General features: G+C 49.1%; 3 protein-coding genes and 3 long non-coding RNA genes across 24 annotated transcripts in view; 4 read left to right on the top strand and 2 right to left on the bottom strand.

Moving 5' to 3' along the window:
• The window catches only part of Gm47922, a 17,027-nt gene extending 6,598 nt beyond the window's left edge, over positions 1-10,429 (top strand). The window contains exons 2-4 of the long non-coding RNA XR_003948914.1: positions 2,298-2,498; positions 7,478-7,564; positions 10,089-10,429. This is a non-coding gene — a long non-coding RNA (predicted gene, 47922). The remainder of the gene's footprint in view (positions 1-2,297; positions 2,499-7,477; positions 7,565-10,088) is intronic.
• A 28,440-nt stretch (positions 10,430-38,869) lies between these two features.
• On the top strand, positions 38,870-40,412 carry Gm30039. The gene is made up of 2 exons (XR_380595.3): positions 38,870-39,008; positions 39,223-40,412. It is a non-coding gene; the product is annotated as a predicted gene, 30039 (long non-coding RNA).
• An 11,812-nt stretch (positions 40,413-52,224) lies between these two features.
• On the bottom strand, positions 52,225-62,382 carry Icosl (icos ligand). Its single transcript, NM_015790.3, has 7 exons — positions 62,215-62,382; positions 60,471-60,589; positions 59,659-60,012; positions 57,750-58,043; positions 56,396-56,545; positions 54,577-54,606; positions 52,225-53,857 (listed from the first exon to the last, which is right to left on the bottom strand). Exons 1-7 carry the CDS (start codon positions 62,223-62,225, stop codon positions 53,847-53,849), a joined length of 969 nt encoding a protein of 322 aa, NP_056605.1. The 5' UTR covers positions 62,226-62,382; the 3' UTR covers positions 52,225-53,846.
• Gm51775 lies at positions 61,275-65,790 on the top strand. Its single transcript, XR_003948913.1, has 3 exons — positions 61,275-61,290; positions 63,809-63,875; positions 64,077-65,790. It is a non-coding gene; the product is annotated as a predicted gene, 51775 (long non-coding RNA).
• A 2,337-nt stretch (positions 65,791-68,127) lies between these two features.
• Dnmt3l (DNA (cytosine-5-)-methyltransferase 3-like) lies at positions 68,128-89,463 on the bottom strand. 6 transcript variants are annotated; one of them, NM_001081695.2, is made up of 14 exons: positions 89,362-89,463; positions 85,762-85,875; positions 81,547-81,734; positions 81,066-81,152; positions 80,790-80,834; positions 79,840-79,919; positions 79,646-79,758; positions 78,867-79,038; positions 77,734-77,821; positions 76,684-76,778; positions 74,830-74,905; positions 74,343-74,482; positions 72,018-72,103; positions 68,128-68,563 (listed from the first exon to the last, which is right to left on the bottom strand). In NM_001081695.2, the coding sequence occupies exons 3-14, from the start codon at positions 81,665-81,667 to the stop codon at positions 68,401-68,403; spliced, it is 1,266 nt and encodes a 421-aa protein (NP_001075164.1). In that variant the 5' UTR covers positions 81,668-81,734; positions 85,762-85,875; positions 89,362-89,463; the 3' UTR covers positions 68,128-68,400. The 6 variants fall into 6 exon arrangements, with proteins under 6 accessions (NP_001075164.1, NP_062321.1, NP_001271126.1 ...); NM_019448.4 differs by lacking the exons at positions 85,762-85,875; positions 89,362-89,463 and adding an exon at positions 81,839-81,908; NM_001284197.1 differs by lacking the exons at positions 85,762-85,875; positions 89,362-89,463 and having other exon boundaries at positions 81,547-81,791.
• Positions 88,140-101,728, top strand: Aire (autoimmune regulator (autoimmune polyendocrinopathy candidiasis ectodermal dystrophy)). 14 transcript variants are annotated; one of them, NR_073358.1, is made up of 15 exons: positions 88,140-88,361; positions 88,674-88,848; positions 89,078-89,233; positions 89,615-89,689; positions 90,137-90,250; positions 91,671-91,819; positions 92,008-92,088; positions 92,189-92,246; positions 93,765-93,877; positions 94,966-95,065; positions 95,917-96,093; positions 97,043-97,164; positions 97,261-97,369; positions 99,861-99,929; positions 101,426-101,728. NR_073358.1 is itself a non-coding variant. In NM_001271551.1 (14 exons), the coding sequence occupies exons 1-14, from the start codon at positions 88,227-88,229 to the stop codon at positions 101,504-101,506; spliced, it is 1,644 nt and encodes a 547-aa protein (NP_001258480.1). In that variant the 5' UTR covers positions 88,140-88,226; the 3' UTR covers positions 101,507-101,728. The 14 variants fall into 14 exon arrangements, 13 of the variants coding, with proteins under 13 accessions (NP_001258480.1, NP_001258479.1, NP_001258478.1 ...); NM_001271551.1 differs by lacking the exon at positions 92,189-92,246 and having other exon boundaries at positions 91,671-91,807; NM_001271550.1 differs by lacking the exon at positions 92,189-92,246 and having other exon boundaries at positions 91,671-91,807; positions 93,762-93,877.
• The last annotated feature ends 2,186 nt before the right edge of the window (positions 101,729-103,914 follow it).

The following is a 103,914-nucleotide window of genomic DNA, read 5'->3' as shown; positions in this document are numbered from 1 at the left end:
AAAAGACACACAATCCAGATATTTTATTTCCAAGCTATAAGCCTAGATGGGGCAGGTTTGGGAGCTATTCTAACTCATATCCCTGCTGTATGTCCCTTGTCACTTGCTGTTTCTACTGGCCATGTGCTCATCGTGGTCCATCTCCTTGAATGGTGGCTCCTTCTCTCTCCCTGTCCTTTCTTCTTTCTGGTCTCTATCTGCAATCCTCAGCCAGGTAACTGAAAACCCACCTATCTCCACCTACTGCCATTCACAGGTTTTAGCCTTTTATTGACCAATGAAGTTAATAGCATCATTTGGTGTACCTGAGGATCTCCTCATAGGGACAACCAGATTTGGGGAGCCAGTATTTAGCATTTCAATCCATAGCAGCACCAGAACAACCCCAACAACACCCTCTCCTTGTCCCTACCCCTGGCATCTGTCACCTGCCCTGCTTCATTAATATCTTGTTCCCTACCTCTAAGCCTACAATGACGTCAGATCACATGTGGCATCCTTGCTAGGCATCATGTGTCATGATCGATCCTGGGAGCTGGAACTTCTTTTTAAACCTGGAAAAGTTGATGAGTTAGGCACCTTCTCGGTGTGCTCAAGTGCTTAGCACTTTCAGTGAGACAGTTATGGGTGTTTAGACCAGTGGTGGAGGGAGGTATGCGCTGGGCCAGCATGTGTCTTCAGGACAAGACCTCAGGGCAGCATACATGGCTGCTCTCTTCTATCATCTGACAGAGATGGAGGAGGTTCCCAGAGTCCTCACTGATGGCTGGCATACACTCTCAGGGGTACCTCATGACATAGCGATGCTTTACCACAATACAGAACTTGGGTGAGAGGCTGGGAGCTTGGGCTTGCTATGTGCAGAGCCACACCCATGAGAAAGCAAGCTGTCAGATGAGGGAGGGGTGGGGGACTTAGATTGTGGCATTTCCAGTGACTCTGTTGGGCTGAAAGAAGGAAGGTTCCAGACAAGAGCTCAGAAGCAAATGAAACCTTTCACATTCTGGTATGTATCCTAACTATAGTGTCCCACAGCTAACTCCTGCCTTCTGGGCCCAGGAGACACCATCTTTCATCCTCACCTCCCTGTGGGGTCTGCCAAGGCAGGCAGGAGGCTACACCACAGCCCCAAGTCAGAAGGATACAATTATGGCTCCCTGGCCACAGATGCCACGTGACAGAACTAGAATCCAGTTCTCCTTGGGAGGTTGACAGCACTGGTCTTCCATCCAGGGTCAGGGGTCAGGAACAAATTGTAGCCTTGGCTGCTCCCTGTCCCCCACCCTGGAGAACTCTCAGCATGGATAGCAGCTATGAACCCCGCAACTCCCATCCAGTGCTCCGGTAAGAGACCTTCTGTTTCGATGTTCTCGAACAGGAGCAGAGAAGATACCACCTTGCCAGGTGCCAGACTCAGGACCAGTGGGCACAGGGCAAGGCCACCCCTCCCTAACATCTCTGTGGCAGCCAGGCCTATGGTGCAAGTGTGTTCCTGCCAAAGGTTCCCAGGCCAGGGCTGGAGTTTCCCTGGGTGGGGAGAAAGTCAGTCCAGAATCACAAAGAGGAAACCACAGTGGGAGGAGAGGCTGTGGAGCTGGCAGGGACCCTGGGGACCCATATCACTTTCTCTAAAGAGGCAGAGTCCTCCCTGTGCCCAACGCTCTTCCTGCCAGCACTTCCTTCAGAATATTTCCACTACCCATCTCATCCCCACTGGTCGTGATCTCTGAGTCCAGCCTCAGGGCAATGGAGAGAGCCATCTCTGAGCCTAGCCCCAGGGCAATGGAGAGAGCCGTCTACTGCGTTGATGGGGCCTGATGGCTCTCTTTCCTTCTCAATTTTTGCAGTCCCTAGATGCTGGTATTCCCAGAATTCCCCCAGTTTTCCGAGCGTTGTACATGGCCAGCCACTTTTTTTGTACTGTGTCCCTTGCCCCATTTTGTAGGGACTAAGCGTGAGTGCGCATGCAGGTCCCAGCTTCTCCGGAAGGGGTATGTGTTAACTCTTCGCAAATCCCTTTGAACGCCCTATTTCCCAGCTCCCGAGGGCTGTCTGGAAGCCCCTCTCAGCTGGGAAACAGGAGTCTCCTGGCGCTGTTCCCTCCTGCTGGCTTCCCTGTGGCCAGGCCCTGCCTTCTTCCACACGTGTGAGGACAAGCCAAGAGTGTCGGCCAGCTGGAGCAGAGCCTAGAGCCTGGGACACCTAAGGAAATGGGTCTTCATTCCCTGCCTCCCTGGGTCCCTGTAAACTTTCATGCTACTAACAGCCCTTACTCCTTCCCTCCTATTCCGGTGTAGAATGCATAGAGGTACCACGGTGTTTTGGGATGCAGTCCTCCAGAGCAAAGCAGCGGCCATTCTCCACAGGTGTCTGCGCCTGCGTGCAAGCAACCATCTCTGTAGGGTCTGTTGACTAAGGATGCTTCCTCATAGAAGAAGCGGGTTGAGAAGCTCTTTCGATGCTCACCTGAAGTTCCAGCTACTTGGCCCCAGCCATTTGTAAGCAAATTTGCCCTAATTGGACGCGGCCTAGGGGGGTTCTAGAGGATATAGGAGGTTATTGGAAGGGAGCTGTCTACGAAGCCGCGGGAAAGCCAAAATCCATGATGGGAGTAGAATTTCCAGTGTTCCTGTTTTGGGGTCACCCATGTTCTGTCAGTAAGCCCATTGATTCCCCGGGGTGACTTTGGTGGAATTGTACTTTGCTTTGTTGTTGGGGGCCTTATAAGGAGGTTTATAAACCTGTGGTTTGTTTTGTTTGAGACAGGGTGACGCTACCTAGCCCTGGCTGTCCTGAACAAGCAGTGTAGACCAGGGTTGCTTGGAATTCTTTGCCAATTTCTTAATCAGATCACAGTGGAAACCACTCAAGGGTTGGTGGTCTGGAAACCCCAGAGCCAGAACCAGGAGGAAAACCCCAGTTCAGGTGGCCAGGAGAGGGAGAAGAGGAGGGAGGGGCACAGCCAGGCACATAGAGGAAGGGTTTCTTAGCTGGCCAAGTAGGAGGGTGACTGGGGAGAGATCAGGAGAACTCCTGGCAGTCCTACTGATTCGTAGCTGGTTATTTTGTCATGGAAACACTTTTTTTTTAAAAAAATTTCTTCTTTCCTCCTTTTCTCCCTCTCTTTCCCTTCCTTCCTCCATCTCTCCCTCCCCCTCTCCCTTCCTTCCTTCCTCCTTCTTTCCCTTCTTCTTCCCCTCCCTCCCTCCCTCCCTCCCTCTCTCCTTCCCTTTCATCACCTTGGCACATCTCAATGTACTACTTTAATTTTGTGTGTATTTAAGCACATGAAGATGCACGTGCATACATGTGGAGGCAGGACAGCCTCATATGTCATTCTTCTGGTAAAAAGAAAGAAAGAAAGAAAGAAAGGAAGGAAGAAAGAAAGAAAGAAAGAAAGAAAGAAAGAAAGAAAGAAAGAAAGAAAGAAGAATGTCTGGTCCTGGGTGTAGTGGGGGAGAAGATTTACTGTAGAGATGAGAGTATAGTCAGAGGCAGGGACATCTGGGAGAGTCCAGAGAGGACATGGCCCTAAGCTGGGTCACCTGGGAGATGAGGGGGGAAGGGAGAGGCAAGGGGGAATCTGGGGCGGCAGCCAGGAGGCCAAAAGGTAGAAAGAAGTTGGTTAACTGGAATGGTTGGATTATATAATGAAGAACAGACCAGCCCCCTGGGCTGGAGAACCTTAGGGTAGAGGGCAGGGTGTGCCAGCCAGGAGGGCTGTGTAACAGATAGGGACTGATGGGGTGCAGGGAGAACCTGGGGCCAGGTCTGCTTTGATATGGTAAATAGGCACCTCAGACATTTGTCCAGGATTTGAAACCTAACAACATCCACTTTTTTTTATGTTTATTTTTATTTTTTGAGACAGAGTCTCTCATTGGTCTGAAACTTGTCACGTAGGCTAAGCTGGCCAGCTGGCTTTTGAGACCCAGGGAGCTGCAAGAGCTTGCCTGTCTCCACTTGTCTAGCACTGGGATTACAAGCCTGTGCCACCAGGCCTGGGTTCAGGTCCTCATGCCTGCCAGCTGCTCACTTCTCACCCTGGTGTACTAACTGTAAGTGGGCAGCAGAACCCTAACCCAGCGTGGCCTCGACATGAGAGCTCACAGAACGTCTGTGAGAGCTGGGAAGACAGGAGCCCCTGGCCCTGCTGACCATCCTTCTGCCAAGTTAGTCTGATAAGTTCCATCCAGACTGTGTGCTCTCCGGCCCCAAGCAGACCCACCCACCCACCCTTCCTGTCCCTGGTCCTTGTTTCTGAGTCACCTCCAGCCTGAAGTAATCCATTCCGACTTATCCTCTCAGGAAGGAGGTTCACAGAGCGGAGTCTGATGGGTCACAAAGCTGAGTGGGTTTTTTTGTTTTTTTGTTTTTTTTGTTTTTTTCTGTTGCCTGGACAACCGTAACACATTGCCCAGTGCCCAGGACCAGAAGTTTGGCTTTTATGAGACCTCTGGACCATCCTCCTGGGAGCTGCCAGCAGGAGTCTCCATTACTGTGCCAGTTACTTGTCTTGATGCTGGAGCAATTACCTAACAAAAGCTACACACGGAAGGAAAGGCTTGGCTCATTCTGAGGGTGTAGTCTATCCTGGGGAAGGCTCAGTAGCAGGAGAGGGAGGTGGCTTGTCCTGTTTCCTTGAGTCAGGAAGCAGAGAAGTGCCAGTGTCCAGAGAATATCTTGTGTATTGTATGGATGTATCACCTGTCAATTAAAACACCTATAGCTTATAGGAATGGAGAGAGTAGAAGGTGGGGCATCCCAAAGGCAGAAATGATTCTGAAATAGAGCCAGACTTGAGAGCCAAGAGAGATGTGAGGAACACAGATGCGTGGCATCTGAGCAGAGGTAGCCAGCCATGTGGCAGAATGTAGATAAATGTAAATGGGTTGTTTTAAATTATTAGCTAGTCAGGGAAGGAGCCTAACTGTATGACTTGGGTATTTATAAATATATTTCGAGTCTGAGGCATTATTCTGGGAGCTTGGAGCTGGGAGGGAAGCAGCCAGTCATACAACAGGCTGGTGTTCAACTCCTTTTCTCCTTGTTATTCAATCCAGAATCAGGCCCATAGGATGGTATCACCCATACTCAGCGTAGGTCTTCCTGCCTCTTTAAATCTTTCTGGAAAAGCCCTCACAGAGACACCCAGAGATGTGGTTCTATGATTATCTTAAATCTCATTGACAGTGAGATTCGTCAACCCAGCTCCCCCCCCCCCTTTGTCAATCTGACACCCAAACACGTCATTTTCATTTTTATGTGTGTGGGCGTTTAGCCTGCATGTATGTCTGTGCACATTGTATGTGCTGTGCCTGTGGAGGCCAAGGGTTTGCGCTCCTTAGAATTGGAGTTAACAATGGTTGTGAGCTCCCATGTGGGTGCTGGGGATTGAACACTGGTCCTCTGTAAGAACAGCCAGTGCCCTTAAACCCTGAGGCATTGAAAGAAAGATGAAATTTCAAGACCTGTAAGTCATAAAAAGTACTCAGAAATTGCTGGTTATTTATGAGCCTAGAGGCTGCCTGGGGCTGAGAAAAAAGAAAAACAAACCTGGGTATGCCCCGTAGTTAAAACATTCCTGGGAACAGCTTAACCTTAAAGATAAAGAGGAATGTGAGGACATAACAGGGCTACCTTAACTGAGTCAACAACTCACAGAACTCTGACACCCTGCATGTACATGTAATTTTTCTGCTGATGTTTGAATAAGCCAATAGTGTGTCACTATGCTGAATTCCACACCCCTAAGCCCCTCACCCCATAAAAACCCCTAGCTTTCAAGCCTCATGGCTGACATCCATTATCTCCTGTGTGGGATGCATGTCGGTCCGGAGCTCCATAATTAAACGACCTCATGTAATTACATCAAGATGGTCCTTTGTGATTTTTTGGGTGCACACCGAATCGGGAATTGAGTGGGGGGTTTCCCCGCTAGGTTCTATCATTTGGAGGTTCCACCGAGATCTGTGTGACACCCAGGAACCCTGAAGGACCCCTTGGAGGTACGTTTGTTTGTGTGAGTCTTGTATGTTGTCTGTTGTCTAAGTGTGACACCACTGAATTTGTGTCTTGGTTTTCCAGTTCTGAGATTGTGGGTTTGAGTCCCACCTTGTGTCTTGGTTTTTCAGTTCTGGTATTCTGTATTCTGGCAGCTGCCACTGTGGACCGTAAGGACCTAGTGGCTGCGGGAGGAAGACTTCTAAGGCCCCATAGGCTATGACCTTGGAAGACGTTCCAAGGGTGACCCTGGAGGAAGTGCCCAGGGTGAGGGACAGTCAGAAAGGTCTGACTGTCATCTGGCAGAGTGAGAAAAATAAGGTGCTTTTTCTTCCAGAAAGGGAGTCGATGTGGAATCCGACCCCTGTCAGGAAGGGTGTTGATGTGGAATCCGACCCCCGTCAGGAAGCTGGTTGTACAAGTCCAGGCGTAGACGAGTGTGCTCAGATATACTGGTGTCTTTTTTTCCTCTGTTGCTGTCTTGTTTTTGTTTGTGGTTTTCGTCATGGGACACAGATATCGTACATCAGAGGTAAAGTGGAATCCCTCCCTGCCTTCCTGTCTGTATGTCTGTGTGTCTGTCTGTCTTGTTCACTTGTGTGTCCTCCATTAGACCACCTTCTGATTCTGTGTTGCTTTTGGTTTGTCTGGTTTCAAGTCTGGTTTTGGTCCCAAGGAGTTGACTGATTATCTTGGTTTGGTTTTAGGCTGGTCTCAGGTTCTGGGGGCCTTGCTATGGAGAGAGGTCCATTTGGGTTGGTCGCAGTGACAGTGAGACAGGCCACAACGTTGGAGGATGCTCTGGTGTCAAGCTGGGAAGTTGGATCTGAAACAGTCCTTTTCAACCCAGCAGCAGCTATGGTTCAGTATATGCCTGGAACAGATAGTGTCAGGCTTCTCTGGAAATCGCGTGTAAGACGTCCTGTATTGGTCTTGCTTGTGTTTGTCATTTCTGTGGTACTGTGATTCTATGGTGGTTGCCTGAAAATGGTTTCTGTGTGTGTCTTGTGTGTCTCTTTGTGTTCAGACTTGGACTAACGACTGACGACTGTTATTAAGTTATGCCCTCTGGAATAAGAATCCTGTCAGATCCCTATGCTGACCACTTCCTTTCAGACCCTCAGCTGCTCTGCCTCCCACTCCAACTCCAGGGAGCAGCCAGTGGGTCACAGTGGTTCCGCCCATGGACCTGGAGCCTAGGGAGAAATGAGCTTGGAAAACCCGGAGCAAAAGAGGGGTGGTCCCTGAGAAGTCAGTGGCCCTGGATGTTGTGGCTGCTGAAGAGAAAAAGAAGAGGCTGTGGGAGTAGCTGGCCAAGAGCGCAGCAGGTTCCCTGGCAGCTTCTCATTCCCCTGTCCCTTGCATCCCGTCTCTTGTCAACAGAAAAACTGCTTTTACTTTGAGATATGAGTGGTCCGGTACAGCCAGCTGTGAAAGCTGCACTCCCTTCCCTGCCTAGTGTTTTCTCTTCTAGGGTGACCCCGCCCTGAACTGCTGGCAGTGAGTCTGTTCCAAGCTCCAGTGAGGGGGGGCATCTGCCCACTTGGGGCTTCTGTCCAAGGTAAGGAGCACCTGCGAATCTAACTGCCAGGCTCTGATGGGGGTCTTGTCTCTGTGGAACTAGAAAGTGTCCCAACAATCTGACCGAGGTAACAGGAAGTTACAGAAGTTAAAAGAAGGACAGGGTAAGTCGATAAGAAAGTGCAGAGGAGGAGAAAGAAAGGAAGGGTAGAGGTCTGCAAAGAAGTGAGCTAAGAGCAAAGCTTCAGCAGACTCAGGAGAGATAGATGACAGTGGCAAATAGAGAGGTTAACAGTGAGGAGAAGTAAAAATAGAGATGAAGGAGGTTAGAGAGGTCTGAGATGAGAGAGATACTCTGAATGAGAAATATTTAGAGGAAGAACCAGTAAATAAGAGTCAGACAAGAAAAAAAGTTGAGGAAACATGAGGCTGACAAAGACAGAGACCAGAGTCAGAATCAGAGATGTGCAGTGAGAAAGAAATATAAACCAGGGTAGAGGCGAACTATGAGAGAAGATAAGTGACAGAATATAGATGTGATAATTAGATAACATCCAAAGGAAGCAAAGACAAGGAGGGGGAACAAAAGATAATATATAGAGAAAACATTATATGAGATCTCCATTACAGTTAGGAAACAGCAGCAAAGAGAGGTAAATAACAAAGACTAGAACCTAGCAAAGTGGCACATGCTAATAATGCTAGCACTTAGAAATGATCTGTAAGAAACAGAAAGTCAGGAAATTAAAAAGAGATAAGAGAAATGAAATGCTGGCCACAAGAGTCAGGAAAATTAGAAAACTTAGATAGTACCTGGCAACAAAAGAAAGCTTTTGGCTAAAGATCAATGTGTTTACTGTAAAGAAAAAGGGCACTGGGTGAGAGACTGCCCCAACAAAAAGAAGAGGAGCCCCCCTCATGACCAATCCTTTCACCTGTTCGTGGCTAAAAGTGAAGAGATAGCAGAAGGGGTGCTAACACAGAAGCTGAGTCCTTATAAGAGGCCGGTGGCCTACCTGTCGAAGCAGCTAGAAAAGAGACTGTGTTTTATATTCCCCCACTGACCAGTGCAAAACAAGTTAGAAAAGTTCCTGGCCACTGCAGGCTTTTGCAGATTGTGGATTCCAGGTTTTGCTAAATTAAAGAGATAAACAGCCCTTCGTATAGAGAAATAAAGAACAACCTTGGATGGCCTTGGATGCCATTAAGACTGCCCTAATGTCATCCCCAGCTTTGGGCCTTCTAGATGTGACTGAGAACAAAGGTATTGCCAAAGAGGTTCTTACTCAGAGATTGGGACCCTGGAAAAGACCTGTGGCATACTTGTAAGAAATTAGACCTGGTGGCTGTAAGATGGCCTGCTTGTCTGCACATAGTGGCTTCTGGGCAAGGATACAGATAAATTGACTCTGAGACAAAACTTGGCACATGCCCTAGAAAGTGTGGTTCAGCCCCCCCCCCCCCCCACTGACTAACGCTCTTGAAAACATTATCCAACTGTTCTCCTGACCGATGGACACATTATCAGAACTTTTTTGTTGACTGAACGAGTGACCTTCACTAACCTACTGTTTGAGACTTCACCTACTCATCACTGTGTTGACATTCTGGCAGAAGAAACTGATACTCGAAATGATCTGAAGGATCAGATCAGCCTTGGCCTGAGAGTTTGAGCTGGTACACAGATGGCAATAGCCTCGCGGTTGAAGGTAAGCGGAAGGCGGGGACAGCAGTGCAGTGGTGGACAGAAAGCTGAACTTGTGGCTTTGATACAAGCTCTATAAATGGCAAAAGAGAAGTCTACACTGACAGCAGGTATGCTTTTGCCACTGTACGGAGCAATATACAGACAAAGAGGGCTGTTGACATCTGCAGAGAAAGACCTAAGATGCTGTGGCTAAAAGAAATCAGATGGCAGATCTAACCACCAAACAGGCATCCCAAAGAGCAATGATCATGACAGTCTGAAGACTATCAAGTTATAGACAAATTAAGACTGGTAAAAGAAACCCTGTATAGAATAGTAGAAACTGAAGAAAGAAAACTAGTCCTCCCATGGGAAGACAGACCTGAAATCTACTGGAAAATAGACTTTACTGAGAAAAATATGTGTATGAATACCTTCTGTTTTTTGTGAACGTTCTCAAGATGGATAGAAGCTTTTCCCTGTAAAAATTAGACTGTTTAGATAGTCATCAAGAAGATTATTAAAGAAAATTTTTTCCAAGGTTCGGAGTGTCAAAAGCAATAGGTCAGATAATGGCCCTGCCTTTGTTGCCCAGGTAAGTCAGGGTGTGGCCAAGTATTTAGAGGTCAAATGAAAATTATATTGTGTGTACAGACCTCAGAGCTCAGGACAGATAGAAAGAATAAATAGAACTCTAAAAGAGACCTTGACAAAATTAACCATGGTAACTGGCACAGACTTGGTGCTCCTTCCCCATGCCCTACTCTTTTTAAGATCCTTTATGGGGCTCCTATGCCCAGTACTGTCTAAAAATGATGTGTTTAAACTTACATGTTGTTATAATAATGATCTGTATGCTAAGTTAAAAGGCTTGCAGGTGGTGCAGAAAGAAGTCTGGTCACAATTGGCTACAGCGAACAAGCCGGGTACCCCAAAGACATCTCACCAGTTCCAGCCAGAGATCTGATCTACGTGCTACATCTGCGTCATGCTGAGACCCTCAAGCCTCACTAGAAGGGTCCCTGCCTAGTCCTGTTCACTATCCCTTCTTATTCTGTTTTTGTTCCCATGCTAAAAATAGAGTAAATGCAGTACAGCTTATGATCTTCCAGCGTCAATACCAACCTATAGTTAAGATAGAAAAAGAGTATGATTTCTATCCTCCACATAGAGATATAGACTTCTGAAATTCTAAGATTAGAATTACTTAGTAGAAGAGGGGAATGAAAGAAAGGTGAAATTTCAAGACCTGTAAGTCATATAAAGTACTCAGAAATTGCTGGTTGTTTATGAGCCTAGAGGCTGCCTGGGGCTGAGAAAAAAGAAAAACAAACCCGGGTATGCCCCATAGTTAAAACATTCCTGGGAACAGCTTAACCTTAAAGATAAAGAGGAATGTGAGGACATAACAGGGCTACCTTAACTGAGTCAACAACTCACAGAACTCTGACATCCTGCATGTACATGTAATTTTTCTGCTGATGTTTGAATAAGCCAATAGTGTGTCACTATGCTGAATTCCACACCCCTAAGCCCCTCACCCCATAAAAACCCCTAGCTTTTGAGCCTCGTAGCTGACATCCGTTATCTCCTGTGTGGGATGCATGTCGGTCCAGAGCTCTGTAATTAAACGACCTCATGTAATTACATCAAGATGATCCTTTGTGATTTTTTGGGTGCATTCCGAATCGGGAATTGAGTGTGTGTGTGTGTGTGTCGGGGCTTCTCTGCTAGGTTCTATCAGCATCTCTCCAGCCCACACATCACTTTAAGCAATAGCATTCTACCTGGCCCCTAAATTCTCCATCTCATAGTGTAAAAAAAAAGTACATTTCGCCCAACTTTAGAAGTGACTGGAGTCTTTAATGGACTCAGCAATGATCGAAAGTCCAAAGTCTCTTCTGCAAGAGCCTATAAAATACATGTTTTAAGAGTTGCACACTTCCATGTGCAATGGCACAGAATAAATATTCCCATTGCAAAAGACAAGACTGGGGGCCATGGTAGGAAATGTTAGAATCAAATTGAGACCTATATCTACCTGGCAAAGGGGACCCTTAGCTCCACAGTCAGCTCTGCTCGTGACAGGATCGGGTATGTTCCAAAGAATAAGCACTCTGGCAGAAATGAAGATGCTCTGAAGCTCCTCTTCCCTGCGCCCATCTCCTCAGCCACCGGACATTGAGACAAAGACCCACAAGAAATGGAATTTCTCCCAGGAATCTCTCAGGATGATGGAGAGAGAAGGCTGAATCCCTGTGCCAACCAGAAGAGAACTGATCTGCCAGGAAGAGATTTCACACCCTGTTAACAGATACTCAGACCACCTTTTGGGGAAAGGTTGGAGCCCAGACAATGGGAATGATGACTGGAGGGATCACACCTTGTCCAAGGCTGCTTAGCTGCCTCACCTTCTATGTAAACCTAAACCTCATGTCAGGATCTCAAAGATAGACTGTGGAGGGAAGGTCATTGGACCACTTTGTCCCCCTTCCCAGTGTGGCCACACTGATCAAATCTCTTTTTTTTCTGCTTTTCGCTGTGGATTTGTCTTTTCAGTTGGCCTGTTGAGGATGAGTAGCCAAGGCTAGTTTATTAGGGGCTATGACCCTCATAGGTCTCATAACAAGTTAACAAGTCATAGTGAGATGTCAAAGCTTTAAAATTCAGACTCCATTTTAGAGAACCTGACCTAAGTTTGAACTCAGGTAGACTAACAGGCTGGTATCTAGCATTAGTTTCCAAGTTGCCCTCCCCCAACAAAACCTGAGCCTAGCTCTAGTCTCTAGGCTAATCTGCAACAAGAGCAGAGTTTCCAGGTTACACCCCCAATAAGACCAGTGTCTCCAGGTTATTCCCTCAACAAACCTGCGCCCCCAGGTTACACGCCCACCCCTTGCCTAGTGACTACCAATGCAGAGGGGGACAGAAATTAAGTTTATGATATGACTCCCAGCATCAGCCAATTCTGTTAAAGGCCTCAGTAGCTTCCCAATTAGATGCTTGCACAAGTATTCCCTGCTTGCTGCTTACTATAAAGCCCCATAGACATTCAGGGCTCTCCCACCACCAAAACCATCCTTATGGTGGAGCGTTGGGGGCGGGGGGAAGCTAGCTGGAATAAAATAAAGACCCTGCTGTGAGTTGCATCAGATTGGCTCCTGTGTGTGGTTTTGTGGATCACTAACATTTCCCTGGCACAACATTAGCTTGGAGAAAAGACTTATTTGGTCAGCAAGTTGACCTCGGTGGAGAGGAGAGATTGAAGAGTCCCACACCCTTGCTGGTACCCTATTAGCCCAAGGGCTCTTCCCGTCTCCCTGCTCCCTGCTTCAGGAAGGAGATGAGAGTTTGGATTATGTTCTGGACTCTTGATAAGTTTTCTCCAGGCAACACACCTCCCCTCGGTTTGGGGCTTCTTCTCACGATTACTTCAGGGTGGGCGTTGGATTGGCTTTTCTAGGATAGAGGCAGAGCACAGCTGGTAGGGGTTGCCTGAGTCCGGTAAGCCCCTGAGTTGTTTGTGTTCTTTTCAAGCCATTGTTAGCAATTCCATTTGGTTCCTAGCTTTATCTTTCAGGATCAGGCTCAGCCGTTTCTGGTTCTGTTGAACCAATTGAGCTACGATTACACCATGGATGACAGGCAGATCTTGTCAATTTGGAAGGCTTTGCAGACCTCTGAGCCCTTGGGGTACTGCTGATCATTAGGAGGGTGGAAATGTCTGATGGGAATTATATAACCGTGAAGAATACTGTGTCTACTCATTCGGTGCCTTTGATGACCCGGGAGAAAATTCTGGCTGAACAGCCCTTTGTAAACTCAGATCAGCATCTGAAACAGCACAGGGTGATACTGATCTGCTCCTGGACCTCCCAAAAACAAACCTGTGGCCATTTTGATTTTGCATTTATTTATTTATTTTTAACACATTGCTCTTTGCTTTTTGACATTGCCTCAATAAAAATATGCATGTGCAACACGAGTGTTTGGAGGGTGATTTTTTTTTTCTTTTGACCACATTAATATCTCGTAGCCCTCGCCTCTGTCTTCATTTGTCCTCGTTTGGAAACGTAATTAGATAAAATATAGGAAATGAAAGAATTTCGTTATGAGAGTGAAAAGGAAACCAGTGTAATAAGACTTCACTAAGGACCTAACTGTAAAAACCGACAGCATGTGGCTCCATGGGATGGTTAAGCAGAAGGGTTCTTTTCGAGATATGACTTGACTGAGCACAGTCACGGTCTGGGCAAGGTCAGGGGTGTCTGAGAGAGGATGGAGATGCGTAGTGAGAACAGCAGGAGCTGGGAATAGCTGAGAACTGCCAGGTTGTAAGGAGTCCTCTGACTTCTGCATGCATGCTGTGGAATGCATATGCATACGCAAAACGAACAAGTAAATAAATAAAATTATCTTTTTGCTGGTGAGTGGGGTTGTTTTGTTTGTTTGTTTGTTTGACTGTTATTTTTTTGAGACAGGGTTTCTCTGTGTAGCCCTGGCTGTCCTGTAACTGGCTCTGTCAACTAGGCTGGCCTTGAACTCAGAAATCTACCTGCCTCTGCCTCCTGAGTACTGGGGTTCTCTGTCATGTAGTTCAAGTTGACATCTGTATTATGTGTCAGGGTCAGGGCAAGACAGTACAAAGGTCCCTCCATCCTGTATTATTATTATTTGGTGGGGGGGGTTGAGACAGAGTTTCTCTATATAGCCCTGGCTGTCCTGGAACTCACTTTGCAGACCAGGCTGGCCTCAAACTCAGAAATCCACCTGCCTCTGCCTCCCAAGTTCTGGGATTAAAGGCATGTGACACCACGCCCGGCCATCCTGTATTCTTGCTGAAAGCATTTCATGTCCAACTATAGCAGGCTACTGAATTACAGTTATACCATCTTAGGAAAGTATTCCTAAGAGTAATTTTAACTGCTAAAACTATCTTAGGTAAACTGATCTCTGGTCCTGTAGACCAGCCATAGTATCACTGGTCATATAGATGACCCATAAATTCCTATATAAAGGATAACTGCCTGACCATTTAACTGCTATTTCTCAGCTTTCTGCTACTCTGCCTGAGACAGCCCCACCAGCAGTAAATAAAGGCCCCATGTAGATAGTTTTGTTGTTGTTGTTTTTTCCCTTCAGGTACCCCATAACATAACTAGAATCTGATCTCCTTGGTGAAGAAACCCATGGAAGATTACCGAACTGTATTCTAGTACCCGAGGCCAGGATGCCCCATAACTTACTTATCTTCTGTTCAACTTCTTGCTTTGTACAGACCTACCCTGCACCTGCTGCAGACCAATATTCCAGGATGTGGGTTTTGGCTTTAAAGCCCAGTGGTCTAAATGCTCTAGACTATACTGGATCTACAATATCCTATCCTATTTTAGTTCCAACAGGCCAGAATAAATACTTTCTCTTTCTCTTTCCTTTCTCTCCTCTCTCTCTCTCTCTCCCTCCCTCTCCCTACTTTTCTACTTTCTCTCCCTCCTCTCTCTCTCCCCCACTCCTCTCTCCTTTCTCTCTCCTTTCCTCTCTTTTCTCTCTCTCTCTCTCTCTCTCTCTCTCTCTCTCTCTCTCCCTCTTTCCCTCCCTCTTTCCCTCCCTCCCTCCCTCCCTCCCTCCCTCCCTCCCTCCCTCCCTCCCTCCCTCCCTCCCTTCTTTTCAATTCAGGGTTTCTCTGTGTAACCCTGGCTGTCCTGGAACTCACTCTATAGCCCAGGCTGGCCCCTAAACTCACAAAGATCAGCCTGCCTCTGCTTCCCTGGTGCTGGGATTTGCGCCTCTACACCTGACAGAATAAAGACTTTCAATTAGCTATACAATGTATCCCAGCAGTCATCCCAGTAACAGTTTGTAACAAAATGTTCTACCATCTACCCCTAAGGCTCAGATTTAGCACAAGGAAAACAATGTTAGAAGTAGCACTTCTTTTTTTCCCCCCACAGGGAAGTCCCAATTCAAAAAACCATGAAAGGAGAAATTGGCAGTTGTTACTGCCCTCCAGTCCTCCACTGCACCCCCCCCCCCCCAGGTAACGGGATGTCCCAGTTCAAAGAACAACCGCAAGATTTACATTCCCAATTGAATCAACTGCACCCACACTTGGAGCAGATCAATCAGCCAGAAAATCAATACCGAATTCTGTTTTTCTCTCTCTTTTTTAGAAACAAACACCCCTTGTGGTTTGGTCCACCCCCCCCCCCCCATACACTTTTCCCAATCCCAAGGCACAAACACCCCTGCTTTCATTTTTTTCTTTTTAAACCCTCCATATCCTGAACCTTGGCCTACCCTCCAGGGAGGATCATGGTCTGAGGTCGAGCTCACAAATAAACCCTAATGTGTTTATATCAGATCCTGAGTCCTTAGTGGTCTTGAGGATCTCTCAAATCAGACATAACAATATTCCTCATGGGTTATAAAGAAAACCTGGGCCGGGCGGTGGTGGCATACGCCTTTAATCCCAGCACTTGGGGGGCAGAGGCAGGCAGATTTCTGAGTTCCAGGTCAGCCTGGTCTACAAAGTGAGTTCCAGGACAGCCAGGGCTATACAGAGAAACCCTGTCTCAAAAAAACAAAAAAAACAAAAACAAAAACAAAAAACAAAAAAAAAAGATTTATTTATTTTATGTATATGAGTACACTGTAGCTGTACTGATGGTTGTGAGCCACCATGTGGTAGCTGGGAGTTTGAATTTAGGACCTCTGACCGGCCCCACTCATTCTGGCTTAAAGATTTATTATTATGCCTAAATTATACCTAAGTTACACTGTTGCTTACTTCAGACGCACCAGAAGAGGGCATCAGATCTCATTATGGATGGTTGTGAGCCATCATGTGGTTGCTGGGATTTGAACTCATAACCTTCAGAAGAGCAGTCAGTGCTCTTAACCGCTGAGCCATCTCTCCAGCCTGACTAATTTTTAATTGGCATGTGTTTTTTCATGCCCAATAAATGTCTTTCTTCATTGGCTGATTCAGCCCATGGGGTTTGAGGGTTTTCTGCTACCATTGGTTACCTCCAGAACTTCCCTGCCTTTAATTCTTGAACTGGCAGAGATCTTGTTACTTTTGGTTTGGCTTTAACAGAATCCAGGATCATTTGAAGGTCTGTGTAGGCTGCAGTCTGCCCACACATAGGGTGCATTCTGAGAGCATGTGTTGTGTAACTGTTTTTCTTTCTGAGATGAAATCATTCCACCATCCCACGGGAAATGCCTTACTCAAACTAGCTTCAGGAAGTTCCTGAAACCGACCAGATTCACTAGGCCCCTCCCTCCCTGTCAGAGTAAGCAATAAAAAAGCAGGGTCTCTGACAGGAGGAAGCTGCACCACACACACACACACACACACACACACACAAAGACTCTCAGACTAGCAAAACCTCAAAGAAGACTCTTGAAACCAGACCACACGCCTAGAAGAGGCTCATATCATCAAAGGTGCCTGGAAGAGGTTTAGACCAGAGTGTCTGGAAAAGAACACTCTCCAACCTGTTGAGGTGCTTGCAGCCTGAGCAGTGTGCTTCAGATTTCCCAGCTTGGTGACCTGTTACCCACATGGGGGTAGACTGTGGTGATACAGCTGTCTTTGAGTCATTTCTACTCCTGTAAGGAAGCCCTCACCTACCCTACCTAAGGTAACCCCCAAAACCTCACGGGTTCGCTTAGTTGGACTTAGGTGGTGTCCATACTTTGGTCTACCATAGGTTCCCTATCTGGGGTGAGTAGATGCATGTGTTGCCTCCCCCCTGGAAAAGTTTTGTTGTACAACAGCATAGGCCTGCCACTTTAAAAGACAGATCGCTAAGAGATCAGATGCAGCCACACCCTTCTGCACTTTGACCCCTGAGACAAAGGACTGACAGTCCCTGCTGAGAATGCACAGCTCTCTACTGGCTGAGGGGAGGTAGGGAATCAAACCCAGTCCCCCAAGGATAAAAAAGTCTGAATAGCCTCTTGTCGGGGGATTACTAGAAGCCCCCCAAAATACCTGCTGTGATTGTTACCAGGGTGACACGGCTCCTGGATCAAGTTGGGGGTTTTCCAGTAGCTGAGTTCATTCAGAGATCACGTTAATCATAAAATGGAGTCTGAAAGCAAAATGGAGTTTGTAATGTTCAGCTGGGCCCTTCACAAGGTTCAGAGAGAGTGGTTGTTTGGGTGCCTGACTCTGGAAGCTTATAGTGGATGGGCATGGGTGGCTGTTTGAAGGGTGTTTTGCGTGCTTGGGACAGTATCTGTCCATGGAGAGCTGGGGAGATGGCAGCTAGGATCTGCTACTCACTGCTTCAGAACTCACTGTGTAAATTAACTTTTATTTGCCTAGGTAATTGTCATCTCTGAGGCTCGCTCGCTCACTGAGTGAGTCTGCTAACCTAGGCCTGCAAGTTTCTAGCCTCCATACAGTCTTCTCTGGGCCTAGAGTGTTTTCAGCCTCTGAGACTCACTGCTGAAGAAGCTCACCCCTTCCTAATTCTTTCTGAGCTCTGGCTGGCTGGTTCAACTCAGCTGTTCCTGCTCAAACTCCTCTCCAAGCTGACTGACACAGTCTGGCTTCTCTGACTCTGCTTCTTGCCCAGCGTAGCCTCAAACTAACTCGAGAAATCTGTTCTAATCTTCTGGCTTCTTTCTCATCATCTCTGGCTCATTCTGTCTTTACCTGTGTCTAGCTTTTTCTCTCTCTGTAGCCTGTCTCTGTAGAACTCTCCTGGCAAAACTGCCTCTCTCCTCCCCTCTCTCCCTTCTCCCCTCTCTCCCCTCTCCTCCCCTCTCCTCCCCTCTCCTCCCCTCTCCCCTCTCCTCCCCTCTCCCCTCTCCTCCCCTCTCCCCTCTCCTCCCCTCCCCTCCTCTCTCTCTCTCTCTCTCTCTCTCTCTCTCTCTCTCTCTCTGCCTCTCCCCCCACTCCACTGCCCCTCAAGTAGTTTCCCTTTCCTCTCTCTTCTCATGATAGCTGGGCAGATCCTATTCTGTCTAATCTTTCTCTGATTCATCACTTAGTTTGCCTCTCAATTAGAAGTCACTTTCAAACAAGGGTGCCTCCTACTACAAACTAACTTTACCTTCATTCTTTGAGATTAAAGGTGTTTGTTTACTAAGGGTGTGTCTGTATTCTAGCCAGAGGAACTAAAGGTGTGTGCTAAGGGCTGAGCCACACCACAACTAGAAGCAACTTTTTTTCAGTAAATAACACAACCTCGGGGTTCACAGTGTGATCAAATACTCTACAACATCACTACTAGTAGCAGATCCGTTTCTGGGTCTCACCAGAGCCAAACCTCTGTATTATCCTTTTGCTTTCTGTAGTTTGACCCAGGCTGGAATCCCGAACATGGAGGGAAGAGGACAGACACCCACACCCACACCCACAACCACACACACACCAATTTTTGCACTCTGGTGGTGTCTTTGTGTTCTTTGGCTGTGGAGAGACATCATGACTATGACAACTCTTAGAAAGCATTTAATTAGGGGCTTGCATACAGTTTCAGAAGGTTGGTCCATTATCATCATGGTGTGGAGGAAGATGGCAAATAGGCAGACATATTGCTGGAGAAGTAGTTCACAGTTCTACATATGGATCCACAGGCAGCAGGAAGAGACTCTGGGCTCAGCATGAACTTTCAAATCCTCAAAGCCCACCCCCAACCCCCCAGTGACACACTTCCTTCCACAAGGCCACACCTCCTAATCCTTCTAATCCTTTCAGATAGTGATATTCCCTGGTGACTAAGCATTCAAATATATGAGTCTATGGGGGCCATTCTTATTTAGATCCCCACCTGTCTGAAGATGGGATTGGATGGTTTGGTTTTGCAGCTATCTGGAGGAATTGGGGGGAAAGTCCATGAAATGCCACCAGGAACTGGTGTTTTCTCTGTGAACTGAGGCCTTGGGCTGACCAGGCTCTGCTGCTGCTTGCATCCTCATCTTCCATCCTGGCCGTAGGCCCTCCTGGATTTTAACTTTGCTTCTTTGCTTCTGCACCCACAAATTGACCCTTGTGTCTTTCAAAGGTTGTCACTAACCAGCAGTGGTAGCCCCTACAGATTGTGTGGACAGCTGCCCTTTGTGCCACAGTCCCCACCTTGTATGCTGCTGAGGTTGCTGAGGCTCCATCCCAGCCAGTGACTCTCCACTTTGGTCACTCCTCATTTCCCTGAGGAAACCCATGGCACCAGGGGGCAGGTGGGATCAGCTTGTGTTTGGAGGACTTTGAAAAGAAACAGGTCCAGAAGATGTTAGAACATGGATCCCAGTGGACCAGCTGCCCCAAGTGTTTCCACACTAGCACCAGTCTGTAGCAGTCCCTACCCTGGGGCCCAGGTGAGGGAGGATAAGAGGAGAGGAGTCCAACCCCAGAGATGAGTGGAGAGGTCTGCAGACACACCAGATGGGGACCTGCTTACTGCCCAGTGTTCTTTATCTGAGCCGGGGACATGGAGCACCCTGCTGACATTTCCCTGTCTATGCTTCATGTTTGAAGGGTAGCTATCACTTGTAGTACACACGCACTAGACAAGAGCACACCCTTTTCCCGCCTTTCTGCACTTCCAATAACTTGGTGGCCAGAATGTTCTGCCACCCAGGACTTTCCCCCCAGGAGCTGTTACAGAGCCCTTGTGGCATGCCACAAAGGCAGAAGCCCTGAAGCAGCTGAGACACTCTACTCTGAGGCCTCCTTGGCTCTGTGATCCTGGTCACTCTCATCCCTTGAGCTGACCATCCATATGTGTAAGGATTTCTGTGTCCTGAATAACATTGCCTGGTCCTCTCTGTCTCAGGCCTTGATTTCTTCTTTGTGTTGGTATTTTGCTCCTGAATCAACTCTGCATTCTCAGGAGACTTTGTGCCTGGGGGTGATTTGTAGCATTCACACTGGGAGAATCTTTCTAGTACTTTATTTAGAATATTCACAGCTGAAATGTGCACAGAAGTGCACCTAAGAAGCCTCAACTGGATAGGAGCTGTGAGAGCTGATAGGAGCCATGTGGCTAGAGAGCTGGAGTGCTGTAGACCAAGGAGCCTGAGGCAGGAGGATCACAACTTTGAGGTCAGCTGAGACCACACAATGAGTTCCTGTCTCAAGACTAATTTAAATATTTTATTTATATATGTATGTGTGTATGTATGTTCATATGTATGTATATGTTTATATGTATGTTTGTATGTATGTGTGTTTGTATGTGTGTATGTATGTTTATATGTATGTCTATATGTATGTGTATGTATATATGTATGTATATGTATGTTTGTATGTGTGTACATGTATATATGTATGTTTGTATATATGTATATGTATGTTTGTGTGTGTGTATATATATATATGTATGTATGTTTATATGTATGTATGTATATTTGTATGTATGTAAGTATTTTTTAAGTCAAGTTATCTTGGACTATTTCCAGACCTTATAATAACTACTAACCTTCAACCCTGTCTGTCACCTACCATCCTTGAGGCAGCCAGCTATGACAGATCAGACTATGGAATGTGTGCTAAGCCCAACAGGTTCTGGCCCATACCCTCTGGCCCATAGCCCTCTAGACAAGCATGCGATAACATCCAGATCTTATAAAACACTTCCTCCCTGTGAAAGACAACACCCAGTCTTTAGGAGAGGTGTCTGCCTCTTGGCAGAGAATCCCCACCTACCTGATGACCTTTATCAGTAACCAGAGAACTTTGGCTGTTTTTTCAAATCACTGAGGCCATTGATTACAAAGAGGAGAGGTTTCTTCTGGCTTATGGTTTTGGAGGGTTCAGTCCATGGACAGTTTACCTATATCAGAGCAGCACATTCGCGTATGAGGGAGTGGCCGAGCAAGATGGCTCACCTCATAACCATGGAAGGAGAGAAAAGGACCCCTCTGTGACCTCTGACCTCCACTAGGCTCCACCTCTTAGAAGTTTCATCTCCAGCCAGGCAGTGGTGGCTCACACAGGCCTTTGATCCCAGAGCTTGGGAGGCAGAGGCTGGTGGATCTCTGAGTTCAAGGCCAGCCTGGTCTATAGAGTTCTAGGACAGCCAGGGCTACACAGAAAAACATCGCCTTGAAAACCAAACTAAACAAAACAAAACAGTTCCATCACCTTCCAGTAGTGCCAAGCCTTCAACTTCGTAGCCTATAATATAAATTGTACTATTATAGGTCAATAGCCGTGTTTTCTCTCTTTTTAATGCCTAGAAAATTTCAAGCAAGATGGAAATATCTACTTAACAGGCAAAAGCCAGGGACTGGAGAGATGGCTCAGCAGTTAAGTGCACTGTCTGCTCTTCCAGAAGTCCCGAGTTCAATTCCCAGCAACCACATGGTGGCTCACAACCAACTGTAATGGGATCCAATGTACTCTTCTCTGTGTGTCAGCAACAGGATGCTCATATACAGGAAGGAAGGAAGGAAGGAAGGAAGGAAGGAAGGAAGGAAGGAAGGAAGGAAAGGAAGGAAGGAAGGTAGGAAGAAGGAAAGAAAGAAAGAAAGAAAGAAAGAAAGAAAGAAAGAAAGAAAGAAAGAAAGAAAGAAAGGCAGGCAAAAACCAGGCTGGGACTATCGATAGCGTGCTCACCAAGCATGCACCAGATCTGGATTTAGTCCCCAGGATCACATGAAACTGGACATGGTGGCTCATATTTGCAATCCCAGCTCTAGGGAGGTGTGGGCAGAAGTACTAAAGTCATTCTTAGCTATGCAGAAAGCAAATCTGATCTAATGAGACCTAGCACACATCCATCCATCCATGGATACAGGCTAAAAGTCCAGGTGCATGTTCATTAAAGATGGGCCTCTGCTCGCCTCTGTGGATGCTAGACCACTTTCATGTTGCAATTTCACATCAGATTGGTCTGGTCATTTCTATCTCCTTCATGTTTCTTTTTTCTTTATCTTTTTTTGTTTGTTTGTTTTTGGTTTTTGTTTTTTCCAGACAGGGTTTCTCTGTATAGCCCTGGCTGTCCTGGAACTCACTCTGTAGACCAGGCTGGCCTGGAACTCAGAAATCCACCTGCCTCTGCCACTCAAGTGCTGGGATTAAAGGCATGTGCCACCACTGCCCAGCCTCCTTCATGTTTCTATAGGGTGGTCTCACTTGTTATTACCAAGATCCCAAGAGTCTGATGCTGCAAGCCTGCATTAGACCAGAAGCTGGGTCCTCAGCCTCCTGTTAGACCAGTTTTGTCAGGAGCTATTCTTTCGGGAAGATGGCCTCACAGGCTAGGATGAGGTCGCGGTGGTGTCTTATCAGCTGCTTGGCTTTCACTCAGCATGTCCCTATTGTCATAGCTCACATCACCCAAAAATGTGCTTTGTCGGGGCGGCTTGGGAACGTTGCCATAAAGTCGCCTCAAATTAGTTTGCTGTTGCACTCCTCTGACACTCTGACAAAAACAACTTAAGGGAGAAGGGGTTTCATCTTGGCTCACAGTTCAAGGGCACACAAGTTCAAGTCTGATGCGGTGGGGAAGTCAAAGTGGCAGAAGCTTGAGGCAGCTGCTTGCATGGCATCTACAGCCAGGATGCAGATTGTAACAAATGAAAGCTTTTGCTGGATCTATAACTCAATGGCCTACTGGCAGGTGGCAGGAGTTTCCAGAGGCGGGGCCTGGCAGTAGGCCATCCGGGTGTGCTCCTGAGCATGTTTGTTCCGGGGCCTTCTTCCTTCTTCTACCCTTTCCCTCCCTCCCTTACTGGAGTTCATCCCCAGCACCCATGTGTAAAGCTGGTTATAGCAGCAAGCACTTGTAACCCCAGCAAAGGCCAAGACAAGAGGGTCTCTGGAGCTTGCTGGCCAAATTGACGTGCAATGAGGGATCAGGTCTCAGAAAACAAGGCAGAGAACAATCCAGAGAGTCAGTGGACATCAACCTCTGGCCTCTATATGCCTGGCAGGAATATGCACATGCACCCCCATCCAACACACACACACACACACACACACACACACACACACACACAGAGGGAGAGAGAGAGAGAGATCTAAAGAAAATGATCTACCTTGTCAGAGCCACTGGGACAACCTTTGAAGACATAAACACTTGGAAGGCTGAGGCAGGAAGATGACTGTGAGTTCCAGGCCTGCCCAGGCTACAGAGCGATACCCTGTCTCCCAGGTGGAACTCATCTGCAGCTATGAAGAGCAATGAAAGAGCAATGTCTCTGGTTTCACAGGAACAAAGGCTCAGAGCTCAGTGAACTAGGAAGCAGAGGCCAATGGCCTGATTCCCATTAGGGAAAAATGCAGGGTTTAGAGACAATAACTCGTTACAATTAACAACAGATGAGCAACATTTAAAACTCCAAATATAACACTGGGAACATGAGAGCTGCAGTCCGTGAGGTAACAAATGGAAAGATCAGATTTGACACTGAAAATGTACCAATGTGTTTACAGGGAACAATGAGAGAGCAGGTTCCTGTGAGACCCAGCCTTCCACAAGGCTAAAGCTGTGATTTCTCATTGAAGGATTCTCTGCTTTGGGCTTGAACTAGACCCTTCTCCACCATGGCTCACATTGGCAATTCCCTCCTGCTGTTCTAATAGAATTTTAAGCCTGCAATTTTATTTCTGTCACTACCCCAGGCCACTAACTCAGAGGAGGAGACTCTGGCGTTTAGCTCCTTTTCATATCTGCAGGGCTCCCTCAGGAACATTTATACATAGCCTTTGTGTCAGGTCACAACTACACCTCCTCAGGTGGCTGCCAAGTGTCTCTGAGACACACCTAGCTTCAGCCCTCACTGTCCTCCCCCCCCCCACCCCCACCCCGTGGTGTTATCTGCAGAGAACTTCCTGGGGTTCGCTCTTGTCACAATCATAATCAAGATGCAGATGTGTTTGTCCTCCCAGATGTTAGGTGGTATACTCTGCTGCAAACCTTCTAGGCTGTAACTTCTTAAACACCCTTAGTCACAATAATGGGTTTTCTTTTCTTTTCTTTTCTTTTCTTTTCTTTTCTTTTCTTTCCTTTCCTTTCCTTTCCTTTCCTTTCCTTTCCTTTCCTTTCCTTTCCTTTTCTTCCTTCCTTCCTTCCTTCCTTCCTTCCTTCCTTCATTTTAATTTTGACACAGCATTGTGTAGCCTGGACTTGCCTGAAACTTGCTACGTGGTCAAGAATGATCTTGAGTGTCTGATCCTCGTGCCTCCCAAGAGCTGAGGTCACAGGCATGTGCTAGCTACTGCATCCGGTTTATAAGGCCTGGGAACGGAAGCCAGGGTCCTGTGTGCTAGGCAAACACTTTACCAACCAAGCCATGTCCCCAGCCCTCACTGCTGATAGTTTCTGTCACACATATTTTAATGGTCCAAGGAAGTTATGTGTCCTCACCACTACTACCAAGCATATATTCTGGAATGTTCTCCAGCTTATTGTTTGAGGCAAGCTCAGCCGGTCGGTCAAGTTCAAGGCAGTTATCTCGGTGACTCTGAGCTCTGCCTTTTTGCCTATTTCTTGTCAGTAGGCTTTCCTGTAATGTTTTAAATTCTCTTATATATTAATTTCTCAAGAATTTTAAATAACCAACAGGAAGAAAACACCAAACAAACCAGCCCCCTCCAATACTCTAACTGATCCTGCACACTGCTTTGACCTGGAAACCACTTCCAGTTCACTTTGACATCATAGTGTGGCCATACAAATTATTTAGCCTCAGTTCAAAGCCACAACAGCATACACATGATCATGGTAAAATTGTCTGTTCCTTTCAGTGTGGGTAGTTTATGCCAACTTTGGATGCCTGTGAGAACTTTTTTGTTGTTGTTAAGATTTTATTTTTTATTTCTGTGTCTCTCTCTCTCTCTCTCTCTCTCTCTCTGTGTGTGTGTGTGTGTGTGTGTGTGTGTGTGTTCCACTTGCAGCTAGAAGAGGACCCCTGAAACTGGAGTTACAGACAGATGTGAGTTGCCATGTGGGTATCAAGAATTGAACCTGCTGGGCGTGGTGGCGCACGCCTTTAATCCCAGCACTTGGGAGGCAAAGGCAGGTGATTTCTGAGTTTGAGGCCAGCCTGGTCTACAGTGTGAGTTCCAGGACAGCCAGGACTACACAGGAAAACCCTATCTTGAAAAACAAAACAAAACAAGGATTGAACCTGCATTCTCTAGAAGAATAGCCGGTTCTTCTGCAGAGCCATTTCTCCAGCCCTGCCTGTGAGAATTGAATGTTTTATAATGAAAATAATACAGTTATGCTTAGGCTCTTTGTAGTTGTATTCAAATGTGTTTATATACTATCTTAGAGTGCACAGTTCAGAGGCATCAAATCCACTATACCACCTACGTCCAGAACTACCTTTTCCCTGATCCTGACAACTGCTCCCCTCGCCTCTGAATGTCCTACTACAGGGGCTTCATGTATGTGAAATCACAGAGCATGTATCCTTTCTTGTCTGGCCTATGGCTGGATCATCTACATCTGCGGTTCTCAACCTGTGGGTCGGAACCCCCCCAAGGACCCTCAGAAAACATATATTTACATTACAATTCCTAACAGTAGCAAAATTACACTTATGAAGTAGCGACGAAAATAATTTTGTGGTTGGGAGTCCCCACAACATGAAGAACCATATTAAAGGGTTGCAGCCTTAGGAAGGTGGAGAACCACCGATCTGTGCCATGGCGCAACAGCATTCCCTTCCTTTACAGGTTGGTTAGCATTTGGCCACTGTTCCGCATTGCGCCTGCTCACTCACCCGGCACTGGCACCTGGACTGCTTGCTTGTTTGCCAGCCTTCAGCTACTGTGAACAGCCTTGCTGTGAGTGAGGGCTACACACATCCATTTGAGCTCCTGCTTTCAATTCTTGCTGGGTCCCTACACAGAAACGAAAGTGAGTCACATGGGTCTATTTTTATTCTTTGAGGAACTCTCGGCTTCTCACAGTGGCTGTGCCACTAACGCTTCCACGGGGAATGGAGAGTCCCCGTGGCCCTGTCAGCGGTGGTTCTTGTTTTCAGTTTACCAATCGCCATCCTGATCTTGTGCAGCCATGCTTGCTGCAACTTGGATTTGCATTTCTCCGTGTGGGATTTTCACCCTGGTGTTGGCTGTTTGTCTATCATCTCTGGAGCTATTTGCATTCAAATCCTCCATCATTTTTTAAAAGTATATTCTACACGTTAACTCCTTATCACATATACAATTCGCAAATGTTTCTCTTCCATTCCACACGATGCAGTTTCACACCATCAGTATGTTCTCTGATGAACAGGAGTCTAACTTTACTGGATTCCTGTTTATCTCTGGCACAGCCTGTGCTTTCTGTATCTTATCCAGGAATCACTGCCAAGTTTTGGGTGTTTTTCCCCCCTACGATTTTCCCAGCCTCCTTTTTCCACCATTTAAAAGGGTTTTGTTGTTGTTGTGTTTTGTGTAGGGGTGAGGGAGTTGTACAGCTTCAGCCCATGCACAGAGGATGTAGGTCCATATTTGTAATGTGACGTAGATTCTATCTATCCCTTTGCCTCTGGATACACCAAAGGGCTTGCCAAGCTGCAGGGAGCCTTGTCCCCTGACCCCAGCCTTCTCCCTGAGACTCTTCTGTGTTGTTGTTTTGTTCTGTTCCTGGTTGTGAGTTTCTGGCCAAGTATGGAGATAGGATCCAATGAGTCTTTCAAGCCCATTTGTCTGAGTGCAGCTTGGATCTGCAAGTCAACTCACTAGGCGGCCGGCAGAGTCCTTGATGGGTGCGTGCCAGAAGCAATAAGAATCTAAGCCAGATGGTTATCATCTGGCCTGCCGATGTCCCTTTGGCTCCTATCATTCTCAATAAAGATTAGAAAAATGGGGAAATGTTACCAGTTTGGATTTTATTGCCTTCTGTAAATTCCATCCATTCCTAAGTGTCTTAAGCCGGCCGGCTGGCCCCTTCTGCCTGGACTCCTGCTCTGTCATCCCTGTCTGGACAGCTGGCAGCACTGTTGTGTGTCCTGCTCTGCTGTTGTGATTGTGTTGTCATGGCTACACAAGTGTCTTCATGGCTCTGGGAGAGGATCCAGGTATTTATGACCCTCCACACTCCCTAACGCCCCCTACATTAGGTACAACAATGTACAGACCACTGGCGCAGAGAGGGGATAGAACCCTAGGATTAGAAACCGATGTACACCCTGCCTGGGTAAAATCTATAAAGATCTTGAGGGTAGACCCTAAAGCCCCAAAGGCTTTTGTGGGCAGATGAGGTGGGCTGAAGTGGCTAGCTGAGAGATAAGCCTATCTTGGCCAAACCACTAATGATTTCCCTGGGGATGTCCTGTGGTTGTCACTGTGATGGTGGGTGGTATCCTGGGCTGGCCACTGTGATGGTGGCTGTCAGTCTTGGGGGCCCAAAGAGGACATTGGATCCCCTAGAGTTACAGGCGGTTGTGAGCCAACACGATTATAGGAACCAAACTCTAGTTCTACAGAGGAGCAGCAAGCACTCTGGACTGGACCCAGCTCCTTTCCTTGGGTTTATAATGGAAATGAGAAGAGTTTAGTAGAAGCAAAAGAACTGAACAACTGGAAGCCAACCATATGAACAACAACATGAACAACAATATGAGCAAAATGAACAAAAACATGAACAACAATATGAACAACCATGTGAATAACATGAACAACAACGTGAACAATGTGAACAAGAACGTCAACAACATGAACAACAATATGAGGCCCCTGAAGTGTTCCCTAGCTATGTTCCAAAGCCACATGAGGCTGTGCTAAAGTCTTCCCCTCACACTGCCACTGGAACCTTCTGGCTTGCGGAGGATCCTCTCAACAAGCACATACAATGGTGATGGCTGGCTGCATATCTGGGAGGCCAGCTAGAAGGCTTGATTGAGCTGTCTGTCTGTCTGTCTGTCTGCCAGGAGTTCCCTGTGCTGAGAGAGGGACAGACACACCTGCTCCCAAATGGAATTCCAGTCTGTGCTGTCTGATCCAGCACACTTCTCTACTCCATGTTTCATACAAGGTCGTCATTTCGCTATGTGCCTCAAATGTGTGTGTGTGTGTTCATAGAATATATATACATGTTACACAATATTACACACAGGGAGCTGCAGGTTTTGTGTCTTAGAGGAAGAGAGCTTCATCACATTGCCTCCCATATCACCGAGGTCAAATCAAATGTTGTAGCAGAGAAACTGCAGATCTGCTTATCCATTTGTGTCTACATGTGAACCTGAGCTTCCAGAAACATCACACATTGACAAGGTCATAAACAGCCCAGCAGCAGGCAGGGTGAGCATGACCTTCGCCTGCTACACTGTATGTATGCACATACATACACACACACACACACACACACACACACACACACACACACACACACAACCATGCACGTATGCATACATGAAAATATGTACTACTTGGCTGTAAACTATAATGGGACAATGGCATAAGTGTCTTGCTTCATTGCCTTGGCTTTTAGTAACACAGCAGCACAGAACTCTGACACCTTCTTCTGAACTCCTACAGTACCCATACACATGTGCACATACACACATATATATACATACTGCCTTAGTTAAGGTCATACTGCTGTGAACAGACACCATGACCAAGGCAACTCTTATAAAGGACAACATTTAATTGGGCTGGCTTACAGGTTCAGAGGTTCAGTCCATTATCTCTAAGGTGGGAGCATGGCAGCATCCAGGCAGGCATGGTGTAGGGGGAGCTGAGAGTTCTACATCTTCATCTGAAGGCTGCTAGTAGAATCCTGGCTTCAAGGCTGCTTGGATGAGGGTCTTAAAACCTATGCCCACAGTGACACACCTACTCCAACAAGGCCACACCTCCTATTAGTGCCACTCCCTGGGCCAAGCATATACAAACCATCACAGATACATACATACATACATACATACATACATACATACATACACATAATTCAAAATAATCTTTTAAAAATGTATCTGTGTGTGTGTGTGTGTGTGTGTGTGTGTGTGTATGTGTCTATATGTGTGCATGTACACACACCCACATGAGTTTGCCTGCAGAACCCAGAGAAGAGTGAGAAGTCCCTGGAGCTGGAGATATATCCAGTTGTGAGCTGCCAAACATGGGTTCTAGGAGCCAAATTTGAATCCTCTGCAAGGACAACAAGCACTATTAATTAGTTGCTGACCCATCTCTCTAACCTCTACACTTTTCTTTTTATTTATTTAAACACACAAAGGGATGTGAAGCTCTTACAGACCTGTACTCTATATCCCAGCTCCTCCTGCCTTAGCCCTGACCTAACACTTAGTGTTTGCAGGGGGCACCTCTGCTGGTCCTTATTTCTTGCTCATTCTCATCATCATATGTGACTAGGAAACACAGTTTGAAGTGGATGATGGGATTCATTTGTAGCAGGTGAATCCACAGTCCACACCTTTACCCCAGAATCTGGGACCCTGCAAAAGAAAAAACTGCTATAGATAGGATTTCCTGGAGATTTGGGGATGGACGTTAGCTGGGTAGTCCAAGTGGACAATGTCCTCACAGGAGGAAGGCAGAGAGGTTAGGCACCAGAAAGAATTCATGAGGAAAGAAGAGCAGGGGATGCTGGGATACCGTCCTTGGAGGAGGAGGAAACGCCAGAGCCGTCGGACACAGGGGGACCCCCGCATGCTGGAGAAGCCACAGCAGTGACTGACCTGGAAATCTACAAGGGCCCAGCTCTGTCCAGAGCATGAACTCCCTACAGAGACTGACGTTGAGCATCTGCCCTGGGAGTCGTTGAATGGTGGCCATTCTCTACGGTTGCAACTAGAAACTAACTAAACTGTTAAATTTTCCACTAAATGCTCTTTAGCAGCCTGAGAAGGAGGGTGTCTATGATGTAGTTAGAAGCTGCGTATCTGCCTTTCAGCTGACAGCTTTCGCTTATGAATCCTCTCGGCAAAACAGTAGCCTCTAGCCCAAGCTTGCAGTCATGTTTATTCGGCCACTTGAAAGGTTAAGAGGTTATCGCTGTCGGCTTGCTGCAGAGGACCTTCGTATATTGTGTTCCTGATGGCTACCGCTGAACTGTCTCTAGAGGGCAAGCACTGGGCAGGGGCTTCTTCCTTTAACGTGTCTCCTCAGCTTGGTCACTGCTTACAGGACCAGAAAACAGTATCTCCCAGGGTCCAGGCAGATGCCACCCTGGGGGGTTCCCCAGGGGAAGGGGAGAGCATACAGGATACCTCTGGGACTAGATGAGTGCGTGGGAGCTGGGTTGTAATAGTTTGCCTTGATATGCTTGTGTTCTAACGCTAACGATTCCCCCAAAACTGTTTGCACTAGAGGGTCTGCAAGTAGCTTCTGGGAACCTGCCCCCAGTTAATTCTGATTGGTAAAACCATCAGCCAATAGCTGGGGAGAAGAGAGAGAGAGAGGCGGGGTTTAGGTTTCCAGGGCTTGGGACCAGGATTGAGAAGAGGAAAAGAGCTGCCATACCTTAGGAGTGTTTGCAGAAGAGGAGAGAAGAGAGCACCCATGGCAGAAGACCGTGCAGGAGGGAGAACCAGAGCCACCATGTAAAAGGACTAAGAGAACGCGGCCCTGAGGGCTGCTCAGTTGTGTGTGTGTGTGTGTGTGTGTGTGTGTGTGTGTGTTTCATCTGGAAAGATAAATGGCAGGAAGGAACCCCCGTGCCAGGGTTTATTAAAATATTCCAACTGCACTGAACCATATCCAAGAATCACCTGACCCGTTCTGTGACCCTAAAGGGAGAGTTCTGCAGCATACAAGTCTCCAGCTCACGGACCCACTTAGCTCCGCCTACCAAAGTCCTACACTCTCCTTTTTGTGCACAAAATTCCTTGAAATGGTGAGATCCGGTTCATTTGTTACTATTCCTGAGACGTTTTACCAGAAAACAATGGTGGCCTATAAATCAAAAATAAAAATCTTCCACATGCACATGATATAGAACTTTTCCAGCTCTGACTGGGACAGTCACCACCTGTGATACCCTTCAGCACTCATGTGTTCATTTCCAGGACATGTCTAGAGATCCTGGGAACCCCCAACCTGTATATCCACACCATCCAGAGAGCCATCCAGATGTTGTGGTTGCAAGGCAATGTTCCTGTATATGTCTCTTCTCCCTAGAAACACACCAGTCCTAGAGGGTCAGGATTACTTCACCTCAGAGTCTGTAAAGACCCTGCTTTAGTGAGCATGGTGCAGCCTCAGCACTCCTTTTTCTCCTACTTAAGTCCAGAGTCCCACACCCACTCATCTTTGGACTCCCTTTCTCCTGGAGATGTACCTTCTGGCTTACCTATCAGTCTTAGGGTTTTACTGTTGTGAACAGACACCATGACCAAGACAACTCTTATAAAGAACAACATTTAATTGGGGCTGGCTTACAGGTTCATAGGTTCAGTCCATTATCATCAAGGTAGGAACATGGCAGCATCCAGGCAGGCATGGTGCTGGAGAAGGAGCTGAGAGTTCTATCTCTTGTTCTAAAGGCAAACATGAGAATACTGGCTTCCAGGAAGCTCAGAGGAAGGTCTTGCAGCCCACACCTACAAGGTCACCTACTCCAACAGGGCCACACCCACTTCAACAGGCCACACCTCCAAATAGTGCCATTCCTTGGGCCAAGCATATTCAAACCACCACACTATCCTTCCTGTGGACTTCAGGGCTCTTGGCAACTGTGGTCCCCTTGCTGTGCTAAACCATGTCCTTAAGTGTTATTTAGTAGAATGTTGGAAGGACATTTTTCTAGTTTGCCACTGGTTGTCCCAGGCCTAAACCTACTCTCATGTCTCACACTGGGCAGATGGTTTGGTGAAAAGGAACCCTTCTTAGGGGGTTCTGAGCTGGTGCAGCAGCCCCACCTCCAGGGAGAATAGTCCTTCCTCTCTCCCCAACCCAAACCCATTTTGGATTGTTTCTTAGAATCTTTCAGCATCTTTGTTCTCCCTTGCTGCTCTGATGTTCACAGATGTGTCTGGTGGGCTTCCATGAGTGTGCTTCACCATGGACTGTCTATTCACCCCTCACCTGGAAACCTGATGCTCTCCATGCTTAGAACCCCTCTCTTTGCACAGCTTTGCAGAGCCCCCACACGTGTACACTAGGCAGTGTGTGTGTGTGCATGTGTGAGATCTGTCTCTGTCTCTCTCTGAAACAGGGTTTCATGTATCCCAACCTGGCCTCCAGCTTGATACATGACTGATTTGAACCTGGGTCTTTTGATCCTCCTGAGTGCTAGAATTACCAGCATATGCCACTGCACTCAGTTCATGAAATGCTAAGGATCCAACCAGGGCCTTCATGCAAGCTAAGCAAACACCAGGCCAATGGAGCTATATCCCCAGCCCTCTCTCTCCCTCCCTTATAAAACCCCTGGGATCCGATCCTGGGCCCTACCCTGATGTTGCCTCTCCATGTTGTATGCATGGCCTTTGCTCCAAGGGGAACATCAGCCTCCTGGATGTATCTTCTCTTCCTTGTTCACGGTCAGCTTGCCTTCATTGTCAGCACACTAGTCTCCATGGCGATTGCACTTTAAGCTTTCCAAGTTCTCATCCAGCTTTCTTTTCTCTGGCTAGTCACATGCTTTCTCTCTTTACCCTGACCTCTGCCTTATTTACAATTCAAGGCGGCCACCGCTGCTGGCCCTCTCTTGACTCTGTGGTAAGGACTGTTGGGTTCTAGAACTTTCTGATGGAGGTAGAAAGAAGGGGGCAGGCTACATCCCAGGACAAGGAGGAACAGTGCCTAGTGTTACAGCCCAAATGTCTGTGTTCCCAAAGTTCATGATGAGATTCTTGCCTCTATAAGGGTAGTGTTAGGAGGTGGGGGGCCTTGTGAGTGATAGGGTCATAAGGGAGAAGTCCTTCAGGTCTTTAGTGACAATGACCTGAGATTTGGAGTACTTGTTTACCTCATCTTTGCTAGGACAGGACACAGTGACACCCTGTGTACCTTTGCCAGAACTCCTGGTATTTGCACCCAACCTGTGTTGACTAAGACCCTTTGTGGTGGGGCCAGGATTATGCCTCTTTCACAATTTTTGAAGGCTGGGCATCTAGAAATGGAGATCCTGATGAGGGATGAGGTAACCAGGGTGCTAAGCCAATGCGTGATGCTGGGGTTTCCAAAATATCAGGTCCAACCACCTGATGTCCACAAAGGAAGCAAACAAGAGTAACCAAGAAAATGCAGAAGATTTTTTTTTTACCATCATGATAGTGCAGAAGTACAGACCACATACTTGGCATTAGTTTTAACTTCAGACACCACTAAGCCTCCTTTTTAACAGAGAACTGGGTGGGGCAGTGGTCAGAGATGCCTTTGTCCTATGTGGTTGGCTTGATCTCTTAGGATTTCATGTGAAGAGACACAATGACCAAAGCAACTCTTATAAAGGACAACATTTAACTGGGGCTGGCTTACAGGTTTGGAGGTTTAGTCCATCATCATGATGGCAGGAGGCACGGATGCTGGAGAAGGAGCTCAGAGTTCTACATCTTAATCCAAAGGCAGTCAAGAGAAGTCTCCCCTGAAGGCAGCTAGGAGGGGGGGTCTTTTCCTCCCTGGGTGGAGCTTGAGCAATAGTAGCTCTCAGAGCCTGCCTACACCAAAGGCCGCTCCTGTTCCAACAAGTCCACATCTAATAGTGGCACTTCCTATGGGCCAAGTATGTTCAAACCACCACAATCACCATCCCAGTCCTGTCTCTACAAGGAGATTCTGAGAGCACCTCACTGCCTGAGGCCTCACATGTTCTCTGTCTCCGTGAGTCACCTACTCAGCAAGGGGACACCTAAGGAGACTCTCAGGTGCCTTTGGGACATCTGAAATGGAACACTAACCATGACAGTCAGGGCCTTAGATCCTTCAGCCTTGAATGAGATGAAATGGTATCAGGGGTGTCCAGACCACAAATCCTTGTGTGATTAGTAGGTTTGTCAATACCTCGCAGCACCTGTTACAGAGGCTGTACCAAGATCCACCTATAGAGTTTGGTTCCCTTCAATCTCTTGTTAACACTGGATCACAGTTGGAGGCTCTAGGATGCTCAGGAAGAGGGGGCTAATGCATGAGACCTCTCCACAACGATGCTTTCTTTACCCAAAGTGGACTGCATAGGGACACTGCTGTCACTGTGAGGGCAGAGAAACCCACTCTCTTCTCCTAGAGCCAGCTCCCTAATGCCTTTACAGAATTACTGTGGGAAGCCACATGTGCCGTTGCAGGGTGGCGCTGGCTACCGCTGGCCACCACGCATTCATAGGCAGTAAAGTTTTTTGCCAAGATGAGGTTTTGAGAATTAACCAATCAGATGAGAGACATATTAACCAATCAGATGAGAGAGAAGTTAACCAATCAGATGTGAGACATGCAAATGAGGTGGTAAGCATAATCCATGCATAACCAATCCAGGTGTGAGACACGCCTCTCCTAGGCCTATATAAGCAACACCAGTTCTGGGCTTGGGGACTCTTTGCCTCTGCAATCAAGCTCTCCCAATAAACGTGTGCAGAAGGATCCTGTTGCAGAGTCGTTCTTGCTGGCGAGTTGGGCACGCACAAGAAATTACTTCTTCCTACAGTCCTCACTCAGCCCCAGCCTGATCTCTTCTGCTACAGTAGTTTGGGTAGCTGGCCTCAGTTGCTTCAATGTAGCCTTTTCCACTATCAAGCTGTTTGTCTCCTGCAGAGAACAGAGACTTAGAGCCCTGCTCTCAGGCCCTCTGGCCCTTGCATAACAAGACATGCAAATGAGACCTCAATGATGCAAGCTGTCCCTCTAGGCATCTGGGACTGCTTGTGGTGACTTAGGAGGTACTGGGACTTTTCCTGCTTTTGCTGGCACTAGACTTTCTTTTGGAACTCTGGGCTAAATTGTGACTTCCTGAGCCAGAGATTATAAATACCTGTCTCTTAGTCTTCCCGCCTAGCATGTAGTAGATGTTCAACAAATGCCTGTAGATGGATGGCCGAAGCAGTTAGGACCTCTGCCAAGAGAGTTTTGGGCTTGGTAGAGACCAAGCTGTGCAGGGTGGGGGGAGGGTTTTCTGTTTTCTTTATTGGGAGCCATGGACACATGGTCTTAACAGTCATGAAAATCAAGGCTGCAAACTTGGAATGTCTTTCTCTGGGGAACAAATCCTTGGCGCTAGCACAAGGGCTTCTGGGTTTAGGGAAGGTCACTTGCTCTCACAAGCTCACAGTCCTAGGGCGTCCTCTGAGCTACTGGCTCACTACACACTGCAGTTCCTGATGGCTCAGCAAAGCCACCCAGCACCTTGGGTCACACCCATGCTGACCAGACTCTGCTGAGCCCTTGACCACAACCAAGAAGTAGGGCTTAAGATAGAAGCCTCAGAAAAGGGATCCAGCTACTATCTGCTGTCCACTGAGCCCAGGAGAGGTTGGTTCAAGGCCTTTCTTATTCCTCACTTAGGCCAGCTACAGTCAGGAGTTACAGCCCCAGGAACTGTCACTCATCTGCATTGACCACAGAGTAGCCATGGAGAGTGGTCTGTGGTTTCCCAGCCCCACAGGACAGACGGTGTCTGTATTAGTTGCTTTTCTGGTTGCTATAACAAAATACCTGACAAATACTTGATATAAAGCAAGAAGGTTTTATCCTGGCTTACAGAAAAGGCACAGTGGTAGGAGCTCAAGGCCATGGCCCACATTACAGCTGCAGTCAAGAACCAGAGAGAGAAAGAGACAGACAGAGAGAGAGAGAGAGAGAGAGAGAGAAAGAAAGAGAGAGAGAGAGAGAGATGCATGCTGGCTCTTGGCTTGCTTGGGTTTGTTTGGTTTTTTTTGAGTCAGGGTTTCTCTGTGTAGCCCTGGCTGTCCTGGAACTTACTCTGTAGACCAGGCTGGCCTCGAACTCAGAAATCTGCCTGCCTCTGCCTCCCAAGTGCTGGGATTAAAGGCGTGCACTGCCACCACCACCTGGAGGCTTGCTTGTTTTTATGAAGTCCAGGACCCCCAAGTATAGAATGGTGCTGCCCACAGTTAGGGTGAGTATGGGTCTTCTGACATAAATAACCCTAATCTAGAAAATCCTCCACAGACATTCCCAGAGGCTCTTCTCCTCTTCTGTCAAATGACAGTCAACATAAAGCATCACAGAGATCCAAAGCCAGTAGACCAGTCCAGCCCAGCTGGCCACATCTGCCTGATAGCTGCTTCAGTACTAACCATCCCCCATCCCTCACCCCCACCCCCACTCCCATGCTGACTCTTCTCCCAGGCTTCCCTGCACCACACTTTACTTCCTGTCCAGCCTCTTCCACTTTGAGCCATATAAGCTTGGGGCTAATTCATTTCCCCTTCATCTTCATTCATTAGCCTTCCATCAGATATGAGAAGTTAGCTGGCTCTGGGATCCAGGCATCCTCACCCACAGGTCCACAAAAAAGGGGCTGTCCTAGCCAGAGTGAGGCCAGTGGGTTTGCCTTCAGCATGGTGGACTTCCGGGAGAGTGGCCCATCTATCAGTGCATTTTGGACAACAGGGAAATAGTGGGCAAGGGGAAATGGGACAGAGTCCCAGCAAGCATGGGGCATTGTGGTTAGGAGTGTCCCCAGAGAATCAGAAGCCTTCCCAGCAAGGAAGTGGGACAGCATCTCCACCTAGCTCTAAGCCAGTGGCCCTCCCTCACCCTCCCTCATGCTGCAACCCTTTATACAGTTCCTCATGTTGTGGTAACCCCCAACCAAAAAATATTTCACTGCTACTTCATAACTGTGATTTTTGCTACTGTTATGAATCGTAATGCAAATATCTGACATGCAGAATATCTGATATTCGACCCCTATGGAGAGTCACAACCCACGGGTCAAGAATCAATGCTCTAAGCAATGACCATATTCCTTAACTCCATGTAAACTTTTTCATACCTCTGACCAGTTTTCTCCCTTAAAATGAACCAAATGACATTTTTACCACAGAAGCATCCTTAGTTTGTCTGATAGTCGTGATCTACTCTTTTCAAAGGTTATCTTTTAGTGTGAGTAGCATAGGGATGGTTAAGTGAGAACTCCTGAGTCTACATGTAATGGTTAGCATTGATTAGCAACTTGGCAGGATCAAGAAGCAGCTGGAGTGTGTGTGTTAGGGAGTTTCTAGATTGGATTGGAGCTAGACTTTGCTACTTTGTAAATTCTTCTTTCTGCCCTTCTCCATCCCTTTTCTTCCACCCTTTCAGCCCTTTAACACTAGATAAGAGAGAAAAGAGGATAGAGAAGAAAGGAAAGAGATCTTTGAATAAATCAGGGATTGTAAGGGAGTAACATTGTACTGACTGGTTTTATGTGTCAACTTGACACAAGCTGGAGTTATCACAGAAAAAGGAGCCTCCCTTGAGAAAATGCCTCCATGAGATCCAGCTGTAAGGCATTTTCTCAATTAGTGATCAAGGGGGAAAGGCCTCTTGTGGGTGGGACCATCTCCGGGCTGGTAGTCTTGGGTTCTATAAAGTAGGCTGAGCAAGCCAGGGGAAGCAAGCCAGTAAGTAACATCCCTCTATGTCTTCTTTATTAGCTCCTGCTTCCTGACCTGCTTGAGTTCCTTTCCTGAATTCCTTTGTAGTGAACAGCAATGTGGAAGTGTAAGCTGAATAAAACCTTTCCTCCCCAACTTGCTTCTTGGTCATGATGTTTGTGCAGGAATACAAAGCCTGACTGAGACATTATTTTAGTCTACTTCCTGCTAATTAAGGGTGTTGAGTTCTTTGGGGCAAGTTTGATCTTTGCCATCAGGATATCTAATTTCTTCTTTTCTTTTCTTCTTCTTCTCTTTCCTCCTCCTCCTCCTCCTCCTCCTCCTCCTCCTCCTCCTCCTCCTCCTTCTTCTTCTTCTTCTCCTCCTCCTCCCTCCTCCTCCTCCCCCTCCTCCTCCTCCTTCTTCTTCTTCTCTTCTCTGTTTCTTCATTGCACACAACTACTTAACAAACCATGACCACCAACAACAACCAAAACCCTGTCACATCTCAGGGCTTTAGCATTATATATGTATACACACACACCTACATATACTCTCTGAAAAGTTCTCAGAATTCCGAATGTTACACAATCAAAGAAACTCTGTAGCTGGCAAAATCATGCCCCTGCTAGAGCATGAAACAGATCATAGTCAGCTGCTGTGGACAGTCTGAAGCAACTCCATATCCCACATCTGGGATTAAAATGGGAAAATAGTCTTATAAAATAGTCTTATATATTTTGTGTGTTTTTTTTTTTTTTTTAAGAAACCAAATCCTCCACAGTTGTTACTACATTGGATGAGCTGAGACACAGAGATATAAACTAAATGTGGGAAGCACAATTCTATGGGCTGGGGCCCTGGATCTTGAATTCCAGTTCTGAGGAGGCAGACAGAGACAGATCTCCAAGTTCAAGGCCAGCCTGGTCTACAGTGTGAGTTCCAAGACAGCCAGGACTACACAGAGAAACTCTGTCTTGAAAATGAGAGAGAGAGAGACTGTCATCCCTTCTCTGCCATGAACTTGAACTGTAATCTAAAATGCCCCTTTCTTTAAAAAAATAAAAATCTTCCTTACGTTTTTGTCCGTTATTTTGTTTTGTCCATAAAAAAGTAACTAAGACATCGCCCAGGCCCTGCCCTGCCCTACCCACTCATGATATAAGAGAGTGAAACCAATGTGCTCACGGAGGTGTGGCTCCCATGGGACACATCAAATCGAAAGAGATACGGTCCTGTGAGCAAGTTGGTTCCGGTCTGGGGAAACCCCCGGATGTGCGGCCTCGGAGGAGACATGCACGAGGAATCTTAGGAAACATCGGAGACAGGCATGACCAGGTGTCTGCTTGGACGAACGGGATCACTGTTAATGTAGGTCTGTGTCCCTACAGCTAACCTATCGGGTTGACCCTACACTCGCTACCAGGGCCTCCCGATTGACTGTTGGCCCTGGGCAGTGACCTGCAGAGGCTCTGACCACTGTGGCCTCTCCTTAAGCCTCTGCAGTGTGCTCATAGCTGACTGACAGTGGGCCATCCTCGGATGGTCAGAATTTGGCCCATCTTTTCAGGGAACTCCCTCTGTTGCAGGGCCTCTTACTACATCTCCTTTCCTCCACGGACACCGAGAGCCTCAGGCCGAAATGGACTGGCTACCCAATTGCCCTGCTGTTTGAGCTGTGAGCCAGCATCCCTTGGCAGGTTGTTGCCGCTGCTGCTGCTGCTGTCGCTGCTACTGTCACCGCCGCCGCCGCCACCGCCGCATTTGCCTGGCCACCCACGCACAGATGCGCCACCATTGTTTTCTATTTCCTCTTGAGTGCTTGGTGGCACCTGTGCCACATGGACTCCATTACCTCAAGATGGGAGAAGGTTTTGGGGGTGAAGAGCTTGAGGCAGATTCAGCGATTGTCCTCAAGGAACCTGCTGTCCGGGGTGACCCATCTTCCTGACCTCGTAAAGCTCAGGTTTGCTCCAGGAGCAAAAGACCAAACTTGAGATAAAAATACCAGGGCCAGCTGCCCCGGCGCTACATTGACTATGGTTTTGCCTCTGCGGTCATGAAGAATTCCAGGCTTGGATGACTCACTGGATCTGAGCCTCCAGCCAAGTGGGATCTGTCACCTCATTCTATCAAGTAAAGTTGGAGCCACAGGGAAGTTCTCCCAGGGCAAGGAACTGGGTAGGTCTCTATCATAAAGGGGTCTTAGATCATCAGGTGAAGGGAAGAGACACCTAGGTTAGGAAGAGTCCTCCTCCCCACCCCACCCCCACCCCCACCCTGCAATGGCAGTAGAAGGAGCAGTAGGTGCTGATCACCTGCACAACCCTGACAGGTGAGCCTACACAGGAGTGGGCACTGTTCAAAGGCAAGACATGAGGACCTCATCCAGGGAGGTGGTGATGGCACACAGAAAGTGCAGATCCTCAAGGCAGGGATGTCTGGGACAAGGATGGTCACATGAAGAAAGCCCATTTGTAGACATGCTCTTCTGCAGAATACCTACTTCCACACCTTCAGAGATGCCCACCTCACAGGTTTCTACCTGCAGGGTACCTACTTACAGGCATCTATATGCACAGATGCCTACCTATAAGGTAACCACTTATACAGTTGTCCACCTTCATAATGCCCACTTACATAGTTGCTCATCTGCAGGATGCCCACCTGCACAGGAACCCACCTGCACAGACACCCACCTGCAAAATGCCCACCTGCACAGGCACCCACCTGCAGGGTGCCCACCTGCACAGGCACCCACCTGCAGGGTGCCCACCTGCACAGGCACTCACCTTCAGGGTGCCCACCTGCACAGGCACCCACCTGCAGAATGCCCACCTGCACAGGCACCCACCTGCAGGATGCCCACCTGCACAGACATCCACCTGCTCAGACACACAGTCTCAGACCTGAGGCAATAGCAGGTAGTTTCCAAGCCCACCTGCACAGACGCCCACCTGCAGGATGCCCATATGCTCAGACACACAGTCTCAGACTTAAGGCCATAGCAGGTAATCTCCAAGTCTTGTCTGATCAAGAATCAACAGATTTGAGAAAATTCCCAGACCTCTGCTGAGCCAGATGCTCTGGGTGCCACCTGTTTTCCAGGAAAACAGTGGTTGGCTGGGAACCTACCTCCACCCACCATAGTGAAGTTCAGTACAGCTCTCCGGTGGGTAGACCTTAGACCACAAGTAATCTGAGACTTTGGACTTTCCATCAGCTGGGTATGGTGACTTCAGAAAGGAACCCAGGGCCTGCTCCCCACCCCCACCTCCACCCCCTGCCCCAGCACTTCCAGTCCCTTGCCAATGTCCTTCCAGAACATAGCATCTGTTCCAGAACGCTTAGGAATCTGGAGCCTGTGCCGGTGGCAGAGACACAAGGAACCATCATCAGTCACTAAACAGAGCAGGTGGGTGCAGCACACTCACCACTGTCAAGAATTCACACTGAGGAACAAAATAAAACCTAATCCAGGAACATGAACAGGAAAAGAGCAAGAAGTCCTTAGTGAACAGACTACCAAGATAAGGGTAGTAGGCATTTTACAGTCACCGCGTGCCAAGCCTGGGGTGTGGCTGATGAAGTAGATGCATCTGCACCGCTGAGATTCAGCCTAGGTGGCCCTGCCCAACCCCAGCACCTCCCCCCAGCCCCATGCAAGAACTCTTGCTCCAGCCTCTGCGTCAGGCCTGTGCAGCCCTCCTGAAGTCTGTCTGTTGCTGGGGCTCCTCCCAGATCTCTAGCCAGGCATCCCTCCAAGGCAGAGGGTATGAATGTCAGATTCCTGGCAGATCTCATTCCCAGGACCCACAGGAACTGACGAATGAAGTTTCAACCAACGTCATCTCTCAGATAGCCTCTCAGAAAACAGAAGTGCTCCACTTCGGTCTGTCATCTATCCTGTTATCCAGAGCTGGTGTAACTCTCACGTCCTCTGGCTAGCTGATACTTTGGGGTTTTTTGTTTTGTTTTGTTGTTGTTGGTGGTGGTGGTGGTGGTAGTGGTGGTGGTTTTTTTATTTTTTGTTTTTGGGTTTTTGTTGTTGTTGTTGGTTGGTTGGTTGGTTGGTTAGTTGGTTGGTTGGTTGGTTTTTTGGTTTTTTTTTTGGAGACAGGGTTTCTCTGTGTAGCCCTGGCTGTCCTGGAACTCACTCTGTAGACAAGGCTGGCCTTGAACTCAGAAATCTGCCTGCCTCTATCTCCCGAGTGCTGGGATTAAAGGCGTGCACCACCACTGCCTGGCTAGCTGGTACTTTCTGACTGACCTAAGATTTGTATTTGTCCTACATCTCCAATACCCAGAACATGAATGAATGAATGAATGAATGAATGAATGAGACAGAAGAGTAAAAATGGGCAAACGGATTGTTATGATGAGTGATGAATGAATGAATATGGTATGAATATGATATGAATGACTGCAGGATGAACTAAAGAGCACAGGATGAATGAGTCCTAGAGGAATTAAAATGAATGAATATAGCAAGAGAAATATCCTGGATCTTGGGCTCACAGGAACAAACTCAGGGCCCTCGGTGGAGTGTCAATAGGAACTGTCATAAACAAAAAGGATTGGGTCTTTTCTTTTTCTTTTGTTTTACTTTATGTGTGTGTGTGGATTGTCTGCATGTATGTGTGTGTACCACATGTGTGCAGTGGCCATGGGGGCGATAAAAGGGTGTCAGGTGCCCTGAAACTGGAGTTACAGACAGTTATGAGCTGCAATCTGGGAACCAAACCCAGATTCTCTGGGAGAACAGCAAGGGCTTTTAACCAATGTGCCATCTCTCCAGTCCCACAAAGACACTGGGTGAGTTTTTTGGTGTTTGTTTGTTTGTTTGTTTGTTTTTCTGGTTTTGTTTGTTTGTTTGTTTGTTTTTTGAGGAGGTTTTAAAAAATTATTTATAATTATTAATTTCTTTCTATTTCATGTACATTGGCGTTTTGCCTGCACGTATATCTGTGTGAAGGTGTCAGATCCACTGGAACTGGAGTTACAGACAGTTGTGAGCTGATGTGTGAGTGCTGGGAATTGAACCTGGGTCCTTGGGAAGAGCAACCAGAGCTCATAACTGCTGAGCCATCTCTCCAGCCTGTTTTGTTGCTGTTGTTGTTGTTGTTGTTGTTGTTGTTGTTGTTGTTGTTGTTTTAACAGAACTGATAAAAAATTCTCTTTATCAAGTGAGCTTCAAAAGAACACAGGCATGCTGTTCAGGGCCAATGGGGCTTTTGGACTGGACCATTTTTTTAAAAGCTCATTCATGGACTTAACCTACAGCCCCAAGGACAGGGCTGTAACGTAAGAAGACTCCCTGGCCAGTTGGTCAGGGGATCTGACAGGTGAAGCTGTATGGTCAATGGGACATGCCAAGACCTAGATGCATAGTTGGGGAGGTTGCCTAGCCCTGATGGATGGCAGAGAGCAGAGAGCAGGGCGACCTGGGAAATCTGCTCTCCAAACCAAACTAAAGAGAACACAGCCAGGTTTACTGTGCCTGCCAACTGTTGCAGTAGAACTCAGCACACTCCTGGAGGCACCTGGGTGCTGCCAGTCAGGTTCTACCTCCTGTAGTCAGTATTGCCACAGTGTGCAGGGGAGGGGAGGGGCCGAGGAGTCAGGGCAGGCAGGTGAAGGACCATCCCGAACATCACATGATCTGGATGACTCTCCTCACTCCTCTAAGGGCCACTGTGCTGGGGAGCAGTGTGCAGTGCCTAGGTCCTTGGTAGTGTTTGCCAGTTGCATTGGATCAAAGTCAGGATTCTCCCAAAATCCAGCCCTGCTGACCTCTGCCTGGGCAACCGTTTGTGATTATGTGGTCAGAGCAACTCATGCCCCTCTCTGGAATATCAAGCTGGGAACCACTCATGAAAAGACAGCCTGTGCTGCCACACTGTCCTTAGGGTCCTGGAGAGCCCAGCAGAAGAGTGAGATCCTGGGAGGACACCTGGCCTGGCCTGCACTTACCTGCTAGGAACTTCATTTTAATGCCTGGTCCCTCCCAAGACCTCCTGTAACTGCCAGGGGATGGAGCGGCTATAATCTCCTAGCCTTCTAATGCTAGGCTACTGGTAAGCCCACTCATGCTGGCTCACCTAAGGCATGGCGTGTTCCCCAGTTCCAGAGCTGGATGCTCTTGGCAGGTGGTCTTTGGCCTCAAGCACCTGTGTTCTGCAAGGCTCTTCCTGAGAGTTTTTCCCTATGTCTCTCATTTTCAAGCCAAGCATCTTGTCATTTTTCTGTCACCTGAGGGGCTGAGTTCAGTGGATACAGGAATGGCAGATGCCAAGAACCAGTTCGCCCATCTCTGTGTGCCAAACGCTTTCAAGACGCATCTCAAGCCCTGTCGGATGGACTTGGTCCCAGCTGGCAATGGGTACCACTGTTCCCAGCACCCTCTGGGGGATTTCTACTCTGTAGATCTTCCCCAGAGCCCCAGAGCCCAAGGTAGGGGCAGTCTCATCCCAGCCCAGGTAAAAGAAGAGGACCGCTCAAGTCCCTCATCCAGAAGTAGTCCTGTGTCTCTAAACCTTTTCTCATGGCTTCCCCCAGAGAATGAACATTCAGGCCCAGCCAGGCCAGTGCTTTGACACATCTGATCATTACCTGATGGCCCTTACAGGGATTCCCCCAGCTAGGCAAATGGGTGCCACCCACCTGTTCACAAAGGGTCTGTCTTCTGGGATACCCAGCCCCTTGCTGTGTTCAGACCTCTTAAGACTTTTTCAGGAAATGAAACTCCCATGTTCCAGCAGCACCGGCAGGCTTTGAGACCTCAGCAGAAAGGTCTTGTCCTATACGGATCCTGGGTCTACAAAAGTGCCCACTTCCTCTTTCAGGCCAGAGAAGCAGACAGGAACTCAACATCTACTGCACTCACTCTTGAGTGACAGGCGCGCGCACACACACACACACACACACACACACACACACACACTCCATCCCCTCCCCCTCTCTCCACCTTAGTAAACCCCAGTGACGTCCTTAGTGAGGTGCCTCATGGATCCTAGTCCTGATCCCTTGTCCTGATTTTTTTTTTTTAAGAAGAAAACAATTCCAGCCATCTCCTTCCACAGCGCAAAGGGACTGACCTCTGACCTGTACCCAAGGCATCACCTAGACCATGTCCTGTACACAGCAGTTCCTCGGTGTGCCCTTGCTGTCTCATATTCCTCTTGTCTTTGCTAGAGACCCGGCTTACCCTATCCCAACAGATGCTACTTGGACCATTCATCCCAGCCTCCAGGAGTCCGGGCTGACTGCTTCCTCCTGGTCACTGGGGAACACTGATAAAAGTAGAGATTGTGACATAACCTTTTCCGGAACCGATCACAATGACTCAAAAGGAAGCTTGTTTTGGTTTTTCTTGTTTGGTTTTTTTCTCCCCAAATTAGTATATGAGTGGAGAAGCCAACCAGTTACTAAACAAAAGCTGAGCATCCAGAGCAGGACAGCCTCGCCCTCCCTCCCCCAGGTCTAAACGGACCCCCACCCCCACCCCGGAAGTATGAGGTGCTCAGCTTCTACAGCAGAACAGTGCCTCAGCCACTCAAGGGCTTGGAAAGTCCCTCCAGGTCTCTGATGCTGGTTTTCGGGCCACAGTTCAACAACAGTGTGACAATCATCTTTCAGAGTAGTGCAACTGACCTGGAGCTAGACCACCCACCAGGGGTCTAGCCTCATGATGGTGGCTACAGCTCCTGGTATGGAGTGAGGAGTTGGCTCACAGTTCACCAGTGCCAGTTTGACCCTAGAAGTTCATATCAGGGGCTGGAGAGGTGGCTCAGCGGAAGAACTGGCTATTCTTCCGAAGGTCCTGAGTTCAAATCCCAGCAACCACATGGTGGCTCACAACCACCCATAATAAGATCTGACACCCTCTTCTGAAGACAGCTACAGTGTACTTATTTATAATAACAAATAAATCTTTGAGCTGGATCGAGCAGGGACTGAGCGAGCTGGGTTGACCAGAATGAGCAGGGCTACTGGAGCAAGTGGGACCAATCAGAGCGAGCAGGGGTCCTAAAATTCAATTCCCAACAACCACATGAAGGCTCACAACCATCTGTACAACTACAGTGTACTCATATACATAAAATAAATAAATCTTTTTTTAAAAGACATTAAAAAAAAGAAGATGTTCGTATCAGGTGGTCCCCATGAAACTGCCACAGACGCCTCCCTCAACCCAGTTCCTCATATTGTATGAGGTGTCACAAAGATAGGGGTGCTCTTGTCCCTGGCTTCACTCATTGCCCTAAGAAAGCCTTAGCATAGCCGGATAGCCGATTGGTGGTGCGACTAGTAATCCCAGCACTTGGAGGCAGAGGCTATGACTTCAAGGCCAGCCTAGTCTATGAAGTGAGTTCCAGGACAGCCAGGGCTACACTGAGAAACCCTGTCTCAAAAAACAAAAAAACAAAACAAAACAAAACCCCCAGAGCCCTCCAACATCTAATGGCTACATTTCCTAGCCTTTCAAGACTCAAGGCCTCAAAAGTCAACAAATGCATCTTGCCATTTAGAAGTTGAAGGACAGTCAGTGGTATAGGTGGACAAGGAAAGCTAGAGCCGACTATCTCCAAGACCGCAGCTTCTTCTTCCCAGTATACTTTGTAAGGGGAAATAGCTGGAAGGCATAGGAATATGTATCTAAACAGAACCAATAGGAGGAGGGGGAGGACCCGGCCCTATAAAAACTTGCAGGCTACACTGGGCATTCGTGGCTCACGCCTTTAATCCCAGCACTCGGGAGGCAGGGGCAGGGGCAGGGGCATTTCTGAGTTCGAAGCCAGCCTGGTCTACAGAGTGAGTGCCAGGACAGCCAGGGCTACAGAGAAACCCTGTCTCGAACCCTCCCCCCCCCTCCCCGCCCCCCACCCCCGGCCAAACAAACAAACAACTCCCAGGCCAAGTGTTTCCAGGCCCCGCCCATCCCAAGGGGGTAAAGCTCTTTCTCATGCTCAGGTCTTTCCTGGAGGGTCAACTCCTTTTCCCTCCCAGAGATCAAGCCGGAACTACCTAGATGGCCACTAGTATTCCCCTTGTATATCTCGGAGACTCTCAACTGGGATTTGAGAAGACTTCTACTCAAGTTTGTATGTCTGAGAAAGACTTGGAAGTGACTGAGACCTTCAGCACTCCAAGGGCTCCTTCTCAGAGGGGAACCCCTTCCAGCCCCTGCTGTGAACAGCCAACCAGTCTGGGGGGTGGAGCTTAGGGTCTGGGGCCCGAGGGTGCTTTGATCTCTTGCGGCTGGATGGAGATTTCTCTCGTGGGTACCAGAGCAGAGGCTTATGCAGCCACTTCTAAGCCAAAGACATGGCAGACCGGCCCCCAGCTGTGAGCAGACCCTGGTGTGCGCTAAGACCTAGATGGATTGCTTTCTGGCTGGGTGAAGCTTAAGGGTCAGTTACAGGTCCCCCGTGTTTCCGAAGCCCCTTACAATGTCTGCAAAGTGTTGGCAGTAAAGGTAGCATCTTCAGGGAAGCCTCAGGAAGCAACAGAGTTGTACTCTAGGTATAGCTGAAACCACTCACCTCAAAGTCAGGAGAACAAGAAGCGATTACACCCTGGGGCTCCAAAGTCAAACTGCCCTGTTTGGAGGACCTGTGGGTGGGTCTCTAGACCAATTCTAGTGTGGCCCCTTGTCCTGTCCCTGGCTTGGCCATTATGGCCAGGAGATTTGCAGAGGTCAGAGGACATTGTTACCCTAATGGCCAAGAGAGTCCTTGTGGATGTCCACCATTTGTGCCATGGACCCTTCTATGCTGATGATCCCTGTATTGGAAAAGTGAGGTGGACAAGAATGGAATCTGGATCCCAACAGGCTAAGACCAGTTATTGGGACAGCAAGAGGCCACAACCTTTCCACTGGATGAATGTTGAGTGCCATTTACCAGTCTGCAAGACAGCTGGGTTCCAGCAGACCCAGGGCCAAGTCACAGGCAGGAAGCTTATATAACCAGTTGTCTTCCCAGAAGGGGGAGTGCCTTTCAACTGTGATGATAAAGGGCTGATAAGTCAAAATACGAATTGTTTCTCTGGGATTTCTGCAAGTGACAAACATAGAAGAGTTTCTGAATTGGTAGGTGTATAGAGTCCCAGGGTTAGGCAGAACCCAGATTCTAGAGTTCTTAGAAGCTATTTAATAGATTATTCCTCTATCACCAGTGAAATGAATCTACTTGAGCCAGATTATATAAAGGTGGGTTTATTGGGAATCACTCTCAGGTGAGTTAGTTCACTAGGACCAAAGCCAGGAAAGTTGCCCTGGGGAAAGAGGTGGGAGGGGGGGAGGAGGGAGAGAAGGGAGCATTAGATCATGAGCATCGAGCATCGAGAGAAAAGAAGAGAGAGGGAGGGAGGAAAGGAGAAGACAAAATGTCTGGATTATATAGGGAGGAGCCTCTGGGGGAAGGGCAGCCCAGGTCCTGGGCTGGAGAGTTCAGGGTTGGGGGCAGGGTATGCCAGGTAGGGACTGAGGGATGCTGGGAGAACCTGGAAGCCAGGTCCGTTTTGATGTGTAAAATATGCACCTCAGTCCCTTGTCCTGGGTCTGAAACCAAACACTATTCACGGTGAATTTGGGCTCTGGGATCTCCCCAGTGGCACCTCAGATGTCTATGCAATGGGCTGGAATATGCCTTCTTTTCTGCATCTGGCTCGGTCTCCAGCTCTGTGAGTATGGTTGGGTTCCTGCTCTTTAAAAATGTCTTAACCTGGGGCTTGGGGGTTCTATGCTGCTGGAGCAGAGCAGATCCATTACATAGCTTGTGCTCAGTAGACTCTGTAAGTGGGACTTCTGGCACCTGGCTGGAGCCTGCGTGGTCTGAACAGATGAGACAGTGGCTTTTTATGGTAAACCACGTGTTTTGAGGCATGGAGACATCAAATATCTTGGAATCAAATAGTCCTGGTAGGGGACGGGAGCCCAAGTGTCTGTAGGGAGAGACAAGGAGGTTTTATTAGAGGAGGTAGTGGGAGAATTCGGATCCACCTACATTCACAGAGCCTTCTTGTTAGAGGAGCCTAAAGAAACACAGAGGGGCCGGACAGTGGGGGTGTGCACCTTTAATCCCAGCATTCAGGAGGTAGAGGCAGGCGGGTCTCTGTGAGTTCGAGGCCAGCCTGGTCTACAGAGTGAGTTCCAGGACAGCCAGGGCTACACAGAGAAACCCTGTTTCAAAAACAAAACAAAAACGTCACAAATTTGATTATAGTATTTCAAGCAGTTGGTCACCCCAAGTGTCACTAGGGAAGATACTTCCCTAGTACATGTATATGTCTCAGAAGAAACATTCTGTCAGCTTGAACCTCCCTGATAGTGGGCACTCAGTCAGTGCCACTCACCCATGAACTTAAAGACTTTAAAGAAAAACTTGGCAATCCTTGATCCCAATACGTCATCCAATAGATCAATGGCTCTCAACCTCCTTAATGCTGCGACATTTAATACAATCCCTCATGCTGTGGTGACCCCCAACCATAAAATTATCTTCATTGCTACTTCATAACTAATGCTGCTAGTATGAATTATAATGTAAATATCTTATATGCAGGACACTGGATATTCAATCCCCATGAAAGGGTTGTTCAGCCCCCAAAGGGGCCATGACCCTGAGTGGAGATGATAAGGCTCATCTGAACAGATCTATACTGTTGACTAAGAAAATGGGTGCTTTGGGCTCAGCCAGTGGTTGATGAACTCAGTAGCAAATCTCCTGTCCAGTGTAAAGGGCTGGGTTGCTGGGTTCTGGTTTACAAAAGAACAAATGGCTTTTGTTCATACACACACACACACACATAAACACATACGTATATACATAACTATGTAATTACATAATTTTATATATGTATTTGTATATATATGTATGTATCATGTGCTATTTAAATGTGCTGACTAGCTGGTTCTGGAGATGGGATTTGGCCATCCCACTTCAAAACCAAGCACGTTTGTTTCCAGATGGTCTCCAAAGTCTCTGCGGAGTCAGGCTGGCCACCTGATTCTGCAACAGGGAGAAAGGAGAGGAGGGGAATGGCCAAAGAATAAAGACATTGTGGCTGTTACTTATATCACAACATAAAGAAAAGGAGGTAACAGGGTAAAAGTCCCAGCACCTGAGTATTCCACATCCATTCAAACCCCAAAGCGTGGCTATGGTAGCTCTCTGTGTTCTGTGTTTGCTCTGAGGTCTACCTAGGAACTTACCGGGCCCCATCATTGAACAGGATGTACACAGTATTATTATGTGTATAGTTTGGATTCAGCGTTCTTTTATTAAGTTGACACCACATAGCACTCTCTTCTAGGCAAACAACTAAAGCTGTGCCAACTTGCAAAACAAGTGTCAGAACTAGGCTTATTGATGGTTGATGTTTCCCGGGATATCTGGATGGTCTTCAGGAATGAAAAAGAAAAAGCCAGAAAACTTGAATAAGTTAAAGGTCTGAGCCAGTTTTTTGGTTTTGTTTTTGTTTTTCAAGGCAGGGTTTCTCAGTGTAGCCCTGGCTGTCCTGGAACTGGATCTATAAACCGGGCTGACCTTGAACTCACAGAGATCTGCCTGCTTGTGTCCTGAGTGCTGGGATCAAAGTGGTTCTAGTTGTTCTTTAAGAAGCCATCTGTGCCAGGCAGTGGTGGCACATGCCTTTAATGCCAACATTCAGGAGACAGAGACAGGTGGATCTGAGTTCAAACCCAGCCTGGTTTACAGAGCAAGTTCCATGAGAGCCAGGGTTACACAGAGAAATCCTGTCTTGAAAAGACAAACAAACGAGGAGAAAGAGGAGGAGGTGGAAGAGGGGAGAAAGGAAGGAAGGAAGACAAAAAAGAAAAATAAACTATCTGGGAGGAATCTCACAGTGTGACTCTAGCCACTCCATGCCAGTCTTGAGTCATTTTATATATATATCTCACACACACACATATATATACCTATAACTATATATACATATATATAACTATATACATGTATAACTATATTATTTATGTGTATATATAATTATTAAATCTATATATACATATATACAACTATATATAAATATATATATATAACTATATATGTATAACTATTTTATGTGTGTATATATAATTATTAAAACTATATATACATATATATACCTATAACTATATATACAACTATATATATATATATATATAACTACATACACATATGTATGTGTGTGTGTGTATATATATATACATAACGTGTGTGTGTTCAAGTCTGTGTAGTACTGGCTGTTCTAAAACTCACTCTGTAGCCCAGGCTGGGAGGGATATTATAGAGTAATGGGGTCTGCATGCATAAGTGACTATCAGCCCCCATTGCTAAAAGTGGAGATTTCTTATGTCCTTACCCAAGTCTGCAGCTTCCCAGCTCAACAGCTGCCTCAATTTTGGCGGTGTGTGTGTGGGGGGTTGCTAGTTCTTTGGGAAATCAGTTCGAAGAGACTGCTTCCTGCCCACCGCAGCTCATGCAACAAGCCCTCCAGCCACTCAAACCCTCAGAGGTTGGGTGGAGCCCTTGGAAAGAGCTCCATGGCCTGGGACCTCAAAAGGGACATCAGGGGAGGGGGTGGGAGATTGTTTAGCTCCTGTTTGTCAAGGGGATGTGGTGACAAGCTGTGTGTGGTGGCCACATGTGACTAAAGGCCTGCTAGGAGTGGGAGGGGAGGGAGATGGTGAAATCAGAAGCCCACTTGTGTTCTGGGCTTGGACTGTGCTGTTTGAAGCCAACAGTCCACCAGTTCCCAGGAGGCCTGCCCTGGTGGGAATGTCTGAAGGGAGTGTGGGGGATCTTGGGGTGAGGACGGTCTAACAAGGGATCAACACGAAAGCCTCACCTCTGCTTGCTGGGATAGGAGGGACTCCCTAGCAGTGACCAGAGGTGGGCTGGGGGCTTGGGGAATTTCTGATTTGGAGATCCTCAGTGTGGACGAGGAGGCTTTAGCCAGAACCTCCTGGGACTCCTGGCATCCTCATCGGTGGGTGGGACAGAGGGCTGCCAAGGATGAATCATTCCCAGATTGACTGTCACAGAGGCTGTTGCCTCATCAGATGCATGGCCTTGTCCTGTTTAAAAGGTTGGACTGGGAGGGAGATCCAGCAGCCAAGTTGGTGTTGGACCCTGGCAGGGATGGATATACTCTGTAAGCGAGCAAGCTGAAACATCCTCAGACCTACTACAGAGCAGGCCACAGCAGCAAAGAATCATCTTCTTTTGAGGCTGGCTGTTCCAGAGCCACAACTGTCGTCTCAGGCCAGGGTCTCTACTGAATAGACCAGGTGTCTCATTTCACAGAGAGGAAACTGAGGCACGGAATGCAATGATGAGTTCCAGCTGGAGGCCACTTGCCCTCTCCACCTACCAGGTGACCACAGAGGTCAGGACCTTCCCCCTTGGGACACTTTTGGGTTCTATGGGATGCTGGGAGAGACCTCTGTCTTCTACATCAGGGCTGTAACAAATCGCAAGGGTGATGGCCCTTGTCCCCTGAGGAATACAGCCACCTATAGTGGTAGCAACATCTGGGCTGATGGAGCCAGACACACCACACTGACACAAGCCACCAGACACAAGGCAGAAAGCACATCTTACATTTATTCCCTTGTTAGGTTTCTAGAAGTCACTATGCCCCATCTACAACCCAGATAAAGGAGGAATCAGACGTTACAGGGCAAATCTAATGAATGCTGATGTGCAGGGGGTGGGGGGCAGTGAGGGGTAAGAGGGGAGTGCTCCCAGGATTCCACAAGAAGGTGGGGGCCTGCTGGAATCAGCAGGTGATGGTGACTGTACAGCCAGTGGTCTGTGAAGGGTTCCCAATGCCTACATAAGCAGGGGGTGGGGGGCAGTGTGTCTGGTGCCCCAAGGCGGCTAGCTGGCTTGCTGAGTTGACCTCTTTCTGAACCTAAACTACGTCTGACAAGAAAAGTTAAAGTAGGAGGAATACTCCTACTGTGCTGCCGCAGACCCACCTGAGTTCCTGGGGAACTATGGGCATCAGGGAGACCACTAATTCCCAAATGTCTGTCCTTGGGGGCGCTGCACCCCATCTTCTTGCACCCCAACTGCTCCTTGTGCTTGTTTGCTGTAGCTGCCAACTCAAGACCCATAACAACAGTTGCTATTCTGCAGGTAGGTAATGCTTTGTACTCGGGAAGGACTTAAGTAGTTCTCTCTACACTCATTGAATACATCGGTGTGAAGAATAAAAAGTCCATGTGGGCATTAAAAAAAAAAAAAAATGGACAGGTCTTCCTAGTCCTGAGCCCAGGGTTCTCACTCCTCATTCCTGAGATCTCACACATCCATCAGCACTGAGCCCCAGCCACATAGCAGACAGGCCTTGACGGTCCAGAATTTCCAGTCCTCTGCGTGGGAAGGAGCTTGCCCTCACCTAGGGTCAGATACTGTGTTCCATCGGGGAGTCCGTGCCCCCTACTGCATCAGCCTGGAGCTTGTACATACATCCCTAGGTTTCCAAGCAGCCAACTTTGCAGAACCATCTTGAAACAAAAGAGCTAGCTCTATTCTGGCCAGCAACACGGAGACCCAGGAAGCTGGAGTTGAGATCTTCATGGGCTGCTGAGACTGGGCAGAGCTGTTCAGTCTGAAAGAGCTCAAGGCTTTCGGAAAGCTTCTGTAGCCACAGGAAGTCAAGGATGAGGCGTGTCCCATTGATGTTGTGAAGCTGAGTGCCTCTGAGCCCAACCATTGTCAGCCAGAAACAGGTTTGCAGTAGACAAAATCCCACATATCCTCGAAGAGGCCCAAGTAGCCTGAGACCTAAATAAAGTCAGGCTTCCTCCCCAACTGAAGGTCCTGCAGGGAAAGTCTCCAGTAGACTCTGTAGGGCTTTCAGAGTGGCTCAAACGCTCTTTTATAAAGCTCCTAGGCCTGAGTAGTAACGTGCCAAGGAAGGATCTTCTCACAAGCTGCTGCTCTCTGTGCCGACAGCTCACCGGAGGCTCCATATTCCGATGATGTTGCTGCTGCCCACTGGAGAGATCTCCCTCGGGGTTTCTGGGATGAAGTCTCTGTGCCTCGTAAAGCCAGGGATTCCTGGCCTCCATCACAGCCCATAAGCAGACAGCTCGTTGTCCTCTGTCACCAGGCCTGTGGGGGTCCACTCTGAAGTTGTGTCTGACATCCACCTGGTGGCAACTCACAGAAACCCTGTCCATATCCTGGGCAGAGTCCTGTCAGGCGTGGTCTTGGAGGGAAGAGAGAGGAAGGTGAAGGCAAGCCCTGCCGCCTCATGCCTGCCAGGCAAGCTCATGCCACTGAACCATGCTCAGTGTTTTAATTTTGTAGACAATGAAATGATTCTTCCCGGGACTCAGACTGGTGAGGGAAAAGTTCTAAAAACTAGAAGCAGCTGGCTATTGCAGTCACATGACTGGGTTAGGACTAGGTGGCCCAGAACACAGGCTCCAAAGTGGCCTGACACTAGCTTGTTCACAGGAGTGGGGCAGTGGGTGTCAGCAAACAGGCCCCACTGCACCAAGGGGACCAGACATACTACCATCTCTAACGTGAAAAAGCCGGGTTTGGGAAGGCACAATCACTTTGAGGTAGTAAAAATACTTAAAGCCAGGGATATCTCCCAGTGGTCAACTGATACCTCTGTGGATAATTGAGATAAGAATCCACACCTCTGGAGATTACCGAATCCACCTGCAACTGGAGTATACACCTCCACCAAGGGACTCTGGGCTGCCAGAGTCACAGAGTCTATGGGGTCCTGCAGAGCAGAGGCAGGAGGGGCACAGAGACCTATGACAAGCTGTCTGCTGTACAGGGCCCAGAAGTTTCCACCACAGGACAGGGTTTCTGCATCTTGGGAATTCTCAGGTATGGAAAACTACCAGCCGAAGGTGTGAAAGGTCATGACAGCTCAGTCAACCAGCTTCTCCCTGCAGGCAGACTCACCTGTAAGTTCAAGCTGTACAGTCTTGGGTCCTGTGGGTCAAAGCAGAGAGGTTCAGGCTTTGTGGGAAGGTGGGCTCCCAGTAGCATCATCCCTTCTGTCCACCATCTTCCCCAACCTCCCACAGGGGCTCCCCAGAAAGCCTTGCTTTTAAGAGAAGGTGGAGTTGAAGGTGTAAGTGTGCAGGGAACATTTAAGATACTTGGTGTTAGGGATGGAGAGTGGGTTCAGCAGTTGTCCTGGCTGGTGTTGTGTGTCAACCTGACACAAGCTGGAGTTATCAAAGAAAGGAGCCTCTCTTGAGGAAATGCCTTCATGAATTCCAGCTGTAAGGCATTGTCTCAATTAGTGATCAAGGGTGGGAGGGCCCCTTGTGGGTGGTGCCATCTCTGAGCTGATGGTCCTGGGTTCTAAAAGAAAGCAAGATGAGCAAGCCAGGGGAAGCAAGCCAGTAAGCAGCCCCCCTCCATAGCCTCTGTATCAGCTCCTGCCTCCAAGTTCCTGCCCTGTGTGAGTTCCTGTCCTGACTTCCTTTGGCGATGAACAGCAATGTGGAAATGTAAGCTGAATAAATGCTTTCCTCCCCAACTTGCTTCTTGGTCATGATGTTTTGTGCAGGAATACAAACCCTGAGACAGCTGTTAAGAACATTTGCTGCGCCAGGCGGTAGTGGTGGCTTAATCCCAGCACTTGGGAGGCAGAGGCAGGCAGATTTCTGAGTTCGAGGCTAGCCTGGTTCCAGGACAGCCAGGGCTACACAGAGAAACCCTGTCTCAAAAAAAAACAAAAACAAAAACAAAAAACAAAAAAACAAAACAAAAAAAAAGAACATTTGGTGCTCTTGCAAGAGGACCTGGGTTCAGTTCTCAGCACCACATGGTGGCTCACAACCATCTATAACTTTAGGTTTGGGGGATCCAATGCTCTTTACAGCCTTCTAAGGGCTTCTACACATACATACATACAAGTGAAAATATTTTTTCAAAAATGAAGATTCTGTGTGTCTCCAGCTCAGGAGCCCTGGCACAGCCTGGCTGAGGAGTGTTGTTCAGACACCACTGGTATTGGCCACAAACTGGAAACACACGGGTGGCTTGTGGGAAAGGAAAGAAGGGTCTGTCGGAGGCTGAGCCGGGCTGGGGGGTGGCACGGGGCTCTATTTAGCTTCCTCCACTTCCCGAGTCCTCCGAGGATTTCTAGACCTTCTAGCCTTAGAGCCTGCACTGTGGCCCATGTGTAGGATGTGGCGACTTTGCTACTTTCTGGGCCTGTCCTTGGAGTGCACAAGACTCCAGGTATATACTTGCCCATGACTTAGAAGAGAATCCATAGAAATGAACTATATCCAATCTCTGGGAACTGTCCTTTTGGGGTTTAAATGCGAGCCTGTGCCTTTAAAGGTTCGGCGCTCCCCAGCTCGTCCATCCCACCTCTGGATCTAGGATCCATCATCCTCTGGAGCCTGAACTGTGAACTTCTTGCCACTAGCTTGGCTCTATTGAAAACGGAGGGTCTAACCTCCTGGGAGGATTCAGGCTGTGTTGCTAAGTATGCGTATGCTTTTAAAATTGGATATTTTTTTTTTCATGACAGGGTTTCTCTGTGTAGTCCTGGCTGACCTGGAACTCACTCTACTGACCAGTCTGGCCTCAAACTCACAGGAATCCACTTGCCTCTGCCTCCCAAGTGCTGGGATTAAAGGCAATGTGCCACCACTGGCCTACTTTAAAATTGGATCTTAAATGAAATCTTTTCAAAAGTTTAGGAAGCTGTAGAAACCAATGCATTCATAGGTAAACGGTCAACAAGTCTCACACAAACCTGTATAGCTTCGGTGGGGACGCGTGCGTCTGTATATGATGAAGGAAACGAATGCCGCTGCCGCCAGTACAGCAAGGACGGGGACAAGGACTTTTAACTCATTATTGTGGGTTTCCTGTGGGTTCTTTGTGTTATTTCCAGTGAAACTTTCTGCAGGAAAGAGAAACTGGGCTGGGGGCGTGGCTCGGTGCAGTGCTTGCTTAGCATACATTAAACCTCGGGTTCACAGGCACCACATAAACTGAGCAGGGCCAAACACTCCAGAAGTGGAGGCAGAGAGAGGATCAGGAGTTCAGGAGTTCAAGGTCACCTTGGTTAGACAGTGAGTTTGAGGCCAGCCTAGGCTACATGAGACCCTGTCTAAAGAAAGGAAATGGGACCTAGGGTCTTTAATCCCAGCACTGGGGAAGCAGAGGCCAGCCTGGTCTACAGAGAAATCCTGTCTCTACCCAACCCACCCCCATCCACCCCCCAAAAAAGGGAAAGGGAAAATGCTCAAGACTTAAGGACCTTGACCGGAAAGTCTTTTCCATGGAAAGAAAGGGGCAGCAGCTTTCAAAAGGCTTCCGATTGTCACTGTGTGAGTCGTAAAAATATCAGGCTGGTATATGGGTGCTCTTTGGGCAAACTTTGTCCTACTATGAGACTTGGAGCCACTCTCCCCAGGCTTACAAGGGAGGGGTATATAAGAAATACAGGCTCTTCTGGAGGTGACACTCTTTGATGTTTGTACAACACACTGGTGCCCACTGAGAATGCCAGTATCATTACCGATGCCAAAGAAGACAGCTATTTACCACCCCACTGCACCCCAACATTCTCCCTCTGCGGGTCACCTATTTGGGACACTTTTTATTAATACAATCATTCTTCTAATATCTGGTGACTGGCTTGGTCCCTTAACTAGACTGGGACAGCTAAGGCCTCTGGGGAGAGTCATGTCTTTGTGGTCCATAGCTAGCAGCCAGGGCCAGCTGAATTCCCTGGGGTGGGGTGGGAAGAGAATGTGGGGAAGTGTCCCTGCATGCCTCCCTCCCTCCCCCATCCTGACCAAGGTCTGTGGCTGCTGAGGAGCCCCAGGGCCCGGTGCTTCTCAGTCCTCACTGGCTAAAGAGTTCAAGAATCGGCTGCTGCGGGTGACAGGCACACTCATCATTTGCCTGGACAGTGAGCATTAAGTTCTTGTGACAGGCCAGAGCAGCAATCACTGTCCCTGCCTTCAGACACCGAGAGCCTCCCTCATTGCCTCTCTCTGATAGGGATCATCTGTAAGGAGTCTGTTTATGACTCTGGACCTCACCTAACCTACAACCTGGATGCTCCCAAAGTCCCTACGCCCCAGCCTGGGCCTTACCTGCCTGGCTAATGCTAGTGATGTTCTGGTGGAGAGCCACATTCTCTACGCAGCACAGAACATCCCCACGAGATGTCCAAGGGAGCCTTAATGTGCTGATTACATCATACAGGCCCAACTTGTTCAAGTAGACAGTGTTATTCTGCAGAGCCGTGTCTATTAGGCTATTGTCCGTTGTGTTGATCCAATACAGGTTGGGCTCTGGGTAGCCATTCTTGGACATGCAGGTGTAGGTACGTTCCTGGCCCGGGTTGGAGCTATCAGAGGTGCTGATGACAGGTGTACTGAAGTTTGCTGCAGGGAAAGGAGGCAGCGGTGAGGGAGGCTTGACCAGTGGGGATGTCTAACCAAAACAAAGCCAGAGAGGCTCATGCTGCCTGTGGGGTGGAATGTCCCACAGATATAGATGGCTAAATCTTCACTGCTGATTTGACTGGACTGAAACCCATCTGTTCCAGATGCTTCTCTATGAGGAAGTCTAGAGGATTAACTGAGTTAACTTCCATCATGTACTGGGAGAATGGATAAGGAGAGAAAATGGGGGGTAGGAGGTGTTAGAGGGGATGGTTCAGAGCACTGGCTGGTCTTCCAGAGGTCTTGGGTTTGGTTCCTACCACCCACATGGATGCTCACGACCATCTGTAACTCCAGTCCCATGAGATTAGACTCGCTGTGGCCACCAGGCATGCACATAGGATACAGACAGGCATGCAGACGAAACACCCATACACATAAATGTTTTAAATGAAGAGAAAAAAGAGCTAAGAGCCAGGCTGCCCTTTTTCCCTGCAACCTTGTCTGCTGTGCACTGAGCAGACTCTGCTGCGTGCTCCTGCCACCAAATGGGCTGTCCTGACCTCTCCCTCCAGGATGGTCTGAAACAACTGTGGCACATCTCTGTCCCTTTGTTGTCTGTAGCAGGTATCTTGGACATGGAGCTGCAAAAGTAATTATTGCAGCTAACAGGAGTGGGGGTGGAGAGAAGGACACTGAGCCTGATGGGTAGTGACGGCCCCCACACCAAACTCCTGCTCCCTCATGTGGGGCTAGTTTTCCTCACTGGACACACATCTGCCTCCCCACTAAGTAGCCCCAAATCCTTGGTTGGACTAAAAGCCTTCCCCTAAAGTCCAACTTCATTTAGATTTCCAGCATCCTTTACTCCTTTCAGGTACACACATTTGAAAACGTGCTGGCTGGGAGGGCCGCATGTGCCCATGTGTAAGAGTACAACCTCTAATGTTGTTCCTCAAGAGCTGTCCACCTTATTTGGGAGGGAAGGGCAGAATCTTTCACTGGCCCAAAGCTCAGTAGGCTAGGCTGGCTAACCAGTGAGCCCGAAGGGTCCACCTATCTGCCTCCCAAGTGTTAGAACTAGAAATGCATGCTACTATGCCTGACTTTAGGTGGGTGGTGGAATTAAACTAAGGACCTCACGTGTATATGGTAAGCACTCTACCTAACGAGCCATCACCCCACCTCCACACTCCCCTATTAACTCAGTTCTCAGTATCTACTTTGAGTTGAATTAGCCAAATGAAGACAAAGATGGCTAAATGGGCGGTTCTCTGAAACCAGGACGTTATGGACTTGAGTTATGGACTCTGTTAAGATCAGAGCTCAGAGCTAGAGAGATGGCTCAGTCAGGCACTGACTGATCTTCCAGAGGTCCTAAGTTCAAATCCCAGCAACCACATGGTGGCTTACAACCATCTGAAATGAGATCTGATGCCCTCTTCTGGTGTGTCTGAAGACAGCCACAGTGTACTTATATATAATGAATAAATCGAAGAAGAAGAAGAAGAAGATCAGAGCTCCACAGATGCATAGAAGCCCACCACTGAATCTTGGATTTCCTCAGGACGAGCATCACACTGGGCTAAGCTAATCTCTGCTTTGAGAGTCTTACCTGCCACACGCAGCCTGACCACCTCTTCCAAGATCTTGACTAACTCTGTGGCTGTATTCATAAATACCCGGCATGTGAACTCCTGGGTATCCTGAGGGGTGACATTCTTCAGGTACAGAGAGAAGTTACCCTGCTTCATGGAGTCCAGGGACAGATGGCCCCTGTTCTTGTAGGAACTGTCCACATTGATCCCTGGAGACTTGTAAGGCAGGTAGTAAGTCACCGAAACTTCTGGGTTTTCGATTTGCCAATAGACATACAGACCACTCAAGTTGAAATGGCGTCTGTGGGGGTCAATGCAGCTGAGCACCACATTGCTGCCCACCATTGCACCGACTTCAGTCTCTGCAGAGGCTTCAAAGTGACACAATGTATTTACTTAAGATTCAAACACCAATCCTGCCTCAGCCCACCAAGGCAAGAAAGGAATTCATTACTAAGGTTCATTAGGAGGGCTCGTTAGTGTCTTGTAGCAAACTCAGGTGTGAGGTGCGAGCCTCCACCTAGTGCCAAGGTTGGTTCCCTCCCTGGCTTTGGCAGGCTCTCACCCTTAGCTCTCCTCAAAGGTGGCTTTTATGATTCACCATGCAGAGAGACCAAGAGGGGCATTCCATTGACCCCAAGCAAGAAATGTAAAGAGAAGTATAAAGTTTGGAAAAGCACTTCCCTTTCTGATTGCCAACCCTACATATCAACCTAGGTATGGGGATCCAGCTTTCTCCAGTGGGCCTCTGGGGAGGCTGTAGGGGCAGTGGCCAGGGCTTCCCTAATGTTCTGCATCTATGCGCCACACAGCATGCATCCCAACTTACCAGCACAGAGGCTGCTCAACAGCAGCAAGAACAGACCAAGACCAGAAAAGAACCCGCTAGAAACATGGAGCTTCTTCCAAACAGGCTGCCTGGTTCCCAAGGACACAAAACAGGGACACCTAGGAGAAATGTGAATTCCATTGGAGGACAGCTGGTTGGTTTTCCACTGAGACTTCAGAGAGCCCAACCAGGACCATACTCCCCCCTCCCCCAAACACAAATCCCCAGAGTCTAACAGCTCCCAAACTCAGAAAGATTTGTGTGAGGAGAAAGGGCTCTGAGAGTCCCTGCTTTGAGGTCTGTGCCCCCTCCCTGTGACCTAACCTTCTGTAGAGAAATGGTTACAAGCTGCATTTGAAGGAGATAGAGACACCTGATGGCCCCAAAGGAGACAGGTGAGAACCAGGACTGTCTGAAACCAAACTTGGTGGAATGCCATGTTCCAGGCCCTTGGTGATACACAAAAGACGGTGTCCTATGTATCTCAGCCTAGCTGCCTCCTTTTAGAGGTCTGGTTGGTGGTGGGAGTGAGGGGGGGGGGGGGAGAAGGGTGGTGGGAAGAAGGGCACTTCACCCTACTCTAAAGCAGTCTTGGATACTTTAGCCAGAGTTTGCCTAGTCTCCCAAGGCCGTCTGTTCTATGGAGACTCTCTATAGGGGCTAAGACCCTGCAGCAGGTCACAGACACTTCACAGTTGCCCACACACCTTTTATAAAACCTCACTCTCAGCCAGGCAGTGGTGGCGCACGCCTTTAATCCCAGCACTTGGGAGGCAGAGGCAGGCAGATTTCTGAGTTTGAGGCCAGCCTGGTCTACAGAGTAAGTTCCAGGACAGCCAGGGCTACACAGAGAAACCCTGTCTCAAAAAAACACCAACCAACCAACCAACCAACCAACCAACCAACCAACCAACCAAAAATTCTCCCTCTCTTTCAACAGCAGCCCTGAAATTCTCAGAAGATTGTCTCAAAAGAAACCCTTGGGAAGCCACAGGGAGGGATGGATGGACACACACACACACGCACACACGGGGGGGGGGGGGTGTCCCCAGGAATGATTAGTGGGCAAACCACAAACTCAAGCCAGCCACTGGCCAGCAGGCACTCGGTAGCCTGCAAGGTCTCCCCTTTTCTATCCCTGGAGACTCTGTGGTTAGGACACTTGTGGACTGAGGACCTCAGCAAGTAGCCAGTGGAGATGGAGTGTCTACGGTACAAGTGCCTGAGGGAAATATTTGCAAAACGCCGGAGCGCAAAACTGTCTCTCTCTCACACACACACACACACCCCTCCTACACACCTCCCACTTCCCCTGCCCAGTCTGGATCTGTGAGGGAAGTCAAGTGTACAAGGAGGTGTCCTGTCCCCATGCACTGGGTATCAGCTGGCCTTTGAGGTAACACACATCCTCCCTTCTGGGAAATCAACAGGGAGAAGGGCGGCGGCGGCTAAGCCAGTGCCCATGGCTGCTATGAGTTTTCACCTTCAGTACCGGCTCTTGCCCTTCCTCCGCCTACAGCCGCCCACGCGCCGGGGTCTGGTCCGCGGGTGCAGCGGGTTAGCCCTGCGCCGCCCCCTGCCGTCCAAGCCGGCAGGTCCAGGTGTGGCCGCTAGCCGTCCGGAACTGGGCACATCTGCGCCGGTACAGAGCCGCTGCGCTAGCGTCGGGCAATCTCAGTCCTAGTTCGGGTGGGTCCCCGGCTCCCCCACCCCACTCACGGGACACAACAGCGAACGGACTCACTTTAGCTGCATGGTGCGAGCGCAGACTGCGGGGTGCTGGATTTCGGACGCGGAGAGTTGCAGCGGCTGGGGTTCCGGAGCTGTTGGGGGCCACGAAGAACTGGGGAGCTTCCAGGCTTGGGGCGCTGAAATCTGGGGTTCTTGAGGCTTTGGCGGCAGGAGACCCGCTGTAACTGCGCTCGCTAGCGCTGCGCGCCTGGCTAATTGGGCACAGGCGGGATCCCGCCCTCGGCCCATCCCTCCGGCCACCTCCGAGCGGGGGTTGGAGGCGGGGAGCTCCGCCTCCGCTCTCCCGCTCCCGAAAGTAACCCAATCGGCTGCTGAGCAGGGTCGGAGACTTGGGCATGAGTTACAGGTGCCAGGGTGTGGGGTGGTTTGTGGATCCCGGCGAGGGCAAAAGGAGGGCCGGCTCCGGTGCGGCCGAAAGTCTGGGCACTGAGGCTTAGGGTGAGGGTGGGAAGACAGGAAACTCAGCCGCTGCACCCCCCACCCCCCCCCCCCCCAACGCTGCCCAGAACATTCCCGGCCTGGTCCCTGCGTCCCTCTTTTAGAGCCCGATGTTGGGCCCTGTCTTGTAGAAGATGAACCAAGGTTCAAAGCCCGGACCTGGGGCTGACCAAAGACCGTAGATGATCAGAAAACCTAACGACTAGGAATTAAAAAGTGAAAGCCAGGCGAGTGGGAGGAGAGAGGGGCCAGCAGGAGGGAGAAAGGGAGGAGAAGACGGGCTCCACTCTTGTCCAGATCTCCCATCACCCAACTTCGAAGGCTTGGTGAGGGATAAAGTTGTGGAACACAGAATGAAGTGTCCATTTTCTCCTCCAAAGCCAGCCAGACTTGGCAATCCTGTTCCCAGCCTCGTGCTCTCTGGCACTCACTCTGGGAGAGCCTTAACGGTTCATAAGCGTTGAGCCTGTGTCTAAGCTCAGGACTCTCTTCTCACCCCATTCCCTGCTCTCCCTCAACCCCCACGCCCCCTCCCCGCCCCACCTGCCAGTGAATTGAGAATGCGGGAGGCCAGGGAGAGGCAGGCAGGTGGATCTCTTGAGTCTGAGGCTAGCCTGGTCTACAGAGTGAGTTCTAGGACAGTCAGGGCTACACAGAGAAACCCTGTCTCGAAAAAGAAAAGGAAGAGAAGGTGGAGGAGGAGGCGGGGAGGAGGAGGAGGAAAGAAGAGAAGAGAAGAGAAGAGAAGAGAAGAGAAGAGAAGAGAAGAAGAAAAGAAAAAAGAAAAAAGGAAAAGAAAAGAAAAGAAAAGAAAAGAAAAGAAAAGAAAAGAAAAGAAAAGAAAAGAAAAGAAAAAGAAGCCGAGCAGTGGTGGCGCATGCCTTTAATCCCAACACTTGGGAGGCAGAGGCAGGTGGATTTCTGAGTTCGAGGCCAGCCTGGTCTACAGAGTGAGTTCCAGGACAGCCAGGGCTACACAGAGAAACCCTGTCTTGAAAAAAAAAGAAAGGGAGGGAGGGAGGGAGGGGGAGAGAGAGAGAGAGAGAGGAGAGAGAGAGAGAGGAGAGAGAGAGAGAGAGAGAGAGAGAGAGAGAGAGAGAGAGAGAGAGAGAAACTAAAAATCTCTGGCTCTTGGCTATCAACATCAGGGAGCAGGCCAGGACAAGCACAAAAGAACAGAAGAGACAAGCAGAGGTGGGGACCAGTGCGGCCGAGGTAAGCAGCCTGAGGGTGGGGGTGGGGGTTGGCCCTCCTGCAGGGAGGGGGGCTACCTTCTTCGTGTGCTAGGAAAAAACAGAAGTTATCAGAACTTGACCCCTGGGCTCTGGCAGACATAATCCAGGAGTCAACCCGGAGTCTTGGTAAGTACATCGCACATCGGGAGTGGTGGCCTCACTTGCTCTTCTCCCCCACTAGGTTGGCAGCACTGAGGACTCAGCAGAAGCCCGTGTTGGGGAGTCACCTTGGCATCAATTGGCAGATGGAGCCGATAGGGTACCACCACATCCTATGTTCCAACTCTCCTGGCCACAGGCTCCCCAGCTCTGGTCCACTCCACTCCAGCTGTACAACCCCCAGCACTAATCTCGAGGCTTCTCTGATTGGATAGGCCTGACTTGGCATCAACATCTGGGCCTATCACTGATGCCCAGGGGCCAGAACAGCGCCCCCATTGGCTGACACTTATGCCACTCCTTGCCTTGTGTCCTGATCCTCACTCAGCAGTTCTTCCAGGCAGGCAGTAGAGAGCAAAGGTTGAAGGGGCTTTTATGGCTGACCTGGACTATGCTATGGCTGGCAAAGCGGCAGGGACAGGAGCTCTGCAAAAATTAGTGCCCTGCACTTCCCCACAACATCTGGAATCCCAGAAAGCCAAATGCTGCTAAACAAAGGGACCTTAGCATAGTAAGGAAGTGATTTATATCTTGGCTAGAAATGGACACTAGGCAGAGTTGGGCAGGTGCAGGGAAGGAGCCCCTGGGAGCCTGCAGGAGACCGTGGCAAATACATGGCTGGGCTCAAATCCCACCTTTGCTTCTTGGAAACTATGCACCACCAAGTAAGTTACCCAACACTGATGGAAGAATGGTTCTCAACCTGTAAGCCGCAACCCCTTTGGGATTGAATAATTTGTTTACAGGGGTCACCCAAGACCATCAAAAAACATAGATGTTTATATCACAAGACATAACAGTAACATAACTTCAGCTATGAAGTAGTAACAAAAATAACTTTATGGATGAAAGTCACCACAACTTGAGGAACTGTATTAAAAGATCGCAGTGGTTCAGAGGTTGAGAACCATTGCTGTAAGATACTAAGATTCCTCATGAGTTAATGCACACCCTGAACTGCACAGATCACATTGCTGTAAGATACTAAGTATTCCTCATGAGTTAATGCACACCCTGAACTGCACAGATCACATTGCTGTAAGATACTAAGATTCCTCATGAGTTAATGCACACCCTGAACTGCACAGATCACATTGCTGTAAGATACTAAGTATTCCTCATGAGTTAATGCACACCCTGAACTGCACAGATCACATTGCTGTAAGATACTAAGTGTTCCTCATGAGTTAATGCACACCCTGAACTGCACAGATCACATTGCTGTAAGATACTAAGTGTTCCTCATGAGTTAATGCACACCCTGAACTGCACAGATCACATTGCTGTAAGATACTAAGTGTTCCTCATGAGTTAATGCACACCCTGAACTGCACAGATCACATTGCTGTAAGATACTAAGTATTCCTCATGAGTTAATGCACACCCTGAACTGCACAGATCACATTGCTGTAAGATACTAAGTGTTCCTCATGAGTTAATGCACACCCTGAACTGCACAGATCACATTGCTGTAAGATACTAAGTGTTCCTCATGAGTTAATGCACACCCTGAACTGCACAGATCACATTGCTGTAAGATACTAAGATTCCTCATGAGTTAATGCACACCCTGAACTGCACAGATCACATTGCTGTAAGATACTAAGATTCCTCATGAGTTAATGCACACCCTGAACTGCACAGATCACAACAGATACAGACTTGTGCTTTGGTTTGATTTTGAGACAGGATCTGTTGTGTTTTATAAAAAGAACAAAAGAGAGGGCTGGAGAGATGGCTCAGAGGTTAAGAACACTGACTGCTCTTCCGAAGGTCCTGAGTTCAAATCCCAGCAACCACATGGTGGTTCACAACCATCTGTACTTATTTATAATAATAAATAAATAAATCCTTGTGCCAGAGCTCTCAGGGACTGAGAGAGCGAGCAGAGGTCCTAAATTCCCCAGCAACCACGTGAAGGCTCACAACCATCTGTATAGCTACAGTGTACTAATATACATAAAATAAATAAATAAATCTCAAAGAAGAAAGAAAGAAAGAAAGAAAGAAAGAAAGAAAGAAAGAAAGAAAGAAAGAGAAAAGAAAAAACCAGGATATGTTTGGTAGAGGCCCAGTATGCTGAGGTGGAAGGGGGTGCCTCTGTGCATCCATGCTGAGACACCCCTTCCCTGAGGTACCAGCCATGCAATGGATATAGTATGGAATAGAGTTTATTCAGGGCATGGGGAGGGAAGTTGGGGGAGTAAAGACAGAGAAAGGAAGAGAGAGAGAGAGAGAGAGAGAGGAAAAGGAGGGGGAGGGGAGAGGAGAGGAGAGGAGAGGAGAGGAGAGGAGAGGAGAGGAGAGGAGAGGAGAGGAGAGGAGAGGAGAGGAGAGGAGAGAAGAGAAGAGAAGAGAAGAGAAGAGAAGAGAAGAGAAGAGAAGAGAAGAGAAGAGAAGAGAAGAGAAGGAAGAGTGGACAGCCAGGAACAGGTGGAGAGATGGGGGAGGGGAATGGGGAAAGAAGGGACAAAGAGTGTAAGAGAGAGGAGGGGGCAAGCAGCCCCTTTTATAGTGAATCAGGCATGCCTTCCTGTTGCCAGGTAACTGTGGGGTGGAGCCTAGAAGGAATGCTAACAGGATCACTCCTGGCTGGCCTCTGGTTATCAATCCTCCCACCTCTGCCTCCCCAGTGCTGGGATCACAGGCATACACCACCATGCCCTGCTTGCGCAGTATTTTAAGGCAAACCAAGAGCCAGGAGACTTGACAGAGGACAGCATTGGCTTTGCTCTCCACGGCATCTGTTCCTGGAAAGCAGGATGTGGGATGGCCGATGGTCAGATGTGAGAACCAGTAGGAATTATGTTCCTGCAGACTTGCAAGCGTGATGGAACAAAATGTGGAGTGTGTAGCCGGAAACTTCTAATGGATGCTTCTAGCAGGGCAGCTTGGCCTTCACATACCTTGATGGTTTTTGTTTATTTGTTTTAAGAAATGGGAAAAAATAGCTGGGTAATAGTGACATCATATTTAATCCCAGCACTTGGGAAGCAGAGGCAGGCAGATCTGAGTTTGAGGCCAGCCTGGTCTACAGAGTGAGTTCCAGGATAGCCAGGGAAATTGGAGAAGGAAGGGAGGGGGGAGGGAGGGAGGGAGGGAGGGAGAGAGAGAGAGGGAGGGAGGGAGAGAGAGAGAGAGAGAGAGAGAGAGAGAGAGAGAGAGCATTAATGGATGGGAATGCATAATGTCATGTCATAGCCTGGGATGAGAGCAGCTGCCAAACCATGCACAGATCTTGCCACCTATCTGGCCAGTGGTGGTCATGAGCTCACGCTTGCTGCTTCTGCTACCTCATCAAGTAAACAGAGTGGGTAGACCCTGGCCTAAGCCGGGTTCCCAGATCGTGCTCACACATGCCACCACACATGTTTAGCTCAGATGACTCACAGGAGTGGGTTCTAAGAATCAAACTCGCATCATTAGGCTTGAGAACATATGTATACTGAACCGCCCACTATACTGGCCCCAGATTGCTTGAGACTGAGATATTCTATCTTCTGACCTCTCATACTTCAGGGTCTAACCTTAGCCCAGCTTCCTTTCACAGAGCCCAGAGCCAACATGACCCCAGTGGATCCCGAGCCCCAGCTGTGATACCCAGGCAGCTTGAGTCTCTTTAATGGCTGGGGTCTAGATCTGAGGGGTGTGTGTGTGTGTTTGTGTGTGTGTGTGTGTGTGTGTGTGTGTGTCCGCACATGTGTTGGGGAGTGGAGAGGTTATGGTTAATCAGGATTCACTATATAGTTCAAAACTGACCAGTCCACACTTCCCAATGGATTTAGCTTCAATGGAAGATCAACTGATAAGGGCTGTTGGGAACCCACTTCTGCAAGCTCCCATTATGTTAGGACAACCCAGCAGGCACACATTCTGTTCCCTAGGTATACACTTCTGGCAATGGTTTGGGGTGTTTTGTGTAGCAACAGGGAGGGTTCAATCATCAAAGCGAATAGCAGGTGACGAAGGCTATATGCCCATGGCAGGGCAGCAGGAATTCAAGGTCTAACGGCAACGTCACCACTGTGACATACAGAAGAAAGGTCTCAGTCTCACACACCACACCAGAACACTACCAGTAACAATCCTATGATATATTTGAAAAACTTCACAACAGGTACACACAGTTTCAGAGAAACATGGCAGGTTATCCCACCGGGAACTTGTGCAGAGCCGTAGGCACCTCCCACCCCGCAAAGTGAGCTGCACAGAGGCATCCTGGCAATCAAACAGGAGAGAAACCCGAAGGCCTGAAAGCAAACCAGAGAAAACTGTGGAGGGAAGAGACCTTAGGAAGAAATCTGCCCTGGTTCTAGGAAAGACTTTCATCTTATGGTGATTCATTTCTAAAGAGGAAGTGAGTTTTGAGAAAAATACTTGAAGTACTCTCTCAGCGGGAGAAGGCAGTTCTTCACCAGGAGGTCAACTTTCGGGGCGTCCAGCTTGCTCCTGCTTCTGACTTGGGCTTGCAGATACTCTTCTTCCTTTGGGGTCAGGGGCGCATGCTTGCTACCAAGGAAAGAGTCACCTGTTAGAAATGCAGCATTGGATTGGGTGCTCGGGAGCGGGGGTGATGGTTGGGGGGGGCACAGAGGCTTGAGGCCCTCACAAGGTAAAGGGGATGCCTGTGGTCTCTGGGGACCCTCAGGAGGACCTAATGGTGTCTCCACATCTTAAAACAGAAGAATAAATGGCCCTGCCTCCTACCTGACTCTGGATGGATTGGGAACAGGCAGGCAGAGTTTCCAAAGACTAAAACCTCTAATATCGTTCCCTACACCCTTTCTCTTTCAAGATGCTGTCTCACTGTGTGGCTCTGGCTGGCCTCGAACCACTGAGCAGGCTTTTAACCACTGCTTCTGCTGGGGTTAAAAGCAAACGCATGTGTGCTAGCGCACCCCAGGTGAGATTTTCAATCTTTGATCCAGTCCAGCATGTTCCCTTTCTGGTGTGAAGAGGAGAGAGCCTAGAAGCTGTCAGGAAGGGATGTGAGCCATTCCAGGCAGTAACCCACACAGAGTAAGAATAAAGATCAGTGAACTAGCCAGGCAGGACTACCAGTGGAAGGAGGGGGGCATCAACCCACCCACAAAACCTTCAACCCCAAATTTGTCCTGCTTACAAGATGCACGGGGATAAAGAATGAGCAGAGACTGAGGGAATGGCCAACCAATGACTGCCACAACTTGAGACCCATGCCATGGGAGAGAGCCAACTCTGGATACTATTAACGATACTCTTCTGTGTTTACAGACAGGGGCCTAGCATAACTGTCTCCCGAGAGGCTTCATCCAGCAGCTGATGGAAACAGATGCAGAGATTCACGGCCAAACATAAGGTGGAGCTCAGGGAGTCTCGTGGAAGAGAGGGGTAGAACTGAGCAAGCCGAAGTGGTCAAAGACACCACAAGAAGACCTACAGAGTTAACTAACCTGGGCCCATGGGGTCTCACAGAGACTGAATCCTAACCAAAGAGCATGCAGGGGCTGGACCTTGCCCCTCCCCAACTGTAGCAGATGTGCAGCTTGGTCTTTATATAGGTCCCCTAACAATTGGAGCACAGGCTATCTTTGACTCTGTTGCCTGACACTGGACCCCCTTCCGCTACCTGGACTGCCTGGTTAGGCCTCAGTGGAAGAGGATGTAATTAGCCTGTTGGGACTAGATGTCCCAGGGGGCGTGGTACCCAAGTGGGGCTTGCCCCTTCTTTGAGAGAAAGAAAGGAGGTAATGGGGGGGGGATTTGCAACTGTGGGACTGGGAGGGGGGCTTCAATTGGGATGTAATGTGAATTTAAAAAAACATGGAAAAACAAATCGGTGAGACCCTGTAAGTGTGTGCACACTGTTCCCAGGAGGCCTGACACAAGCCCAGCTCACACTAAGAGCTTCAGAAGCTCTTGGAATTTGTAAGCTTCATCCTGGAGTCCCCCAGCTTTGAAGATGAGATACCTAGCATCCCCTTTCTGTACGCCCCGCCCCTGGCGGAGTTAAGGATCATCTCTTTCTTTGAGGGCAGACAAAATGGCATATCAGAATACACTGTTATCCACTTTCCCTACATCCCACCCTGCCTTCATGTGCATCCCCTGCCCCGGGACAGTGGTTGTCTGGAGGCCAATATTGCATGAGAGTCCATGACCTTGGCAAGATGACTCCTACATCAGTGGGCAAGTGTCCTTCACCTCACTGTGAAATTACCTTGAAAGCAAACAGTCTTCAGTTTCCTTCAGGAGCCAAGTGACCTTAAGTATTAGGTGCAGGTGAACATGGCCTTCAACTTCCTTTGGAGGAAGCAGGCACCAGGGCTAGAGAGATGGCTCAGCAGTTAAGAACACTGGCCACTCTTCCAGAGGTCCTGAGTTCAAATCCCACCAACCACATGGTGGCTCACAACCACCCGTAATGGGATCTGATGCCCTCTTCTGGTGTGTCTGAAGATAGCTACAGTGTACTTATGTATAATATGTATAATAGTAAATCTTTGGGCCTGAGTGAGTGGGACTGACCAGAGCGAGCAGAAGTCCTAAATTCTATTCCCAACAACCACACGAAGGCTCATAACCATCTGTACAGCTACAGGGTACTCATATATATGAAATAAATAAATCTTTAAAAAAAAAAAAAAAGCTGGGCGTGGTAGCGCACGCCTTTAATCCCAGCACTCGGGAGGCAGAGGCAGACAGATTTCTGAGTTCGAGGCTAGCCTGGTCTACAAAGTGAGTTCCAGAACAGCCAGGGCTACACAGAGAAACCCTGTCTCGAAAAACCAAAAGACAAACAAACAAACAAAAAACCAACCAAACAAGCAAACAAAAGCAGGAACCTTAATCAGAAAAGGGATGGGATGCTGGGGAAGGGGAGGGGGTTGTGAGGGGGTGATGATGCATGCATTTAATCCCAGTACTTGGGAAGACAGAAACAGGGGTATCTCTGAGTTCAACAGAACAAGTTCCAGGACAGCCAGGAATATACAGAGAAACTCTGCTTCGGAAAAACAAAAACAAAACAAAACCACAACCACAACAAAACGAACAAAACAAAAGAAGAAGCTGTCCCTACAAGTTCCAAACCTGGCAGGTTCCCGTGGTGGGCAACTCAGAAGACAGGGGAACAGCCACATGTCCTAGGATTGGCTGCACCGTGATGATTAACTCTAGAGCATGTTTGTTACGGATGGCCTGTATGAGACACGCCTGACAGGCCCAGGTTGGCAGGAGTGGAGCCTGGCTCCTTTTGCAGATGGCTGAGCTCACACACTATCCCTTCCCCTGTTCTGCTCCTATCCCACAGTATCTACCGGGAGGGGCTGCAGACAGGAGACAATACCTCAGAATTGTCCAAAAAGAATGCTTGAGAAAGCCAGAGCCCCTCCACTCCACCTCAGCATTCAGGTGAGGGAACCTGGTGGTACCTGACTGGGAAGAGTGGCTAGGAGCCAGGAGAATGCTGGGATGGAAGAGGTGGGTGGGAAGTTTCCAGAAACTCAATGTAGGACAGGAAAGGACACGACTTAGCATTTTTCAGAAGATATAGTTCAAACTGGCTCAGTCCACCTGTGCACGTCTGTAAGCAAGTGGGTGTCTGTGTGCGGGTGTGTGAATGTGTTACAGACTTGAATCACCATGTATGAATGGTTATGAGCCTGCATGTGCATAGGGCAGGGGCTTCAGAAGGCTGGGGGGTAACTGGCTTACACAATTTGAAAAAGAGCCCTTAGGCCCATGGCTAGGAGTCTGGACTTTCTCCTGAGGACGAGGGAACTCTTGACCAGTTCAGAGGCATGATCAGGAAGAAGTGAGTGATCATCATAATGAGTGTCCCTCAGTCCACAGGGACACCCTGAGCACCACTGTGTTCAGTATTGTGGTAGACAAGGGGTTTCTCAGATAGGTAGAACATGGCTCTATTAGAAAGCACAGTTTCCTGTCTCTGAATCCTCCACGTCCCCTGCCTGAGGAATACCTCTTCAGCCCTGGAATGTTGCTCCACACCCGCATAGCATTCTGGTAGTCTCTGCCACGGACATCCTGGAGGGTCACAGCCTCTGTCTGTGGGAGAAGAGGGGGCCGTGGGTCAGCATGACACAAATGCAATCTCCTCCCATGGGGCGAACATCATCCACAGGCCTAGGTTTTTCCTTAAATAACTACAAATAAGTAAAATCTGGAGACCACTTTGATCAACTCTTTTCAAATGCCATTGAAATGAGTCATATTCTAGGGTAACATAACTTTCCAAAACTCTGAAAAGACAGAAAATTGCTAGCCAATGGTGGTGCACGCCTTTAATCTAAGCTCTTGGAAGGCAGAGGCAGGCAGATCTCTAAGTCTGAGACCAGCCTGGTCTACAGAGTAAGTTCCAGAACAGCCAGGGCTACACAGAGAAATCCTGCCTTGAAAAAACAACAAGAACAACAAAAAGACAACGTCTTCATAGGCTTCAAGAGATTTCTTTTTTCTTTTTTCCTTCTCTTTTTTAAAGATTTAGTTATTATATGTAAGTACACTGTAGCTGTCTTCAGATGTGCCAGAAGAGGGCATCTGATCCCATTACAGATGGTTGTGAGCCACTATATAGTTGCTGGGATTTGAACTCATTACCTCTGGAAGAGCAGTCAGTTCTCTAACTGCTGAGCCATCTCTCCAGCCTGAGATTTCTCTCTCCTTCCTTCCTTCCTTCCTTCCTTCCTTCCTTCCTTCCTTCCTTCCTTCCTTCCTTCCTTCCTTCCTTCCTTCCCTTCTCTCTCTCTCTCTCTCTCTCTCTCTCTCTCTCTCTCTCTCTCTCTCTTCTGCTTCTGCTAGGATTAAAATCAAAAGCATGTACCACTATGCACATGCAGCTCAAATTGTTTTTTTAAGCTGCTCCAAACAATACAGTTTTATAGAATTCTTTCACCATATAAAATATTTTCATGAACCAGATTCAACAGAGAAACAAAAACTTGACAAAGATCCTGAAAAAAAAAAAAAAGAGAAAAAACAACAGATCAAACTCCTTTTACACCTATCAATTCTAAAGTCCTAGCTTTAAAAATGTTAAAAGAATAGCACACTAGGGGCTGGAGAGATGGCTCAGTGGTTATGAGCACCATCTGCTCTTCCAAAGAACTTGGGTTCAATTCCCAGCACCCACCTGGCAACTCACAACTGTCTGTAACTCCAGTTCCAAGGGATCTGACACCCCCACATCAATGATACCCCACACACACATAAAATAAAAATTAAAAAAAAAAAAAAGCAAGCCGGGCGTGGTGGCACAAGCCTTTAATCCCAGCACTCAGGAGGCAGAGGCAGGCGGATTTCTGAATTGGAGGCCAGCCTGATCTACAAAGTGAGTTCCAGGACAGCCAGAGCTATACTAAGAAACCCTGTCTCGAAAAACCAAAAAAAAAGGCAAGCATACCATGGCCAAGTAGGTTTCCCTGGGAATGCAAGGATAGTTTATTCATAGCAGTTCTAACCAAATTTTATTTTATATATATATATATAATTTGTAATATATAATACATAGAAATATAAAAATATATAATTATATTTTATATTATCTTTTATTTTTATTTTATATTTTATATATTTATACATAGTTATATTTATATATTACATATATTATATTTTATTATTTTATTTTTTATATTATATGATAAGTATATAATATAAAAGTAAATATATACTTATAAATATATATATTTACTATGAGGTGCCCAGGGAAATTCTCCGATGCCTATGGGTCCCCACCTCCTTGACTCCCACAGTAGGTTGAGTACCCCAGCCTTGGTTGTATGTCCTTCTCAGAGCTGAGGGGCATGACAGACTTCCTTCAAAGCCTCGCTCGCTCGCTGTCTCTTACCTCCTAGATCCAAGACTGGCATACCTCACGCTCCGCAGCTATGCCCCCAATGCGGGCCAAGTCAGCGCTGGAGAAAACTGACCACTGTTCCCAAGGTCAGCGTTCAAGTGAAGGGGACGAACAGACTGTTTATTGTGAATGCTCTCACGTGTGAGTGTGTGGGGTGGTGTGAGCAGATGTGCTCGTGTGTGCAGGGCTGAGAGAATGAGCGGACATCAGTCTGGGTGGGTGTGACTTGTGCACTGTTTACTGAGTGGTGTCGGAATGGGGGCTGTCCTTCGAGGCTGTATGTCCCTGTAGGGACCAGTGTCTTTCCTGAAACTCTGCAATCTGTGTGTCAGGTGCCTGATGTCCTCTTTGTAAGCCCTGTACACATTAGGGCAGCAGAGGCCTCAGGAATGAGAATCCCAGACCCGGGAGAAAGGCTAAGCCCCTACTCACCTGAAGGAAGCGGGTAGTTGTCTCTTGGTCATCCTCAGTCAGCAGCAGATTGTCCATGAATATCCAGAAGAAGGGCCGCTGACTCTCCTGGCGAGGCAGCGCATACTGCAGGATCCGGTGGAACTGGAACATGTACCAGCCTGCCAATGAACCAGGGAGAAGGCCAGTTCATATGGGCAGGGCCGTGGGGAGGGCCAGGTCAGCCTCTGTGAATGCTGGGTACCTCTGCTCTCCCTCTGTGGAGATGGGGGTCTAGAACTCATCTAACAGCACCCTGAGCACGTGCAAGTTCACCTGGCAGTTAAGAGCCCAGGGAAGGGGCTGGAGAGATGGCTCAGAAGTTAAGAGCACTGGCTGCTCTTTCAAAGGTCCTGAGTTCAATTCCCAGCAACTACTTGGTGGCTCACAATCATCTGTAATGGGATCTGATGTCCTCTTCTGGTGTGCATGAAGACAGCAACAGTGTAGTCATATAAATGAAACTTACCGGGACAGCGATCACAAGAGCTGCCTAGGGGCTGCGTCGAGCCGTACACCAGGTCAAAGGGGCCCCATTTCTCCACCTAGGGAACACACATAGGTGGCTGAAAGCCAAATGCTCCCCCACTGGTGACCAGCATCAAGGCCTCTATACCCAATCATCTTCCAGTGACATACCTTGTGGGTGACCCAGACAGACCTCCTAGTTGAGCCTTGGAGCCCACGTGGGCAGCAACACCCAGACAGCAGCAACTCTCAGGACAAGCCCATGCAAAGGTAGCTCAAGAGCACTCCCTATCTGAGATTCTTTCTCAGATAACTTGCTCTTTAAAAAGGGCCAGCCCTGGAGGGAGCACGGAAACTCATTTAGCCTAAGAGATTCCCATATCCTTCTGGGAAATCACTGGCTCTGCCGAGAGCCGAGAGCCGAGCAGCTGGGAGCAGACAGTAGGGTGGAGGGTGGACACTATGTGGTGGCCATAAACAATCCCCACTTAGATCAGATGGGGTCACTTCCTGGACATGTAAGAGAATGAAAGAACCAACCTCAAGTGCAGACAAGCCAAGAGTCTTCTGTTTGTACAAGTAACCCAAGACCCAGAACCCAGAGAACCCCTGCTTCATAATGGCTCCTCTAGTCTTGGACCTTCCCTCTCCCCACTTCTCCCTCCCCCCCTCCTTGGTTCAAGACGCTTTCTTTGTAGATCAGGCTGCCTAGAACTCACAGATGTTCCTGCCTCTGCCTTCTGCCTTCTGAGATTAAAGGCATGTGCCACCACTGCCTGACTAGCCCTGGACATTCTCTTAAGAAAAAGTTCCTAATAGCTGGGCGTGGTGGCACACGCCTTTAATCCCAGCACTTGGGAGGCAGAGGCAGGCAAATTTCTGTTTGAGGCCAGCCTGAGAGTGAGTTCCAGGACAGCCAGGGCTACACAGAGAAACCCTGTCTCGAAACAAACAAACAAACAAAAAAAAAAAAAAAAAGAAAAGAAAAGAAAAAAGAAAAGAAGAGAAAAGAAGAGAAAAGAAAAGAAAAGAAAAGAAAAGAAAAGAAAAGAAAAGAAAAGAAAAAAAGAAAAAGTTCCTAAGATGTCCACAAGTGATCCCCAATCTAGGCCCCCAACTCTCTTGGACCCTCCCACTTCTCTCAGAGTAATGGACTGCCACCCAGATGGCTCCTGTGCTCCTTCTCTGTGCCCCAACTTCTTTACCTGATATCTGATGTTCACCTAGGGTCCTACAGAGCAATGACTGGCTGGGGTCTAGCCAAAAGTGGGCAGGATTCTGGGTTAAAGACCAACATCCCAATTGTCTGTATAACCAGACCCTAATGCACTGGCCCCTCTGCCTGCATGCCCACAGGCGGATAGGAAGAGGTCCCACCACAGGGTCAAGACAGCACCAGATTGGTGTTTGGAAGGAGTTTTCAGACAACCGTCTGCCACTCAGCTCAAGACTTGCAACTATGACAGGGTGGGGTGGGGTTGAGCACCCTCCGCCCAATCATATCCCTATCATAGGCAGCAGAAACCAGCCACGTGGATTCAAGATGTTTGGCTGCTTGCTTGCCCTGATCAGGGCTGAGGGCTACACAAAGGCCATAGAAGCATTCCGTCCCTACCTCCTACTGTGAGGCATGGGGGGGTGGGGAGGGGGTGTCTGTGTTATTACACCCAGGCTGGCTCCAGCCAAGACCCATGCTGGTCGGGAGACCACCAACATGCTGCTCCCTGCACGCTCTACCCTGCCCCTCCAGGGCCCCCACCTACTTTGCCCCTTCTGCTAGGCCCTGTAGTCTCTCCCATTAACACACCCACCCCCCTCCTAGGCAGTCCATCCACCCGCCCCTGCATCAACTCACGTCTCTCCTCACGACATTTGTGACATCTTCCACGTACTTCAGCGTTCCTCCCCCAGAACCAGAACCGCTTTCCAAAAAGCCCAAACTCTTTAGTACTGGGGGGAAGGGAAGGGAGGAAAGACAAGATGGATACAGTAGATGTGGGCTCTGTCCCCAGAGTGGGGATCTATCATGACAGTGCAATTTCCCAGCTATGGACTAGCAGCTTGATCATTTCAGCAGCAGAGCCCAAGGGCAAGCTTCCTGAGCGTTACTTGATGAATATGAAGTAATTTGTTGCAAAACTCGGCATTTCTGAGTCATGCTCTCGCTGACTTGCTTAGACAACCAGCCAGGCTGGGGACCCACAAAGCGGGTGGGTTACCCTCAGACTCTGAGAACGAGAGCTTGATCAAGTCCAGCCCTTGCTAGGTGTTCTTAAAGCGTAGTGATACAATTATAGCTATTATATAGGGCACTTGTAACACATTGTGGGGTCATCATTGAACCCACGGCTGGTATCCTAATTGTGATATGATTTAGCCAGAGATCAGAGCACCTTCGGGGCCTCTGTGTTTGCTGGGAACAGGGGGAATCAGAGCAGTCTGAGGGACAGGATCCCAGGAGAGGTGGCCAGGTTGGGAAGTTCAGGAAGGTGTGTGTGTGGGGGAGGGGGGTTGGTGCTGGGGGAGCATGTAAGTATGAGAGAGGCAGGGCTACTTCCTCAACAGCAGTCTTCCCATTGACCCTTGCAGGCTTGTCCCTCCCTATCCCTGCCTCCTCCTCTGGGGCAGAAGGATACCTATCTGGGTCCCTGTTCTCCAACCCTTTCACCCTTTCTCTTGCTTGGGCACACAGTTGGGAGATTTTTTTCTGGCAGTCATATGCTCTCCTGGGATACTCGGTTCTCTCAGCTCAAGGAGTCTGAGGAGGAGGTTTTCTACCACCAATCGCTGCTTCTCATCTCAGATGCCCAGTGATATCCTTACGGCCAGGCAGAGGACACCAGAATACTCTGGGGCCCTCCTATCCCCTGTTCTGGAGAGCCATTTTTGATGTGACTCTACTCACCTTTATCAATATTTCTAAAAAGGCTCAGTACCCGCACTGGCTGTCTCTTCCATGCAGACACTGTCTTGTATATCTCCATAGGGCCCGCCTGAGAGAAAGCAGAGGAAAAAGGAAGAGAGAGAAAACAAGAGGATGCATGCTGGTTGCCCAGTGAGCGCGCTTATAGTTAAGTGACCCCGAGACAGTCTTTCCCTGGATGCTTGGGACTCAACAGAGAGTCATCTGGGACTCACTTGCAAAGGCCTGGCTGGCCCTGTTGTAACCAGTGCAGTTCCTGGAGGCCAAGCCCACCCACTCTAGGTCTCTTACCTGGACCCCCACAGATCTACAAAGAGAGGCAGGGTTTCTCTGAAGTTAGAAGATAAAGGATTCCCCTCATGCCTGGCAGTGGTGGCGCACACCTTTGATCCCAGCACTTAGGAAGCAGAGGCAGGCAGATTTCTAAGTTTAAGGCCAACCTGGTCTACAAAGTGAGTTCCAGGACAGCCAGGGCTATACAGAGAAGCCCTGTCTCAAAAAAAATAAAAAATAAAATAAACACATAAATAAATAAATAAATAAATAAATAAATAAATAAATAAATAAATAAAAAAGGATTCCCCTCAGAGGACAACTCTGTACGTCTCCAAGGACTCCAGGAAAGCAAAACCATTCCACAGCCCAGGAATCTGCAATCCAGGTAACACCAGGGGCTGGTAGCCTCTGAGGCTTCAGGAAACTGTCCCAGGCCTCACCCAGCAACTGGGCTCAGCACATAGTGGCTCTTATTGGCATCGTGGTACCAAAGCCTCCATCACTAACTACATGGTCTTTTCCTGTGCATCTCAATCCCCCCCAAACTCCATCTCTTACAAGGATACCCTCCACTTTATGCAGCGTCCACAGCAATTTAAGTGCTCTCTTTCATCTCAAGCAGATCAGAAATTCAAGGCCATCCTTGGCTACATAGTGAATTTGTGGCCAGCCTGGGCTACCTAAGATCCTATCACTAAACATCAGTGACACTTGCTCTCTAATAGGAGAATACCAAGGGACTTTAAGGCAAAGCCTCAGCCCCATCCAGTGATGCGCACATGGGATGCTAGCCTACAGCTGGTGGCAGATCCAGTCCCTCCCACACCAGTTGTCCTTACTCCCTCTTGATCATGGAAGGCCTTCAGCTGGTGCCGCCACCTCTTGCGCCTCTGCAGCAGTCCACTCCGTGAGAAGGGCAGGCACAGGAAGCAAACCCAGCAGGCCATGGCATTGATCCTCTCTGAGGTCCCGGGGCCCACCAGGATGTCCACACACTCGAAACAGTAGCATCTAGAGTCAAACAGGAAAAACCACCGTGACCCAAGTGACCCAAGTCATACTGCCACGAGGGGACTGCAAGCCAGGACAGCACCTTGTTCTGGAGGGAACTATCTGTCTCTCTCTGGCTTTGCTCTTAGTGCTGGCTGAGTTGGGCTGGCTGCAGGTTGGAAAAGAGACTCAGCAACAGAATGTGGGAGGTGGGTGTGCTAGCAATGGCGGACTTCAAAACCCTTTAGTCTTTCCACAACTTGGAAGTCTGCACACACATTTTTAAGGTCTCTGAGGATAAAAAAGATGTACAAGAGCAGTTGGCTGGAAAGGAGGCAGATAGAAGTCAGGGCTGTAAAGAGGAAGATATCCAAATGGACAGAGCGGGGGACCACCGTGGATGGAGCTCAGGATGGAGGCTTAACAACTAAGGGTGAATGAGCTGCCTATTCCCTGGACCCACCATATTGCTTAAGAACAGAGGGAATGGCTGAATGGTGGCTGCAGTGCTTGTGAAGAAAGGCATCCCAGATGCGCATCCTTCAGCACCCGCCTCCCATATTGGGGGTGTGTGTGGTTCTTTTGGGAGCTTCTGGGAGGAGCAATAGGGAGTTAGGCCCTGCCTCACCTGGTACAGTCGGGGCTCTCACAGATGAACAGGGTACCCCCGGAACAGCAGATGGTGCAGTAACTCTGGTGTCCATCATCATCATACAGGAAGAGGGACTCCAGGAACTTATCCTGAGCGGGGAGCAAAGGCTGAGTGTGTGATGTCCCTTCTACAGTGCCATGTCACGACAGTCCCAGTACCTCCCTACTTACCTTACATGGGGCACATAACCCTCCCTCAAACAAGGGGTGCCGAGTGTACACCTGGAGAGTTCCACAGCAGAGGCAGATGTCTAGAGAGAACAGAGGGGAAAGCTGGGAGGAGGCTTAGCCAAAGCAACCCGAAGATCCTGAGGGAGATGTGGGAAGACCCAGCAAGGATGTGTCAGGGTCATAGACCAGAAGATTTAGTGGGGAAACAAGATGCCCCAAATGAAATGTAGACCAAATCCCAGATGGCTTTTTGCAGACTTGGCATGGTGAGGCTAAAATCCCCACGGAAAGCCAAGGATGCCCAAATCGGCCAATCCAGAGAAATAGATCATTGGCCAGGGAGCTCCGGAGTGCCCACTAAAGGATGCACGTATTTTCCTCTTTCTCTTTCTCACAAAGGCACGTGTATCTCAAGATGGCTTCAACTTCACTTAGGATGGTCTGATTCTTTCACTTCTACCTCCAGAATGCAGAGATTACAGGCTGTGTCACCACACCCAGTTTATAGGATACTGGGAATGAACCCAGGGCTTCCAGCAAGGTAAGTGAACACTTAGCCTAGTCACAAATTAGATGGTAGTGTGGCTGATGTAAATACAGTTTGGGGGGGAGGAAGGAGGGGTTGGAGACAGGTTTTTTGTGTAGCCCTGGCTGTCCTGGAACTACCTCTATAGAGCAGGCTGGTCTCAAACTCAGAGATCCTCCTGCCTCTGCCTCCTGAGTTCTAGGAATCACATGCGAGCCACCATGTTCAGCCCAAATATATATATAAAAAAAATTCAACTATGAGCCTTAAGTGAGTCTGGTGCTGGGGTAGGGGAGGTGGGGGTGGGGAGAGGACATCCCATGGGTACCAGGATTGTTCCCCACTTTCTGGGATGGCTGATGAGGCTAAAGGCAGTCTTTCTGGCAGGGTCTTTCTGGGTCACAGGTTAAGTGTGCAAACTCACCTTCAATGCTCCGTCGGTTCACTTTGACTTCGTACCTGATCATCTCTGCAAGAGAAAAAAAAGTAAGTTCTTCTCTCTCCGGGCTCCTCACTGGAACACGCACAGCAAACTCGTCTTCTGACGTGACTAGGACTCTTCCACTGTCGCCCGCCAAGTGCCTGCTCTGGTGGGGTGGGGGTGGGGTGTCATCCTGAATGATGCAGGAACATTCCGTGCATTGCCTAACTCTAAGGGCCAGATCTAAGAGATAAGTCCATTACTTGGGTAGGGTCTTACCTCTGCCTGTCGGAGGCGAGGAGGGGGACAGAGGCTCTTTGCAGTCTTCCAGTACCACATCCACACTGTCCTCCTTCAGGGCTGGGGCTGGAGATAGAGAGGCCGTTATTACAGGGAGACCTCAAAAGGGACACAAGATACATGCAGGAAAATAGCTACCCGTGGCCAATACAGGGGTCAAGGGAGCCACTAGAACTACCCAGCCAAGCTATGGTGATATCTCCCCATCCACTCGAGATTAGGGGCTGCAATATTAGCTTTGAGGTACCTGGTAGGAGAGGGTGCCCTATGGGGTACCCTTCATCTATTCAGTCCCAGACAACATGTTTTTGGGTGGCCCCGCCTCCCCCTGCTCCTGGCTGATTGTCTAAGACACATATTCCTGCTTTCTAGTGACAGTCCAGAACCCCTAAGGACCCTATGGAGCAAGTGGAGGCAAAAGTAGAAAGGAGAGGAAAAGAAAAAGGCCTGAGGATCTCACAGGATTTCAGCCATTGCTCTTCCAGAGGACTGTCAGCATCAGGGCTAGAGCTGTCGGAAGTCTCCAGGTCCAAGGTTTCAAGGGTCTTAGAGCAAGAAGAAGGTGTCTCCCGGGAACCCATTGATGTAATCGGCTAGAAGGGTCTGCGTCCAAGGGATGGCGGGTGTGACAGCAGGGTCGTCAGAACCCTAAAACGCGACCAGAGAGGTTGAGAGGAGGGTGTGCCCGTTCTCTGAGGGCCTCGTGGAGAATTTGGATAGGAAGAGAGAGGGCTGGTTAAAAGGGACCTTACCGTAGGTAGGGATGAGGACGTAATGCTGGATGGAGCCTATGAGGGCCTGGGATGATGGGGTTGAGGGTGTGGGGGCAGGCACTCAGGGGCGGGTCTTAAGGAGCCCAGCACGTGAGGGGAGGAGTGGGGGTGGGGTGGATGGGGGCGGGGCTGAGGGGGCTTAGGAAGCCTTGAGAGTGGGAGAGGGCTTCGGGGAAAGGGTGGGGGAGGGAGAGAGTTCTGAGGAGGGGTTATGGAGTTCTGTAGGGCTCAGGGCTGAAATGGGGTAGGGGTAGGAGAAGGGAGGCTCTGGGCCTCACACATTGAGGTTAGAGAGCTGGGAGGTAGGGTTCCTGATTGTGTGGAAAGGGGGATGGGTTGGGCCAGGGAGCAAATGACAGAGGGTGGATGGAGGAGGGGTAGGAAGAAAGTCTTGGGTGGAGATCAGAGTAGAATGTATAGGTCCACAACGTTGACGTGGTACCAATAGGTACTGGACGGAAGACCTGCCAACCTCTTGAAAAGTACTTAATCAATAATCCTTCCTATTCATGGCCAATAATCCCTCCAGGATACCACAGTGGCTGGCCTCATCCACCAGCGGTTTTAATGGAGGGCCAAGATGTGGAGAGACCCAGGTAGTACAGTTCCTCTGACTCCAGGGTTTGATTGGCAGGGCGGTGACTTCCACAAGGTTCAGTATGGAAGTCACTGTACAGTAAAAACACCGGACTGCTCACCTCAGCCCAGTGTTCCAGGCCAGCGCCACGGCCGCGTAAAGAACTAAAGAGAGACTGGGCAGATTGCAGGAAGACAGCCAGGTCCCTTGTCGGAATCTCAGTGTCAAAGAAATAGGGGCCCTGAGACATCGCGTTTGTCCAACCTGCTAGAGAACCCCCACACTTCACTGCACACCGATGGCCACCGTGTATGAAACTGGAGAAATGTTTGTTTTGATATTTGGCACAAGCTACATGCTCTGGGGGGCTGTAACCAGTTAAAGCCCTCTGCCCCGGTTTTTCCTGGGTTTCTACTTTTTCTCTTTTTTTTTTTTTTTTTTTTCTTCCCCTTTTGTTAAGGTTCCACTTATTCCAGGCTGATCTGGAATTCACTCAGTAATCAAGATGGATTTGAGTTTCCCCTCTCCCTGCCCCCACCTTGATAGTGCCGAGATTACGGGTTAGAAACCCATGGGTGTGGCCCAAGGAACTGCGGGGGGGGGGGGGGGGGGGGGGGGGCCTCCACCGACTGAGTTGTCATACAGACCTCGGTTTATTTGTAACTTTTGGGTTGCTCCCCATCCCCCCACCCTTCACCTAACCCCACACCCCTGAGACATGGTTTCTTTAGGTAGCCAAGGCTACGCTGGGAACTCATTATGGAGTCCAGACTGGCCGCTCAGAAATCTGCCTGCCTCTGCCTCCGCAGTGCTGGAATTAAGAGTGTGCTTCACAACTTCCTGAGTCATTTGGGTATTTTTAAAAATGCCCCGCAGGAGGTTGTCGGTCCTCTTCCTTTGTCTTTTTCTTACTGATTTGAAGGTTCTTTTTGTTAAAGATACTAACATTCTCATGTAAATGTTGGAAATATTTTAATGCCCCCCCCCCTTTTTTTTTTTTTTTGAGACTGGTCTCATTGTATGTACCATGCTGGGCCGCCTGGAATTCACACCTTTGCGTCCCTAGGGCTGGAATTGAAGGTATGTGCTACCACACCCAGCCCTGTTTGTTTTTTAAGATTGGGCCTAGCTCTGTAGCCTAGGCTGACCTTAAATTCATGGCAATCCTGCCTCTGCCTACTGGATTGTGGGATTATAGGTATAAAACATCACACTCAATATCACTAATGCCTTTTCATGGTTTGGCTTTTTTTGTTGTTGTTGATGTTTTATGTGGAAACATTTTTGTATTAAGACAGACCTATTGGTTTTTTAAAAAATATTTTAAATTAAATTAATTAAATTATATTTATTTGAGTATATATGTGTATACATGCACTTGCCTGGCATGTTAAACATAGTAGTCAAGTTCTGAAGAAGAAAAAAAACCCAAAAAAACAAAACAAAATGCTCGGTGGGGAAAGGTACTTCCCCTCCCCCACCTCCCACCCCCAAACCCTAAAGACCTGAGTTAAGTCCATGAAACCCACACGGTGGAAGGAGAGAGCCAACCAATTCCCACATTCTGTTCTCCTCTGACCTCCAAGCACTCTCTCTCTCTCTCTCTCTCTCTCTCTCTCTCTCTCTCTCTCTCTCTTTAAAATCCTGTGTTGAGGCTGGAGAGATGGCTCAGCAGTTAAGAGCACTTTTACTGCTCTTGCGGAGGGCCAGAGCTCAATGTTAATTTAGCTGTAACTATTTGATACGTCTAGGTTGAGAAACAGCTGGATTTTTAAGATGCTAAATTCAGGCCATGACATGCCCTTCCATTTCTTCTGAGAAAATGTGAGTTCTAGCCATATGCTGTGGTCCAGCTACTTAGGAAGCAGAAACAGGCCCACCACGGTTGGGGCACAGGAGTCAGGGCCAGACTGAATTACACTGTGGGATTCCATTTGAAACAACAGGACTTTGGCTACAGCTCAGCGAGAGATGTCTGTCGGGCAGCAGGCCCTGGGTTCAACCCCAGCACTGCTTAAACCACATGCTTACTCTATCACTCCAGACGTCAAGGCAGGAGGATCAGAAGTTTAAGGCCATCCTTGGCTACATAGTGATTTCCAGGCCAGTCAGGGCTATATGAGACCTCAACCCCCCAGTTTCCCCCTCCCCGAAATCAATCAATTAACACAGCAACAAAAAATGAATAAGGGATTCCCTGGTTGTGAGAATTTTCTGGCTGTTTGATATTTTTGTTGGCATTGAGAATATTTTCTATTACGTTACCAGTTCTAACCTAAAGTTAACACGTGGGCATTGTTGGCTTTCAAAACACACACTTGGCTTACAGATCTGCTAGGCCTGTGGCAGCCCTCCAGCAGGTCTCTACCCCAAGCCACATCACCCAGCACCTGACTCCAACCCACCTCTGCTGAGGACAGTTGGTTGGGTGCTTTCCATTTTCCCTATCCAGAATTGTCAGAGCTCCTTCCAGCCCTGACACAAGCCACCTTGCCCTTTGTTCTCTGCACCTCTGTAGGGTGGAATAGCTGCCTTGGGCTAGCCTCCATTTTGTGGTCAAACTCTTTGGGGGTAAGGACATTGAGGATCATGAATGTAGCCCACATGCTGGAGCCTCTGAAGCCCTGAGGCATACATAGACCTACTCTGGGCTCCTGTGCGGATATGGGTCATGCAGGCCATCTCCTCTAAGTATAGCAGCTACAGACCACCTGCAGGTGTGGACTGTCACGGAAACCCCCACGTGTGATGGAAAGTCCAAAATTCTACAGGAGTCTTTCTGTTGATCTCCAGTCAGAGGCTGGGGGCTGGGGGACGCCTGCTTGCAACAGTCAGTGCTCAGCCAACAGTGGGTTCTCTGGGTTGGGTTCAGACTTTTTTGAAAAGTGTAGACTTTAGTCTTACACTGCAATTCTAAGTTCTTCTTTATCCACTGCCTTTGGCAGAGAAATCCCCATCTGAGGAGAAGCCCCTAACTGGGGAGAAACCCCCGGGCTGCAGGCATGACATGAGGTGAATAATAATCCTACTAAGTAAGGGGCTGGCTGAGCCACCACAAGATCAGCACCTGATCACTCAAAGGTACCAGAAGTGCCTCTGGCATCTTGGGTACCTAGTGTGTGTGTTCTGGAACTGGTGGACGCAGAGACTCCATCAGTGTTCTTAAGACCCTGGCAAGGTGTGAACAGGGAGCAAGGGACTGGGGCCTGTGTCCAATCCATCATGCCAGTGAGGAATCTCTGTGCTCTGGCCTGCAGGAGTCATGCTTGTTAGGTGCTGGGTTTTACAGGGGGCTGGGGTTGATGGTTCCATAGTAACTGCATACCTGCCTGAGACAGTGGGAGAGGCCAGTGAGCAGAAACCTCCTTTGGGGATGAGGAAGAGGTGGTGTTTCTCAGGAAGCCCATTTTGGCATCACCTAATGCTTCCTTCTCAGCATCTGTGGGAGGAAGGGTGCAGATGTCAGCAGCCCCCATAGCCACTTCCAAAGGCACTATGGTTATGGCTTAGAGCCCAGACATGAACAATGGGAGGCCCCTGCTCTCCACTCACAACCTTTAGAACATTCTCCTCCGCCTATCTTGCTATATGCATGCACCCCGGCTCTGAAGTGACTGACCCTTCACAATGAGGCTTTCCTTTCTTCCCCCCAACACCTGGTCCTCATGCTGAACCCCCTTACCTACTTTCAATACTGATCCCCGCCCCCCCACCCAACACACACAGTGGAGAACAACCTCAGCACATGGAGAACTCTCAGGGGGACCCTGAGGTAGGAGGATCCAGCAGAGACCAGTGCCAGGACTAGCAACACACACACACACACACACACACACACACACACACACACACACACACACACACACTCAACTGTCAACACTCATGTTAGGGACCCCAGCACAGACCTGATCACACTTTACTCTAAAAGTTTGTCACCTCCCAGGCCACTTGCAGCTGTACAATCTCACTTTGCTGGGGGTACAAGTTCCACGCATGCCCACCTCTGCATCCTTTTCCATCTGCCTCCAGGACACCTCCCTGATTTGCTTGGAGGCCCTGTCTTTCAGGCAGTACCCTCCGGGCTCTATCATGAATCCTGAAACTGCTCCTTCGACTATTGAGGAGAACAAGACAGGAACTTGTGTGGTCCAGGGGCATCTGTTTAGGGCAGCAGTTCTCAACCTGTGGGTCACGACCCCTTTGGGGGTTGAACAACCCTTTCGCAGGGGTCACCTATCAGATATTCTGTGTATCAGATGTTTATATTATGATTCATAACTAGCAAAATTACAGTTATAAAGTAGCAGTGAAATAATTTTATGGTGGGGGTGGGTCACCACAACATGAAGATATTAAAGGGCCATAGCCCTGGTCTATGGGCTCTCTGCCTTCTTTCCTCTTCCTGTTGTACTCTATCTAACACATTCCTAGTTCAGTTTGCCAGCCACCTCTGAGCACAGAGGTAGGCCATGTGTCCTTTTCACCCACTATCACACAGGATGAACCATCTCCACTGTCCTGCTAAAATCTTCCACTCTACTCCCCCAGCCCTCAGCCAAGGACAGATGGGGTTCCCAGCGGGGTCCACTGTCCAGCCAGTTACAGAGGTCTCCTATTGTGGCTACCCAGAGGTGCCAGCAGGTCTGGACAGCCAGGCTGTGGCTAGAGCACTATTTTGGCTCCTCCCTCCCCTTCTCTCTTCCCCTCCCCTCTCCTCCCCCAGTTATTTTATTTTATTATTTTCTTTTATGTGTTTAAGTGCCTTGCTTGCATGATGTATATTTGGTCACCACATTCATGCAGTGCCAGTAGGAGCCAAAGAGGGCATCAGATGCTCTGGAACCGGAGTTACAAAGGGTTGTGAGCCATCCTGTGGGTGTTGAGAAACAAGCCCAAGTGCTCTGCAAGAGGAACAAGTGCTCTTACCACTGAGCCATCTCTCTGGCCCCTCTCTTTTTAAGTTCAGTGTGTGTGTGTGTGTGTGTGTGTGTGTGTGTGCGTGTGCGTGCATTCTCGCTTGCATATGTACATGTGTATGGAATAGTGAATATAGGGTGTTTTCTTCAATTGTTCACCTAACTTCTTTTTTAAAAAAATTCAGTTTCTCTGCGTAGGGTTTCTGTCTGTGTAGCCCTGGCTGCCCTGGAACTCACTTTTTAGACCAAGTTGGCCTCAAACTCACAGAGATCCGCCTGTCTCTGCCTCCCTAGTGCTGGCACTAAAGGCGTGAGCCACCACACTCAGCTTTCCATGTAATATTTTGAGGCAGGTTCTATCCCTGAACCTTGCTTGAGCTTATCCATTCAGTTAGTTGCCTGGTCAGTGAGCTCTACAGCCACTCCTGTCTTTGCTTCCCCACACAGGCAATTTGTCCACAGAGCCATCTTTCCCGCCAGTCCCGGTTTTTAACCCATAAACAGATCCTCTGTAGGGAGACTGGAGAGACAACTTTCCCGCTTCCTCTATCCCGAGGCCAGGCAGCTGCACTGGATCTCACAAAGAAAGAGTATCAGAGCGTCCTGAACCCAAAGGCAGGGCAGTCTCTAGCCCAGCTTTCGAAAGCTGGGCCCTGATTGGCTCTAGGCTAAACAACAGCCTCTGTTCTTTCCTGGTTGAAAGTATAACAGAGTCGCTGAGCAAGACAAACGTCGCCTTTCCGCCGCTGGGGAGTAAATATAAACGCTTACAGGTGCCTCTCCGGATAGCACCACGACACCCAAGGAAGGGAGAAGGGAACGCAAGCGCGCGTGGGCCAGCAGGGGGCGCCGAGGCGCAGCCCCTGTGAGGAAGATGGCAGGTGGGGATGGAATGCTACGCCGTCTGCTGAGGCTGCACCGCACCGAGATCGCGGTGGCCATAGACAGTGCCTTTCCGCTGCTGCATGCTCTAGCCGACCACGACGTGGTCCCTGAGGACAAGTTCCAGGTGGGCTCCAGTCCCGCCCCCGGTGCCTCTCATTCTCCCCACTCCTCCACCCGCAGACTAGGTGTTCCCTCCCAACCTCAGCCAAAACCCATACTATACCCATACCCTCCCCCTACCAGCCAAGGAGTGGTCCCAAGCCCTCCTCAGGAGACCTCTCCAGATCAAGTCCCAGGTGAGTTCCCTAACCTCACACCCTATGCCCCCTAACTGCTCCAGGGCCCAGGGATAGACAGGAATAGGCAAGTCTCCCTTATCCCAAAGAGGCAGGAGTTGGAGAATGATATGCCCAGGTGCCCAATGCTGTCACTGCAGGAGACGCTCCGTCTGAAGGAGAAGGAAGGCTGCCCCCAGGCCTTCCACGCCCTGCTGTCCTGGCTCCTGACCCGGGACAGTGGGGCCATCCTGGATTTCTGGAGGATTCTCTTTAAGGACTACAATCTGGAGCGGTACAGCCGCCTGCATAGCATCCTGGACGGCTTCCCAAAAGGTGGGCGTGTGCTGATTGATGCTGGAGCTGATGCTCAGCCAATGGGTAGCATCGGGGATATGGATACAAGTCGGCCCATGTTTTCAGGGAGCCACTAGAACTTGGGCAGATCCTAAGAAGCAAAGGGCAGAGGTCTGCTCTTTCTCGTCCTCAAGAGTGCCCCATTCTAGAGCTCACCCTGAAGATAAGGCTTTAAGACAGGACCATTGTTCCTGCCCCTGAGCTGCAGATGTGGACCTAAACCAGTCCCGGAAAGGGAGAAAGCCCCTTGCTGGTCCCAAGGCCGCGGTACTGCCACCCAGACCCCCCACCAAGAGAAAAGCACTGGAGGAGCCTCGAGCCACCCCACCAGCAACTCTGGCCTCAAAGAGCGTCTCCAGCCCAGGTACACTCAAGAGGAGCTAGCCAGGGTTGCTGGGCCCTCCCCAACCGGCTCTTAGGAGCTTCTGTCTTACTGACACCACCCCAGGGCCAGCCTGCCAGGGTCACAGAGTCACCTCTGAGCCCTCAGACCTGAGCATTGGAGGAGGCCCACAGCCTCTCAGCGTCTTACTGTCCCAAAGGCTGAGTTTCTGGGCGGTGAGGCAGGCAGGTGGTTTTGATTTCCTTTCTGTTGAAGAAGGAAACAGCCCATCACAGCTTAAGAACCGTCGATCTGACCCTTACCAGCTGCTCTCTCTCCCATCCTCACTTTCTACCCTGGATCCGTCAACATGACCCCAGCCCAGAAAAGTGGGCCCAGGCTGCCTCTACCTCCCCTTCGCAGGCTCCCACCTGAAGACTAAGCCCCCTAAGAAGCCAGATGGCAACTTGGAGTCACAGCACCTTCCTCTTGGAAACGGTGAGTTAGGCCAAGAGTGGAGGTTGGAGGAGGTCTGATCCCATTGACCTCAGCTGGATGGCAAAGCCAGAGAAAGATAGGGACTCCTTAGATCCAACTGTCTTGCCATTCTCCTACCCACAATGCCCTGGGTGTCTCCTCCCAGACCTCTGCCCATTTTAATGCTCCCAATCTTCTAGCCAGCCCAGAAAAAGAACCACAAGGAAACTATCCCTGTTCCTCAGCTGCGCCCAACCTTGACCACACCCACCCACCATCCACCATCCACCTGTGCTTCCTGGTCCTCACCCCCTGATGGCCTAGGAACTCTGTGCCCCAGAATAACGCAGGTCCCACGTCACCATGAGATTCTTGTCAATCTGCCATTGGGCTCAACATGACCAACACTGCTGTCCCCACGGCCGTGTGCTCATGCACATACGTCTACTTGTGTCAAACCCTCTCCAGGAATTCAGACCATGGCAGCTTCTGTCCAGAGAGCTGTGACCGTGGCCTCTGGGGATGTTCCAGGAACCCGAGGGGCCGTGGAAGGGATCCTTATCCAGCAGGTGTTTGAGTCAGGTAAATGCATGGAAGCAGGCTGCCAGGGAGACCCAGATTTCAAAATGGAAGGGAGTGCTTCTAGAGCATCCATGGCCGTGGCTGAGGGCAAGGCAGCCAGTGTGCTTCATTCAGGTCTGCTGGCTTTGGAGCCCAGTGCTGATGTGGAAGACTCCCTACATGGGTGGATCTTTTGTCAGGCCAGTGGTTCATAGTCACATTCAGCCATGGAATGCCACCTCTTCCACGTCAAGGGGTGCTGCTAGTCACAGGGGACATCCTAAGTTTCCCTGTGTGCTCTAGTTCTGTCAAGAGACCATAGTGCCCACTAAGACAGCCCACCACATCCTACTGCCCTGTGTCAGGTATCTATGTCCTGTCCAGTCCCCTCACTCTTTGTCCAGGTTCCTCCCACAATTGCCTACCTACAAGGCTGGCTAGTGGGGTCACCTTATACAGCCACCCAGATCATCTGAACAAGTCAGAGCTGGGGCCAGACACACTCACCATTGCAGAATCTGCTCCACAGCACCTCCTCTGTCCGGGACACTGGACTTGGATGCCATGGACAGCCAGAATGGCCTGGGAGCTCATGCCAGCCCTAGTCAGAGCAGCCCCAAGAATCTTGTCTGACTCTTCTGGGGTTATTAGAACAAAAAGCCCCAGGCTTGTAACAACAGGTTCCAAAGTCAAGGTGTGGGAAGGGACACGTCCCTTCGTGGGCTTTGGAGGGTCCCTCTGTTGCCTCTAGCATGAAGTGCTGTTGGAATGCTTACTTCTGAGAATAGCCCCTCTCCAATCTGACTATTCCTCTCTGACTTCACCTTTCTTTGTAAGAACATTGGATTTAAGGGCTAGTATGACATTTTTAAAAAAAGATTTATTTAATTTATATGAGTACACTGTAGTTGTCTTCAGACACACCAGAAGAGGGCATCAGATCCCCATTACAGATGGTTGTGAGCCACCATGTGGTTGCTGGGATTTGAACTCGGGACCTCTGGAATAGCAGTCAGTGCTCTTAACCACTGAACCATTTCTCCAGCCCGTATGACATCTTTTTTTGTTGTTGGTTTTTCTGTTTGGTTGGTTGCTTCTTTTGTTCGTTTTTGTTTGTTTGTATTTGAGACAGTTCCTCTGTGTAGCTTTGGCTGTCCTGGAACTCACTCACTCTGTAGTAGAGCAGGCTGGATTCGAACTCGAGTAGATCTGCCTGCCTCTGCCTCCCAAGGATTCAAGATGTGTACCACCATGCCCTGCTATGACATCATCTTAACTAACTCTCTCGCCAAAGACCCTGTTTCCAGTAAGGTCCCGTTCTGAGCTTGTGAGGAAGGGCACTGTTTAAGGGTACAGTCACCAGCAAAGAATCCCTAGCTGTACCCAGCCCCGGTTCTGCCAGACCCCCAGGGTGAGCTCATTCAGTCTATCTCTCTCCCAGGAAGATCCAAGAAGTGCATTCAGGTTGGGGGAGAGTTTTATACACCCAACAAGTTCGAAGACCCCAGTGGCAATTTGAAGAACAAGGCCCGGAGTGGTAGCAGCCTAAAGCCAGTGGTCCGAGCCAAGGGAGCCCAGGTCACTATACCTGTAAGCCTTATCCAGCATGTCCATTTAGGGGGAGCTGGGCCTTCCTTCCATAGCCTCCCCTCCCCTCCCCTCCCAAAGAAAGCCTGGAGTTCTTCCCGAGGGTGGGAGTTGCTTCCCAGTGGTACTTGGTGGCCACATAGATCTTCCCTGACCCTGGCTACTTCGTTAAGACCCTGTGTCTCTCATAGGGTAGAGATGAGCAGAAAGTGGGCCAGCAGTGTGGGGTTCCTCCCCTTCCATCCCTCCCCAGTGAGCCCCAGGTTAACCAGGTAAGTCCCAAGAAGGGGGTGGGGGTGGGGGAACCAGGATATGGAGGGCAGCTCCCTTCCTCTTCTCTCCCTTCTCTTTCCTCCACCTCCTCCCACTCAGCTCTTTCTTGGAAGTTTTCAAGGATGCATATTAGGAGATTTCCAATTAGTCACAGCAGGTGAGCTGCTTTTAAAAAAATCACACGTTCAGCTGGTTGGTATATGCCTTTAATCCCAGCCCTTGGGAGACAGGGGCAGGCAGATCTCTGTGAATTGGAGGCTAGCCTGGTCTACAGAGTTCCGGGACATCCAGGGCTACACCAAGAAACCCTGTCTTGACAACAAACAAACAAAACAAAACAAAACAAAACAAAACAAAATCACACATTCTGTCCAGATGACAAAAAGCACATTAGCTTCGGGTCGGGTAGGGCTGCAGATAAAGCCTGAGTATGGGGATTCTCTGAGGGTATCAAGTTATCCTCTCCTCCCCAGCACCACTGATGTGGTTGTGCCTGCAATCATTGATTATTGAGTCCAACACCTCAGAGCTAGGTACTCTGCTGGCCCCGGACACCAAAGGTTGAAGGTCCAGTTCTGCCCTGCTCCATAAAAGTGCCCTGGTTATTGGGGGCCTATGGACGTTTCCCATGTGCTCACTGTGTGGGCCCCCACAACCTGGCATCTGGGAGCTTCTTGAGGAGGTTCAGACTCAGAACTCCTTCCATCCTGATAAGGTAGGGGATGGGGAATGACAGGAGGTACCTAGGGCTAACGGGAAACCCCGTGGGCCCACCCACCTGCTGTCCTATTAGGTGAGTGGTAGTCAATCCAGGGAACTGTGGGCCTCCCCACTCTGTGGGTTGTCAGCCTGGGCTACACCGGGACTAGCTATCAGGAGGCAGATCAACTTTACTTAGGGTGATTCAAGGCTTTTAAAAAAACAAAAGATTAATTTATTATTTATTATAAGTACACTGTAGCTGTCTTCAGTCGCACGGATGGTAGTAAGCCACCATATGGTTGCTGGGATTTGAACTCAGGACCTTCAGAAGAGCAGTCAGTGCTCTTACCTGCTGAGCCCAATTCAAGGCTTATAACGTTTTGGGGGGGGGGGTCTGAGGGTAGGAATATCTAGGATGGGCAAAGGTCATTGGCTGGGGGCTTGGGGTACCTAAAATGTCTCCTTAGCAAGGGAAAGCATTTCGGAAATCTCAGGTGCTGAATGAATGGGCGCTTTGTCAGGAGAAAGGAAGTTGGTCCTGTAATTTAACTGAGGCTACGTGACATTCTTCATGCATCTCTGAGGGCATTCCTAAGCCTGGGGGGGGGGGGGGCGGGGGCGGGGCTTAGAATTCCCCAGACAAGGTCAAAGAAGGAGAAATCCTGTTAATGAAGGGAGTCCCCCATATTGCGCTGAGCTCAGAAGCTATCCAGTCATGGTGGGATTTTGATCTTAATTAGCAGAGTTTTCCCACTAGGAACTGCCTGGCACCCAGCACTCCTTCCAGAGAGGGACACCCCCCTAGGTCTGTGTGGAACCTAGTACTTCAGAGACCTTGCAGAGCTCAGGCAGGGGCCAACGAGAGAACCCAGGGGGAACCTGGGAGTCAGTCCTTAGTGGTGAGCATTGTCCCAAGTGGGTCTCTCAGGTGGATGCTGTGTTCCATTCTGGGTCCCTCTTGCCTGGTCAGAAGAACGAGGATGAGTGTGCCGTGTGCCACGACGGAGGTGAGCTCATCTGTTGTGACGGCTGTCCCCGGGCCTTCCACCTGGCTTGCCTGTCCCCACCTCTGCAGGAGATCCCCAGGTAAGCAGACCTCTCCATCTCTGATCCATCACCGTCCTTATCCGCTGACATTGAGGAAGCCTAGAAGCCTTCACAGAAGACAGTAAGGGCCCTTCAGTAAGATCTGTGGAATGAATAGGGTACTAGCTATGGAAATGGTAGGATTCTCTGGCCATACCGAAACCTATCTGTGTTCCCTGCCTCATGGCCCACTCAGGGCCAACAGGCCAAAAGGCAGCCATAACATGATGTCCCCAGGCAAAGGTGGCCATATTTGGGCACAGGCCTTTTCCTAAGCACACTGTACCCCCACCCCCTCAAATCTCACTCACACAATGATGTACTGTTACCCCTATCACTGACTGCACAACCCTCTGTTCTGAGGAGAGGTAAGCAGCAGTCTGTGCGGGCTAGCCTGGGCTCTGACCCAGGTCTCTCTGATCCTCTTCCACCAGGGTCCTTTCCCTCATCTCCCCTTTCCCACTGGTCCATCCCTACAGGACTGTGGGTGTGCCAAGGATGGAAACAGTGTAGCTGAGAGTCATGCTTATCTCCCCTCCCCCACTGGCCCATCCCTATAGGACGGTTTGTGCACCTAGGATGGAAACATTGTAGCTGAGAGAGCCCACAGTAATGCCAGGCCTATGACAAGCAAGCACAGGTGCTGAAGGGTACTGGGCATAGAGTATTCTTAAGAATTAGCAGAGACCCGCAGGGCATGGTAGTGCACACCTTTAATCCCAGAACTCGGGAGGCAGAAGCAGGTGGATTTCTGAGTTCGAGGCCAGTCTGGTCTACAGAGTGAGTTCCAGGACAGCCAGGGCTACATAGAAAAACACTGTCTCCAAAAACCAAAAACCAAAAAAAAAAAGGATTCTAGGGACCCTGACTCTGTCCAGAGCCATGCTCCCGAGGTAAATAGCCCACATTCTATTGAACTGCCCTTATGGTACCTAACTCTTTTAGTCCCGGGTTTGGCTTCCCACCTATGAATGAGCATGGTGACACAGAGGGTCCTCAAGCCATCCTTGCCATACATTTGGGGAAGGGGGGGTGTCTATGGTCTCTACTTTGTCTGGCAAGCCTGTGACTAGTGACCTCCTACACAGTGGCCTCTGGAGATGCTCCTGCTGCCTCCAGGGCAGAGTCCAACAGAACCTGTCCCAGCCTGAGGTGTCCAGGCCCCCGGAGCTACCTGCAGAGACCCCGGTATGCCCATATTGGGTCACCCCCTTTCTTCTCTCTGACTCTCTACAGTCCTATCTTCTGGCTTCACCTGTGAGTCCTGCATGCCCGCCATGCTCTGTTCTGGTGAATTCCCTGTGGGGTTGAGGGGCCAAGGGATTAAAAACAGCTTCCCAAGCTGGCTCTGTCCCTCCAGACTCACCACTGCCAATATTCTCCAAAAGCCTTGGTAGCTCTCCTGTTAGAAACCTAGTTTGCTCTGGCTTGGCCCTGGCTTTTGCTGAGAACCATGGAACCAGCCACACACTCAGCCTTTCCTTCTCCTCCTCCTCCTCCTCCTCCTCCTCCTCCTCCTCCTCCTCCTCCTCCTCTTCTTCTCCTAGTTTTATTTTTTAAAGATTTATTTATTTATTATATGTAAGTACACTGTCACTGTCTTCAGAAACTCCAGAAGAGAGCTTCAGACCTCCTTACAGATGGTTGTGAGCCACCATGTGGTTGCTGGGATTTGAACTCAGAACCTTTGGAAGAGCAGTCAGTGCTCTTAACCACTGAGCCAGTTCTCCATCCCTTTTTTTTTTTTTTAATTTTGTTTTGTTTTATGTGTATTGATGTTTTGCCTGCATGTATGTCTGTGTGAGGGTGTCAAGATCCCTTAGAACTGGAGTTGCAGACAGTTGTGAGCTGTCATGTAGGTGCTGGGACTTGAACCCGAGTCCTTTAGAAGAGCAGCCAGTGCTCTTAACTACTGAGCCATCTCTTAAGCTTGTACCAAGCCTTCCCAACCTCAGACCCACCACAGCAGCCCAGTCCTGACTCCTAGGTGTTGCTGAGCAGTACCCTGTGGCCCCTGAATGCTAACCCTTGAATTCCAGATCCTCGTGGGACTGAGGTCAGCTTCAGAGAAAACCAGGGGCCCATCCAGGGAGCTCAAAGCCAGCTCTGATGCTGCTGTCACATATGTGAACCTGCTGGCCCCGCACCCTGCAGCTCCTCTGCTGGAGCCTTCAGCACTGTGCCCTCTACTGAGTGCTGGGAATGAGGGGCGGCCAGTGAGTGAGGAGACCCCTAGGGCCTGGGTGCTATCTTTGGGGAAGAGGGGCTCTGGACCTACGGGATAGTTGTATGTCCAAAACGGGACCTCTGGTGGACTCCCGGGGCTAGGAATTAGACGGACATTCCTGGGGTCAGGGGAGGGCTCTGCCAAGAGACACTTGTTCATATAATAGTAACACAGGGACTGTAGGGGAGAGCACCAAGGGAACTCTCCAGCTGGGCCTTTGAGATGGCTCAGTGGGTAAAAGGGTTTGCAGCCAAGATGGAAGACCTGAGTTGGATTCCCAAAACTCACATGGTGGAAAGAGTGACTCGGTCTGCAAGTGGTCCTCTGATCTCCATGTGCATGACCACCAATAAATAGTGAATTAGCTAGAAAGAAGGGAAGGAGGGAAGTAAGACAGGCAAGCAGGCAGGCAGGCAGGCAGGCAGGCAGGCAGGCAGACAGACAGACAGACAGACAGACAGACAGGCTTAGCTTGGTTATCCAGATGATACACCCTCCCCCATCATGAAGCAGGACAACAAACATCTCGAATCCACAGACCCTGTCCACTTCTGTTGGTTACCTTTCTTTTTTTCTTTTTCAGAGTCCCCACTTTTAAATTTAATTAATTAATTTATTTATTTTACTTATTCACTTTACATCCCGCTCACTGCCCCTTCCCCATCATCCTCTCGCAGTCTTTCCCCACCCTCTCCCTCCTCCAAAGCTCTTCTGGAGTCCCACATTTGGTAGGATCAGAGCTGGACTCCCAGGATGGACTGGTCCGTGGAAAGCAGCTTGGAAAGGCCGCTTTCTGACCCCTGCTCCCCTCGGGACATCCAGAACTCAGAATTTACAGTCCCACTCACGCGACTTGAAACCCTGAGGTTTCCCAGTTAACCCGGGCTGGTGGGGTGAGCAGGACACGGGCTGGGTTGCCGCCCATGTTGCCCCTGCAGGGTCCAGCACCAAGCGCGCGATGCAGTGTGTGTGGCGATGGCACCGAGGTGTTGCGGTGTGCACACTGTGCCGCTGCCTTCCACTGGCGCTGCCACTTCCCGACGGCCGCCGCCCGGCCGGGGTGAGTAAGGGGGCACCGGGTGGCAGAGTAGCCAGCGATCTCACCCACCCCGAAGGTTCTCCGAGCCAGTGAGCTTTTCCCACTTCTCTCGGACAGGACCAATCTCCGCTGCAAATCCTGCTCTGCAGACTCGACTCCCACGCCAGGCACACCGGGCGAAGCTGTACCCACCTCTGGGCCCCGTCCAGCACCTGGGCTTGCCAAGGTCAGTGTCTGCTCAGTCCAGGTGAGACCCTGTGGGAGTGGAGGAGAATTTAAACCCATATCCAATAACCGTGTGTCCCATTACTTTTTGTTTGGTTGGGTTTGGGGGATTTGTTTTTTGTTTGTTGTTTTGGATTTTTGTTGGTTTGTTTTGTTTTGTTGAGGTACTACAGATCTCTGGCTGTCTGGAACTTACTCGTAGACCAAGCTGACCTTAAACTCAGAGATCCACCTACCTCTGCCTCCCAACTGCTGGAATTAAAAGCACATGACCCTTATTCCTGGACTAACTTTTTTGTTTGTTTTTAAAAATTAATCATTTTTAATCTTTTTTTTAAAGATTTATTTATTATTATATGTAAGTACACTGTAGCTGTCTTCAGACACTTCAGAAAAGGGAGTCAGATCTTGTTACAGATGGTTGTGAGCCACCATGTGGTTGCTGGGATTTGAACTCTGGACCTTCGGAAGAGCAGTCGGGTGCTCTTACCCACTGAGCCATCTCACCAGCCCCCCTTTTTTATCTTTTAAGATTTCTTTTTTATTTATATGAGTACATCGTAGCTGCCTTCAGACACACCAGAAGAGGGCATTGGATCCCCATTATAGATGGTTGTGAGCGAGCCACTAAGTAGTTGCTGGGAATTGGACTCTGGAAGATCTCTCCAGTCCTTGTTTGTTTGTTTGGTTGGTTGGTTGGTTTTTCAAGACAGGGTTTCTCTGTGTTCCCCTGGCTGTCCTGGAACTCACTCTGTAGACTAGGCTGGCCTTGAACTAAGAAATCAGCCTGCCTCTGCCTCCCAAGTGCTGGGATTAAAGGTGTGTGCCACCACTTCCCAGCCCTTGTTTGTTTTTTTGTTTGTTTGCTTTAAGACTATTGCTGGGATCAAAGGTGTATGTCACTAATTCTGGCTCCTCAATTACTTTTATAAAGTGTTTTTCAATAAACAGACAACTTATTTTGATAAGTTGAATCTATTTAAAAGGGAAAGGCTGGAAGTGGTAGGGCAGGACATTAACCCTAGCCCCCAGCAGTAAAGATAGGTTGGTCTCTGTAAGTTAGAATCCAGTCTGGTCTGTATCGTGACTTCCAGTTTAGTTAGGGCTACGCAGTCGAACCCTTTCTAGACATAACCAAGTATTTTAAAGGGAAACCTTCCAAATAGCTATGAACTCACTGTTGGTACTGGGTTCCTGGGAGTCCGTGGGCCTCAGAGCTCAGAGCTCTGATCAGGGAGCTCTGGACCTAAGAGCAGTTGGCTTAATTTGAAATGAGACGACTGGGAGGCACCCAGGGGCCAGATCGTCTGCAGAACAGGTATCAGAATGGCTGGGACCTCCAGGGCGGCCAACTATTGGCCTGGAGAGAGAGAGAGAGAGAGAGAAAGAGAGAGAGAGAGAGAGAGAGAGAGAGAGTTGGGGAGCAGAGCCAAACAAAGCTGCTGGCTTTTGATGACCCCGAGAGCCACCTACCCAAGTCCTCTACCCAGGTGGATCTCTATGTCACCTCCATTTTTACTAACCAGGCAGGGACCGAGCTTTGTCTGGAGGCCCAAGGAGGAAAGGGCAGTATCCACCTCTATCCACTTGCCATTGCATAATACTGCTAAGACAGACATGGACCCCAGGCTTGGGCCCCTAGCTGTCTCTCAGGTTCATGGGTAAAATGGAGTGATCTTGTAAAGATGTGTTATGCAAGGTGGCAGAGTGTATGCGCAGCTCACTGCTAGATTCCAGCTTTCCCTGATAAATTGCCCCCCTAGTTGCAGGTTGACCTTATCTGATTGAGAACATCTGGGAGGCTGCATCAGAATCTATTGCTCCTAGGATTCTACTGGAGGACCCAGTAAAGCATGGGGCAAGGTTTGCTGAGCCTTTAAAACAGTGGTCCTCAGTGATCCTTTGGTGCCAAATGATCTTTTCACAGGATGGCCCAAGACTGTTGGAAATATCTGAGAGTTGGGATTCGTAACAGTAGCACAATTACAGTTACAAAGTAGCAACAAAAATAATGTTATGGTGGGGGGGGGTGTCATCACATCATGAGGAACTGTATTAAAGGGTTGAAGCATTGGGAAGATTGAGAACCACTGTCCTAGAGTCTAGCCACAAACAGTGAAAGTCACTTCTAGAATGAAGACGAGGATTGAGCAATGGGGCCTCCACTGGCTTCACTGTGAACTCCTGACAGAGCCTGCCACTCCCTGACTGGAGCTCTGTCACTATGGCCAGGGCAGGTCCAACTAAGTTCAGCTCATGTGACTAGTGAAAGCAGAGAGACACTGGCTGGGTGCTAGCCACCGGGTCTCTTTAGGGGCTACAGGGAATATATAGGACAGATTGTTGCCCTCAGCCTGCCTGTGTCCCCAGCCTGAGGTACTAGGTGTGAGTCTGCTCTGTGGTGGAGTACAGTCTACTGCCCCAAGTCCTGCGTCTGGTCCCTAGCCTGCTGCTAGGTTGGGTTGACTATTGATTCTCTGCTTTGGTTCCAGGTAGGGGACGACTCTGCTAGTCACGACCCTGTTCTACATAGGGACGACCTGGAGTCCCTCCTCAATGAGGTAATCTGTCACCTAGTCTGGGCTGTGCTCACAGATTCTTTGCTGCCCCTAGTAGGCAGCACCAGCAGACCAGTGTTACCCTGCCCCCATAGCTGCTCTTCCTAGAAGAGCTTGTTTCCATGTAGGGTGCTGGCCTCCTCCAGGAACCTCACATCTGGGATCCTCACATCAAGACCTCAGAGCCAGGGGGTTTAAGCCCTTGACTTTTCAGGGAAAGCTGGGAGGGTCTTCCAGGGGCCTCTCTCTTACCCCTCCCAACTCAGTTTTCTGTTTCTTGAGGTGGATAGGTGGCCCAGGTCTTTGATTCCCAGTGCTTGAGGTAGATGTAGGAGGACTGTGAGGTGGATACTAATCTGGACTACATTATAAAACCCTATCTCAAAAACCTGAGGGGCTACAGAAATGCAAGAGCATTGTTCTTTCAGAGGACCCAAGTTTGGGGGGGGGGGGTCCCAGCAGCCATGTCAGGTGACTTTTAACTGTTTATCATTCCACTCCAGGGGATCTGAAACCTCTGGCCTCCTCGGGCATCTGTACACACATCACGCACACACACATACTTATACACACAGACACACATATACACATAGGTGCATACACACATGTACATACCCACTTTTTTTTTTTTTTTTTTTTTGGTTTTTCGAGACAGGGTTTCTCTGTGTAGCCCTGGCTGTCCTAGAACTCACTCTGTAGACCAGGCTGGCCTCAAACTCAGAAATCCACCTGCCTCTGCCTCCCAAGTACTGGGATTAAAGGTGTGTGCCACCACTGCCCAGCATACATACATACTTAAAAGTAGTAAATTCCCAGAAACCACATGGTGGCTCACAATCATCTGTAATAGAATCTGATGCCCTCTTCTGGTGTGTCTGAAGACAGCTACAGTGTGTGTGTGTGTGTGTGTGTGTGTGTGTGTGTGTGTGTGTGTGAATATTATGTGTATATGCATATATATAAATTAAAAAATAGTAAGAATGAATTTCTTCTAGAAAATGAAATAGGGCCCCATCTATTGCAAGGGCACAAACTCCTTTGGTCATTCCCATACCCCAGGGAGCCCACATGCCTTCTTCAGTGTCCACTGACATTTAGGGAGACTCAACTGGCTGAGGGACAGAGACCTGCCCTGGGCAGAGGGCCATGCACAGGCAGATCTGCAGAAGCACGAGAGAGAGAGAGAGAGAGAGAGAGAGAGAGAGAGAGAGAGAGAGGATCCAGCATGGGTGGACACTGGAAAAACTGAGGACCTTCTCCAGGACTTCCCAGTCCTGTTGGCAGAGAAGAAGGACCCAGCAGAGGAAGCCACACCCAGGGCCCACAGGCTGCTCTAGAGGAGGACTGGATCAAGAGACCTCCCTTCACTGGCATGTCCCATGGGCCCTAGCTCTCAGTCCCCCTCCTTGAACTAGCGGGTCAGGTTGGGTGATACCTTCATGTCAAGATGGCTCTATGGAGGTGCGACTGCTCTAACCTCCCGTGTCACTCTCTCTCAGCACTCATTTGACGGCATCCTGCAGTGGGCCATCCAGAGCATGTCACGCCCGCTGGCCGAGACACCACCCTTCTCTTCCTGATGACAGGTGGCCCAGGAAGGGGTGGGCAGCACAGCATTGGCTCCCTCCCCACCCAGCCCCATCGGATGAGGCACTCTGTTCTGAGAGGCCTGGGCTGATTAGGACCAAGAGCTGGCAGGTTCTGGCCTGCTGGACTCAGCTTGCAGATGGCCCTGATCTTTGTAGAGATGCAAGGCCACCCCATATCCTGGAATTAAAGTCACTTCTATGTACTTTGAGGTACACCTGGTGGATGTTTGTTTCGGGGGGTATCTATACTCCTGATGCTTAAAACTAGGCCAGGGTGGAAGAAGTTCACTATTTTGGGAAAGGAACACGTTGAAGAACCCTGAGGAGTGAACAGCATCCGGTGCCCTTGAAGCAAAACCTGGGGCCTTGTCATGGCCCCTAAGCCCCTGAGTGGCTTCTTCCCATCTCCACCCCTGTATTAGTCTCCCTGGGCAAGCCCCTTTCCCCATCATTCATTCTTACCCCAGGCCCTTGCCATGTGAAGTTTCCTGTCCTTCTATGCCATGTGTCTATCGTCCTTGAGACCTCAGTCACCCCCAGTGTCCCTTCACTTACTCATTAAAAAAAAAAAAATCAGCACTGGAGAGATGGCTCAGCGGTTAAGAGCACTGACTGCTCTTCCAGAGGTCCTGAGTTCAAATCCCAGCAACTACATGGTGGCTCACAACCATCAGTAATGAGATGGGGCATCTGAAGACAGCTATAGTGTACTTACATATAATAAATAAATCTTTTTTTTTTTAAATCCAATCCCCACTGTACATCTATTACCAAGCATTTTTCCAGGCAGGCTCCAGAGGAGAATATTGTAATTGGAGGCACAGAACCTACGAACACTGCTCTGACCTCAGACAACATAATGGCTGTGAAGCCAGAAACTGCAGGGATCAAAGGAAGACCAAGGGTGTGCTGGGCCATGACTTGGGACCCTGGAGGAGGCAGGGAGCCCATGTGCAGAGGCAAAGCACAGACCCTTGGGTATGGTGAGGGCTGGGGCTGTGTGTTGCTTTCAGAAAGATGGGTTTCCTGGCAGCTCTAAGCTCAGAATTGTGCCCTGGGAACTCTGTAACATATTGAAAAGTCCCAGATGCCAGATGGCAGCTGTTCCTCATCAGGCCCTTAACTAAGATGCACCTCAAGGGAAACACAGCTACATCCTTATGAGATGCTCTGAAGGGGAAGTCACGCACGATGAAGCGCTAGGACCCCTAGAGCCTACCATTCTTGGTGCTAGCGGTTGGCAAGGGCGGGGCTGGGTGATCCCAGATACCATCATGGATGCATTGACATGGGTTCCACACAGTTCTCCCCAGATGACCTCTCCCCCCAGATAGAGAGAGGGACCCCCTCCAGCCCCTTCCCAGCCATGGCTGGCTTCTCTCACAGGGCAGCTTGTGTCTCAGCTTGGGAATCCTGGAGGACAGTAAAGAGCCCATGGTCACCAGAATGTTTCTCCAGACAGGTCCAAGGAGGACTCCATTCAAGGTCCACCCCTTTCACAGGGACCAAGGATCTCCATGAAATATTTATTTCGTATATATGTGGTTATACTTTCATTGTCTTCAGACACAGCAGAAGAACCATCACAGCATCAGATGCCCATTTCAGATGGTTGTGAGCTACCATGCGGTCGCTGGGAATTGAACTCAGGATCTCTGGAAGAGCTCTTAACCATTGAGTTATCTCTTCAGCCCCCTGGCTGGTCTTTTGAAAGGAATGAAACATGCATGGCCTTTTGCCTTTAGGTGGGGCAGGTCCCAGTCCTTGGACCCGTCACTCACCCCACTTTCTGGCTCCTCTCACGGGCAGCCCATAGGATTGTCAAGGCATCTCTTGTTCCTGTCTGTCTGTGGGTGGCTTTTCTCCATCAGAATCCAAACCAGGACTGCCCACCATCGTCCTGAACTTAACTGAGTAGCCTTCTTGACCAGACCTTTAGTGCCACCTAGTGGCCACTTGAGGAAACAGCATCTTCTGCTGGACCTATTAAGGCTTACCTTAATTTTATGCAGAGTGCTGTTTTGCGTGTGTTAAGTTGTAAATGGAGTTCACCCAAAGGGAGATTGAACCGTGCCAACCTATAACACTTCATGGCTTAATTGCTTGGTGCCTTCCAAGACAGACTACAGGTGCACTTCAGCCAGACTTCCACGAATTTGAGGCTTCCAGCTGCCACTCCTTTAACTGGCTTGACATGGGTTTAACCCTGTGCGGAGGGGAGCAAGCTAGAGTCAGATTTCTTTTAAAATGTGTCTTTAGATATATTTAACAAATGTATGTGTCTGAGTGTTGCATCTGCATGTATGGATGTCTGTGCACCACATGCATGTCTGGTACCCACAGAGGTCAGAAAAGGGTCTCAGATCCTGTGGACCTGGAGTTACAGATGGTTGTAAGCC

Source organism: Mus musculus, chromosome 10 (genome assembly GCF_000001635.26).
Source record: "Mus musculus strain C57BL/6J chromosome 10, GRCm38.p6 C57BL/6J".
In the NCBI taxonomy this organism is placed as follows: Eukaryota; Metazoa; Chordata; class Mammalia; order Rodentia; family Muridae; genus Mus; species Mus musculus.
The sequence above is the reverse complement of the archived record's forward strand: the minus strand, read 5'-3'. Positions and strand labels throughout refer to the sequence as shown.

What these genes read in the sequence shown, in the direction of transcription:
- Icosl (NM_015790.3), bottom strand. An exon ending in CACTAGCATTAGCCAGGCAG is followed by an intron (nt 56,546 to 57,749) that starts GTAAGGCCCAGG and finishes TCTTTCCTGCAG; the next exon opens with AAAGTTTCACTGGAAATAAC. An exon ending in TCCCCACCGAAGCTATACAG is followed by an intron (nt 54,607 to 56,395) that starts GTTTGTGTGAGA and finishes TTTGACCCACAG; the next exon opens with GACCCAAGACTGTACAGCTT.
- Dnmt3l (NM_001081695.2), bottom strand. Translation starts at nt 81,667, where the DNA reads ATGGGTTCCCGGGAGACACCTTCTTCTTGCTCTAAGACCCTTGAAACC. An exon ending in GAACCGACGGAGCATTGAAG is followed by an intron (nt 79,920 to 80,789) that starts GTGAGTTTGCAC and finishes TGTTCTCTCTAG; the next exon opens with ACATCTGCCTCTGCTGTGGA. An exon ending in GGTTATGTGCCCCATGTAAG is followed by an intron (nt 79,759 to 79,839) that starts GTAAGTAGGGAG and finishes CTCCCCGCTCAG; the next exon opens with GATAAGTTCCTGGAGTCCCT.
- Aire (NM_009646.2), top strand. Translation starts at nt 88,227, where the DNA reads ATGGCAGGTGGGGATGGAATGCTACGCCGTCTGCTGAGGCTGCACCGC. An exon ending in AAAGAGCGTCTCCAGCCCAG is followed by an intron (nt 89,234 to 89,614) that starts GTACACTCAAGA and finishes TCCCCTTCGCAG; the next exon opens with GCTCCCACCTGAAGACTAAG. An exon ending in CCAGCAGGTGTTTGAGTCAG is followed by an intron (nt 90,251 to 91,670) that starts GTAAATGCATGG and finishes TCTCTCTCCCAG; the next exon opens with GAAGATCCAAGAAGTGCATT.